Source organism: Oncorhynchus kisutch, linkage group LG25, assembly GCF_002021735.2.
Source record: "Oncorhynchus kisutch isolate 150728-3 linkage group LG25, Okis_V2, whole genome shotgun sequence".
Classification (NCBI taxonomy): Eukaryota; Metazoa; Chordata; class Actinopteri; order Salmoniformes; family Salmonidae; genus Oncorhynchus; species Oncorhynchus kisutch.
In genome coordinates this window covers 13286812-13412919 of record NC_034198.2, presented here as the reverse complement: position 1 = coordinate 13412919, position 126108 = coordinate 13286812, and the positions used below count along the sequence as shown (strand labels likewise).

At 44.9% G+C, this 126108-nt stretch overlaps 2 protein-coding genes across 6 annotated transcripts; both read left to right on the top strand.

The window, feature by feature from the left end:
• The first annotated feature begins 15439 nt into the window (after positions 1-15439).
• LOC109870445 (zinc finger protein 501) lies at positions 15440-18580 on the top strand. 2 transcript variants are annotated; one of them, XM_020460959.2, is made up of 6 exons: positions 15465-15846; positions 15955-15998; positions 16117-16294; positions 16391-16449; positions 16611-16713; positions 16798-18580. In XM_020460959.2, exons 3-6 carry the CDS (start codon positions 16135-16137, stop codon positions 17829-17831), a joined length of 1356 nt encoding a protein of 451 aa, XP_020316548.1. In that variant the 5' UTR covers positions 15465-15846; positions 15955-15998; positions 16117-16134; the 3' UTR covers positions 17832-18580. The 2 variants fall into 2 exon arrangements, with proteins under 2 accessions (XP_020316546.1, XP_020316548.1); XM_020460957.2 differs by lacking the exon at positions 15955-15998 and having other exon boundaries at positions 15440-15846.
• A 485-nt stretch (positions 18581-19065) lies between these two features.
• LOC109870183 (serine-rich coiled-coil domain-containing protein 2) lies at positions 19066-119508 on the top strand. Of its 4 annotated transcripts, XM_031804816.1 has the most exons (12): positions 19066-19627; positions 50913-52433; positions 52701-52906; positions 72871-72973; positions 74868-74943; positions 75578-75740; positions 82921-83007; positions 84580-84666; positions 94900-95025; positions 103732-103819; positions 105425-105464; positions 113457-113633. In XM_031804816.1, the coding sequence occupies exons 2-12, from the start codon at positions 50954-50956 to the stop codon at positions 113524-113526; spliced, it is 2526 nt and encodes an 841-aa protein (XP_031660676.1). In that variant the 5' UTR covers positions 19066-19627; positions 50913-50953; the 3' UTR covers positions 113527-113633. The 4 variants fall into 4 exon arrangements, with proteins under 4 accessions (XP_031660676.1, XP_020316168.1, XP_020316167.1 ...); XM_020460579.2 differs by lacking the exon at positions 105425-105464 and having other exon boundaries at positions 113457-113684; XM_020460578.2 differs by lacking the exons at positions 103732-103819; positions 105425-105464 and having other exon boundaries at positions 19067-19627; positions 75581-75740; positions 113457-119508.
• Positions 119509-126108: the final 6600 nt, after the last annotated feature.

The window sequence follows — 126108 nt, the reverse complement described above, 5'->3', positions numbered from 1 at the left end:
ACATTTATTGTGATGTGGTTTTACTGCATTGATTTAATCATGTTCCAAACTAAATGTTTCCTAGTAGAACCCAAGACGCTATGAACGCCTTTGCAGGCTCTGCTCCATTGGAACCATGGCATGTGAGCAGAGTTGAGCGGTTGGAAGTCTCGATCATGGACAAGTAGTGGTCTGGCACTCCATGCCCTTTCCTACGTCTCCTGTTTTCAGGCTCTCATAGGGGGGAACTTGCTGTTCCAAATTCGCTCCATTCATTAAAGTTTACCGAACACCCATCCGTTTTTGTGACTACCTTGACCTACCAATTTGTTTTTTAAAGTATTGAAACCAATCCATACGGATTTGAATGAAAACTATTTGAATAAACATGAAAAGGTGAATGTAAGTGATCGTATTTTCAAATAGGCTCCATGTTATATTAAACAGCATATAAACCATATAAATAGGGCAGGAGCCAGACAGGGAGCCTAAGAACAAATGATGTATTTAGGTTATATTTCAATTATCTCAAAGCTATAGCCTACAAAGTAATACATTGTGAAGCATTTGCGATTGCGACACAATAGGCTGGTAGGGGCATAAAGTGCTCAGCATTTAAACATTTGTTATTAAATCATTATAGTATATAAATTGCGCATATAGGACGTGACTGACTTAGAATTAAATATAAATTAAGAGAAAAATGACCTATTAGTGCCTTAAATCATTTTGGCCTGTCTGTGGCTTCAGGGTCACACGATGGTGCCTAGAGAACAGCTGTTGTGCGGAAAATCTCCCCCCTGCCAGAATTCTCCCCCTCTTCTAATTTCCTTAATTTAGTGGCTAGAGTCAAATACTTTCCGTGGCACACATCAGAGTCAAATACTTTCTATAGAACACACTTTGTCAGGATAGGCAACCGAAATTAATAATGAATGTATGTGGGTTTATTAAACAGAGGGAGTAAAATGTTGGCAAGCAATACACATGTCAGAACAACTATGGCTGAATTATTATCCTTACACTTTCAAAAAATACTAGTCGAATAAGACATAGGAGAGATGACACATTTTGGCAAAGAGATTTATTTAGAGATGAATACAAATAAGTAGTGGATTTAGGTACGAGCGACATGGGCAACCGCCCAGGGCGGCATCTTGCCGTGGGAACTGAATGGGGGGGTTCGTCCAGGGCGTCATATACACTTGAAGCAAATATCCAAACCGAGAACTGCAGACAAAAATGCTTTCTGCTACTAAGATCAGTGAAATGTAGGCTAAACTGACAACGGAGTGGAGAGCAGAAATCTCAACTAGCAAGCAAGTCGCAGCAATAAAGAACGAGAATGGGGGGAGAATTCTGGCAGGGGGGAGATTTTCGGCACAACACCTGTCAGCAGCGGGAATATCCTCTCCACACTTGAAGAGCAACTGGGGATGCTAAACACCCTTTTGGCCACTCTTGCCAGGCTGGGCAGAGTTACAGAGTTGTATTTTTGTTCTATAGGTAGGCCTAAATGTTTATAGGCAAAATAACCCAATCAAAACAGAAAGCTCCTTCAACATGGGAATATGCCAGACCTATTGGGACAAAATCAATTATGGCCTGTTGTATAGATAATAGAACGAAAATTGAGGAACGTTTAAGAGTTCCGATTTTTTGTTTATAAATACTTTGCTACTATGACCCACTTAGTTATCTACCCACCTCATTCCTTTATTTTAGCATGTGCACGTAGTAAGTACACAATCATGCTTTTGGGATACTCGTCTTTTCGGGTTTCCACAATGATTATTTAGTTGTGAACTCTACATCACCGCACTCCCTCTCTTGATATTGGTCCTCATCTTGTTAAGTCACCTTGATTTAGCACCTGTGTGTTTTATCAGTTACTTAATGAAAATATAAAGCGAACTCCATGACTAGCCAAAAACAAGGGGCTATTGCAGAACACGAGTAGACTACAAATGCATGCTGGAAGTGAGTGCTACTGGAGCGAAATTGGAGCCAGTGAGAAAGCCAATGCTCCAGCCTTTGGGAATCTCGCTCCACCCACCTGTCTGCTCCAGGTGCTCCAGCTCCGCCCACATACTCTGATTGGAAGCAGCCCTCTCTGGTCAAGCCAGGGCAGTGCTACAAAGACAGTTTCCACTATCATCAACTTTGTCTTTCACTTGGATCCTTTTTTAAATTATTAGATTGTATAATGTAGAATAATTTGTCAACATAGGATGAGGTCAGTTCAGTTCACTCGCAGATATACCACACCCATTTTATAAGCATACTGCAAGTTAAATAACAGTTGAATGGGATTTGTTATTTGATTACATTCATGCTAAAGTTATGGCATGTCTGATTTAGGCTCCCGAATAAGATAGAGGATGATGACGCATGTCGAGCAGCATTGCAGTCTGGAACATTTTCCCTGTGGCATGGAGGTTAGAATTGAGACTAAGACATTATACAACAATAACAGCCCCCTCCCACTTTCGAATTTCTCATTTGAGAGTGACATTATTGTAATGATATGAAAGAAACGGGCATTTCTTGACATGAACAACTTTCAACAGAGATGTATATAGCAACACGAACTTGTAGGTTGCACAGCATGGGAATATGTTTGTTCCTCTCAGATGTAGAAGGAAATCCTGGAAAAGCTTGGAGAGGACAAGGACATTGTGAATGAATCCATTCTCCTCAACTGCACTGAACAGAACGAAGCACATTTCTCCTTTGATTATGACCCTGCTGGTCATCTATGAACATTTGAACATCTTGGCCATGTTCTGTTACAATCTCCACCTGGCACAGCCAGAAGAGGACTGGTCACCCCTCATAGCCTGGTTCCTCTAGGTTTCTTCCTAGGTTCCGGCCTTTCTAGGGAGTTTTTACTAGCCACCGTGCTTCTACACCTGCAGTGCTTGCTGTTTGGGGTTTTAGGCTGGATTTTTGTACAGCACTTTGTGACATCAATAATGTAAGAATGGCTTTATAAATACATTTGATTAAATTTGATTGATGTTGGCAAGAGAACATCACTACATATAACAAATTACTTCATGGCATCACTGTTAGAACAGTAAATTCCCATTTTGAATAACAATCCATCTCATTCTCCAATTAAATTGTCCTCTGTGTCTCATGAGTCAGAGTTCAGGTTGACACATTGTCTCTCTGTGTTGTTGTAGGGTCTATAGAGCAGGTTGATGTGGAGAGGCTGTGTGGAGGAACCTTCATAGACCTGAGGAAAGCCTTCTTCCTACTGAGAGGGCCTGAGGCACCCCTTGTAGCCAGAGTGGATATTTTAGTCAAGTCTCTCCAATCTAGTGTTTTACTGTATTTCTAGTATTGTACTGTATCGTGTGTGTCTCTCTGTGTGTTTGCTCTTATACCTGGGTGTGTGTTTTGATCGTCAGGGGCTTCTGCAGCTCCACTTGGCTGCCCGCCCATAGGAACCAGTCTGGCAGTCAGTGTGTGTCACAGCAGTGGGATCACTTATTACTCCCATGTTCAATTAGCTATTCAGCAGATCTCATAACACGATGGGAAAACGTCACACTTCTGAGTTGTTGTGCTACTGTGCTGTTTGCGACTTCTTCGTAACTGTTTGATCAAAACTCTGCATTTAACACATGCTCATGATCAACTTCAGCCACGGCACCCCTCTACTAGCTCAAACCAGAAAATGGCTGCTCATTGATCGAGTCCAGGTGAGCGTAAATGGATCCGTGTCGGAACCAGAAAGAAGGAGAAGAATCGTTCTCGGCGCGCCTGCCTTCTTCCCCCACGTCCAGACTTAAGCCTTACAAATCGCTTTGAGCCCCTGTACTAGCTGTCTTCTGACAGGGATTGGGTGTTCCCTCCGTGGCTGTGGATCTCCCTCCAGCTACCTCTCTCTGTCCTAGTCAATGAACTGCCTGGGCACAGCCTGGACCACTGCGGCACTCCTCCACTGGGCCGTGCTCTTTGGATCAGAGCTCTGTCCCTTTGGCTGACGTGGTCTGCACGCAGCCAGGGTCTCAGCAGCCCTTTTTATTTTTTTATTTCACCTTTATTTAACCAGGTAGGCTAGTTGAGAACAAGTTCTCATTTGCAACTGCGACCTGGCCAAGATAAAGCATAGCAGTGTGAACAGACAACACAGAGTTACACATGGAGTAAACAATTAACAAGTCAATAACACAGTAGAAAAAAAGGGGAGTCTATATACATTGTGTGCAAAAGGCATGAGGAGGTAGGCGAATAATTACAATTTTGCAGATGAACACTGGAGTGATAAATGATCAGATGGTCATGTACAGGTATAGATATTGGTGTGCAAAAGAGCAGAAAAGTAAATAAATGAAAAACAGTATGGGGATGAGGTAGGTAAAAATGGGTGGGCTATTTACCGATAGACGGTTAGCTGCTCAGATAGCAGATGTTTGAAGTTGGTGAGGGAGATAAAAGTCTCCAACTTCAGCGATTTTTGCAATTCGTTCCAGTCACAGGCAGCAGAGAACTGGAACGAAAGGCGGCCAAATGAGGTGTTGGCTTTAGGGATGATCAGTGAGATACACCTGCTGGAGCGCGTGCTACGGATGGGTGTTGCCATCGTGACCAGTGAACTGAGATAAGGCGGAGCTTTACCTAACATGGACTTGTAGATGACCTGGAGCCAGTGGGTCTGGCGACGAATATGTAGCGAGGGCCAGCCGACTAGAGCATACAAGTCGCAGTGGTGGGTGGTATAAGGTGCTTTAGTGACAAAACAGATGGCACTGTGATAAACTGCATCCAGTTTGCTGAGTAGAGTGTTGGAAGCAATTTTGTAGATGACATCGCCGAAGTCGAGGATCGGTAGGATAGTCAGTTTTACTAGGGTAGGTTTGGCGGCGTGAGTGAAGGAGGCTTTGTTGCGGAATAGAAAGCCGACTCTTGATTTGATTTTCGATTGGAGATGTTTGATATGAGTCTGGAAGGAGAGTTTACAGTCTAGCCAGACACCTAGGTACTTATAGATGTCCACATATTCAAGGTCGGAACCATCCAGGGTGGTGATGCTGGTCAGGCGTGCGGGTGCAGGCAGCGAACGGTTGAAAAGCATGCATTTGGTTTTACTAGCATTTAAGAGCAGTTGGAGGCCACGGAAGGAGTGCTGTATGACATTGAAGCTCGTTTGGAGGTTAGATAGCACAGTGTCCAAGGATGGGCAGGAAGTATACAGAATGGTGTCGTCTGCGTAGAGGTGGATCAGGGAATCGCCCGCAGCAAGAGCAACATCATTGATATACACAGAGAAAAGAGTCGGCCCGAGAATTGCACCCCCATAGAGACTGCCAGAGGACCGGACAGCATGCCCTCCGATTTGACACACTGAACTCTGTCTGCAAAGTAATTGGTGAACCAGGCAAGGCAGTCATCCGAAAAACCGAGGCTACTGAGTCTGCCGATAAGAATATGGTGATTGACAGAGTCGAAAGCCTTGGCAAGGTCGATGAAGACGGCTGCACAGTACTGTCTTTTATCTATGGCGGTTATGATATCGTTTAGTACCTTGAGCGTGGCTGAGGTGCACCCGTTACCGGCTCGGAAACCAGATTGCACAGCGGAGAAGGTACAGTGGGATTCAAGATGGTCAGGGACCTGTTTGTTGACTTGGCTTTCGAAGACCTTAGATAGGCAGGGCAGGATGGATATAGGTCTGTAACAGTTTGGGTCCAGGGTGTCTCCCCCTTTGAAGAGGGGGATGACTGCGGCAGCTTTCCAATCCTTGGGGATCTCAGACGATATGAAAGAGAGGTCGAACAGGCTGGTAATAGGGGTTGCGACAATGGCGGCGGATAGTTTCAGAAATAGAGGGTCCAGATTGTCAAGCCCAGCTGATTTGTACGGGTCCAGGTTTTGCAGCTCTTTCAGAACATCTGCTATCTGGATTTGGGTAAAGGAGAACCTGGAGAGGCTTGGGCGAGTAGCTGCGGGGGGGCGGATCTGTTGGTCGAGGTTGGAGTAGCCAGGCGGAAGGCATGGCCAGCTGTTGAGAAATGCTTGTTGAAGTTTTCGATAATCATGGATTTATCGGTGGTGACCGTGTTACCTAGCCTCAGTGCAGTGGGCAGCTGGGAGGAGGTGCTCTTGTTCTCCATGGACTTCACAGTGTCCCAGAACGTTTTGGAGTTGGAGCTACAGGATGCAAACTTCTGCCTGAAGAAGCTGGCCTTAGCTTTCCTGACTGACTGCGTGTATTGGTTCCTGACTTCCCTGAACAGTTGCATATCGCTGGGACTATTCGATGCTATTGCAGTCCGCCACAGGATATTTTTGTGCTGGTCGAGGGCAGTCAGGTCTGGAGTGAACCAAGGGCTATATCTGTTCTTAGTTCTGCATTTTTTGAACGGAGCATGCTTATCTAAAATGGTGAGGAAGTTACTTTTAAAGGATGACCAGGCATCCTCAACTGACGGGATGAGGTCAATGTCCTTCCAGGATACCCGGGCCAGGTCGATTAGAAAGGCCTGCTCACAGAAGTGTTTTAGGGAACGTTTGACAGTGATGAGGGGTGGTCGTTTGACTGCAGCTCCGTAGCGGATACAGGCAATGAGGCAGTGATCGCTAAGATCCTGGTTGAAGACAGCGGAGGTGTATTTGGAGGGCCAGTTGGTCAGGATGACGTCTATGAGGGTGCCCTTGTTTACAGATTTAGGGTTGTACCTGGTGGGTTCCTTGATGATTTGTGTGAGATTGAGGGCATCTATCTTAGATTGTAGGACTGCCGGGGTGTTAAGCATATCCCAGTTTAGGTCACCTAACAGAACAAACTCTGAAGCTAGATGGGGGGCGATCAATTCACAAATGGTGTCCAGGGCACAGCTGGGAGCTGAGGGGGGTCGGTAGCAGGCGGCAACAGTGAGAGACTTATTTCTGGAGAGAGTAATTTTCAAAATTAGTAGTTCGAACTGCAGGCTATCTCTGCAGTAAACTGCAACTCCTCCCCCTTTGGCAGTTCTATCTTGACGGAAAATGTTATAGTTGGGTATGGAAATCTAGAATTTTTGGTGGCCTTCCTGAGCCAGGATTCAGACACGGCAAGGACATCAGGGTTAGCAGAGTGTGCTAAAGCAGTGAGTAAAACAAACTTAGGGAGGAGGCTTCTGATGTTGACATGCATGAAACCAAGGCTTTTTTGATCACAGAAGTCAACAAATGAGGGTGCCTGGGGACATGCAGGGCCTGGGTTTACCTCCACATCACCCGCGGAACAGAGGAGGAGTAGAATGAGGGTGCGGCTAAAGGCTATCAAAGCTGGTCGCCTAGAGCGTTGGGGACAGAGAATAAAAGGAGCAGATTTCTGGGCATGGTAGAATATATTCAGGGCATAATGCGCAGACAGGGGTATGGTGGGGTACGGGTACAGCGGAGGTAAGCCCAGGCACTGGGTGATGATGAGAGAGGTTGTATCACTGGACATGCTGGTTGTAATGGGTGAGGTCACCGCATGTGTGGGAGGTGGGACAAAGGAGGTATCAGGGGTATGAAGAGTGGAACTAGGGGCTCCATTGTAAACTAAAACAATTATAACTAACCTCTTCTCAGGTGAGTTCTGAGGCTCTGACCTCGCAATCAGCTTCGAGACACGGCAAAGGCCGGATCATTCCGGCTATTGTGATAGGGAGTTCAATGGTGAGGTATATATCTGTACCTGGGGCAAAGACTTTGTGTTTTATGGGGCAAAAGTTCAGGATATCACCAGGTTACTTCCTGAGGCTGTGCGTTTGTCACCGGGGGCTGATTTTGTCATGGTTCATGTGGGGTCGAATGACATTATGAAGGGCAGCTCAGAACAGCTGAAGATGGATTTGAAAGAACTGATTGGGTTACTACTTGACACCAACAAACGCCCCATAATATCTGGCCCTCTGCCCTCCCTAAATCGTGGCATTGAACGATTCAGCAGACTTTTAGCCCTCTATAACTGGCTACGAGACTACTGCAGCTCTGTGGGTGTAACATTTATTGCCAATTTTGATACCTTCTGGAAACAAAGCTCCACCCAAATCATTTGGGTTCCTGGATCCTTTCACGGCATTAGGCTGCATTGAGACAATGACTTGTCAAGCTCATTTAATCCCTACCATTGTGTCGCTGAGTTGGCATAATGCTTCAGAAAATATACACTATCCCAGGGGCGTTGGTAGACACAATGTAAGTAACCTAATTTATGTCCTTCTTACTGCCCTGAATGCCTCTGCTGATCTTACAGCTATTGTATGCAGTAATAATGTGCCTATGAACCAGAGTTATACTTTTAGGACTAAGGTGGTGTGCCCTAGCAGGAAGTCCACTGTGCGCAGCTCACTCTGCACTAACATAACATACCCGACCATATGTACCTCTGCTAAGCTTCCCAGTAAAGCAAGAAAAACAATCAAGCATCCCAGAAAAGTGTTAAAAATAGCCCACGTTAACATATGTAGCTTAAGAAACAAGGTTTATGAAGTCAATCATTTGCTAGCAACAGATGACATTCATTTTCTGACAATCTCTGAAACTCACTTAGATATTACCTTTGATGATACATTGGTAGCAATACATGGTTATAAGATCTACAGAAATGACAGAAATGCCAAAGGTGGAGGTGTGGTTGTTTTTATGTGATATTAATAGAGAGGTATATTTTCTGAAATTGACCGGCTTTCTTCAGGCTCCCCACTCAAAAGAAAGCTTCAAACTGTAACTATTGCCTGCAACCTGGTTCAGGTTATCAATCAACTTACCAGGGTAGTTAGAAACAGCACAGGAATGAAATCATCAACATGTATTGATCACATCTTTACTAATGCTGCAGAAATTTGTTAGAAAGCAGTTTCCAAATCCATCGGATATAGTGATCACAATATAGTAGCCATATCTAGGAAAACCAAAGTTCCAAAGGCTAGGACTGATATAGTGTATAAGAGGTCATTCAATAAGTTTTGTAGTGATTCCTATGTTGTTGATGTAAATCATATTTGCTGGTATGTGGTGTATAATGAGGAGCAACCAGATGTTGCACTTGACAAATTAATACAATTGCATATCCCAGTTATTAATAAGCATGTACCCATTAAGAAAATGACTGTAAAAACTGTGAAATCCCCATGGATTGATGAGGAATTGAAAAACTGTATGGTTGAGAGGGATGAGGCAAAAGAAATTGCAAATAGGTCTGGCTGTACAACCGACTGGCAAACGTACTGCAAATTGAGAAATCATGTGACTAAACTGAATATAAAGAAGAAGAAACTACACTGTGAAACAAAGATAAATGGCATTGTAATTTTGAATCCTGTAAAGTAAGTGTGGAAGAAGTAAAAAAAAAGAAGATTGTTGTCTATCCATAATGACAAGCCAACGGGGTCTGACAACTTGGATGGAAAATTACTGACGATAATAGCGGACAATATTGCCACTCCTATTTGTCATATCATCAATTTAAGCCTACTAGAAAGTGTGTGCCCTCAGGCCTGGAGGGAAGCAAAAGTTATTCCCCTACCTAAGGATAGTAAAGCCCCCTTTAATGGCTCAAATAGCCGACCAATCAGACTGAATCATGTGGTAATTGAGCATGTTGAGGAGACTAAACTGCTTGTAATAACTCTGGATTGTTAACTGTCATGGTCAATACATATTGATATAACAGTAGCTAGGATGGGTAGAAGTCTGTCCATAATAAAGCGCTGCTCTGCATTGTTTTTGTGAGAGGTATTGACATGTTGTCTGCTGTCTGTTTGAACTACTGGTACACAGCTCGGACACCCAAGCATACACCACAATAAATGCCACCAGAGGTCTCTTCACAGTCCCCCAAGTCCAGAATCTGTTGTGAATGTATTGTAATGTTTAAAAACATGTATAACTCTCTTAATTTTGCTGGACCCTAGGAAGAGTAGCTGCTGCCTTGGACCCATAATAAATGCAGTTCAATGGGCTTTGGTCATGAAATATGTAGTTAGTACATTACCCAAGCTGAGAGAAAAGTAATTCCGTCGTCTATTTCGTTTTCTTTTACAGATGTTTCCGGTGGTGATCGTACAAGTGTCTGATGGGCAAAGGTGTTTCCTGGGGAGGCAGTCCTTCTTCCCACTGTGGATGTACACTGCACTGGCAGTGACACGGGTGAATCTCACATGTCACACATTTTAAACTAATGAAGCATGTGTATTGACAATTTATAACATGTCTATTACATAGGCTATAATCCAGTTATTACAAATATACGTCCCAGCTGTAAACAGCATGAGCGATGTACAGTGCTGTACAGTGCTGTACAGAAACCCAGCCTAAAACCCCAAACAGCAAGCAATGCAGGTGTATACGTCAGCTATGAGATCAGCTATGAGATTGTAACAGAACATGGCCAAGATGTTCAAATGTTCATAGATGACCAGCAGGGTCAAATAATAATAATCACAGTGGTTGTAGAGGGTGCAACAGGTCAGCAACTCAGGAGTAAATGTCAGTTGGCTTTTCATAGCTGATCTTTCTACTGTCTCTAGAGAGTTGAAAAAAGCAGGTCCGGGACAGGTAGCACGTCCGGTGAACAGGTCAGGGTTCCATAACGTGTAGGTATGTACGGCAGGACCAAATCAGAAAGATAGGTAGGAGTAAGCCCATGTAATGCTTTGTAGGTTAGCAGTAAAACCTTGAAATCAGCCCTAGCCTTAACAGAAGCCAGTGTAGAGAGGCTAGCACTGGAGTAATATGATCAAATTTTTTTGTTCTAGTCAAGATTCTAGCAGCCGTATTTAGTGCTTTATCCAGGTAGCCGAAAGTAGAGCATTGCAGTAGTCTAACCTAGAAGTGACAAAAGCATGGATACATTTTTCTGCATAATTTTTGGACAGAACATTTCTGATTTTTGCAATGTTACGTAGATGGAAAAAAGCTGTCCTTGAAACAGTCTTGATATGTTCGTCAAAAGAGAGATCAGGGTCCAGAGTAACGCCGAGGTCATTCACAGTTTTATTTGAGAAGACTGTATAACCAACAAGATTCATTTTCAGATTCAACAGAATATCTCTTTGTTTCTTGGGACCTAGAACTAGCATCTCTGTTTTGTACGAGTTTAAAAGTAGAAGATTTGCCAACATCCAGTTCCTTATGTCTGAAACACAGGCATCCAGGGAGGACAATATTTGGGCTTCACCATGTTTCTGTCACGACTTCCGCCGAAGAGTTGGTCCCTCTCCTTGTTCGGGCGGTGTTCGGCGGTCGATATCACCAACCTTCTAGCCATCGCTGATCCATTTTTCATTTTCCATTGGTTTTGTCTTGTCTTCCATCACACCTGGTTTCAATCCCATCAATTACATGTTGTGTATTTAAAAAAAGCTGGTTAAGAAATCTTGACTTGAAGTCCTACCTTAAGAAACATTGTTCTCCAATAATCTTCCGTTACGATCTTGGTCAGCTTTTGTCTTTGTCACTCAACACTGCGTACATCTTCCCTAGATCCTAACATAGCAAGACACTAAACAGGACATAAACTGATCATAATCAGAGACCTGCTCCTCCTGATATATAAAACAAGGTTTGAAAGGTAAACAAACATTCACACTATTTTTTTAGGTTGGCTTGCCAAACTGGAACTTGGCAGTGGCTTGCTCGTCACATGGTGCTCATATCAGGGTGGACTTGTAGTGAGACTTTATAATAACCTGTCGAACGTCTGCTTCTGATGCGTCCTTTGTGACACCAATTACATCATACGGGTTTGACGTCTTGTACAGCACCTCACACTGATCCATTAATATCTGCTTCCCCTAGCATGTCAACAATGTGTGGGAAAGCTGTCTGCCACCTGAGCTGAAGGGAAAGCCCTGATGCTCAGATACTGCCAAAATGCTCCGTCTAAACGCAAATACGCCTAGCATGCGACACAGTTCAGGAAACATTTGGAACTTAACTTTCATATGTGAGAAATATTTTTTCAAATACAACCAATAAACTTACTATACGCAGTTTAGGAAAGTTACACCCGGCTATATTTTGAGAAACACCAGAAATGTGGAATGGAATGGTTCTATGGAAATGTTGTAGCCTAGGTGGTGCGTTAATACAGCCAGGTGCAACTTTGCTAAACTGCACACATTAAGTATATTTTGTATTTAAAAGAGTATTTCTGGCTTATATGAAAGTTAAGTTCGAAAGGGTTACAAAACCGTATTGCAAGTAAGGCATATTTGTGTTTCTCCTTCACCCAAATCCAGACAGCTGATGTTCTGAAAGAGCTGCAAAATCTGGATACTTACAAATCAGCTGGGCTAGACAATCTGGATGCTCTCTTTCTAAGAAATTCTAGAAATTGTTGCAACCCCTATTACTAGCCTGTTCATCCTCTCTTTCTCATCGTCTGAGTTCCCTAAAGATTGGGAAGCTGCTGCGGTCATCCCCCTCTTCAAAGGGAGAGACACTCTAGACCCAAACTGTTACAGACTTATATCCATCCTGCCCTGCCTTTCTAAAGTCTTCGAAAGCCAAGTTAACAAACAGATCACCGACCATTTCGAATCCCACCATACCTTGTTGTCCGGTCCTCTGGCAGTCTCTATGGCGGTGCCATAGGGTTCAATTCTCGGGCCGACTCTTTTCTCTGTATATATCAATGATGTTGCTCTTGCTGCGGGCGATTCCCTGATACACCTCTACGCAGACGACACCATTCTGTATACTTCTGGCCCTTACTTGGAGACTGTGCTATCTAACCTCCAAACGAGCTTCAATGCCATACAACACTCCTTCCGTGGCCTCCAACTGCTCTTAAACGTTAGTAAAAACCAAATGCATGCTTTTCAACCGTTCGCTGCCTGCACCCGCATGCCCGACTAGCATCACCACCCTGGATGGTTCCGACCTAGAATATGTGGACATCTATAAGTACCTAGGTGTCTGGCTAGACTGTAAACTCTCCTTCCAGACTCATATCAAACATCTCCAATCTAAAATCAAATCTAGAGTCGGCTTTCTATTCCGCAACAAAGCCTCCTTCACTCACGCCGCCAAACTTACCCTAGTAAAACTAACTATCCTACCGATCCTCGACTTCGGCGATGTCATCTACAAAATAGCTTCCAATACTCTACTCAGCAAACTGGATGCAGTTTATCACAGTGCCATCTGTTTTGTTACTAAAGCACCTTATACCACCCACCACTGCGACCTGTATGCTGTAGTCGGCTGGTCCTCGCTACATATTCGTCGCCAGACCCACTGGCTCCAGGTCATCGACAAGTCCATGCTAGGTAAAGCTCCGCCTTATCTCAGTTCACTGGTCACGATGGCAACACCCACCCGTAGCACGCGCTCCAGCAGGTGTATCTCACTGATCATCCCTAAAGCCAACACCTAATTTGGCCGCCTTTCCTTCCAGTTCTCTGCTGCCTGTGACTGGAACGAATTGAAAAAATCGCTGAAGTTGGAGACTTTTATCTCCCTCACCAACTTTAAACATCTGCTATCTGAGCAGCTAACCGATCGCTGCAGCTGTACATAGTCTATCGGTAAATAGCCCACCCAATTTACCTACCTCATCACCATACTGTTTCTATTTATTTACTTTTGTGCTCTTTTGCACACCAGTATATCTTCCTGCACATGACCATCTGATCATTTATCACTCCAGTGTTAATCTGCTAAATTGTAATTATTTGCCTACCTCCTCATGCCTTTTTTTCTCTTTTTTTTCTACTGTGTTATTGACTTGTTTATTGTTTACTCCATGTGTAACTCTGTGTTGTTGTCTGTTCACACTGCTATGCTTTATCTTGGCCAGGTCGCAGTTGTAAATGAGAACGTGTTCTCAACTAGCCTACCTGGTTAAATAAAGGTGAAATAAAAAATAAAAAAGCTTCAATGCCACACACCACTCCTTCTGTGGCCTCCAACTGCTCTTAAATGCTAGTAAAACTAAATGCATGCTCTTCAACCTATTGCTGCCCGCACCTGCCCGCCCGCCTAGCATCACTACTCTGGACGGTTCTGACTGAGAATATGTGGACAACTACAAATATCTAGGTGTCTGGTTAGACTGTAAACTCTCCTTCCAGATTCACATTAAGCATCTCCAATCCAAAATTAAATCTACAGTCGGCTTCCAAAAGCCTCCTTCACTCATGCTGCCAAACATACCCTCGTAAAACTGACTATTTTACCGATCCTTGACTTCGGCGATGTCTTTTACAAAATAGCCTCCAACACTCTACTCAGCTAATTGGATGCAGTCTATCACAGTGCCATCCGTTTTGTCACCAAAGCCACATATACTACCGACCACTACGACCTGTATGGTCTCATTGGCTGGCCCTCGCTACATATTCGTCACCAAACCCACTGGCTCCAGGTCATCTATAAGTCTTTGCTAGGTAAAGCCCTGCCTTATCTCAGCTCGCAGGTCACCATAGCAACACCCACTCATAGCACACGCACCAGCAGGTATATCTCACTGGTCATCCCCAAAGCCAACACCTTCTTTGGCCGCCTTTCCTTCCAGTTCTCCGCTGCCAATGACTGGAACGAATTGCAAAAATACTGAAGCTGGAGACTTATATCTCCCTCACTCACTTTAACCATCAGCTGTCAGAACAGCTTACCGATCACTGTACCTGTACACAGCCCTTCTGTAAATAGCACACCCAACTGCCTCATCCCCATACTGTTATTTATTTTGTTGCTACTTTGCACCCCAGTATCTCTACTTGCACATCATCATCTGTACATCTATCACTCCAGTGTTAATGCTAAATTATAATTATTTTGCCACTATGGCCTATTTTATTACCATACCTCTCTAACCTTACTACATCTGCACACACTTTACATAGATTTTAATATTGTGTTATTGACTGTATATTTGTTTATCCCATGTGTAACTCTGTGTTGTTGTTTTTGTCGCACTGCTTTGCTTTATCTTGGCCAGGTCGCAGATGTAACCTCCCTGGTTAAATAAAGGTGAAATAAAATGTAAAAAAATCCATAAAAAGAACATGTTCAGCTACTTAAGACATTGGCTTGAATCTAGGTTGTGCATTTAGATTTTGAGAAAACCAACATCTAATGAAGAATCTTTCAGTTCTCTCATTGACTTCTCAAACCCCAAACCCTGGCCTGGTCTGTTGGTCTGTTTTGCAAGCGTTCCCGGAAGTCTTGCGATGTTGCGACTTTGGGTTTAGAAACTCTGTGGCCTGTTCATCAAATATTCTCAATGCCCCTGATTTGTCATTTGTTCTCACAGTCACAAAGTCAAAACCAGTTGGTGTAAATATTATTTTCACTTCTCCACTTATATGACTGCTTTTTCGTAGCAGGTTAGGCGAACCTACGCAGCAGGTTAGAAGACTGAGGTTGGGGTTAGCGAAAATGCTCACCTAACCTACGAAAAGTCCCTTCGTTATCGAAGTGGCGTGAAGAGTTTTTCCCATAAAGATAAAGTAACTGTCTCTTTAATAAACCCACTTCATTTCTAAACCGGAACTACGATTTGGGAGTTTCACGTAATACTTCCGACTGGGCACAGACACTATTTACGTTGCGATCGTGTGAAGAAGTCTGTGTAGTCCTAATTCATCAAAAGTATTGATGTAGCTACTAGCTCAATCTTTCATCAATGCAAATCTGAAAGCGTTGTCAATTAGCTACAGTCGTGATAAATACCAACAAACAATGTCAAATTTAATCGCGCTGCAGACCCAGCTGGCCTCCGTCATGGATACACTTGTTCACGCGGCGGTGGCCGAACTGGGTAAACTTATAGAAGACAGCTCTGTCTTCGTGTTCAGCCTGGAACGGACCCAGGGACATTGCGAGCATGACAAATTATCTGCGAAACTACAGACTGAGAGTCAGAATAAGATGGTAAGTCACCATGAGTGCGAGAGAGGAAAGACCCTGCCTAGCAGCTGGTTAGGATACTGAACCGAGGTCGCTATTAACGTTAGCGTTTTGCCCATATCACATTCACAGATCAGCTGACCTGTTGGCCCTACCATGTTTATAAACATATACAGGTGACGGATACCATACATGAATAGAAGAGCCACTCTCTCAATATTCATTTTTTTGTTGTTGAAATAAGCATTGCTCATCTCTTTAAAAAAAAAAAAGTTTTTTTTTTTTCATTTACAGACACACTTCGCAACACTCATGGAGGTACTGGGCAGTGAGGCATTGGGTAAAATAATTAAAATTATGGATGATACTAAGTTTTTGATGGACTTTGAATCCAAGACCTTCAAAGAACATGGAAGGAAAAAAGCTAAACCACAAGCAAGCATCTTGAATATTCTGTCAGTTGGGGGAATGGGTAAGTAGCATAGATGTTTATATTGCTTTATCTGTTGCACTACAAGCTACAAGAATGACCTATTTATCTTTCTAATGCCTCCTTTCTTTGGTGTAGCAGAGGAACATTCTTATGGTGGAACTTGTAAAACTGTGGTGCAAACTGTTTCAATGCAGGTAAGCACTTTGCAGATTGCTTCAAGAGTCATTGTTTCTGCAAACACTTTTGCTGGTTTCAATAGGCAAAATGTGAAATGTTTGTAGTCTGTGCCATTTCAATAACATGATCCAATTATGTTCCTAAAGTTCACACCTAATCAATCTGTTTGTGCCGGTAGTCTGCAGATGTGGAGGAAGTGGACACCCCAGAATCTCCCCTCGTCTTGGCTGTCTCTGTCAAAGACGAGTATGGACAAATACACCTGGGGGCCATTGCAGAGAGTAAGTATAAAGCCAGTATTAGGACGGCCTATATCAAATGATCTCCTGCCACCTAAAATGAGATGTTTTATATCTGTCTTACAGGAGCTGCTGATGATGCTTTTGCAGCAAACTCTTCCTCAGAGAACCAATATTGTATGATTAGCGATGACCCACCAGTGAACCCCACAGACATCCTATTGGAGTCTTTGTTTGCCCAAAAGAAGCTCTTTATTTGCACAGAGTGCGGGAAAAGTTTCTCCACGCAGAGTAACCTCAAATCCCACCAGCGACTTCACACAGGCGAGAAACCGTTTGTGTGCATGTTCTGCAACAAAGCCTTTGCCCACAAACAGAGTTGTAATGATCACATCCGCACCCACACTGGTGAGAAGCCTTTTATATGTGGCGTCTGTGGGAAATGTTTCGGCAAGCAGGCACACCTCAAGACGCATTCGATAATACACACTGGAGAAAAGCCTTACAGCTGCAGCGTGTGTGGCAAGAGCTTCAACCTGGCTCAAAATCTGTCTAGACACCAGCAAATTCACACGGGAGAGAAAATCTTCACCTGTTTGCTGTGTGGGAAAGGCTTCACACGCGCTGTAACACTGAAGACCCATCAACTCATTCACACTGGACAAAAGCCCTTCCAGTGCAATCAGTGTGACAAGAGTTTCCGTCATTCTGTCAATCTGAAGAACCACCAGCGGATTCATACAGGCGTCAGGCCATTTAGCTGTGACTTGTGTGGCAAGACATTCCGTCAATCAGTGAATCTGAAAATACACAAGCGCATCCACACTGGAGAGAGGCCATTTGGCTGCACAGAATGCGGCAAGACCTTCAGTCAGCAGAGTAGTCTTATCTCTCACGGACGCACCCACTCTAGCGAGAAGCCTTTCGAGTGTAGCTTCTGTGAGAAAAGATTTAACAACACCAACAGTCTGAAGTTGCACCAGAGAATCCATACAGGAGAGAAGCCGTACAGCTGTGAAATCTGTCAGGGCAGTCATCTCCGAACTCACAAGAAGCATGTCCATGCAGGAGGGAAACAGTACATCTGTGATAAATGTGGGAAGAGGTATTCAGACAAACGGAATCTTAAAATGCACAAATGTGTTTATGCCTCAATCTAACATTGTGATGGGCAAACGGTTTCAATCTTTGACAGGCTTTTGTTGTCCTTTGCTTTGCTGTTTTTATGCCTGTTTGTTGAATCACCAGATGTCTCTGGTGAAAGAGCCTTGAAGCCTGGCAGGCGAATCTATGGAATCCCCTTTCAACTTGATTTTTAGCCTGAGCAAAAATGTATAGTTTATTATGGAATAGGACTTGCTGTCAGGGGCTAGGTATTTTAGTTTTTGCTCCCATTTAAGCAATTATGAAAAGGAAAAAGCAGAAAAAATATATTTAAGTTAAATAATGTTTTCATGTTAGTGTGTACTGTATATAATAATGCCATTTTTGTAAATATGTAAGACATTTTATTTAGCATAACTAAAAGTATAGTTAACATTTTGCAGCCTGATATGTATTGATATCATTTGTATAAAGCCAATAAAACTGAAACTGGTGTTTGGATACAAAAACATCTGTAGATTGTCTTGTTCTAACAGAATTGCTTGGCTGGCTAGTCTGTACTTCCAAAACATCAGGTCCATTTGTATTTATTGCTTACCACATGTACTTGTTTCTTAAGGTTTGTTTCCCACAGACTTGAGTTAAGAATTCACACATTTTCTATTTTATAGCATTTGTTTTTATATACTTTATGTAAAAGAGACAAATCAACACATGGCTGTATTTAGTGGGATGGAACAAATTCGTTCAAACAAATCACAGTAAATTACGGGAATGTAATCATTAAAGACATGCAATGATTCCATTTTGGCCATTTCTTCTGTGTGAACTTTGTTATGGATCCAAATGGAAACCTTGCTACCTTGTTGCTTTATTGCCCAATTCACTGCTAAACTCAATTGAAAGGTTAACATTTGCTGTTGCAGCACTTTGAGGCTTATTTTAGTGATTCATTTGACTGATTTAGTTTGCCTCATTGTTTATTTTGTCTAATTTATTTTGTTACTATTACGTGAGAACTCTATCTAGTGTTGCTGTTGCAAAACTGGTAACTTGATCTGTTCAAAGAAAGCCTTTATTGATAAAAAGAAAAAATATATTGCCACCTGGTGGTCTGGCAGAAATAATTTAATTCAATGACATTTGATAAATGGTAAGTTAATTATTTCACTGTGAATCATCAGTATCACAGAAATGCTAGCAAGAAAAGTGTGCTGTTTCTCAGGTTGACATAAAATTCAAATGTTGGGGTTAAGGGGAGGGTATGTTTATATTTCTGACGTCGGGGTCAGCTGTGCTTGAAGCGGTGAGCGTGTGGATGATTCAGAGATTCGAGTGAGCGACCGAGTGCACAGTCTTGACAGCGCCGAGCTTAGCAACACTGAACGCCACAAGGAGCCCTTCAGCTAGCTAGCTACTAAACAAGCGGAAACAAACGTTTTTCCATACAATATTTATTTAACACGACATGGAAATGAACACCAGGAGGGAGGCGACGAGAAAATCTGGATGAATTGGTGGACCATTAAAAAAAAACGCCTGCTTCAGAGAAAGCACTCTAACGTTAGTTAGCTAGCAAATGTGGATTTGACTTTCTCAGTCATATATAATATGAACGTAAGTTTTCATATTTAATGGATGGGCTTCGTTCAGCAAGCAGTGTAAGGCTATTTAACTGAACATTAATAATTTAGCGAGCTAGCCAGACTACTGCCTTGAACTTGCTAGTTAGCTAACTTACTAGCCAGCGTTAGCAATTGGACCAGCACTTCATATTCAATCATCTTGCCTCTTCACTTTTCAATTCATGAATTTGCTGTAGCGCAAGCTGATGCGTCGTCTGTTTCAATAGGTAAGTACGAGTTTGAGTCACCTGTGTGTGTCAGTTGTTCAGTGGAAGTCCTGTCTTGTTATGACATTAACTATCCCTTCTCAGGCCTGATCCAGCAGCTGAGTTACAGCAGTGCCTAATTTACAGTACTCTGAGTCATTAGCCAGCAGATTCAGACCCTCACCGTTACGCTTGTTTACACGTAGCCCAATAATAGTCTAACGTTGTTCCGAAAGCCAAAACGGTCAATCTGAACGTGAATCGATTCTCAATTGCGGTACGGTTCTAGAAACAAATCCCTCTACTTTAATATAAAAAAATAATTTCATAACTGCAATTTTTTAATTAACCGTTGCAGCCAGAAGTATATTTCAGTGACTACACTTTGTGGCGTCCATCTTCCATTTACACATAGGTGTAAAGCGACGCAGATGGCTAATTAGCAAAGAGAAGGGTGCAACTGCAGCCTGTCATTTGGGGTGTTCCTGCATCTTTTCTTCTATTGGTCCTTTTTTAAAAGCTGACTCCAGTACAGTAGATGGCGGTAATGCACTATAACGTTCGATGACAACTGGCGATAAACCCCACAGGAGGAAGAGGCGGAGCGGACAACGGTAGCTAGCTATAGCTAGTACACACCGGTAGAGTGTCCTTCGCCCCCTCCTGTTGGGCACTGTTTTTCCACAGTTCTGTTAATGACGGTCACCCCATTCCGTACAAATGTGCGCAATCGCAACATTCAAACGAGGCTACAAAGAAAACTAATGGGACTGTAGCGACTGTGTTGACATCAAAATCGGGGGTGTGAACTAGGTTTCTATTTAAGCGTTGATCGACATGGTAATGGCTCTATAGTATTGGAGGAAAGTTGAAAAAACGGACCCTCCGTTACATCTTGACGTGTCATGTCGTAACGTACAGCACGCATAAAGCAACTATTTCTATCTTACAGTCTCTCCACCAGGTGTAGCACTTCTCTCATCCTTTAAAAACAAGTAATAGACAGTGACGGGGGTAAGGGGGGGATACCTAGTCATTTTTTCCGTCATCATTGTATGCGAGCATCATTCTCAAAGCCGCTGTTTACTTCTAAGTTCACTTTAGCACCGCCCTAAAAACCCGATTCAATTTCGACACAAACCTTCAAATAGGTATGTAATGACACATTATATAAACTCTTTATAGTGTTTTATTTACATTTTAGAGGCAATAAGGTAATAAGTTGGACAGATCGAGTGGAAAAAAAGCAATTTTCCCACACAACATCTCTCCTTCTCACTATCACTCATTAGTTTGGCTTCCCCACCCGCCATTTTTAAAAAGACCCGACGGGGCTCATTGCCTGCTTGAATTATGCAGAAACGGGCAGCGTTTAGGTCATGTAATTGATTCTGTTGGAAAGGGGAGAAATTGTGCTTTACAATGGTATTGACATTACAGTTGATCTGGAATTATTATGTTTTTGGGGCTCTAAAATAAGGAAAATTGTACGGACCTGCTGTGTACCGAAGTAGCTAGCGGTAGGCAGTGTCCTTTGCCCCTGCCTGTCAGGCATATTTTTCTCCAGTACACAGCAGGCGGGAGGCAGAGGTGACTCCATGTGATAGCTAGCTATCACACAGTGTAGCTTCATCCCGCTGTACTGTCGGCGCTGTTGTTTTTCTGCAGTTTTGGTTATGAAGGTGAAGGCAAGTGTTCGGCAGGCTGGAACAAAGGACACTGTCTACCGGTGGGAAAACTCTTAACTTTTATTTCCCTTTTGACATGTATAAAAGTGTCGCACAAGCATGAACATTTTCTCAGGGGGTGGGGTGTTCATGAACGAACCAATTGGATACTCGAGGAGGGGTGTTCATGAAGGAACCAATGGGATGCTCGAGGGGGGGCGTTCCTGCAGATGCAGGAATACCCACTTGCAAGAATGCTCCAAATTGCAGGCTGCAGTTGCACACTATTTCTGACTGTCTTCCGTCTGTTTTCCGTGAACAAGTGCTGTAACATGGAAATATGGCCGGGTGGGAACACTAACCCTGTAAAGGTGTGTATCAATTTAACCATATTTGTTTTTTGAAAATTATTTCTTGCTGATATGAAAGAGAAGGTCCTTATGCTTCCAAAACCGTACCGCAAGTGATGCGGCGTGTTAATGTTCAGACCAAGCGTTGGGGGCGTTTAACAAAATACCCTGTACAGAAGATGCCTTCATCCAATGACACTTATGTGTCATGTAATGGAACTGAGAGTCATTATCAAGGGCTAGTTTATACTGAGCTGCACTGGGGTCGGAACGTCATCATGGTTAAGACCCTACGGAGCCAGCATGAGATATGGGTCGGAAAACGTACCTCAATCCAGGGATGAGAAATTGCGTTGTACACCGAATTCTCCCATTTATACCAACTGTTACACAGAATAGATAGAACGATTGCTAAAAAAAAAACTAGCAGCAATTCATGATGTATCAGTTTGGATATACATTACCAGTCAAAAGTTAGGACACACTCTTTCAAGGGTTTTTCATTATTTAGACTATTTTCTATACTGTAGAATAGTGAAGACATCAAAACTATGAAATAACATATGGAATCATGTTGTAACCAAAGAAGTGTTTCACATTTGAGATTTTTCAAAGTAGCCACATTTTGCCTTGATGAAAGCTTTGCACACTCTTGGCATTCTCTCAACCAGCTTCATGAGGAATGCCTTTCCAACAGTCTTGAATGAGTTCCCACATATGCTGAGCACTTGTTGGCTGCTTTTCCTTCACTCTGCTGTCCAACTCATCCCAAACCATCTCAATTGGGTTGAGGTCGGGGGATTGTGGAGGCCAGGTCGTCTGATGCAACACTCAATCACTCTCCTTCTTGGTTAAATAGCCCTTACACAGACTGGAGGTGTGTTGGGTCATTGTCCTGTTGGAAAAACAAATGATAGTCCCACTAAGCGTAAACCAGATGGGATGGCGTATCGCTGCAGAATGCTGTGCTGGTTAAGTGTGCCTTGAATTCAAAATAAATCACTGACCGTGTCACCAGCAAAGCACCATCACACCACTTCCATGCTTCACGTTGGGAACCACACATGCAGAGATCATCTGTTCACCTACTCTGCATCTCACAAAGACACGGCGGTGGGAACCAAAAATCGCACATTTTGACTCATCAGACCAAAGGACAGATTTCCACTGGTCTAATGTCCATTGCTTGTCTTTCTTGGCTCAATCAAGTGTCTTCTTCTTATTGGCGTCTTTTAGTAGTGGTTTCTTTGCAGTAATTCGACCTTGAAGGCCTGATTCACGCAGTCTCCTCTGAACAGTTGATGTTGAGATGTGTCTGTTACTTGAACTCTGAAGCATTTATTTGGACTGCAATCTGAGGTGCAGTTAACTCTACTGAACTTATCCTCTGCAGCAGAGGTAACTCTGGGGCTTCCTTTCCTGTGGCGGACCTCATGAGAGCCAGTTTCATAGCGCCTGATGGTTTTGCGACTGCACTTGAAGAAACATTCAAAGTCATTTTAAATGTTCCAGATTGGCTGACCTTCATGTCATTAAAGTAATGGACTGTTGTTTCTCTTTGCTTATTTGAGCTGTTCTTGCTATAGTATGGACTTGGTCTTTTACCAAATAGGGCCATCTTCTGTTTAACACCCCTACCTTGTCACAAAACAACTGACTTGCAAAAACACATTAAGAAGAAAATACATTTCACAAATTAACTTAACAAGGCACACCTGTTAATTGAAATGCATTCCAGGTAACTACCTCATGAAGCTGGTTGAAAGAAGGCAAAGCTGTCATCAAGGCAAAGGGTGGCTATTGAAGAATCTCATATGAAACACTTTTTTTGGTTACTACATGATTCCATATGTTATTTCATAGTTTCAGTCTTTAGTCTTTATTCTACAATGTAAAAAATAGTTAAAATAAAGAAAAACCCTTGAATGAGTAGGTGTCCACACTTTTGACTTGTTCTGTCGGTCGAATTTGGAGTACAGTGGCACATCCCATCCTTGCTTTAAGGTAAAAATTTTGTGTTATCTTAATCTAAACATGACTGCGTTCCGACCCCATTGAAACTCAGAGTAAACAAGCGTAACGGTAAGGTCGGAATCTGCTGTAAGCATGTAATAACATGTAATAACACATGTCAAAAATGTAAATGAGCAATCAGCATCGTGCACAAATGGTCCCTTGCTGATGAGAGCGCTGAGCTAGCCTGCAACGTCACTTCCTGGAGTAGCTCAAACTGCACATGTTACGTCTCCATGAAACGACATCTTAACCGACTTAATTTGCCGTCAATGCGTTATTGAATCTTGGCATAGGAAGGAATGGTGTCATGTGATGGCTTTGTCCATTCATCTATACAGTCATTGGCTTAAAGGCTCCAGCCACATTGGCCCAGAGGTAAAGAATCCCTTGTTTTACCTCCACATTCCTCTCTAAACCAGCATGCCTTGCATAGGAAGTGAGTCTAACTGCAACTTGTAAAACACTGACTGATGGTAGTGTGATTGTTGTGGTCTTGTCATTGTAAAATCCCCCACAGTCTCTGACCGGTTGGATTTAATTGTCTGTGTGGTGGTCATAAGAGGACAGCCACACTGCACACTGTGTCAAGGTCTATGCAGCGAAACACAATGTTGGATTTCATGTATGGATTTGGCTCCATAATGGTTAAAAAGACATGAAGAGCCTTGATTCCCAGAGGAACATTCTCACTCTCATGATAAATTCAACCATTACAGAGGGAGATGGAAGGACTTGCATGGCGTTATGGAGGTCAGTGAGCCCCAGTGGAGCCACGCAGCCTGGGGGTAATGTGAGTCTCCCGGTAGACTTGCATGCCAGAGCACAGAATACAGATGAGGGATATCTGCATGCACTGACGCAGAGAACCATTAGCCCTCAAGCCTGTCCTAGTTAGGCTACTGTATCCTAAGTTGTTGGATATTTGTCAGTCAAGTTTAGGTATGTTGACTCGTTGGTGTTCTCTTGATGTTAGGTTATTACAATGTTAGTCAGTGTTTCTGACATGTATGCGTGTCATTTGTTTGTGCGTGATTTACAGTCGCCCTTTACAGTCGGCTATACTACCGTCCTAGCTGTTAAATAGTTTAGCCATGGTGTTTTCTTTCCTCTGAGGTTGAGGTGTATCTATGTTGGGATATCTGGGCTGTGTTGAGAAGGGTGTAACATGTTAAGAATGGTGAAACTCTCCGAACGCTGTAGACTTAAAATGTGTAGTCTAATCAACCAATCCATTGGTGTAAATGTTCAACTTTTTTTTCCCATGTATAGACACGCTATGTTTGAATAAAATGAACCGTATGTAAGGCCTTTGAGCATGTCTGATGCTTTTTTATACATGACGTAAAAAGAGGGAGCCAGATCAATATTGTCTAACCAGAAGAAAAAAATTGGTTCCCTCCTCCCGTTGCCTGCTGGCCTTCGCAGATTCTGCCGTTAAGCTCCTGAAGTTGCCGGGAATAGTCCACACCAGCGGTCGGCAACCTTCTCCATTTGGAGTGACAAGTTATCGTTCCATTTCGACTGATCTGCAAGCCAGTTGTGATTTTCATGTGCACATTTTCGTGGAAGTTTCATTTAATTTATAATAAAGTCTTCATATCTCAGTCAATCTCATGTGGTTAATCAAAATTATATCTAAAAATAACTACTATTGTCATTGCCAACTATGTAAAAATAGCCTACATACATAAAGCCAACAAATTAAAACATTGCAGCCTGCAGGTAGAAAATGTCCTGATTTAAAAAAATCATATATATAGATATCTACAGTTGAAGTCGGAAGTTTACATACATTTAGGTTGGAGTCATTAAAACTCGTTTTTCAACCACTCCACAAATTTCTTGTTAACAAACTATAGTTTTGGCAAGTCGGTTAGGACATCTACTGTGTGCATGACACAAGTCATTTTTCCAACAATTGTTTACAGACAGATTATTTAACTTAAAATTCACTATCACAATTCCAGTGGGTCAGAGGTTTACATACACTAAGTTGATTGTGCCTTTTAAACAGCTTGGAAAATTCCAGAAAATGATGTCATGGCTTTAGAAGCATCTGATAGGCTAATTTACATAATTTGAGTCAATTGGAGGTGTACCTGTGGATGTTTTTCAAGGCCTACCTTCAAACTCAGTGCCTCTTTGCTTGACATCATGGGAAAATCAAAAGAAATCAAGACCTCAGAAAAAAAATGATAGACCTCCGCAAGTCTGGTTCATCCAATTTCCAAATGCCTGAAGGTACCACGTTCATCTGTACAAACAATAGTATGCAAGTATAAACACCATGGGACCACGCAGCCGTCATACCACTCAGGAAGGAGACGTGTTCTGTCTCTTAGAGATGCGAAAAGTGCAAATCAATCCCAGAAAAACAGCAAAGGACCTTGTGAAGATGCTGGAGGAAAAAAGTACAAAAGTATCTATATCCACAGTAAAACGAGTCCTATATCAACATAACCTGAAAGGCCACTCAGCAAGGAAGAAGCCACTGCTCCAAAACAGCCATAAAAAAAAAGCCAGACTATGGTTTGCAACTGCACATGGGGACAAAGATTGTACTTTTTGGAGAAATGTCCTCTGGTCTGATGAAACAAAAATAGAACTGTTTGGCCATAATGACCATCGTTGTCTTTGGAGGAAAAAGGGGCAGGCTTGCAAGCCGAGGAACACCATCCCAACCGTGAAGCACGGGGGTGACAGCAACATTTTGTGGGGCTGCAGGAGGGACTGGTGCACTTCACAAAATAGATGGCATTATGAGGTGGGAAACTATGTGGATATATTGAAGCAACATCTCAAGACATCAGTCAGGAAGTTAAAGCTTTGTTTCAAATGGGTTTTCCAAATGGACAATGACCCCAAGCATACTTCCAAAGTTGTGGCAAAATGGCTTAAGGACAACAAAGGCAAGGTATTGGAGTGGCCATCACAAAGCCCTGACCTCAATCCTATAGAAAATTTGTGGGCAAACTGGAAAAAGTGTGTGCGAGCAAGGAGGCCTACAAACCTGACTCAGTTACACCAGCTCTGTCAGGAGGAATGGGCCAAAATCCACCCAACTTATTGTGGTAAGCTTGTGGAAGGCTACGCGAAATGTTTGACCCAAGTTAAACAATTTAAAGGCAATGTTATCAAATACTAATTGAGTGTATGTAAACTTCTGACCCACTGGGAATGTGGTGAAAGAAATAAAAGCTGAAATAAATCATTCTCTCGTCTATTATTCTGACCTTTCACATTCTTAAAATAGTGGTGATCCTAATTGACCTAAGACAGGGAATTTTTACTAGGATTAAATGTCAGGAATTGTGAAAAACTGAGTTTAAATGTATTTGGCGAAGGTATATGTTCTGACTTCAACTGTATATATATATCTTAGAAATCACATTGGCTACGCATGGCCTGTCTTCAAGGAACTTGAAACATTGTATTAACTTGGTCTGTCCTGAAGCTGGTGCTAGCTAACTTGCAACATTCTATAAAATATTATGGACCCTCTGTTTCCTGTGCCAGTGAACTCTGGACAGACAGACACAGCTGTAGGCTGTTTGTGCAAGGGATAAGAAGTAATCAGGTCGTCCTATGTTATGTTTCCACCGGATCAGAGCATGACATTCCCACCGATATTTATTTTTTATTTTTCTCCAAATAGGCTACATTGAGGAACTATTGTAATTGTCAGTGTATTGAGTAGAGTTCATTTTATTTTTTACAGGGACAGTGCACATTAATCAACGTTTCAGTAAAAGTGCCGGTTTTAGCCAGCTGGCTAATTTTCAACCACAGTCCCTGGGCAGGTTATTAAAAACAATTACAATATAGACAATAGCAACATAGGACAAGCATGACGTAGCATACAGACATAGCAACATAGAACAAAAAGCAGCAAGACAAAATTCATAAAAGCAACAAAGTGTTTCCACACCTCACAAGCTACAGATAACATGGAAAGCGGCAATACACAGCTAGGGACCATGTTCACAAATCTGATTGACCTTTAGCCATGTCTTCAAGCATTTTGTGAAAGTGTGATATGTGGTGCAGTTGTGTGTCTGATGGCAGTGTATTCCATACATGGGAAGCTCTCACAGAGAAAACGGATTTACTAAATGTGCTTTTCCTTAAGGTACAGTCACCTCTCATGGTAGACCTTGTGGATCTGCTGCCATATGTTTGGGTTTTCTGTTTAACAAAAATACTGAGTGGAGGGGGAGCCAGGCCATTTAGACATGCGTCTTGTATGTATGTGAAAACCGACTGTTGAAAACATGTAGTTTTAGAAGCTATAGTGATGGTGAGTTAAGACCATCAGAAATGGTATCAGATCTCCAAATGGAAACATTTTCTAGGCCTACAGTACATTTCGTGCAGGCCTGGTAGCCTAGGCCTACTTCTATGCGTAATGAGGTGCGTGTCGTTACTCAAGCTTGACTTGAGCACAAGACGATGAATAAATTGACAAATGTAATACTCACGAGTGTAGCCTCACGAGTGTAGCCTCACGAGTGTCCACTCCTACAATTTCAACGGTAAAACTGTGATATTAATATATTGATTGCATTAACAGAAATGACCGTAACCAAACAAACATTGTAGATTTAGAAATGATGGGAATTAACGGTAAATATACTACTGGTGTGCCATCACCGTGGCCTCCTTTAATGGATCCACTGAGACAGGCGTGAATCAGGCAGGTGCCTCATGACAATTTAAAAATATATTTGCCACTGCTCAACAAAAAAAATCTTGGTTGACCAAGAGCCTACCGACCAAACAATCAACCAGTGGACTAAATGGGGTCAGCCCTAATGCTAAGGTATTAGGGCTAGAGCTCACATGAATGCTTATTCTCCAGGACAAAGAAGAATGTCTGTTGAACATGATATATAGGCTGTTTCAATGTGAAAATTCTATAGTGTTGCACCCTCTTGCATAAGCTCCTGAACTCTGCGCTCTCTGGTGTCTCTCTTAATCACTCAGAGGAAGGGATTAAAGCTCCCCCAGTGCTCATTAACAAGATTAACAATTAGCCAGTGCTGATTCTGCTTTAAAATGCCCCACCAGAGTTGAGAGAGTGGACACGAGCCTGATGAACAACTGGACATCCACTGTATATCTTGCCCAGAATCATTGAAGCTGGATTAGTACATGAGCTTAAATGCTCTCAGCTCTTCTCCAGCAGCTCTACTTGGAGAGCAGGTTAGGCTAATCCTCTTGAAAATAGCATTCAAATTTGTCCTCTGGTTTTGTTTGATATTTTGGTTAAAGAATGGCAGCATGAGGTCCTGGAGCAGGGAAAGAAGAACACAAAGGGCAGGCCTTCTCTCCCTGCCCCCTGGCCTGGCACTGCCCATTCTGTCTCTTCTCTCCTCCAGGCTCTTCCCTGTGGACCAGCCTAGCCTATCTGATATCCATAAATAATTAATGGCCTGGGCGTCTGTTCTTGCTGGGGTTTGGCAGTCTCTGTGTGCTGCCAACTCTGCATGGCCTCCTGTAGCTAGGGAGGGCTGTCTCTCTGAGAAACACAGCCTGGCATATTACCTACCCAGCTGTGATCAGAGGAAATTGAGGAAATGCATCTTAAAATAAATGCCCCCTCAGCAGTTTGGCCATTGACTTGTTTGCTATTATTTTTTTAAGCTGCCATATGTAACTTTTTGGGCACCTTACCAAATTCACAGAAATGTGTTATAGGTCTTTCATTCTCATTGAAAGCAAATCTGTGAAGCGGTAGATCTGTTCTATGCAGTATTTCTATGCTCTCCTTAAGTTTCATCTTTTGAGGATTTTACTTTCAGTTTTGTACACCAGCTGAAAATACAATATTTTTGGTTATGGAAAATATATTTCTCAGCGGTTTAGATGATACAATGATTCTGTACTCTAGATTGTTTTGTCACAAACTGAAATTAGGTGAACTATTAGAATTTTTGCAACCAGGAAATGGCGGAGTGACTTCTTCCACGTTTTGTAACCTTGGTATTATTCTAAAATGGATTAAAAGCAAAAACAGGTTTTTAGAAATGTTTGCAAAAAAAAAAAATCACATTTACATAAGTTTTCAGACCCTTTACTCATTACCTTGTTGAAGAACCTTTGGCAGCGATTACAGTACAGCCTCAAGTCTTCTTGGGTATGACGCTAGAAGCTTGGCACACCTGCGTTTGGGGAATTTCTCCCATTCGTCTCTGCAGATCCTCTCAAGCACTGCCAGGTTGGATGGGCTGCGTCGCTGCACAGATATTCTCAGGTCTCTCCAGAGATGTTGGATCTGGTTCAAGTCCGGGCTCTGGCTGGGCTACTCAAGGACATTCAGAGACCTGTCCTGAAGCCGCTCCTGCCTTGTCTTGGCTGTGTGCTTAGGGTCGTTGTCCTGTTGGAAGGTGAAACTTCACCCCAGTCTAAAGTCCTGAGCGCTCAGGAGCAGGTTATCAAGGATATCTCTGTACTTTGCACAGTTCATCTTTGTCTTATCCTGATTCCCGACTAGTCTCCCAGTCCCTGCAACTGAAAAACATCCCCACAGCATGATGCTGCCACCACCATGCTTCACAGTAGGGATGGTACCAGGTTTCCTCCAGATGTGACGCTTGACATTCAGGCCAAAGAGTTCAATCTTGGTTTCATCAGACCAGAGATTCTTGTTTTTCATGGTTTGAGAGTCCTTTAGGTGTCTTTTGGCAAGCTCCAAGCGGAGTCATGTGCCTTTTACTAGGGAGTGGCTACCATAAAGGCCTAGTTGGTGGAGAGCTGTAGAGATGGTTGTTCTTCTAGAAGGTTCTCAATCATTTTGTAAATCTTTTGTATAAAACCTTTAGTTAACTCCCATCTCCACAGAGCGACTGTGGAGCTCTGTCAGAGAGGCCATCGGGTTTTCAATTCCATCGATTGCTCAGTTTGGCTGGGAGGCCACTGAGTTCTTGGGGACTTTCAATGCTGTATAATGTTTTTGGTACCCTTCCCCATATCTGTGCCTCAACACAATCCTGTCTCGGCTCTACGGACAATTCCTTCAACCTTGTGGCTTGGTTTTTGCTCTAACATACACTTTCAACTGTTAGACCTTATATAGACAAGTGTGTGCCTTTTTTCAAATCATGTCCAATCAATTGAACTTACAACAGGTGGAATCCAACCAAGTTGGAGAAACATCTCAAGGATGATCAATGGAAACAGGATGAACCTGAGCTTCATTTTTAGTCACATAGCGAAGTGTCTGAATACTTAAGTAAATAAGTTATTTCTGTTTTTTTTAATACATTTGCCCAACTTTCTAAAAACCTGGTTTTGTTTTGTCATTATGGGGAATTCTGTGTAGATTGAAGAAAAAAATAAATGTATCAATTTTAGAATAAGGCTGTAACGTAACAATGTGGAAAAAGTCAAGGAATCTGAATACTTTCCGAATGCACTGTAAGACATTTAGGGCAATGTTATCATCAGTAGCCTGGGGCATGGGAAGAGTATGTATTGCCTTGTTTTTCACAACACTCACAGATCAGGGTCCATTCATGACTTTGTTGCACCTGTGTGTTTATCTGAGGTGTGAACCTCATAAGTTGAATCACAATCTGATAAAATAGGAGGGATAATGGGAATGCTCACACGCATATTATGAGACACCTTGTTCTATCATTATTTAGTAGAGTCAGAGATGAAGTCATCTTTTAAGCTGGTGTTTCTATGTTAAGGGTTCATGAACTTGTACCTGAGCTCTCTCAAACTCTTTTGACTGTGTCTTTTTAGTTGTTCTCTGTCTGTTGTCCCAGCTGGTGCTCTAGAGCCTTGTGTATTGTGTGAACACTGGATGAGTGCATTGTCATGCGTTTGTTTACGGCACGGGCAGCTGTACCGCTATTCAGTGAGGGCATGGGTTTTGTGGGTAGTGTCTACTAGTTAGTATGGTGCTGTGAAAGAGTACGGAAGATGGTGGAAGCTAAGTGTGAGTTGGGGCTGGGATGATGCTAGTAGTGATATTCCATGGTAACTTGCTGTCCTTGGCTTAACCCTGGTTGGGCCCTGGCAGGGTTTTTAATGGATAAAAAAGGGTCTTAGGTGCCGCTGAAATGCCCCGCCAACCACCTATCTTGGCCCTGTAGAGATGTTTTAGCATTTCAAAGCTACGTTCTTGCAGTTCCACACAGATTTCGTTTTGCAGTTTTAAAGGTTATTTCCTGCAATTATACACTTTGCCATGTAGCTGAGAGGACATGTTGCAGTTTAAATGCCATGGATAATGCTTTATTCTTTTTCTCAAACATAATAAACAAAATTAATAGTCCTAACTTGTTTTTGAACTGTCAAGCTTTTATTTTGGTGATGGTTAGTTCTCAAAATATATTATAAAATGTTTTATAGGTCCATTATTTTTTTCTTCATACTTTATGTGGTTTTAATCGTTTTAAGTTTACATTTAAAGCGTTCTTCTATTCGGAAAATTATAATATTTGTTTACACTGTTTGGACATAGACGACCAGAAAAAACACTTAGGCGGGCCCGCCCATTTATTACAATGCCTCCGTAATTCAGCGTATCGCCTTTCTCGTTTCTCCCACATTATTGACACCTGTCTGAGGCACTGGAATGCATACAGTAGACCCAACTGAAATAAATCCCTTTCTTCGAGAAATTATTCATTGTTCTATACATGTTAGTCATCGCCACAGAATGAATTCATTGTCTATTTGTATACGTTGTGGCATTGTTTCACAGGCAGGCCGATCTAAATGAATCTCTCAACAAGAACACACGTTTTGAACACACGAGTAGGCTACCACCTAACACATTCTTAGTTTGGCACACCATTCTTGGAAAAGTGCAGCGGCATATGTCTAGCAGCAAACGTTAGGCATATCGCTGTTGTGGAACTCTAGTGAGAGCCCTTGAGTGGTGGCTGAGAGAATGGCCTCCTTTGTCTGTGTCCAGTGAAGGGAAGTTCATGCGCTAAAGCTAGAGTGCCGAGCCGAGTGAACACAACCCCAACACGAGGGACTTTGTCCAGCTGTGCCTACAGAGAAGCTGTGGGTAGTAAAGGAATATGAGTGCCATTTGGAGATCAATGGCTATAGACTCCTACCGTTAAAGAAAAATAATAATAAAAAATATATCTATTTAATTTTCATTTATTTTGTATTATTATTTAAACAAAAAAAAATTAAATGATATTTGTAGTTCATTTTAGATGCTTAGTGTCCTGTTACTTGTGGTTCTGTTCCAATGGAAGCGATGAATGATCTCATTAGATTGGAATTAGTGGGTGGCTGTTTGTGCATGTGACATGCGTGCATCTGTGTGTGTGTGTGTGGGTTCATGATGTGTCTAACAAGAAAGAGCATTCAGTCTGTCTGGATCGGGGCTCTCTGTACAGGTCCTAAGTGACAATTACAGTGGCTTGTGAAAGTATTCATCCCCCTTGGCATTTTTACTGGTGCTAAACTGTGTAGGCGACCAACAGTAGCCTGGTTGCGTCTTCATTGTGCTGTGACTTCAGACTCAAAGAAACGTTTTCTTGGGACAATGACCATTTTCCTTCTCTCAGACACAATAAACAAACAATGTTATGCAACAAGGGCTTAGCTGTATCCCACTCCAGTTGTCGAATGTTTAATTCATGGTGCGCACAACTGGACTCTTCTACTACTTAATGGCTTTGGCCAATTGGCCATGAGAAACTAGGAACAGCAGGCATCATGAGCAGGTCAATGAGTGGATCAATAACTTAATTTCTGTTTGCTGTGTTATGCTATTGATCAATAGATGAGGATGTAATTTCATTCTGTGCTTGTTATATTTACTGTTGATTATATTGATTCATTTTGCTTTGTCAACCTCAAAGGTAGTAGCATCATTCTGCCATCTAGAGCTGCTAGCTCTAGTATGGATTCAGACTCCCCCCAGCCCTATTAGAGGTGAAAGATACACACCACTGACCTCAGAACCTGGCTCACTGGTCACTTGTTTGCCGGCTGGCCGGACACAGCCTGGGGTTCTTACCATCTGCTCCTCAGACCAGCCACACAACCATCTGTGCTTGCCTCAGCGGTGGCCTGGACTCAAGTTCCGTTTACTGTAAAAGGCCTTGCTTACTTTCATTGTTTAGCTGTACGGTCAACATCATCTAATCAAATGGCTTGGAAAAGGCCTTCTTTACACCATGACCGTACCATATCAGTTCAAAGATCAAGTCGAGCATCAATTTATAGACCATATTGTCATCATTAACCCCATCCTTTCCAAAAAAAAAGATTATACAAATTGTACACGGTTCAATTCCTCCTAAGGGAGGGGACTTCTGTTACATTTACGTCACTGCCGTGAATTAGAGCATGATGAATTCTCTTCCTCAAAGGATGTAGGGTGGTGACGAGGAGGGGTATACAGAACGCTGAGAAGGACTTGCCTCCGCTGTGTTTTTAATCGGCTAACCAACGTTACAGATTCATATCGGTGTCTGCTTGGATGGACACGACGTGCACGCAGGCCTAGGCTACGTCTGTCGACCCCTAATACATCAGGGCAGGGCCATCGGTAGCCTGGCTTTAGATCCTTACAACCCACTGCTTATGATCCTGTCAGCCCGACTAGTCAGACACCTCTCCCTGGCCAATTCTGCTCAGCCTAGGCGGGGCCCAGCCCGACAGACGAGCTCCATCATCAAATATTAAAGCACCTGTTTTCCTCCGCCTCATGCTGGGAGCCCATTCTCCCAGACAGTCTGGCCAACTGGGGAGTCTGACTGGGACAAGACATCCATCATTCATAACCTTTTTTAAAGTCAAACCAACATCTCTGAACTGAGGTGGTCAGTCAGACTTGTTTTCCCAGAGTTTGCCACACAGTCACGTTTCTATTTCTGAAGGAAAAAGGACAGGCGAGGTAATGCTTCTCTAACTCGCCAAACCAGTGTTCACGTTTGTAATCGACAAGACGACAGTCTTGAGAATTCAGAGGGGAAAGATTCATATTATAGCCTCATTTCCACTGAAAGCAGACTAATGAGCTGATGCAGCAAGTGGAACCCTATCCGTGTTTCCTGCTCTTATTGAATGACGGATAAAGACGATTTCTCAAAAGTCACAGCTTCGGCAGTAGTCGCACTGAAGTCCGAAGCCATATGGAGTTCTAGTGGGACAACGGTACATCTAGCGGGCCTGTGTGGATCCGTGGTACGTCATCCAGGATGTAGAGCTGCTATGGCCCCTTTTTGTTTACTGAGAGTGGTTAGAGTCAGTCTTTCCTAACGTCGTTATCAGGCTCTTCCTCGTCTGGATAGCAGCTGGGTGTCTTATCATTCTCATATGACGATCTTCCTCTGTTAGACCTAGCTCTGTCTGTGGCTTGAGCCTTTTTAGTTGGTGATTTTCATTCCTGTGCTGTTTGTAACTACCCTGGTAGGTTGACTGACAACCTGAACCAGGTTGAAGGCACTGGTTACAGTTTGAAGTTTTTTCTTGAGTGGGCAGCTTGATGAAAGCCAGTCAATATTTTAAATCACCCAGAAAATATACCTCTCTGATAGCACATTCATTATCAAGCATTTCACACGTTATCCAGATACTTACTGTTAGCACTTGGTGGTCTATAGCAGCTTCCATTTGTATTCCATTGAGCCCATTTCAGCGGTTACTGGGTGTGTTTGACAGGTCATTACAAACATTTCCGCGGCTGTAACGTTCATAGAAAAACCGTCACGCACAAGCAAGAGTATGGAAGAGTCACAGGAGTAAAATTAAAGCAAAAATTAAAGGTGCGATTTATGTGACAAGTGTATTTTGCATCCTTCAAACTAAGTGGGCAGGGCATGCACGACGCGTGTGTGCACGCGCTCAAGGCAGGGGTTAGTTTGCTGGGTATTTTAGCTTGCCCGATTAAAAAAAAAAAATAATATATATATATATAACTTAACGAGGCAAGTCAATCGAGAACAAATTCTTATTTACAATGACGGCCTAACCCACCCTATGGGACTCCCAATCACAGCCGGTTGTGATACAGCCTCGAATCGAGCCAGGGTCTGTAGTGACGCCTCAATCACTGAGATTGGAGTTCCTTAGACCGATGCTCCACTCGGGAGCCCTGATCATCAGAGGCACTTCACAATCCCACATTGTCACACAGTCCCAGAAAGAAAGGTTCCCTAAAATAACCTGGCATTCACGTTAGACACAATGACTCTGTTACAATGCAGAGGATGATGAAGAGGTCTTTTTGATCTATTTATTGAACAAAGACCTGGGTTAAGCCCCAGATGGCATCCTGTTCCCTGTTTTCTGCACTCCTTTTTGACCAGGGCCCATCCTCTGTACATTTGCGTCGAGTCATTGTGGCCATCGTGGTTTGTGGTTTAAGGGAGTGGTGTTTGTGTGTGTGTTCTCCTGTCCTCCTCAGTTACAGACTAGAAGGGTGCTGCTGAAGTGAACCCGGTGACACTTTTTACATTTAAAAATGTTTTTTTTAAACTCTGCTTGTGCTCCCTGGGTGACCTTCTCCCTCTGGACTAGAGGGCCCTTTGCCCTGGGGGTGAGAGCCACTTATAGATAGATCTTAGCCTAATAGTCATGCACGAGCTAAGGATAAGACTTCTGTGATGGATTGCTTATTGCGGCCAGACAGTGTAGTAGGTCATATATAGTTCTATGTTGCCAATAATTAGGCTCATTTAGGTAGATTTCTGTTTTGTGGCTTTAGTTCATTTTTGTAAATGTCTAGTAGACCGGATGTTCAATCACAGCCACTCAATACATTGGGTTTTTCGTGAGCGAACCACATCCGCTGATATGTTGATTGAACTCTGAAAGTGATGCGCAAAGTAAAAAAAAAAAAAATGTCTTAACAATTCTAACCTTGAACCCTGAAGTAAAAGGATCTGGTTTTAAAAAGAGAACTCGTTTCACGTCTCTGGTTGACTCTAGTGTGTGTTTGTGTGTACAGAACGCTGTTGAGTCAAGACAGTCTGGAAAAGCATGCTTTTAAATGCTCTCTGAAAAGCAGACACTTGGGCATATAAAAAGGCATTGGTCGATAAAATCATGTCTCCAGCCAGGCTGCGTGTCTGCTGCTGCTGCCCTCAACCTGACAATGTGACCAGTGGGAGTCATAGGGCTGAAGGGAGCCAACTGTTCTATGCCCATGCGGTGCTTATCTATCCATCTTTAAACTTTTCAAGACTATTTCTATCCGATATCTAGGCCTATCTCCCATCAGAATATTGTTTACCTCCTGATAGGGACAGATGAATAGTCTTAGTGGGCTTCATTTCCCTCTGGTTTGGCCCGCAGGTAGCCTACACCTTGCTCTCTTAAGACATGATGGCTTGACTGTCTCTGAAATGGGAGTGAACTCGAGGGCAAGCGTTGGTGGGCATCCACACCATTCCCAATTCAGTAGGCTCTTTGTGGTGAAACAATAGTTCAGGTATAAAAACATAAGACGCCAGGCTGCCTCAAAAGTGCAAATCTATAGGCCGAGAGACTGTAGGCCTGCATTTGTCCTCCCCCGTCCATTAATCCATGTATGGATTCATCCACCACATGATTCTTGTTGCCGTACCACTGGAAGTCATCACTTGGGGGGGGTTCATTGGCTAAGCAGGGTTCCAAGGAATATATGAGCATAAAGCATCACATCTTCCTGTGTTGCTGAAAGCTTTAATGTGCCCCACAGTTGTAATAGATCTCACGCTGCTCAATAGTACCTTTGCCCAACTGCCTTGACTTCTCAAGGGCTTTCTGTGTGGCATTCTGGCCCTTCTATGTTGTGTGTGTGTGTGTGCTGGTGAAGCCATTTCTCCTGCTGTACTGTGTGTGTGCTGTTTTAATATATATATATTTTTTAAGGCGATCTGTCGCAGAGATGTTGGCATTGTCGTTCTGCCCCTGAACAAGGCAGTTAACCCACTGTTCCTAGACCGTCATTGAAAATAAGAATTTGTTCTTAACTGACTTGCCTAGTAAAATAAAAAAAAATTGATTGCTGTGAAAGAGTGATGTCCCCTGGAATTTCTGTTAATGAGGCTTTGGCTGGCCTGCCTGTGACCTGGTTTAGTCTGACCTACCGTTGAAGTGGTGGGGTATCGTACATTGGGCCTTCAATTTAACCTAAGCGGGGAGAAGGAGTGGGAGAGAAGTGGGTCAGTGTGTGCCGGTAGAGTTGGCCTCATTGGTCACAAGCCAGGTTGGGGTCGGTCGCAAACTAACGCTACTGGCTGAACGCCTGCAGCCTTGTCATATGAGAGAAGTGAATACTGTAACCGTAATCATAGAATCACTATTTATAATATTTCTAACAGCCAAGGTGATGGAAGGAGACCTCTAAGCTCCACATTTACTTATATTGGAAGCAGTGGAAAAGTGAAGCCTGGACCTGTGAAAGTGTAATAGATGGCTGCAAAAGATCTCACTGCTCATGCAGTCCTGTGCTTGTGTGCTGCCTGCAACCCGGAGTGTCACTGCAACCCGGAGTGTCACTGCAACCTTCTTTGATTTGAGGGGTAACAAATATATTTTCTACCGATCTCAAACAACGCATATATCTGCAATGCTTTAAGCTAGAAACAAGCTGTAAAATGCCAGAGGAAGACGCGGCTGATGCACACAGGAATATATTTGGTTTGGCTCTGACATTCAGAAGCTTCTAAATTCGAGGAGTCATAGAAATTGGACTTTGCTCGGGAAGTAATCTTACACAATGTGTGACTGTCGCTCTCAAATGATCTATTCACTTTCTGTAAAAGAGTATGTATAATTAAATTGAGTTGATATACGTTTTAAAACATTTGGTACATTTGGGGAAAATCAGGTCAAGAATTGATTTCATAATAATATTTGTATTATTATTTATATATTAGCCTACCTAAAAGTTGTTCCCCAAATTAGACAAAGTCAAGCTGGTGGTGTATTTTAATATAGGCCATCTCAATAAACAACATTTTTCAAATGTGAGAAAGGGGCCCCTGAGGGGACAAAGGTTGGGAACCCCTGAGGTGGAGAGTGTTGGTTGCAGCCAGGTGCCCAGTGTAGAGTATGGAGGCTTAAGCTCATTGGCTCCCTGTGCAAACCCATTCATCTGCAAGCAATCCCTGTCCTTGGCCACCCTTGCAACACAGCAACTTTCCCCTGCAGTATGCAGCATAGCTTACTTAGTTTACTGCCACAAACACACACACATTTCCTCTGTCTGTCTCTGTCATTCACCCCTGCCCACTGCCAGTACTCTTGATGAGAAGGGGCTGATGGCTTTGAGCCAGTGCTAGCCTACACTGATTGCTGAGTGGCCCCCTAATGAATTTCCCCAGTCAGTGAGCACATCTCCTCTGCCGTGTTATATATAGGTCGTAGTGCCTCAGCAGCACTAGTAGCTAATCAAATGTGCTATATAGTTACTACTTGTGCATATTATGAAGGACCTCACAAATGCAACTGAAAATGGATTGTGTGGGTCTTGTGTAGGAAGCAGTGATAGGGAGATGTTTTGATATCAGTGGTACAAGTTCTCGTTACTGAATCCCTATCGCCTCTCTTTGTAAACAGAGCTCATTGCAGAGTCATTGCTACGGAAACCAAGGTAAACGATGCACAGAGACAGTTTGAGTTTCTCACTGCTGTGGTATATCGCAATAAGACTCAGGGCGGCTGCACATAGGCCTATGGATGTTTTGGAGAACCACCTTCTGAGGGGCCCAAAGCCTAATCTTCATTCTCCACTGAATCGATACTTTGCGCTTCGAACCCCTTGGGAATGATTTGCCGTCATACGGTATCTGGCACATCCATGGCCACGTTGTCATCTCGTGGTTTTAGGGGGGAGGACTGCATGCCCCTCTTGCCCCTGGCACATGTAACATTTTTAAATAATAAAGGCCCCTGTTTGGTGGTACCCCTGTGAACACATGCCAGCCCCTACCCACCTGCCTATCATCCTCCATGCCCACTGGGCATCATCCACATGGTGGTAGTTGTCATTGGCAGGTAAGCGTTAGCCTATTATCAGCCTCCCGTAGACATAGGGAATATGGTGCTATTTGGGACGCATAGGCTATGTAGTGCACTACTTTTGACCAGAGCCCATAGGGAAGAGGGTGCCATTTGGGACGTGACCGTAGACCTTACTCCTCTCCTCTGTCTTCACTGTATGTCTCCCCACAGCTTCAGGCTGCGCTCAACTTGTCCTCAGAGTAGAAAATCCTGTTCAACGACATCATCACTGAACTTTAATGCATGTTAGTACATTGAATCGGTTTCTGTGTTTTTTTTTTTATACTGCCATTTTGACATTGCATGCGAGGGTGACAGAACAATTTAGCCTAAAGGTTAAGGTAGATACACTCGGGAACTAGGCTCCTGTTGGCTCAGTGGCATTGGGTGAGTAGCATTGGGATAATTAGGGGTGTGGTATCTGGCATGCATGTGTATGTGGAGACGTGGTTGTGCTCCGACAAGCCCTGACTCTGTTCCTGCCCATCCCAAGTCTGCTCACAGCCTAGTCTTTTGAACAGCTGGGCACTTTAATGGGCACGTTTTAGATGGTACAAGAACGACTGCTTTCCCAGAACAGATGTTGTAAATCATTTAGAGCTTACTGTGTCTCTGTTTCTCGTTAGGTTGAATAGAATATTCACAGAAAGTAGCCGACTGTTATTTTATTGCATTTGATAGTCTTTTAACTGTCAAAGTAACTGTGTAGTGAAACTCACTTTAAAAAAAAGTTAATATACTGTTAACTCATACCCAAATAATGTTGTTGACTCATCCTATACTTCTATTTGTTTCCGAAGCATAAATTATTGAAAAAACAGTATCTCAAACAGACCATTTAAAAAATGCTTGCTTTTTCCAGCGGTCTACTCGCATGAATATATTTGTAATGACCCTTTTATGATGGCGCTTTAGGGGCGATGGCTGCCGTTTGTTACAGGCTCCTAACCAATTGTGCTATTTTGTGTGTTTTATTGTTTGTTGCTTCTTTTGTAGATAATATTTCTGCTGCTCTCTCTTATGACCGAAAGGAGCTTCTGGATATCAGAACAGCAATTAATCACCTCAAACTGGGCTAAGATTTCTTTCTTTAATGAGTCGGACGCGAAGGGTTTACTGCTTTTCCCGGACCAGGCCCAAATCCCCGTCATTCACATGAAGAGGAGACTCCAATACAGGGGGTGCAGATCTGGGTTCCTTGTGCGAATTTGTTGGTGAGTGGGTAACCCGCCTCTACCATCCGTCCTATTGGCCAACGTGCAATCATTGGAGAATAAACTGGATGACCTCCGTTCGGGACTATCCTACCAATGGGACATTAACTGTAATGTCTTATGTTTCATGAGTCGTGGCTGAAAGATGACACGGATAATCTACAGTCAATCTACAGTTTTCTGTGCATCGGCAAGACAGAACAGCAACGTCTGGTAAGACGAAGGGTGGCGGTCTGTGCCTATTTGTTAATAACAGCTGGTGCGCGATCTCTAATATTAAGGAAGTCTCAAGGTTTTGCTCGCCTGAGGTAGAGTACGTCACGATAAGCTGTAGACTAAATTATTTTAAATGTCATCTATTTTTCATAGCGGTCTATTTATTACCACAAACCGATGCTGGCACTAAGACCGCACTCAGAGCTGTATAAGGCCAACAAGAAAATGCTCATCCAGAAGTGGCACTCCTAGTGGCCGGGGACTTTAATCCAGACTTCAAGCCTTTTCACCTAATTTCTACCAGCATGTCACATGTGCAACCAGAGGAGGAAAAAAACCTCGACCACCTTTACACCACACACACAGACGCATATAAAGTAGTAGAGGTAGACCGATTCTGATTTTTCAACGCCAATACCGATTATTGGAGGACCAAAAAAGCCGATACCGATTAATCGGACGATTAAAATAAACTAAACATTTGTAATAATAACAATTACAACAATACTGAATGAACGCTTATTTTAACTTAATATAATACATCAATAAAATAAATTTAGCCTCAAATAAATAATAATATTTGGTTTAAATATTGCAAAAACAGAGTGTTGGAGAAGAAAGTAAAAGTGCAATATGTGTCATGTAAGAAAGCTAACGTTTAAGTTCCATGCTCAGAACATGAGAACATATGAAAGCTGGTGGTTCCTTTTTAACATGAGACTTCAATATTCCAAGGTAAGAGGTTTTAGGACCATTTCTCTCTATACCATTTATTTCATATACCTTTTCACTATTGGATGTTCTTATAGGCACTATAGTATTGCCAGTGTAACAGTATAGCTTCCGTCCCTCTCCTCGCCCCTACCTCGGCTCGAACCAGGTACGCATCGACAACAGCCACACTCGAGGCATTGTTACCCATAGCTCCACAAAAGCTGCAGCCCTTGCAGCGCAAGGGGAATAACTACTCCAAGTGTCAGATCGAGTGAGGTTTGAAACGCTATTAGCGCACACCCAGCTAACTAGCTAGCCATTTCACATTGGTTAAACCAGCCATTAATTAGGCTGATAGCCTTGAAGTCATAAACAGCGCTGTGCTTGTGAAGAGCTGCTGGCAAAATGCACGAATGCGGTTGGAATGAATGATTACGAGCCTGCTGCTGCTCAGTCAGACTGCTCTATCAAATCAGACCTAATTATAACATAACACACAGAAATACGAGCCTTTGGTCATTAATATGGTCGAATCCGGAAACTATCATTTCGTAAACAAAACGTTTATCATTTCAGTGAAATACGGAACCGTTCGGTATTTTATCTAATGGGTGGCATCCCTAAGTCTAAATATTCTTGTTACATTGCACAACCTTCAATGTTATGTCATAATTACTTAAAATTCTGGCAAATTAGTTCGCAATGAGCCAGGCAGTTGCATATACTGAGAAATGACACAATTTCACCTGGTTAATTTGCCCGCTAACCTGGATTAGTAGTTATAACTAGTGATTTATGATTGAGTGTTTTTTATAAGATAAGTTTAATGCTAGCTAGCAACTTACCTTGGCTTCTACTGCATTCGCGTAACAGGCGGGCTCCTCATGGAGTGCATGGGGTTAGAGCGTTGGACTAGTTAACTGTAAGGTTGCAAGATTGGATCCCCTGAGCTGACAAGGTGAAAATCTGTCGTTCTGTCCCTGAACAAGGCAGTTAACCCACCGTTCCTAGGCCGTCATTGAAAATAAGAATGTATTCTTAACTGACTTGCCTAGTTACATAAAGGTATACATAAAAAAATTTTTACATCGGAAATCGTTGCCCAAATATACCGATTTCCGATTGTTATGAAAACTTGAAATCGGCCCTAATTAATCGGTCAACCTCTAATATAAAGCTTTCCCTCACCCTCCATTTGGCAAATCTGACCATAATTCTATCTGCCTGATTCCTACTTTAAAGCAAGAACTAAAGTAGGAAGTACCCGTGACTCACTCAATACGAAAGTGGTCAGATGATGGAGATGCTAAGCTACAGGACTGTTTATCTACCACAGACTGGAATATGTTTCGGGATTCATCCGATTTAGATTGAGGAGTACCACATCATTCACCAGCATCACCAATAATAATAATCAATGATGTTGTCCCCACAGTGATGGTACATAAACTCAGCAAAAAAAGAGACGTCCTCTCACTGTCTACGGCGTTTATTTTCAGCAAACTTAACATGTGTAAATATTTGTATGAACATAACAAGATTCAACAACTAAGACATAAACTGAACAAGTTCCACAGACGTGACTAAAAGAAATGGAATAATGTGTCCCTGAACAAAATCAAAAGTAACAGTCAGGCCACCAGCTGCAATAAGTACTGCAGTGCATCTCCTCCTCATGGACTGCACCAGATTTGCCAGTTCTTGCTGTGAGATGTTACCCCACTTTTCCACCAAGGCACCTGCAAGTTCCCAAACATTTCTGGGGGGAATGGCCCTAGCCCTCACCCTCCGATCCAACAGGTCCCAGACGTGCTCAATGGGAGAGAGATCCGGGCTCTTCGCTGGCCATGGCAGAACACTGACATTCCGGTCTTGCAGGAAATCATGCACAGAACGAGCAGTATGGTGACATTGCCATGCTGGAAGGTCATGTCAGGATGAGCCTGCAGGAAGGGTACCACATGAGGGAGGAGGATGTCTTCCCTGTAACGCACAACGTGGCGATTGCCTGCAATGACAACAAGCTCTGTCCGATGATGCTGTGACACACCGCCCCAGACCATGACGGACCCTCCACCTCCAAATCGACCCAGCTCCAGAGTACAGGCTTCGGTGTAACGCTCATTCCTTTGACTATAAACACAAATCCGACCGTCACAACTGATGAGACAAATCTGCGACTCATCAGTGAAGAGCACCTTTTGCCAGTCCTGTCTGGTCCTTCGACGGTGGGTTTGTGCCCGTAGGCGATGTTGCCGGTGATGTCTGGTGAGGACAGCCTCTCTCAGCCTATTGCACACATTCTGAGCACTTATGGTGGGATTGTGCTTTCCTGGTGTAACTCGGGCAGTTGTTGCCATCCTGTACCTGTCCCGCAGGTGTGATGTTCGGATGTACCAATCCTGTGCAGGTGTTATACGTGGTCTGCCACTGCGAAGACTATCAGATGTCCGTCCTGTCTCCCTGTAGTGCTGTCTTAGGCGTCTCGTAGTACGGACATTGCAATATATTGCCCTGGCCACATCCACAGTCCTCATGCGTCCTTGCCTAAGGCACGTTCACACAGATGAGCAGGGACCCTGGGCATCTTTCTTTTGGTGAGTCAGCAGAAAGGCCTTTTTAGTGTCCTAAGTTTTCATAACTGTGACCTTAATTGCCTACCTTTTGTAAGCTGTTAATGTCTTAACCACTGTTCCACAGGTGCATGTTCATTAATTGTTTATGGTTCATTGAACAAGCATGGGAAACAGTGTTTTAAACCCTTTACAATTTAGATCTGTGAAGATATTTGGATTTTTACAAATGATCTTTGAAAGACAGGGTCCTGAAAAAGGGATGTTTATTTTACTGAGTTTATGTATCCCAACCAGAAGCCATGGATTACAGGCCACAGGACAGAGCTAAAGGCTAGAGCTGCCAGCTTTCAAGGAGTGGGACACTAATCCGGACGCTTATAAGAAATCTCGCTATGCCCTCTGACAAACCATCAAACAGGCAACGCAACAATACAGGACTAAGATCGAATCCTACTACACCAGCTCCAATGCTTGTCGAATGTGACAGGGCTTGCAAACTATTACGCATTACATAGGTAAGCCCAGCCACGGGCTGCCCAGTGACACCAGCCTACCAGATGAGCTAAATGACTTCTTTGCGGTTTTCGAGGCAAGCAACACTGAAGCATGCATGAGAGCACCAGCTGTTCTGGAAGACTGTGTGATCATGCTCTCCACAGCCGATGTGAGTAAGACATTCACAAGGCAGCAGGGCCAGACGGATTACCAGGACGTATACTCCGAGCGTGCGCTGACCAACTGGCAAGTGTCTTCACTGACATTTTCAACCTCTCCCTGATCCAGTCTGTAATGCCTACGTGTTTCAAGCAGACCACCATAGTCCAAGGTAACCTGCATAAATGTCTACCGACCGATTGCACTCATGTCTGGTAGACATGACGTGCTTTGAGAGGCTGGTCATGGCTCACATCAACATCATCTCATAAACCCTAGACCCACTCCAATTTGTGTACCTCCCCAACAGATCCGCAGATCACGCAGTCTCTATTGCGCTCAACACTGCCCTTTCCCACCTGTACAAAAGGAACACTTACATGAGAATGCTGTTCATTGACTACAGCTCAGCATTCCACACCATAGTGCCCATGAAGCTCATCACCAAGCTAAGGACCCTGGGACTAAACACCTCCCTCTGCAACTGGATTCTGGACTTCCTAAAGGGCCGCCCCCAGGTGCTAAGGGTAGGCAACAACACATCTGCCACGCTGATCCTCAAAACAGGGGCCCCTCGGTGCGTGCTTAGTCCCCTCCCGTACTCCCTGTTCACCCATGACTGCATGGCCAAGCACGACTCCAACACCTTCATTAAGTTGGTCGACGACACAACGGTTTTAGGCCTGATCACCGACAATGATGAGACGGCCCATAGGGAGGAGGTCAGCGACTTGGCTGTGTGGTGCCTGGACAAAAACCTTCCCTTCAAAGTGAGCAAGACAAAGGAGCTGATGATGGTGCGGTTCAAAAGCTTTAAATTCCTTGGTGTCCACATCACCAACAAGTGATCATGGTTCAAACACACCAAGACTGTCGTGAAGAGGGCACGACAATGCCTATTCCTGAGGAGACAAAAGATTTGGCATGGGTCCTCTGATCCTCAAAAGGTTCTACAGCTGTTCCATCGAGAGTATGCTGACTTGTTGCGTCACTGCCTGGGATGGCACCTGCTCGGCATCCAACATGTAAGGCTCTACAGAGGGTAGTGCGTAGGGCTGTGACAGTCATTACATTTTGTCAGCTTGTTATTGTCACGCAAAAGACTGTCGTGCTCACTGTAACTGACCGGCAATTAACTTCAACATGTTTAGCATCTCCATGCTCCACTCATACAAGCAGCATTACAAGCCTCTGAAGCGTGCCTTTTTGGAACATCTACATTTTAAAATGTTGAGTAAAGAAATTGAATGTACACAATCACAATAAATGCATTATTTATTTTAGTCAAGAAACATGATGTGAAAAAAATCTATTTCAGAGTAGGCCAACTCGTATTTTGTTCTCTGGCTATGCGCCATGCCTTAGGCTGTAAGTTTTTTGTTCATTTAGCAGACAAGATATGCAAGATAAGATAAGAAGAATATAATTGAAATTAGCTGAAATAAAATAGTTAGGATATTTTTCCCATTCCAGAGTGAGAGTGCGCACGTGGCTATGTTGAGCTCTATATGCTAGATTCTATATGCTATATTTTGAGTTATTTGACAACTTTTATTTGTGAATGATACAAACCTTAGAATGCCTTAGATATCAAAAGATATATGGGATGCATGATGCGACTATTGGCTATTGCTGTGGCGATTTTAGCATGTAAATCTTGGTGGGGCAAGAAAATAAAAAATGTATGCATGCCAGCAAAGCCACTACACTACACAACACATTAATTGCTCTATAACGGTGACAAACTGTGCCCAGAAACTGTTAGGGACAACATAAAGCTGTCCCAACAGCAGAGTCCCAACACCTTACCAGTGCTACAGTTCATTCAGCCACATTTACTGCCTTTAAAAATATATTTTGCTGAAACAAATGTAGTTTCTACTGACAATTTGAGATGTACTATGGCATAAGGGAACGACGAGCGGACGAGGCAATCGTTGAAATGTACAGCGACAGAATTCAGAGCATGGGCCGTTGTTAGTGTTCTCCCTGAACACCAAGTCAGAACCGTAGGTTAAATAATGGGGCCATATAAGCAGACAATGAAAGCTCTTACAATATTTGATTACATTTCTCTAAAACAGGCTATAGGCTACATGTGCACGTGTGCATGTGCACCACCAATCAGAACACTAGATGAAAGAGGGGAAAAGGGACCAAATTATTAGTGTGAGGCACATGGGCTACTAACAGGTTACTACCCAACGTACACTTAGACAATATATTACTTTCTTAGCTACAATATACATATCTCCCTGGCATATTACATATTTTATGCAGCAGCAGACATTTTTGGACTTACCTTGTTGTGCTCACTTCCTTCCAAACCACTCATTGTTGAATTTGGGATTTCCAACTTGTGTAATGTTTTTGGCCGATGAGCTCGATACGTTTTTTTTTTCATCTGTAATTTCTGTTGTTTATCTTCGTATGACAATGTTCGAAAAGGATTTGCCAGTAGATTGTTCAACTTGATTCATGATGATGACTGCTAGCAAAAAAATTTGAAAGTATGATGTCGACATGATCAGTCCAATCAAAGCTACTGTACACCCAACGTGATTTGACGTAATTTTATCTGTGGCCAATGACCTTGAGCCTTCTTGGATGGGAACTTCTAATATATCTCTGTCAATACCCGAAGGGCTCGAATTCTCGAGGTCTCCCCTTAGACTTCGCGGTGATGTAGTTTCCCCATGAGTGATGGAACACTGAGCCAATCACGGCACAACGCTGCGTATTTCTTCTTTTGGCTTGCCCCAACGCCACAGAAAGCACTGAGCTGGGCTTAAACACCTGCGTTTTGGAGCTGCCTTAAGGAAACAAAAAGAGACCATGTTTGTATTTGGCTTTTAACTTAATGATCTATAATACACTGCTCAAAAAAACAAAGGGAACACTAAAATAACACATCCTAGATCTGAATGAATCTCGGTACCTAATGGCAGTCAGGCTACCTCTGGCGAGCACATGGAGGGCTGTGCGGCCCCCCAAAGAAATGCCACCCCACACCATGACTGACCCCCAAACCGGTCATGCTGGAGGATGTTGCAGGCAGCAAAACGTTCTCCACGGTGTCTCCAGACTGTCACGTCTGTCACATGTGCTCAGTGTGAACCTGCTTTCATCTGTGAAGAGCACAGGGCGCCAGTGGCGAACGTCCTGCACGGTGTTGGGCTGTAAGCACAACCCCCACCTGTGGACGTCGGGCCCTCATACCACCCTCATGGAGTCTGTTTCTGACCGTTTGAGCAGACACATGCACATTTGTGGCCTGCTGGAGGTCATTTTGCAGGGCTCTGGCAGTGCTCCTCCTGCTCCTCCTTGCACAAAGGCGGAGGTAGTGGTCCTGCTGCTGGGTTTTTGCCCTCCTACGGCCTCCTCCACGTCTCCTGATGTACTGGCCTGTCTCCTGGTAGCTTCTCCATGCTCTGGACACTATGCTGACAGACACAGCAAACCTTCTTGCCACAGCTCGCATTGATGTGCCATCCTGGATGAGCTGCACTACCTGAGCCACTTGTGTGGGTTGTAGACTCCGTCACATGCTACCACTAGAGTGAAAGCACCACCAGCATTCAAAAGTGACCAAAACATCAGCCAGGAAGCATAGGAACTGAGAAGTGGTCTGTGGTTATCACCTGCAGAACCACTCCTTTATTGGGGGTGTCTTGCTAATTGCCTATAATTTCCACCTGTTGTCTATTGCATTTGCAAAACAACATGTGAAATGTATTGTCAATCAGTGTTGCTTCCTAAGTGGACAGTTTGATTTCAGTTTGACTTGGAGTTACATTGTGTTCTTTAAGTATTCCCTTTATTTTTTTGAGCAGTATATATTTTTTTACATTGTTTGCAAACTGATATGTGAAACGTATTCATTCTAAAATAACATGCAAACAGGCAAGCCCCCTCCCCCAAATAAATTACAAATGACAGGGCTATTGATGTTATTAGAAAGTTGGGAAAAGAAAGATTGAGCTCTGTTCTTTGCCTCAGGCTGCACACGCTGTTCTCTCAAGTGATCATATTTTCACCCATTGACTGTTCTCAATTAAATGTAATCTTTACTAATATGTACAATTTAGTTTCAATTTAGAATGGCCCATTTTATCAAATAGGATCAGGCCCAAATCCCCATCAAGACAAAAAAAGACATGTCATCTGTTAACATGAATGGAGGCCACTTTCCTGCGGGTCTGTTTTTCTCTCATGTTGGGTAGGCTTCGCCGATTATTTTGTTGTGCCACAGATTATATTTTGCCCAAACTGTGTATGCCATGGGCTCTCCAAACCTGTTCCTTTAGCTACCCAGTGCTTTACTTGGGGAACCAAGTGAAATCTGTTTGGGAACATCGATAGTAACATGTTTTCACAACGCTACATATTTCATCAAACATGTTGACAGCCCCTCTCTCTGCGAGAAAGGAATGAAAGAGAGTGGCGGAGATGGAGGGTTGCTGTAGCTAAAAGTAATGTCAGTCTATTAATTATGGAAAAAAAGCCCTATTACTAGACTATTCTAAATCTGAAACAAATTGGGCAATTGTATGTTAAATCTGATTTTGTTTAATTTGGGCTAGACTAATTATGTACCAAAGATCTTAAATCAGTATTTTTATTTTTTTTCTTCCATGTGTAAATACTGTTGGCTATGTTACAACGGCACAATCATTATTTTAATCATTTGTTTTTTCGGGCTCATGTATAGGCCTATGCTCATGCGTGAGCTCTAATATGCATATGAGTGTTTTGAATGAATCATCCACTTAGAAATCGCTGTCCATTTCGTTGTTAGCCCACAACCATGTTTTCCACTCTTTCAACCTATTGTTGAACATCTTTTCTTCAAATTGATCAATCGCAGTGTGGTGAGTTTTCCATTGTATTTGCATGAATGCATTGATGTCAGAGTGGCTAGAGGGACAATAGAGCCCTGCGTACCAGAGTGTGTTAAAGGAGATTACCATGACTCGACAGTCATGTAGATTTTTACGGCGTTCATGACTGCCAGGCTGGCGGTAATATGGTCTCCTAAACAGCCCCAGTAGTGCATACGGCCCAGTACATCACTGGGGCAAAGCTTCCTGCCATCCAGGACTTCTATACCAGGCGGTGTCAGGATGGCCCTAAAGATTGTCAGAAGAGTTCACCCACCCAAGTCATAGACTGTTCTCTCTGCTACCGGACAGCAAGCTGCAAGTAGGTCCGAAAGGCTTCTACCCCCAGGCCATAAGACTGCTGAACAATGAATCAGATGGCCACCCGGACTACTTACATTGACCCCCTTTTTTTACGATGCTGCTACGCGCTGTTTATTATCTATGCATAGTCATTTTGCTTCTACCTATATGTACATTTGACCTTAATCACCTCGACTACCTCGCACATTGACTCTGTACTGGAACCTCCTGTATATGGCCTCGTTACTTTTTTTACTTTAAAAAGTTTAAAATAACTTTATTTAGCGTTTTCTTACTCTGCATTGTTGGTTAAGGGCTTGTAAGTAAGCATTTCACTGTAAGGTCTACACCAGTTGTATTCGGCGCATGTGACAAATAACATTTGATTTATACGCCAACACCATTCTGTTGGGTACACCCACATCTTTCCAACACAAAAGCATATTTTTGACATACAACAAACAATTTGGAAGGAAAACCATTTCACTCATATTGTAATGAATTATAGGTCATATTTCATAGCAATCTGGAAACGCTGGACATTTACTTTCACGTCTACCTCTGTAAATGTCCATTTGTGTTTAGAAATAACATGTTTTGGGGGTGTTTTAATCTTAGCACGACATGTTCTCACCGCTTTGGTTCTCTCTTCCCCTTTCTCATTCTTTTTCCTCTTGTTCTCGCTTCTCACTCCCATTTCTCTCTCTCTCTGTCCTTCTCCTGTCCCCCGTCTCTCTACAGCTCAAGCCAGCCCAGCACACCCATGGTCCAGCAGGCAGCTGATGGAAGATCCGGTTCCCAACGTGCCCACCATGGTCTCCAGGCTGCCCAAGTTTGGCTCGCGCCCCGCGGCTGTGGCTGCCACCGCCCCACTGACCAATGGGACCCGCCACCAACCCGTCTCCAGCACCACGGGCAAAGGGTTACCCACTGCCACCACCAGGCAGAACGGGACAATGCGGATGCCCCCCCCCTCCTCTCTGAAGGGGAAAGGAGGAGAGGCTGTGGAGAGGGGGGTGGACTCGGGGGAGGAGGGTGGAACTGGAGCTGGGCATCACCTCCGACAACCGCAGCCCTCACCAGCGGCGGTACGGGAGATTAAGAAGCCATCCGCCATGCCTGCCACGGCTAAGGTACGGGGGTGTGCTTCTGTGGTATCCTGCAACAGCCCTAGAACTATACCCTCCAAAACTGGGCCTCACGGGGCCATCCCCAAACAGGCTTTGTCTAGACAGAGTCTCTGCAACGGCAAAGCGGGCCTCAGCGGCCAGACGGGTGGTGATGGACGGTTTGGGTCTGGGAATGGCTCCCTCAGGCGGGGCCAGAGCTGTGGTTCGCCCCACAGCAACCTGACCAGCAGCCTGTCCCACTCCCAGTCCAGCGACAGCCTGGAGACCGCCTCGGAGGAGAACATGGTGCGCTCCCGGAGCCTCACCCACGTCAAGAGGATCCCCTCCCCCACCCAGCCGCCCATCATCCGCTCCTACTCCTTCAACAGGGCCTCGGAGCTCGCCAAGGAGCTGCCCAGGCCTCTAGCCAAGTCCCGACTGGTCAAGACATCTCCCCTAACCAGACCGACACCTGTACTGAGTAGTGCGGGGAGAGGGAACGGCCTACACCTCAGTAAGGGTGGACATGGACTAGCACCAGGCAGGGCTGTGGTGGGAACAGCTAGCTGCATCTTGCCCCCCACCACACTGAGGAATTCCTTACTCCCCAGTTCAGCCTCCTGCAACACCAGGCCCTCGGCCCTCAGATACAGGTTCACACGGCCCTCACTTATCAAGCAGCCTCGCCCCATCTTGGCCACCTCCACCGAGAAGGTCCAGGGCAACACAGAGGAAAGCGAGGGGAGGAAGAACTCGGTGGAGACGCCCCCTGTCACCCCAGACCCATCCAGCAACACTGACAGCCCAGGGAGCACCCCAGAGTGCGTAACGGAAGGCCTGCAAGAGGAGCCTGCGGCCCCCAGCGGGGTGGGTCCCCTGGGGGAAGGCCTGGAGGACATGTCCCTCTCCTCCACCTCCTCCCTGGAGCGCAACGATACCAGCGAGGAGTACATGGACGACTTTGACAACCTGGGGAACGGAGGAGACGGCATTCTGCTGCTCCCTGCCCGTGATGGAGGGCTCGACCAATCACACTCTGTCTTGGCAGATGATGACAACGCCGACCTCATCCACCGTCACGGTGGCACCTCCATGGCGGGCCTTAACAGCTTCCTGTCTGACAGTGTAGACTGGGCCGGAATGGGACTCACTGGTAAGATTTCCCATTAATCCAAATAATTGACTTTAAAGTCTAAGGGACGGTTTCCCAGACACAGATTAGGCCTAGTCCTGGACTAGAAAACACTGTCAATGGAGAACATCCATCGGCGATGCGTTTTAATCCAGGACTCGGCTTTATCTGTGTCTGGGAAATGGGCCCTAAATGACATACGATACTAACCAAAACAAATTAACCAGATCTCCCTCAGTGATTAGGTAGCAGGTGAGTAAAACCTCTTCTTTCTCCTCTCTGTTATAGGGGGTAGAGGGGGCTTAGGGGCGTTGTCTCGGCGTGCTAGTCAGGCCCTGTCCGGGGGTGCAGACTACCCCCTCGGCTCTTCCCTCGACCTGTCTCCCTCAGACTCCGGCTCGGGGGGGACCTACATGTGGGACGAGGAGGGTCTGGAGCCCTTGGGGACCACCACACAGCCCTGTGGGAGCTACAACTCAGACCTCAACAGCATGGTAAGTCTGGATAGAATACAACGTATTCAACATTTCTAGTGAGTTGACCACGAAGAATGTCATTCTATGGAATTGACAGCTCTCAACAGAATGGATTAAGATTAAATTTGTCATTGGAATGGTAGGCGTCGCTCTTCAGTAGTACTTCGGTTAGTAATGTGTGTGGGTGGGTTAAAAGCCGAAATCAAATTTCGGTTGGACCTTGTGCGAAATTGACCAATAAAGTGATTTTCATCCCCACTGCGCGTGTGTTGGAAAACGAGTAGGATATGTGTTTCTGTTTTACTGATTGTCTAATCCCTGCTGGCCGTCATAATGTGCCTAACCTTTGCCCATTTAACTTTAACTTTTTAATTTACACACCTTTATTAATAGTCAGTGTCAGTTCTATAGAGTTTCCAGGGTGATTTGTATTCTAGAGGGGCAAGGGTTGTCCTGCTGACTTTGACCTAAATGAGCTCACTGCCGGGCACTGTTTCTGTGTGGGCTCCCTGCCCACGGGATCTCACTGTCCCCAATCTGACGTCAATACTCAGGACATTGAGCTACAAGACAGGTCTTCAATGGTGCTGCTATTTCTCTGCCCAGTGTACTGTATGCAGGCAGGGCTTTTGCCTTGCGCTGTGCCACTCTGCTCCTGTACAACACAGCTACGTAGTTGTCTAGTTTCCTCTAATCTGATTGAATGCTTTTAAAATACACCCTTCCTTCCTCATCACTGATCTGAAAGTGATCGCATGGTCTCCAGCCTATTGCTTTCACCAATCTCGGAGTGTCAGATCAGTCATGAAGGAAGGAAGGAGTCAGGGCCTTGTTCTGCCTCCCGATAGTAAGAACCCAATTTCCTGGGTTCCAGCCAAAGAATCCGTTCAATGATCTTTCCTTGAGGGAACTCATTGGCTGTTGCCCCATGTGATTTTCCCTGCTGTTTCGCAGCAGCCTATCACTTGGCCAGAGAGGAGGACGCAGCCTCAGTACCAGAGGCAAGCGGAAGGATGACAGTGTAGTTATTACTGTGTGACGTGGCCTACAGGAGCAGCTTGTTACCCTTCTCCTCTCATCGATAACAGAGGAACTCCCTTTTTACATGGAGGAAAATATGGGGACAAAAAGTACATTTTTGTATTCCTGGAGGCTCATAATAAGTCAGTGACTCAGACAGTGGGTCCCATCTCTGAAACCACCCAAGTTCAGGACACAAAGCACTTCTCTGAAAAGTGCTGAATCACCTCTCCTTGGTTAGGGCAATGTTGGAAGACAAGCTCCAATACACATTGCAGCTCTCATTTCCAGGCATTTTGTTTTCGCTTGGTCATGTTAAAGACCTGGTTTAGCTCCTTTTGCTTTTGTTTCTCCGTTGGAAATGAACTCCTTTACGGGCCTTTTCCCCCCAACGCAGCTAATCCGCCTCTTACTGTGATCCGGGTTAGGCTGTATTTAGTCTGATAATGTGGGGATTTTCCAGGAAGCACACCTTTGGACTGCACAGACATATTGTGACGTTGTCCGCAAGTTGTAATCATTTGAGTCAAGGAGTTGTGTGACCCCATATAATCTAAAAACATTAGCCTATAATCATGTCATGGATTGGGATCTCATAGTCTTTTCATATCTGACCCGCAGCTAATAAACAGAGCCATATAAGCACACTGGTGCATATCGTTTGGTAGCCTACGTTGAAAGTGGTACTTGAGCGACCTCTACAGGAGACTGTAAGTACTGCAACGGCTGCACTCTGAACAGAAGGCTTTTACATTATGCTGTCTCTGTGCAGTGCAGAAGAATCAAGCTAGAGGGTAGCATTGATCAGCAAGTGTATCCACACACAATAGGCTATTACTGTTAGTAAATGTGTCGGGAAGATGAGCAATGTTATTAGTTTCTATTTATTGGAAATGCTGTACTGACACCGGAGGCAGTGGTTGAAAGCGACAAAACTTAATTCAGAAAATTAAACAGAAATAAATCCAATATAGGAGATTCCTTCACTATTCAGGAACATCAAGTGGAGTTAATTTCCCTGCGGTCTGAACTTGAACTGGGTAGTTTTCCACAAAAGGTGTCACCACCCTAAAAGGCGCTGCATCGTCAATCTGACGCCTGCGGTGGCCGTAGAGTATTTACTGCGATTACGGCCTCTGCAGAAGTCGAGGCATTTCTACTTATTGCACTTCGCAGAGCTGTTGTCAAGGAAGTGCGTTTGTGCTTATACTGGACTTCCCGCCCCCACCTACCATCAGCCAATCATGTCAACGTGGAAATATACAGAGCCCTCCGCATTGTTACAACATTTGGGCGGCGCACGGTCATGCGGTATGGGGCACAATTTTGGCCTCTGCCTGCCTCCAACCACATTTACGGAAACGGTCTTCGAAGATAGCAGTGATTTCATTATAGAGAAATGGAGGGAATGAACAAGATGGAGATGGGGGACAGGGGCAGCGAACAAGTGTGCGTTAGAGAGACGAGGGGGAGACTTTGGGAAAGAGGGAGTGAACACAAGCGAGCGAGAGAGGGAGGGGGGGGCGATGGGGTGAGAGAAAGGAGAGACTGTGTGAGAGATGGAGAATAGAATGTGAGAGAGAGACTGTAGAGATGTGGGATGCTAGTTAACAGACAGGCAGGCAGATAGGCAGCCAGTTCCCCTGGTTAGTGTTGGAGCCGCAGGCCTCCTGCTGTCGTGGAGAGGTGCTAATGCACTAACACAGAACCACGCCGTCGCTGCCCAGCTCTAAGACTGTTCCCGTCTGCAGCTCCCCGTCACGCTGAGGGAATTGCCTTCCTGAAGGAAATTAAATGTATTTTGACTATCTGCAGGGGTATGATTAAAGTCAAATCACTTTAATTTGGTCTGCGATTGTGACATGATCAGGCCCCGCTCACTCGCCGCGGTTTCTTCAGATTAGCTTTGAAAAATGAAGGCCTCCTGTGCTACCTCTTTTAAAGAGGACTGAGAAAGCAGTGCTGCTTCGCTAGGGACTGAGAGGAGTGCTGCTTCGCTAGGGACTGAGAGGAGTGCTGCTTTGCTAGGGACTGAGAGAGAGGAGTGCTGCTTCGCTAGGGACTGAGCGAGAGGAGTGCTGCTTCGCTAGGGACTGAGCGAGAGGAGTGCTGCTTCGCTAGGGACTGAGCGAGAGGAGTGCTGCTTCGCTAGGGACTGAGCGAGAGGAGTGCTGCTTCGCTAGGGACTGAGCGAGAGGAGTGCTGCTTCGCTAGGGACTGAGCGAGAGGAGTGCTGCTTCGCTAGGGACTGAGCGAGAGGAGTGCTGCTTCGCTAGGGACTGAGCGAGAGGAGTGCTGCTTCGCTAGGGACTGAGCGAGAGGAGTGATGCTTCGCTAGGGACTGAGAGAGAGGAGTGCTGCTTCGCTAGGGACTGAGAGAGAGGAGTGCTGCTTCGCTAGGGAAAGAGAGAGTAGTGCTGCTTCGCTAGGGACAGAGCGAGAGGAGTGCTGCTTCGCTAGGGACAGAGCGACAGGAGTGCTGCTTCGCTAGGGACTGAGAGGAGTGCTCCTTCGCTAGGGACTGAGAGAGAGAGGAGTGCTCCTTCGCTAGGGACTGAGAGAGAGAGGAGTGCTGCTTCGCTAGGGACTGAGAGAGAGGAGTGTGTGGGACTGCGTGTTAGTTAGAGCACCGGCCTGGAGGCATGACTAATTCAGCCGGAGCTATTTGATTGCCTGCCTCGCTCCAGCAGACAGTGCAGGAAGCCTGCTGTCATAATACAGTCGCTGCCCTTTTTAAATAACTTTGAACCATGCTGCCTTATGTGAGAGCAAGGCTGAGGTATTTGATTAGGTTTTTCATTATTACATCGGTGTGTGGCAAAGGCTATCCACCCAACATCATTCACACGACCATCTGCTTGCCAATGGTGGTTTTGACGCATGCCAGAGAGACAGACAGACAGACAGACACACACACACTCACACACACAGTCTTGTATAACTAACCTTGTGGGGACACACAATTCAGTCCCCTTCAAAATCCTATTTTCCCTAACCTTAACTCTTGCTCCTAAGCCTCATTCTAACCCTAACACAACTTCTAACCTTATCCCTAACCCCCACCCCCCCTAGATATAGTATTTTACCTTGTGGGGACCAAACTGTAACAAAAATGTCCCCAGTTGGTCAAATGTTTGTTTGTTCGCTATTCTTGTGGGGACTTACCAGTAGAGTCACACACACACACACACACGGAGGCCGGAGGACTTGATGCTCATTCACTTCAGGAGCCAGTGGAGTGTTAAGACAGAGAAGTGACAGTGTGCTGGGCTCCTGGAACTAATGTCCCCATGCTGGCGTCAGTCCCCTCTCCTGCTGTCCTTATGCGCGTGGGAGCATCCGTTATGCTCGGGCATCACCTCAACCCTCATTCCGAGCAGCTACGTCAGCCCTGCTAAGCCTGGCCGTCCTGTCTGCCTGCGCTCGTCTCCTCACAGAGGGACAGGCCACGTCTTGCTTTACTCGCCCGGAAGGTATCGGCTGAATGTTTCAGTGCACAAGGCTGTGATGCTCCATTTACGTGGGTGTGTTACAGTAGATTAATTGGGACAAATAGCATACGGATTCACAGCTCAAATCAGGCAGCAACATGTCGGTATGCGTTGAAAGCCAGTTTTAGATGTTGACAATGACGTCGCATGTTCACTGAACACTAGACACCCTAAATGCTTGTCGGAGATGACAACTATTGATTTGGCTCTTTTGGTCTTGTTGCCAGAAGGTCTTGTTGCCATGTATTACGCTAGCGGAAGATGCAGAGCTTGTTAGTACAAGGCTGCTGTAAATAAACCGGTGTGCAGACAGGCCACCGGGTGGCAGTGTCGGTCCAAGTTGGATGTGAAGGTCTATAGGCCTGCAGGCCCGGGTTATGCATGTAGGGCCGTCACCATCGCCCTCATTCATGCTTCTCCTCACAGCTCGAGACCCCCCCCCCCCCCAATCCTCTCTCGCTCTCTTTGTCTCACCACCCCGCACACACACACCACTCCGCTCCTCCATAATCATCCCCACTGCTAGAGCAGAGGATATGCAGGCGGAGCACATTATGGCCAGAAGAAGGAGTGTGCCTGAGGAGACCCTTTGTTGTTCTCCGCATTGCTTCACACTATCTGGAGTTCCTTGGACTTTTTGTTGTTGTATCAATCTGAATCAATAAAGCCACGAAGTTGGATGGCGTTGCCAATGCTCGGAAATGCTGCTGAGGAAAACGTACTGACAATATGAACACAAATGTGTTTCCTCTGCAGTATACAGTATACTGTATTTCAACAGCAACTGTAGCCAGAGTTGTATTCATCTGTCCTGGAGGTTTTGTAAAAGACTACAGACCAGTAAAGGATACCAAGCACAGTAGCAGCAGACAGTTGTTTGTGATCCATCCAAGGTCAGAAACCTGTTCTCAAGCCCCCAAATATTTCCCTCTTCTTGCAGTGTGCTGATGCCCCAGATCCTCTCTTCTTTATCCTACAGCTCTCTCTAGCTCTCTCTCGCCCTCTCTCTCGCCCTCTCTCTCGCCCTCTCTCTCGCCCCGCTCTCTCGCCCGCTCTCTCTCTAGCTCTCTCGCTCGCTCTCTCGCTCGCTCGCTCTCTCGCTCTCTCTCAAGCTCGCTCGCTCTCTCTCTAGCTCGCTCGCTCTCTCTCTAGCTCGCTCGCTCTCTCTAGCTCGCTCGCTCTCTCTAGCTCGCTCGCTCTCTCTCTAGCTCGCTCTCTCTCTAGCTCGCTCGCTCTCTCTCTAGCTCGCTCGCTCTCTCTCTAGCTCGCTCGCTCTCTCTCTAGCTCGCTCGCTCTCTCTCTAGCTCGCTCGCTCTCTCTCTCGAGCTCGCTCGCTCTCTCTCGAGCTCGCTCGCTCTCTCGAGCTCGCTCTCTCTAGCTCGCTCTCTCTCTAGCTCGCTCTCTCTCTAGCTCGCTCGCTCTCTCTCAAGCTCGCTCGCTCTCTCTCTAGCTCGCTCGCTCTCTCTCTAGCTCGCTCGCTCGCTCTCTCTCTAGCTCGCTCGCTCTCTCTCTAGCTCGCTCGCTCGCTCTCTCTCTAGCTCGCTCGCTCTCTCTCTAGCTCGCTCTCTCTCTCTCTAGCTCTCTCTCTCTCTAGCTCGCTCTCTCTCTAGCTCGCTCGCTCTCTCTCTAGCTCGCTCGCTCTCTCTCTAGCTCGCTCGCTCTCTCTCTAGCTCGCTCTCTCTCTAGCTCGCTCTCTCTCTAGCTCGCTCTCTCTCTAGCTCGCTCGCTCTCTCTCTAGCTCGCTCGCTCTCTCTCTCTCTCTAGCTCGCTCGCTCTCTCTCTCTCTCTAGCTCGCTCGCTCTCTCTCTCTCTAGCTCGCTCGCTCTCTCTCTCTCTAGCTCGCTCGCTCGCTCTCTCTCTCTAGCTCGCTCGCTCGCTCTCTCTCTCTCTCTCTAGCTCGCTCGCTCTCTCTCTCTCTCTCTCTCGCTCGCTCTCTCTCTCTCTCTAGCTCGCTCGCTCTCTCTCTCTCTCTAGCTCGCTCGCTCTCTCTCTCTCTAGCTCGCTCGCTCTCTCTCTCTAGCTCGCTCGCTCTCTCTCTCTCTCTCTAGCTCGCTCTCTCTCTCTCTCTCTAGCTCGCTCGCTCTCTCTCTCTCTAGCTCTCTCTCTCTCTAGCTCTCTCTCTCTCTAGCTCTCTCTCTCTCTCTAGCTCGCTCGCTCTCTCTCTCTCTCTCGCTCGCTCTCTCTCTCTCTAGCTCGCTCGCTCTCTCTCTCTAGCTCGCTCGCTCTCTCTCTCTCTCTCTAGCTCGCTCGCTCTCTCTAGCTCGCTCTCTCTCTCTAGCTCGCTCGCTCTCTCTCTCTAGCTCGCTCTCTCTCTCTAGCTCGCTCTCTCTCTCTAGCTCGCTCGCTCTCTCTCTCTAGCTCGCTCTCTCTCTCTCTCTCTCTCTAGCTCGCTCGCTCTCTCTCTCTCTCTAGCTCGCTCGCTCTCTCTCGCTCTCTAGCTCGCTCGCTCTCTCTCTCCTCTAGCTCGCTCGCTCTCTCTCTCTCTCTCTAGCTCGCTCGCTCTCTCTCTCTAGCTCGCTCTCTCTAGCTCGCTCTCTCTCTCTCTAGCTCGCTCTCTCTCTCTCTAGCTCGCTCTCTCTCTCTAGCTCGCTCTCTCTCTCTCTAGCTCGCTCTCTCTCTCTCTAGCTCGCTCTCTCTCTCTCTCTAGCTCGCTCTCTCTCTCTCTCTAGCTCGCTCTCTCTCTCTCTCTCTAGCTCGCTCTCTCTCTCTCTCTCTAGCTCGCTCTCTCTCTCTCTCTAGCTCGCTCTCGCTCTCTCTCTAGCTCGCTCTCGCTCTCTCTCTAGCTCGCTCTCTCTCTAGCTCTCTAGCTCGCTCACTCTCTCTCTAGCTCTCTAGCTCGCTCTCTCTCTCTAGCTCGCTCGCTCGCTCGCTCTCTCTCTAGCTCGCTCTCGCTCTCTCTAGCTCGCTCTCGCTCTCTCTCTAGCTCTCTCTCTCTCTCTCTAGCTCGCTCTCTCTCTCTCTAGCTCGCTCTCTCTCTCTCTCTAGCTCGCTCTCGCTCTCTCTCTAGCTCGCTCTCGCTCTCTCTCTAGCTCGCTCTCTCTCTAGCTCTCTAGCTCGCTCACTCTCTCTCTAGCTCTCTAGCTCGCTCTCTCTCTCTAGCTCGCTCGCTCGCTCGCTCTCTCTCTAGCTCGCTCTCGCTCTCTCTCTAGCTCGCTCTCTCTCTCTCTCTAGCTCGCTCGCTCTCTCTCTAGCTCGCTCGCTCTCTCTCTAGCTCGCTCGCTCTCTCTAGCTCGCTCGCTCTCTCTAGCTCGCTCGCTCGCTCTCTCTAGCTCGCTCGCTCGCTCTCTCTAGCTCGCTCTCTCTCTCTCTCTAGCTCGCTCGCTCGCTCTCTCTCTCTCTAGCTCGCTCTCTCTCTAGCTCGCTCTCTCTCTAGCTCGCTCTCTCTCTAGCTCTCTCTCTCTCTCTCTCTCTCTAGCTCGCTCTCTCTCTCTCTCTAGCTCGCTCTCTCTCTCTAGCTCGCTCTCTCTCTCTCTAGCTCGCTCTCTCTCTCTCTAGCTCGCTCGCTCTCTCTCTAGCTCGCTCGCTCGCTCTCTAGCTCGCTCTCTCTCTCTAGCTCGCTCTCTCTCTCTCTAGCTCGCTCTCTCTCTCTCTAGCTCGCTCTCTCTCTCTAGCTCGCTCTCTCTCTCTAGCTCGCTCTCTCTCTCTAGCTCGCTCTCTCTCTCTAGCTCGCTCTCTCTCTCTCTCTAGCTCGCTCTCTCTCTCTCTCTAGCTCGCTCTCGCTCTCTCTCTAGCTCGCTCTCGCTCTCTCTCTAGCTCGCTCTCGCTCTCTCTCTAGCTCGCTCTCGCTCTCTCTCTAGCTCGCTCTCTCTCTAGCTCTCTAGCTCGCTCACTCTCTCTCTAGCTCGCTCGCTCTCTCTCTCTAGCTCGCTCGCTCGCTCGCTCTCTCGCTCTCTCTCTAGCTCGCTCTCGCTCTCTCTCTAGCTCGCTCTCTCTCTCTCTCTCTAGCTCTCTCTCTCTCTCTCTAGCTCGCTCGCTCTCCTCTCTAGCTCGCTCGCTCGCTCTCTCTCTAGCTCGCTCTCTCTAGCTCGCTCGCTCTCTCTAGCTCGCTCGCTCTCTCTAGCTCGCTCGCTCTCTCTCTCTAGCTCGCTCGCTCTCTCTCTCTAGCTCGCTCGCTCTCTCTCTCTAGCTCGCTCGCTCTCTCTCTCTAGCTCGCTCGCTCTCTCTCTCTAGCTCGCTCGCTCTCTCTCTCTAGCTCGCTCGCTCTCTCTCTCTAGCTCGCTCGCTCTCTCTCTCTAGCTCGCTCGCTCTCTCTCTCTAGCTCGCTCGCTCTCTCTCTCTAGCTCGCTCGCTCTCTCTAGCTCGCTCGCTCTCTCTAGCTCGCTCTCTCTCTAGCTCTATCTCTAGCTCGCTCGCTCTCTCTCTAGCTCGCTCGCTCTCTCTCTCTCTAGCTCGCTCTCTCTCTAGCTCGCTCTCTCTCTAGCTCTCTCTCTCTCTAGCTCGCTCTCTCTCTCTCTCTAGCTCGCTCTCTCTCTCTCTCTAGCTCGCTCTCTCTCTAGCTCGCTCTCTCTCTAGCTCTCTCTCTCTCTCTCTCTAGCTCTCTCTCTCTCTTTCTCTAGCTCGCTCTCTCTCTCTCTCTAGCTCTCTCTCTCTCTCTAGCTCTCTCTCTCTCTCTAGCTCGCTCTCTCTCTCTAGCTCGCTCGCTCTCTCTCTCTAGCTCGCTCTCTCTCTCTAGCTCGCTCGCTCTCTCTCTAGCTCACTCGCTCGATCTCTCTCGCTCGATCTCTCTCGCTCGATCTCTCTCGCTCGATCTCTCTCGCTCGCTCTCTCTCGCTCGCTCTCTCTCTAGCTCGCTCGCTCTCTCTCTAGCTCGCTCGCTCTCTCTCTAGCTCGCTCGCTCTCTCTCTAGCTCTCTCGCTCTCTCTCTAGCTCTCTCGCTCTCTCTCTAGCTCGCTCTCTCTCTAGCTCGCTCTCTCTCTAGCTCTCTCTCTCTCTCTAGCTCTCTCTCTCTCTCTCTCTCTAGCTCGCTCTCTCTCTCTCTCTAGCTCGCTCTCTCTCTCTCTCTAGCTCTCTCTCTCTCTCTAGCTCGCTCTCTCTCTCTAGCTCGCTCGCTCTCTCTCTCTAGCTCGCTCTCTCTCTCTCTAGCTCGCTCGCTCTCTCTCTAGCTCACTCGCTCGATCTCTCTCGCTCGATCTCTCTCGCTCGATCTCTCTCGCTCGCTCTCTCTCGCTCGCTCTCTCTCGCTCGCTCTCTCTCTAGCTCGCTCGCTCTCTCTCTAGCTCGCTCGCTCTCTCTCTAGCTCGCTCGCTCTCTCTCTAGCTCGCTCGCTCTCTCTCTAGCTCTCTCGCTCTCTCTCTAGCTCTCTCGCTCTCTCTCTAGCTCGCTCGCTCGCTCTCTAGCTCGCTCTCTCTCTCTAGCTCGCTCTCTAGCTCGCTCTCTCTCTCTAGCTCTCTCTCTCTCTCTAGCTCGCTCTCTCTCTCTAGCTCGCTCTCTCTCTCTAGCTCGCGCTCGCTCTCTCTGGCTCGCTCGCTCTCCCTGGCTCGCTCGCTCTCCCCGGCTCGCTCGCTCTCCCCGTCTCGCTCGCTCTCCCCGTCTCGCTCCTTCTCTCTCCCCGTCTCGCTCCCTCTCTCTCCCCGGCTCGCTCCCTCTCTCTCCCCGGCTCGCTCCCTCTCTCTCCCCGGCTCGCTCCCTCTCTCTCCCCGGCTCGCTCCCTCTCTCTCCCCGGCTCGCTCCCTCTCTCTCCCCGGCTCGCTCCCTCTCTCTCCCCGGCTCGCTCCCTCTCTCTCCCCGGCTCGCTCCCTCTCTCTCCCCGGCTCGCTCCCTCTCTCTCCCCGGCTCGCTCCCTCTCTCTCCCCGGCTCGCTCCCTCTCTCTCCCCGGCTCGCTCCCTCTCTCTCCCCGGCTCGCTCCCTCTCTCTCCCCGGCTCGCTCCCTCTCTCTCCCCGGCTCGCTCCCTCTCTCTCCCCGGCTCGCTCCCTCTCTCTCCCCGGCTCGCTCCCTCTCTCTCCCCGGCTCGCTCCCTCTCTCTCCCCGGCTCGATCCCTCTCTCTCCCGGCTCGATCCCTCTCTCTCCCCGGCTCGATCCCTCTCTCTCCCCGGCTCGATCCCTCTCTCCCCGGCTCGATCCCTCTAGCTCGGTCGCGCTCTCTCTCTCTAGCTCGCTCGCTCTCTCTCTCTCTAGCTCGCTCGCTCTCTCTCCCCGGCTCGCTCGCTCGCTCTCTCTCCCCGGCTCGCTCGCTCTCTCTCCCCGGCTCGCTCGCTCGCTCTCTCTCCCCGGCATGCTCGCTCGCTCTCTCTAGCTCGCTCTCTCGGCTCGCTCCCTCTCTCTCCCCGGCTCGCTCCCTCTCTCTCCCCGAGAGAGAGCTCTCTCTCCCCGGCATGCTCGCTCGCTCTCTCTCCCCGGCATGCTCGCTCGCTCTCTCTCCCCGGCATGCTCGCTCGCTCTCTCTCCCCGGCATGCTCGCTCGCTCTCTCTCCCCGGCATGCTCGCTCGCTCTCTCTCCCCGGCATGCTCGCTCGCTCTCTCTCCCCGGCTCGCTCGCTCGCTCGCTCTCCGGCTCACTACCCCCAACTGTCTTTCTTTCTCGCTCCCTTCCTCCCAGATCATCACAGATATTCTCTCGTCAAAGCTTCTCCGGTGTATTTGCAACCCACTGCCTCATCCATGCGGGCTTTAAAAACATACGCTGGTAGTCATTGCTCTGACACAGGCAGGATTTACTCACGGCACGAGTGTAGCACCAATTTTTAATCATGCCTGCGATGGGCCTGACCTTCTTCCTCCACTTTACTGATGCTGCTTGACAATTTCATTACCCTTCAACGCTCTCCCTCCCTCCTAAGCTCCCCCTCCCACACTCACTGCCACACCGCACACTGATTCGCTAAGTGGCAGATCTTGTCTCCTTTAGTGTGGTAGGCCTATAGTAGGGTCTGGGTTAGGCTTGAATGGACTAGGACGGCCAATACAAAATTCTACAAACTCCGTTTGTTGAACATTTAAAAATATATATATATATTATATGGAATGTTTGGCGCAAACATTGAGGATAGTTCTCTTAACTGGATTGGTCTACTTTCTCTTATCCACCCTGAGCCAGGATGGACGGGTGAGCAAAAAGTTCTGATTGTTGGTGAGTGGCTGTCCGTGTCGCAGATCTCCGTATATTAGCGACTGTGCCACAAACATGGCCCGGGTCAGCATCGTGTTTAGCCTCCAGAGACGTCAGTGTAGTGAGAGAGAACCACAACGCCTCTGAAAAGGGCCCAGGTGAGTCAATGATGTTGACAGGGCCAACGCCGCTCTGTAGGACTCTTCCCCCCCCCCCCTTTTTTTTTCTCCCTTTCCTGCGTCTTCTTGCAGTTCAATTTGCCTCCACACTATAACCCATCAGACTAAAACAGAACAACTCCGTCACCAAAAGAGAGGTTCTGAGCCTCGGGGTTACATTGCTCATTAAGTTGTCACTTTGGCTCACGCGTGGCGCACGACCAGGAGAGGTAATCTGAATGTTAATGTGACGACTCCACCAGACATCAATCGTCAAAGTGGACTCTCGTCTCCTTTCTCTCTCTCGCATCACTAAAGAAAGTTTTGTGTAGTCCTGTACTCTCTCTATTTTCTGCCTATTTAGAAACTGTCGCGCCATTGTCTAGGTGACCGTCCAGAAACCATATTTAAGGCTGTGTGTGTGTGTGTGTGTGTCCGTGTCCCTCCCAGAATAGTGTCACATTTTGAGTTTGGTTTCAATCCGACAGCTGTGTCCACAAATATTGATGAGAGAGAAGAAGTGTGTGCTTTCCCTCGAACAGTCCAGTGCGTGTGCGTTGGTAACCTAATGTAGAAGGCATAAAAGAAATGCCTGAGTTTGATTTCTTTCAGGTCCTGATGATAGACTTGGGAGGTATACGGTGTACCCGCTTATTTAGAAATGCCGACAGTATAATTTTCAATACCGCCCCCAAAAAATCCATTATTTATTAGTTTTTATATACAGTACCAGTCAAAATGGATTTCCTTTTAACTGTTGAAAGCGAGGAAGGACTGAAGCAATAATGGAGAAAGAGGTATGCTAATAACATTAGGGGAAATGTTATGAACGGTATATACAGTACCAGTCGAAATTTTGGACACTTTCTTTATTGTTACTATTTTCTACTTTGTAGAATGATGGTGAAGACATCAAAACTATGAAATAACACGTGATCATGTACAGTAGTAACCAAAAAAGTGTAAACAAATAGCCACCCTTTGCCTTGATGACAGCTTTTCATACTCTTGGCATTCTCTCAACCAGCTTCATGAGGAGTTCCCACATATGCTGAGCACTTGTTAGCTGCTTTTCCTTCACTCTGCAGTCCAACTCATGCCAAACCATCTCAATTGGGATGAGGCCGGGTGATTGTGGAGGCCAGGTCATCTGATGCGGCACTCCATCACTCTCCTCCTTGGTCAAATAGCCCTTACACAGCCTGGTGTGTTGTTGGGTCATTGTCCTGTTGAAAAACAAATGATAGTCCCACTAAGCCAGATGGTATGGTGTATCGCATCAGAATGCTGTGGTAGCCATGCTGGTTAAGTGTGCCTTGAATTCGAAATAAATCAGTGACGGTGTCACCAGCAAAGCACCCCAACTCCATCACACCTCCTCCATGCTTCACGGTGGGAACCACACATGCGGAGATCATCCGTTCACCTACTTTGCATCTCACAAAGACATAGATAGTGGTTGGAACCATCAATCTCAAATTTGGACTCATCAGACCAAAGGACAGATTTCCACCTGTCTAATGTCTATTGCTCGTGTTTCTCTTCTTATTGGTGTCCTTTTAGTAGTGGTTTCTTTGCAGTAATTCATCCATGAAGGCCTGATTTCATGCAGTCTCCTCTGAACAGTTGATGTTGATGTGTCTGTTACTTGAACTGGGCTGTAAACTGAGGCTGGTAACTCTAATGAACTTATCCTCTGCAGCAGAGGTAACTCTGGGTTTTCCTTTCCTGTGGCGGTCCTCATAAGAGCCAGTTTCATCATAGCGCTTGATGGTTTTTGCGACTGCACTTGAAGAAACTTTCAAAGTTCTTGTAATTTTCCAGCTTGACTGGTTCATGTCTTGAAGTAATGGTGGACTGTCATTTCTCTTTGCTTATTTGAGCTGTTGCAATAATATGGACTTGGTCTTTTACCAAATAGGGCTATCTTTTGTATACCATCCCTACCTTGTCACAACACAACTGATTGCCTGAAATGCATTATTAAAAAGGAAAGAAATTCCACAAATGAAATTTGATTTGAAATGCATTCCAGGTGAAGCTGGTTGAGAGAATGCCAAGAGTACAAAGCTGTCAAGGCAAAGGGTAGCTACTTTGAAGAATTTCAAATCTCAAATATATTTTGATTTAACACTTTTTTTTTTTGTTGGTTACTACATCATTCCATATGTGTTATTTCATAGTTTTGATGTCTTCACTTATTCTCCAATGTAGGAAATAGTCAAAATAAAGAAAAACCCTTGAATGAATAGGTGTGTCTAAACTTTTGACTCGTACTGTATATATGTTAAATATATGTTTAGAAAGAAATGGCACCCTTTGTGTGCACTTTTGGTAATGCCGTGCACCCTGAAAGTCTGGATACCGCCCAACCCTAACTGGTGAGAAGAAAAATAGGCCGAGTTCAACCAATCCAGTAAATTTAAAATGTGTCGCCTTGTTAACATCCAAAAGTGGAAGTCGTGTCACAGGCTCTTTCTATTTCCCCTGAAAACCGGATGCATCCAGTTTTCGCCGACTCAGCTGAGGGTGCTTTGTTGGTGCGTGAGTGTGTGTGACTCCGAACAGTTGGGTCAGATTTTGAGGGTAGTTTCACTCCGACAGCTGTGTTCATCAAGTGAAACATGAAAGCAGCTTTCACAGGCTGCTGGTAAATTATTAGTCCAGATTGGGGAGGCATGAAATAGAATTTAACTTGCTTTGGACTTCAACTCCCATCAGCATCTGTGGTGCAAAGCCCCTATGGGAATTTTCCTGGCTGGGCAGCTATATAACAAGTGGAGTGTCACAAAATGAGATTGGGAAGAGGGAAACCTCACCGGGGAAAAAACTGTCTTGAGGCAAATCTTTTGCAAATTTTGTATTTTCACATACAAATGAGCGACTTGTGAACTTCTGGGAAACTTGTGGCGAACTTTCTATTGTTTGCTTCAAATTAGCTTCAAACTCATCATGTATGCAAATTAGATGAGGTTTCAAGTTGCTTTGTTTATTAACATTGAAATGAATCTACATGAACCGAATCACAACTTTAAATGAACTTGCTTCTCACAGAGAACTGAACTAAATATTTTATTTTATTTTACCTTTATTTAACTAGGCAAGTCAGTTAAGAACAAATTCAGAATGACAAATCTGTCGTTCTGCCCCTGAACAGGCAGTTAACCCACTGTTCCTAGGCCATCATTGAAAATAAGAGTTTGTTCTTAACTGACTTGCCTAGTTAAATAAAGGTAAAATAAACTACAGAATTTATATGAGCCAAGTGATGACTGAGCAATAGCTTTCAACCAATGAAGGTTTAAAAAAGAATGAACAAAATGTAACAAATTAAAACAAAATCAAACCCAGTTCAAAACTATTGTGTTTGAGTAAACTTTGCAGATGGTGGCTCCGTGGAAGTCCTTTAGTCCAAAGTTTGTTCAATGGATGCACTGAAACAATCAGAACACACAAAAACATACTGAAAACGATGACTTTTTCTACTTGAGCATCTTAAAAGGTAGGTTCCGCAGCTAAAGGGTGGGTTTTGCTTTTGGAAAAACGGGGTCATCGGTTACAAAGTTGTCTTGATGTTGCTACAGTATGCTTCTCACTGAAACGGGCTTTCAATATTTTTCAGCATGTAAACAATGTTTCTGCCTTGTATAAATGCTATATAAACAAACAATGTAGCTAGCATAAACTAAATCTACCTTTAAAAAGAAAAAAAAAGGTGTGGCCAACTGTTCCTAGAGAGCCACAGAATATAAGATTTTTCTCCGGCCGTGCCTCAACACAATTGATTCAAACTAATTGTCTTTAATCTAGACTGGGGACCTATCTAGCCAGTTGTCTACTAGTTGTCTCTTCCTGACCGGTGTATAAAGCTTGGGCTGAAGAAAAGTAACAAACTTGAGTTATGCTTAATATTCATATTACATGAGCCACAGGTTTGCCAAAATTGAAATAGATTGTTGAGAGAATTGTTTGCCCCAAAAAAGCCTCTGGCAAACTGTTTCCCACTAATGACAATATAATTCACAGATTCACTCCTGGCAACATTTTGTGGCACAATATTTTGTTTGCAGCAAATTTGCCACGAACTTTGCTGCATCAAATACATTTTTGTAAGTGAATGAGTGACCAAAAATGTAGGTGTTTCTTATGTTTTGTTGTTGACCACAAATAGCCAAAACAAAAACAAACAATCAATACCTCCTGTGTCCTCCGGGAAAACCTAGATGGAGTGACCATCTTTTGCCGGACTCGTCTATGTCAGGACTTAGACAAGGTTGGGTCAGGTTTTGAGTGTATGCACTATATAGTCCAGCATAGTATTGGTTAAATTCCATCCACTTTACTTATCGATTTAGTAGAAAAGTTTAGAAATTTATGTGGAGAAAATAAGCAAACTCATATTTGCATTCTCATAGAAATGCCGCGGTATGAAAGAGAAGGCCTCGGTTACAAGGTTTTCACAGATTGCATGTGTGGAGCTCTGCCATTGTACTCTGCCTGCCAGTTTGAAAAGCCACTCCATTGTGAGGATAAAAATTAACCCTGCAATATAAAAATGTTTTGTAAAAATCCCACGACACACAGAGAGAGAGGAAAGTAAGTGCAGTCTGAAAACAGATAAAATATACAAACCATTGAAGAGGAAATAACAAGGCTACTCTAAACCAGGCCGTAGACTTCTTTTGAATAGGATGCTGTAATGAAAACATGGGAGGGGGAGGTCAGGCCTTGTAGAGGCCTCTGATGTTGTCCTCCAATGTTAGCGATAGCGAGGTCAGTGCTCAGTGTTCCAGCCCAGCTGTCTTGCATCCTTTTGAGGAAGGACTGTTGAGGATGGAAAAAAACCGAACTGGAAAGGACAGGATCCAGAACAAAGAACCCACGCCACATAGCTTATCTGGCCATCCGGCTCGACGGACCAGAATTTTTTACATGTATTTATTTTCAATTTCACCTTTATTTAACCAGGTAAGCTAGTTGAGAACAAGTTCTCATTTGCAACTGCGACCTGGCCAAGATAAAGCATAGCAGTTCGACACATACAACGACACAGAGTTACACATGGAATGAACAAAACATACAGTCAATAATACAGTACAAAAAAAGAAAACAAAGTCTATATACAGTGAGTGCAAATAAGGTCAAATAAAAATAGGGTGCAGTGGAGTTAAATGAATGTGTAGGGGGGGGGGCTTTCAAGATCCATTTCTAGATCGGTTTCATGTGTATATGCGTGAGGTCTTGAAGAGACAGCACCCAATTATCATTCAGAGCTCTGACTTTGGTGAACCTTTTGAACTTAGAATTTTTCTCCCCAATTTTGTGATATCCAATTGGTAGTTAGACTTTCCCATCACTGAAACTCCCCTACAGACTTGGGAGAGGCGAAGGTCAAATAGCCATGCATCCTCCTAAACACGACCCTGCCAAGCCGCACTGCTCCTTGACACACTACTCGCATAACCCGGAGGAAACACTATCCAGCTGTCAACCGAAGTCAGCTTGCAGGCACACGGCCCTCCACAAGGAGTTGCTAGAGCGCGATGGGACAAGGTAATCCCGGCGGGCCAAACCCTCCCCTAACTCGGACTCATGGGTATAAAGAGCCAGTGTTTTATTTATGTATTTATTATTTAACAAGGCCTAGCGGAACCCCCCCCCCTGGATTAATTCTCGTTAATCCAGCCACAGTGTCTGATTTCAAAAATGATTTACAGCGAAAGCACCACAAACGATTGTTAGGTCACCACCAAGCCACAGAATGAATAAACAGCCATTTTTCCAGCCAAAGAGAGGAGTCACAAAAAGCATAAATAGAGAAAATTAATCACTAACCTTTGATCTTCATCTGATGACACTCATAGGACTTCATGTTACACAATACATGTATGTTTTGTTTGATAAAGTTCATATTTATATAAAAAAATCAGAGTTTATATTGGCATGTTACGTTCAGTAGTTCTAAAACATGCGGTGATTGTGCAGAGAGCCACATCAATTTACAGAAATACTCATAATAAATATTGATAGAGGTACGACTATTATACATGGAACTTTTAGATAAACTTCTCCTTAATGCAACCGCTGTGTCAGATTTCACATTTTTTTTACGGAGAAAGCAGACCATGCAATAATCTGAGTACAGCCTCTAGACAACAAAGCAGCCAAAAAGATACCTGCCATATTGGGTAGTCAACATTACTCAGAAATACCATTTTAAATATTCACTTACCTTTGATGATCTTCATCAGAATGCACTCCCAGGTATCCCAGTTCCACAAATGTTTGATTTGTTCGATAATGTCCATCAATTATGTCCAAATATCTTCTTTTGTTTGGGCGTTTGGTAAACAAATCCAAAAGCCTAACGTCGGACGAAAAGTTCAAAAAGTTCCGTTACAGCCTGTAGAAACATGCCAACCTCAATCAATCTTTAGGATGTTTTTCACATAACTTCATTAATGTTCCAACTGGACAATTCCTTTGTCTGTACAATTGAAGTGGAACGTAGCTACCTTTCACGTGAGCGCGCCAGACCGAGGCTGTGGCACTCTGCCAGACCGCCCACTCAAAGAGCCCTTATGAGCAGAATCCTCAAAACAGGTTCTAAATACTGTTGACATCTAGTGGAAGCCTTGGGAAGTGAAACATAACTAATATCACCATGTATCTTCAATGGAGTTGAAAAACTACAAACCTCAGATTTCACACTTCTTGGTTGGATTTTTTTCTCAGGTTTTTGCCTGCCATATGAATTCTGTTATTTTCACAGACATCATTCAATCAGTTTTAGAAACTTCAGTGTTTTCTATCCAATACTAATATGCATATATTAGCATCTGGGACAGAGTAGGAGGCAGTTCACTCTGGGCACGCTATTCATCCAAAAGTGAAAATGCTGCCCCCTATCCCAAAAAGGTTAAGAACAAATTCTTATTTACAATGACGGCCAATCCCGACTTAACCCGGACGACGCTTGGCCAATTGTGCGCTGCCCAATGGGACTCCCGTTCACGGCTGGCTGTGTGAGACCCTGGGATCTAATCTGGGTCTGTAGTGATGCCTTAAACTGCTGCGCCACTGAAGCCCATAGAACATGATTTTAAAGTGCAGCCAATACTTTGAGTTAGTTTCGGTGCATTTCCACTTAGAATTTACCCCACTGTTTTATGTAAAGGCTCAGACTTTTCTCTTTCCATCTACGTAGTCCAGCACCCATGTCTCACTGGGCCATGGCTCCAACGGACCTGCTCTAACTTGGTGCCGAGGCGAGGCCGCTGGGGCTTTTTGGGAGCGTTTACATAACAATGGCTAACTATGAACACACTAGACGGTTAACACCTCCCCACAAAGCAACTTTTTTGATTATGTAGAGGTTGTCCTCAAGTCCTCTATGGAAACACAATTTCTCTAGTATAGCATCGGGTTTATACACTGGTGTTAGTCGAAACGCAGCAATGGAGAGATTTCAGTGAGATGCCCCTAGTTCCAGGCAGTTCCACATAGAGGCTGAGTGTCTGCCTGTAGCTATGATGACAAGTGAGCAAGCCGACAGCGACAGGGCTGCTTAGGGGATCTGAGATCCCTAAAAATGTAGCTAACGTAAGACCTTGGCCATTGATCTCTCCTTGGAGCGCCTGTGTTTTTTTTTTTTCTTCTTGCAGGAGATTAGGCTGTAATGTCATGCTACGGATGGATGGGCGCGTGCCATGGGGAAATGTCATTTCCCCAGGAGCGCTGTGCTGTGACTAAGCCCACTCTAAGCGAAGGCAGGGGGCCAGAGCAAAAGGGGAATGGGCCTGAAGATAACGATACTCGATATGGAGACAGACAGATTCTCTTACGGCCAAGGATTGATTGTTTGTTTCACTACCCCCCCCCCACACACACACTTTCATCCTACTATTTGTCTAAAGTTGGTTTCTCTTCAATATCATTTTTTTTTCTCCAGCAGATCTATTGTAGTTTTGCATAAAACAAGTAACCATTTTCAACTTGTGTCATGAGGGGTCATTAAGACATTAAAAGTTTTACCCCATACATTATTGAACAATCTCCTCTTTGAGCTGTCATTTTTTTTGTTGCAATAATTTACCATGCAATTCTGTCTTTCAACCTTGTTCTTCGAGGAAATATTTCCCTTGAAGGAGATGAACAGCCTTTTCAAAATGGTTTTCGTCTCTGCTTCTGTTATTGTAAAAATGAGGCTTCAAACTGACTAATCTCGCTGTCTGTCTTGCTGTCTCTCTCGCTCTCTAATGCTAGGACATACTCAACAACCTGGACAACCTAGAGTCTGGGTGTGACCTGGACGACGATGACCTCATGCTGGACGATGACCTCCCTGAGGATGGCTCCTTGCATGGTGGTGAGTGTGGTTTTTGTCTAGACACGGATCTCAGCGCAGTTTTGTAGTTTTCCCTTGTAGTTTTCCCTAATGATCAAGATTAGGTTTGGTGGAGAGTAAGCTCATCCTAGTGCTGCGCCGATGGGCAACTTAGTTCTAACGGGAGCGAGCGTGGGGAAAAGGGGCCTGAACAAGGAGAGCGCTGTTCGGTCAGAAAGACTGCATGGGAATGCACCTCACAAGCTCAGCATCATGTGTTGAAGCATATAGTTACAGTTAGCATAAGGCCATGTCAATCTGCCCAAGGTGCCCTCCCTCCTGTTTGACCATAGTTGGAGTAAGAAGGTCATAACCCCGATATCTGGGGAGGGGTCCTATAACTGCTTCCTTCAGAGGCATGAAACCCATATGGAAAAGGGGAAGGCCTTAGCTTTCTACACTCTTGACAGGAAAAACCCCAAACGTCAAAGGCACTTTCCCTCTTCGCCTCTTCACCTTTGCCTCCTGGTCAAGCCTCTTCAGCCGTATCCGAGTACACACAGCCAGAAGTTTTCAAAGCAACACATTCACGCACTCTCAGGTTATTTCTTTCAAGGTCTGTTTAAAAAATATATATATATATTCAGTGTCCATAGCAGTCTTGTTTTGAACCTTTTAATCGTGGGTGGAAGAAGAATGCATATTTTTAGAGAACCCAGACACAACAGATGCTTAAGGAATGCAGAGAGGGCTGTGTTCGTAGTTGCCTCAGTACTGACCCTCTATCTATCTCTGGTAGCAGCATGTCAAGCTTGGGAGGATCAATTTGTTCTCTACCGCAGTCTCTCTCTTTTGCCGTGTTTTCATCCCACTCAGATTTGCTTGGGAAGCTGTGCAGAGAGACTATTCAAGGCTTCACTTGAAGTGTTCTGTTGTTTGCAGTTTCCTGTTGGCCTCTTTGTGTTCGTGAGACACCGCCAGATAGATGATACTGACTCTCAGGCATCAGATTTGGTAATGTGCTCTTAGTTCAGATAGCTTTCTCGGCCCTGCTCTCGACTGCTCCCAGCAATCTGGAAACACTAGTTATATAGTACATACATTAGTACCTTTATGTTTATTTGGTTTTTATGCTTTATAACACCTTTTTCTCCCCAATTGGTAGCTAGTCTTGTCCCATCCCTGTAACTCCTGTATGGACTCTGGAGTGGCGAAGGATCGAGAGCCAAATGTCCTCCGAAACACGGACCTGCTTCTTGACACACTGCTTGCTTAAGCCGGAAGCCAGCCACATGTGTCGGAGGAAACACCTAACAGCTGGGGACTGAAGTCGGCGTGCACGGGCATAGGAGTCCTAAGAACGCGATGGGACAAGGACATCCCAGCCGGCCAAACCCTCCCCTAACCCGGACGATGCTGGGCCAATTGTGCACCGCCTCATGGGTCTCCCGGTTGCGGCTGGCTGTGACACAGCACGGGATCGAACCCGCATCTGTAGTGACGCCTCTAGCACTGTGATGCAGTGCCTTAGACCACTGCACCACTCGGGAGGCCCTTAGTACTTTGAGCATGGGGAGGAACTGAGGAAGAAAAGATGGCATCATTTCTTTAGTGTGTGTGGCTTGGAGATTGTGCGTGCACACTTGTTTGTGTGTGTGTGAGAGTCTGTCTCTGTATGCCAATGTGTGAGTGTGCTTACAGGTGTAGGATCTTAATTTGAGCCAGTTTTTGTTTTCTACAGCAGGAAAATAATCCTGCAGCAACAGGAAATATGATTTTTTTACATGGATTATAAGGGTTAGGGAAAATCAAGTCTGAAATGTCAGTGGAAATTACAAACTTCAGAATATTTCTTTATTTCTTTTTTACCTCAAATACGTGACAACTTGTCATTTTGACTCCATGCCTTTCTCTGTGGTCTTGTCTCCTGTTGTAGATACTGATGGGATGGCCCTGTGGCGGAGACGGCAGCTCTGTTGGACTGTAGACGACCGACTCCACAGCGACAACATGTGAGCTGCTGGGGGCTTTCGGTTACATTTCTTTGTCACACACATCCTGACCGTCTCTGCCTTTTGCCCTCTGGTATTGAGAGTCAGGCTGGGAATTTCCAGGGACCTCACAATTCGATATGGTTCTGATGCTTATGTGCCGATGCGATATGTATTGCGATTCCATATACAGCACGATTCAATATGTACTGTGATTTGGTACTGTGTTTTTATTGCGATTCGGTGTTCCAAACGTATTGCTCCTCTGCTGCAGAGGGACAAGAGAAAGCCGTGAGGAAATTATTTTGGGTGTTAAGTGCTCAAAACATGTTGGAGAACTAGCTATAGGATGATAAATACCTGAGTTTTTAAGCAGGTACACACCGACTAGTGCTAGCTAACGTTAACATCCAAGCCAAAATCACGATACTCTACCTACGTCAATGTGAGTTGTGTATGTGTGCACTACTGATGTGGGAGACAGCCACTCGTCCCCTGGTAACCCGGGTAACATGTCTCGTCCGCCTACCTGCCACTCACCTGTCCCAGGCTTCCTCCCGTGGGCACTCCGATTCACCCCCGTATCACGTGCAGTGACTATCTCGCTCTCTGCCTGTCTCTCTCTATTTGTCTTTTTCCCCCTCTACCTCTCCAGTAGTGACTGTGTGTTCCAGACCTATGATGGGTACCAGAGTCAGGGCACAGGCTTGGCAGCCCCTCACCAGGCGGTGGAGCTGGATGAGCTGACACTGAAACACATGGCAGACGACTGCTGCTCTGTAAAGGCCCAGCTAGAACACCTAAAACTACTGCTGCAGGTCGGTCACACTCGCACCATAACTCTGCTTCTGCTCCACTCATTCTGTGTAGATAGAACACAGACTACACGATGGACAATACACTTGAATGCAAACAATCACACTATTTCCATGAATTGTTAGGATTCAAACACACTTACTCACTGATTTATACTATTCCTGTCTATTTGTGTCTGTACTGGAGGTGACTCCTACTGAGATCTACACTATATAAACAAAAGTATGTGGACACCCCTTCAAATGAGTGGATTTTGCTATTTCAGCCACACCCGGTGCTGACAGGTCTATAAAATCGAGCAAAAGTTTGGTGGAGGAAGAATAATGGTCTGGGGCTGTTTTTCATGGGTCGTGCTAGGCCCCTTAGTTCCAGTAAAGGGAAATCTTAACGCTATACCATACAATGACATTCTATACAATTCTGTGCTTCCAACTTTGTGGCAACAGTTTGGGATGAATTGGAACACATCAGTGCCCGACCTCACTAACGCTCTTGTGGCTGAATGGAATCAAGTCCCTGCAGAAATGTTCTAGTGGAAACATCTAGTGGAAAGCCTTTCCAGAAGAGTAGAGGCTGTTATAGCAGCAAAGGGGGGACCAACTCCATATTAATGCCCATGATTTTGAAATGAGATGTTTGACGAGCAGGTGTCCACATACTTTTGGTCATGTAGTGTACTTTGAGCGTATTATGATCCTTTGTAAATGGATCGTTACACTCCAAAAGGCAGCGACTTGGTGGAACTTTGATATAACCAAATGTTTACTTTCTGTCGTAAAGAGCACACATTCAACTTCATTAAAAAAAGCATGTTTTCCGATTTTGAGGTAAAAAAAAAAGCTACGATATGACATAATAGGTTTGCCCGTAACAGGGTTGACGATTTCATCTTAAATCAGCCAGAAATCCCCTTGTGACAGGGGGAATGGAAGCTGCTTATGTGCAACAGGGTGTGGCAATTGAATGCAAGCTTCACAAAGAAATGTAAACCGTTAAAACATTTCTAGCCAGGGCCTACTGAATAGTGCAGCGGTCTAAGGCACTGCATGGCAGTGGTTGAAGCATGACTGCCGACCCGAGTTCGATCCCGGGCTGTGTCGCAGCCCCCCAAATGTCCTTGTCCCATCGCACTCTAGCGACTCCTTGACGCGGGCCGGGCGCGTGTTGTACTGTTTCCGCCGACACATTGTTGCAGCTGGCTTCCAGGTTAAGTGAGCAGTGTGTCAAGAAGCAGTGCAGCTTGGCGGGGTCGTGTTTCAGAGGAGAGGCTCTCGACCTTCGCCTCTCCCGAGTCCGTACGGGAGTTGCAGCGATGGGAGAAGACTGTAACTACCAATTGTGTAGAATAAGGGGCAAAAAATGATATACATTTCTAGCTTGTCTATCTATGGGAATAGAAAAAGGATACCTAGTCATTTGCACAACTGAATGCATTCGACCAAAATGTTTCTACTGCATTTAACCCAACCCCTCTGAATCAGAGAGGCATGGGGGGCTGCCTTAATTGACGTCCACGTCATCAAACTCTATTTTCACGTCATCCAACAAATGTAAACGCGTTGCTAAACAGCATTGCCACTTGATTGGAACTGGTCCTTCGGTCAGTTTTACATGAAAATAGAGCTCTTTGGCCAAGCACCAATGGTGGGTTTGGCGTCGAAATGTGTAGAGCAGAAAAGAACCCCATACCTACTGTAAAACGTTTCGAAAAGGGCTCAGTGCCGTTATCCTCGCAAGGTGAGCCATTGAAAGGTATTGGAAACAGGGCTGTCAATAATTTTGACCCCTACCTTTTTGAGAGAAATATACATGCATACAGTATTACCAACAGAGCACACAAAGGGTGCCATTTCTTTCTAAACATATATTTAACATGTATACAGTACCAGTCAAAAGTTTAGACACCTATTCATTCAAGGGTTTTTATTTTTATTTGGACTATTTTCGACATTGTAGAATAATAGCGAATACATAAACTATGAAATAACACATGGAATCATGTAGTAACCAAAAAAGTGTTTCTATATTTGAGATTATTCAAAGTAGCCACGTCTTGCCTTGATGACATCTTTACGCACGCTTGGCATTCTCTCAACCAGCTTCACCTGGAATGCTTTTCCAACTGTCTTGAAGGAGTTCCCACATGTTCAGCACTTGTTGGCTGCAATCGGGTGATTGTGGAGGCCAGGTCATCTGATGCAGCACTCCATCACTCTCCTTCTTGGTCAAATAGCCCTTACACAACCTGGTGTTGTGTTGGGTCATTGTCCTGTTGAAAAACAAATGATAGTCCCTCTTAGTGCAAACCAGATGGGATGGCGTATCGCTGCAGAATGCTGTGGTTTCCATGCAGAGTGTGCCTTGAATTCTAAATAAATCACTGACAGTGTCACCAGCAAAGCACCATCACACCACCACCTCCATGCTTCACGGTGGGAACCACACATGCAGAGATAATCCATTCACCTACTCTGCGTCTCAAAGACGGGAGCGTTTGGAACCAAAAATCTCAAATTTGGACTCCAGACCAAAAGACAGATTTCCACCTGTCCATTGCTCGTGTTTCTTTGCCCAAGCAAGTCTTCATCTTATTGGTGTCCTTTAGTAGTGGTTTCTTTGTAGAAATTCGACCATGAAGGCCTGATTTCATGCAGTCTCTGAACAGTTGATGTTGAGATGTCGGTTACTCGTACTCTGTGAAGCATTTATTTGGGCTGCAATTTCTGAGGCTTCTAACTCTAATGAATTTATCCTCTGGCGGTCCTCATGAGAGCCAGTTTCATCATAGCACTTGATGGTTTTTGCGACTGCACTTGAAGAACCTTTAAAAGTTCTTGAAATTTTCCGGATTCACTGACCTTCATGTCTCAAAGTAATGATGTACTGTCATTTCTTGCCATAATATGGAGTTGGTTTTTACCAAATATCTTCTGTATACCAACACAACTGATTGGCTCAAACGCATTAAAAAGGAAATCAATTCCACAAGGCACACCTGTTAATTGGAATGCTGGTTGGTTGAATGAAGCTGGTTGAGAGAATGCCAATAGTGTGCAAAGCTGTGATCAAGGCAAAGGGTGGCTACATTGAAGAATTTCAAGTATAAAATATATTTAATTTAACACTTTTTTGGGGTTACTACATTATTCCATATGTTATTTCATAGTTTTGATGTCTTCACTATTCTGCAACGTAGAAAATAGTAAAAATAAAGAAAAACCCTTGAATGAGTTGGTGTCAACTTTTGACTGGTACTGTATATATTGTTAAACCAAATCTATTTCTTAAGAGTAAGAGTAATTGTATTAGTATAAAATAATATACTTTAAAAGAAATGTTGAGCATACAGTATACCAAGTGTATTTATGGGGCGTTGGGGAACCAAGAGCCAGAACTGCTTCAATGCTTCTTGGCATAGATCCTACAAAGGTGTCAATTTTGGACCCAGTTGTATTTTGATGAGAGAGTTCCAGGCTGTAACTATTATCATCTGTGCATTATCAACCGTGTTCCTATTGATTGGTAATTCATCTCCCGCTCCCCCGTAGTACCCAGAGAAAGCAGGGGGGGGGGGCAAATACTGTATGCGTCCCAAATGGCACCCTATTCCATATGTAGTGCACTACCTTTGACCAGCAGTGCACTATATACAATGTCTTCAGAAAGTATTCATAACCCTTGACTTATTCCACATTTTGTCACAGCCTGAATTCAAAATGGATTAAATACATTTTTTAACATTTTTATCTCACCCATCTACACAGAATACACCATAATGACAAAGTGGAAACAAGTTTTTTTGAAATTGTTGCTTATTTTTTGGGAAATGAAATACAGAAATATCTAATTTACACAAGTATGCACACCCCTGAGTCAATACATGTTAGATTCACATTTTCCAGCGATTTACAGCTGTGAGTCTTTTTGGGTAAGCGTTCCACACCTGGATGGTACAATATTATTTTTAATTTTTTATAAATTCTGCAGGCGCTGTCGAGTTTGTTGTTGATCATTGCTAGACAGCCTTTTTCAAGTTATTTTAATTCAAAACTGTATCTAGTCCACTCAGGAACGAACATTCAACATCCTCTTGGTAAGAAACTCCAATGTATATTTGGCCTTGTATTCTAGGTTATTGTCCTGCTGAAAGGTGAATTTGTCTCCCAGTTGTCTGTTGGAAAGCAGACTGAACCAAGTCAAATGTTGCCTGTGCTTAGGTCTATTCCGTTTCTTTTTATCCCCCCAAAAATCTCATTGCCAATAACTAACAAACATAATCCTAACATGATGCAGCCACCACCATGCTTGAAAATATGAAGAGTTGAACTCAGTGATGTGTTGTTGGATTTTCCCCAAACACAACACTGTGTTAATTTTTTTTACACTTAAAAAAAAAAACTTTAGTGCCTTAATTCAAACAGGATGCATGTTTTAAAATATTTCATTCTGTACAGGCTTCCTTCTTTTCACTCTGTCAATTAAGTTAGTATTGTGGAGTAACTGCAATGTTGATCCATCCTCGGTTTTCTCCTTTGACAGCCATTTAAACTCTCTTACAGTTTTTAGGTACCCTTTGCGAGGCACTGGAAAACGTCCCTGGTCTTTATGCTCGAAACTGTGTTTTGAAATTCACTGCTCGACTGAAGGGACCTTACAATTGTCGGTATGTGTGAAGTACAGAGACGAGGTAGTCGTTCAAAAAGTCATGTTAAACACTAGTATTCCACATAGAGTCCATGCAACGTATGTGACTTGTTAAGCACATTTTTGCTCCTAAACGCATTTAGTTTTGCCATAACAAGGGGTTACTGACTCAAGACATTTCAGCTTTTAATGTTTTATTCATTTGTAAAAATGTACTAAAACAATTACTTTGACATTGTGTCACTGGCCTACACACAACGCCCCACAATCTCAATTAAACCCATTTTTTTAATTCAGGCTGTAACAACCAAATGTGGAATAAGTCGAGGGGTGTGAATACTTTCTGAGGGCACTGTTGGAAATAGGGTTCCATTTGGGATGCAGATACTGTTTTGGACATATCTGCGGTGTTAAGTTGGGACATAGTATCTCAGCCAGGGAGTTTAGGAGGAGAGTGACTGGCCACCAACATCTTCTGTGACATTTGGGGATCTTGTCCCTACACTGTGTATAACAGTAGGCTCACTACAGTAACAACTGTTCAAAAGTAGTGCATTATATAGGGGATAGGGTGCCATTTGAGACTATTCCAAGGACCACAGCCTGATCGCAGGGCTACTGCCCTCCTATCATTGATATATCTTTGCATCAAAACTGATTGTTTTTGTCCCACTGCAGTCCCGTAGGGCTATTGTCAACACTCGCATCATAGATTTACACGGCCCCATCCATGTCCCACAGATAATTATTATCTCGTGTGACAATCTGACAGAATCAATGATGAAAGCAGCCGATTTCCCCAAAACTCCAGCCACGATATCCAAGGCTGTGGTGAGATTTCGGATGCCGCTAAAGGCTAATGCGTCTCTGTCTGCGAGGGACGGGAGATAAATGTAGTGGCGATCGGAGGTGTCTGATTTGCGCGAGGCTGTTATTGGTTGACGCGCGGCTTGTTTTCTGGCCTACCGTTGAAAGCGCCTGTGGCGAGCAACGGGGAGCCAGAAGAGGAGACAGTGCATTCCAAATGGCACCCTATTCCCTACATGGTGCACTACTTTTGACCTGGGCCCTATGACCCCTGGTCAAAAGTAGGGCACTATATAGGGAAAAGGGTGCCATTTGAAACAGCCCGACTCTGATGGGAGCTGGACTGGACACACTGACTAGACAAATATTGGTGTGGATTTCATTGATCCTTTATTTTTACAGGCCCTTGCCTGTAGATTTGATTCTTCTTATTGTGTTCTTTTAACATTTCTCCCTCGACATATGTCTCCCAATTTATAGAAATATCATGATCTGAGTGGTGTCTGTGTCTACATGTCTGCAACGAATAAACCCCTTGTCTAAGGGTTCCATGTCACGATTGCAAATCTAATCTTCATCAGATCTCCGATCCAAAAACCTCTGAACTGAGTTCCGTTCGTGGACGCTGGGCAGTGTGGTCCAACTGAAAAGCAGCTTAGAGACTCCCTCCCGTCTATGCGCTGGGATGACACAACCCCTGGTAGACTTTTTCGACACTGATTCCTCTCATGATGCGAAATCGTCCTCTTCTCCACAGCTCCGTCACACGTTTAGTAGCGCTAGTGGGTTGTTGAAATGTGGATTGTGTGACAATTTGTGTCAGAATAGCGTTCTTGAAAGCCTGATTTGACATAAAGAGCACTTTGAATGTAGCGACTGTAGCCCATGTCATTACTCATGCACTATTTCTTCCTGACCTCTCTGTTGGTTGAAACGTTGCCATGGAAATGGCACAATCTCAATGTTAATGCAAAGAGGAACGATAACCGTGCGTCCCTAGACATCAAGACGTCTTAAAAGAACAATTGAAAGCGAGGAATGGTTTAGTGTAGGCATTAGGCCTATTTTGTCATTCATGTAAGAGCTACGGCTGATCATTGGTTTCTTCATAGAAATATAAGGGATAAAATAACAAGTTCTGAACTGCTATTAAAAAAGAGGGTTATAGAAAAAGGCCATTGTCGTGGTAAGAACATACGGAAATCTCAGTGATCAACTGACGTCACTTCACGGCTCTATCAAACTGAGGGTGTTCTCTAAAAATGGCCCCTGTCACTGTGTTGCACTTGATGCCTTCAAACTGCTGGCCCTCGCTAGCTCACTGAGCAGTGTGTGAACACTCTGAGTGCTTTTGTTAGCTTGACACGCTAAAACCACTCCTGGCATCGTTTGGCCCGACCAGGGGGTGGATTGAAGGCGGTAGGAGATTTGGAGAGTTAATTCAGTTCAGTGTGTAAGAGTCACGAAGATACAAAACGCAGCTATGATAATGTTGGGTTACAGTTCCTGTTGTTGGCGAGCCAGCCTTTAGCCTTCTGTTATAAGCCCTGCCACAGCCAAACACTGGCTCTTTATACCAAAAAAAAAGAGTGCTCAAAGGTATATGGTAGTTGGCCAACATGAATATGACATTCTAGTCATATTTAACAGACACGCTCTCTCTGACATCTGAGTTAGCCGGCAATCCACAAGCCTAATATGAGCCGTGTATGTTTTGGTGTTCTTGTATAGATGGAGGATGGTAGTGATGTGGACGACACTCTGATTCTGGATACCTTGAGTCCAGAATCCAGACGGGACCCAATTCAAGCTCGACAGGTAAGACCCACTGTTTAACACCGCACACACACACACACACACACACACACACACACACACACACACACACACACACAGTAGTAGGAAGTGTACTGTCAAACAAACCCCGTGTAGACAGTGGATTATGCCCATGTTATAGATGTTTGTCCAAGGCCCTGTTTGTCCTTGTGTTTCCAGTGCCCATCTTCTGTTTGTGTTCACATGGCCTGAGCGCTTTGGTTTGTTTTCCTTTTTGTTGTTTGTGTGCATACCCTGTTTTTGTCCGCTGTACGTTCTCCATTCTCAGGTTATCTTTGTTGCCGTGTCAGCTCTAGGTCTGTTTGTATGTGTGTATGCTTGTTTGCCAGGCATATTACGTTTTTTTGAACCTGGAATCCAATTTCCTGTTATTGTGTGTGTTTATTGTGCGTGTTTGCAATTGACTGTGTGTTCGGGGGCACATTTCTTCTTGTTTTTAACCTTTTAATCTCTCTTGACGGAGTCAAGCAAAGGGAAGTGTGTTCTGTTCCTTCTCCTCTCGACATCACAATGGCCAAGTCTCAACCTCCTCCTGACCCTAACCTGTAAACACTGCAAACCTGTGTACAGCTGGGCCAATGTTCTCTGGCTCTTCCAGCTTAGCCTTGCTCTCCCAGCATGTCTGTCTGGGGCAGTGGAGGGGGAGGAGGAGGGAGATTAACCACCCTGAACCACAAAGACATTAAGGACCCTAACAACCTGGCAGAGCCCAAACCCACACCTCTCATCTCTATCCCTGAAAGCAAGCAGAGCCCTGCTGTACGATAGCATTGACATGGATGGTGAAGGCTCCAAAACGGGATCACCCTGAGTGCTGTCCATATTCTCTAGCATGCACTGTCACACAGAGAAGGGGGCATTGGCGCCAGCAGACATTTACAATGCATTTCTGCATTAAATTGTATAGCCATTTATACACAAAAAAAATTAGGTCACGCAGGGACTGGGTGTGATTGTCTGGGCCGGAGTGCATGGAGTTTAGGGACCGGGGAAGGGAGTGGGTAGCGGCCGGGCCAGAGGGAGCCCGGCTGGGCTGGGAACGCATCAGAATGCAGCGTGTCTGCCTGGTCCTAGGGTTCCCGCTCTGTGTTTGGCTGAGGCCCATTAAAGCTGCAGGGTACCTCCGTGGCGCTGAGCCTCTGATGTGCTGCCTTTGCCCACGGACCAAGCTTATCATCACTCTCTCCCATCCCGACAGGTGTTTTGGATTCTCATTCGAGGGCATGTCCAACCTCTCCGTCGTCTTCTAGCTTTCCAAACATGCGCGCGCTCTCTCTCTCGCTCTCGCATTCACTGGCTCTCTCCATCTCTCCCTCCTGCAGGGAGACTTCACAGCCAGGTTCATGGTTTGTGACTCTGGCCCATGATCGGCTGATCGACCTCCCCCTTATTCCGTGCTATCCTCTGGATGAATTCACAAATTGGATTCTGGCTCAGATCTTGGCAGCCCTGCGGTGGACGGGTGGAGATGAGTCAGGAATAGAAATGTGTGTTTAAGGCCGTTAGGGGTCAAATAAACCCGGCTGTACTGAACTGTCTTTGTTTGTGTTATAGGTGGAGGAGCTGTTGAAGGAGGTGCAGGAGCTGAGAGAGGAGCTGAGGAGTAAAGACCGGACCATTTCTCAGCTGACCCAGCAGATGGTATGTGCTTATTATTGTACAAATGTTGACGCCGGAAGTGCAAACTCTATTTCATCGCAGTGCACTTCCGCGGCTCCGACTTCCAACCTTTCTCACCCCGTTTTCATGTCACTCTTCTAGATAGTCGCTACCACTGTGACCCATGCGCAGTAAGTGTTGTCAAACCCTAGGATTTTACCAGTCTCTTCCAAACCCACAGCCCCTTCAGCCAGGTCACCCATTATACAAGCCAGTATTCGACGTCCATCTGTCTGAGGACATCTGGAGATGACTTGGAAACCGGCCACTGGGGCAACAGTGAGCGCTGTTATCTTCAAGTAGGTTTCGGTTTTTCTCGGGTGTTGTGGGCTGGGATGGCGGATGGGCGTAAGCATCTGCCTCTGATTCCAAAGTATGCAAGTTCGAATCCAGCAATAGAAAGTCGTTTTTGATATTTTTGTTTTAAGCCTATCCCAAACCTTTCCCTTAACCATTCAGAGTTGATGCCTAACCTTAAGAATTCTGAGTTAGCCTAAACTTAATCTTAAACACTTTGAATTTTGACGTTTGAGAAACATGGATGAACGTCTAATTCTGACGTTAGACTGTGAGAGCATGTTGGCCACTTATAGATCCAGCCACAGAGTGACATATCCGCGCCTAGTAGTCTATAAGGCTCTCCTCTGCCATCCACTCACTGTGGGGATCATGAAGTAACTATGGGCTCCATAGGGCCAAACTGGGTCTATCCCGGGGCTGGTTCTGAGTCTGGGTGAAGACTTGAGAACTGCAGGAGCAGCTTCTCATGTTACTTTGGACCTAGTGTGGGAGAGAGCTGTACTTGTTTCCATGCCTGGATGTGTCTTCCAGGGCCTGAGCCACTCCAGCTAACTGCTACTGCCCCGGAGGTAGAGTGGGAAGAGGGCTATCATTATCGGACCTATCCTGTGTGGGTAGTGTGGCTCTTACTCTGTGGGTAGATCTGTGAAATTACACTTCACCTTGCTTGGAATAATGTCTCTCATTGTGGCTCTCTTATCCTCTTTCTCTCTCGCAGTTGTCAGTTTCTCTGTCTCTCTCTCTACACTGAGTATTGAAAACTGCTCTTTCCATGACATACTGTAGACTGACCAGGTGAATCCAGGTAAAAGCTATGATTCCTTATTGATGTCACTTGATAAACCCACTTCAATCAGTGGAGATGAAGGGGAGGATAGATATTTAAGCGTTGAGACAATTGAGACATGGGTTGTGTATGTGTGCCATTCAGAGGGTGAATAGACAAAATATTTAAGCGCTTTTGAACGGGCTGTGGTAGTAGGTGTCAACTGCAACGCTGCTGGGTTTTTCCCGCGAAACAGTTTCCCGTGTGTATCAAGAATGGCCCACCACCCAAAAGGACGTCCAGCCAACGTGACACAACTGTGGGAAGCATTGGAGTCAACATGGGCCAGCATCCCTGTGGAACGCTTTTTGTGTCCGTGTCAAGTTTCAACTGAACGACACGCTTGAATAGTCTGCCCCTGACCATGCAACACTTGTGCAACTCAATATTAGGAAGGTGTTCCTAACGTTTGGCAAACACTGAGTATCTTTCTCTTTTTTTCAGTCTCTCTATCTCTCTGGGATCTTTTCCAGCTCCCATGCCTGATCAAACTGAATGAAAATGAATGTTGAGCTTCTGTAAATGTCTTATTGATTGAGACTTACTGCTTTAATTAGACTTTTATTTATCGATTCCCCCCCCCACCCACACTTTGTTAATTTCATGGTGCTGTTTTGTTGCTCTTTACATGTTATTTGTTAAACTGTTTTTCACGCCTTGTGATTAACATTGCAACATTGCGTCCCGAAGTAGCTACTGCATCATGTGACTCCAGACTCCGTATCATCCAGTTATTTACCAGCATCATTTCAAGTACCCTGAAATCTACCTTTTACATGACCATATCACAGATATGCTATTTAAGTTGAATGATCTACCTTCTGTTTTGATATCATCTTCTCTCTTACAACCCTACTTCAAGCCGTGCATTCTTATTGTTAGGGGGTGGATCAGCTTTAATATTGCAGATGGATTGTGGCTTCCATCAGTATAATTGTCTGCATCATTTCCAATCCTCTTTTTCTCTTTTTTCTTCTTTTATTGTATTTTTGTTGTTGTAACTATGTAAAATATATATTTTCCCCTAAACCTACCATACCTCCCCTAATTGGAGTAAACTTTATTTTATTTTATTGAATATCCGAAACATACAATATACTTGCAGTGAAGCCGCTCAACAACTACACCACACCGGTCATCCAACAGACTCGTTTTATTATGTTTTATTTTGACTTTATTTTTGACTTATCTTTGACCATCATTCTATCTCCCGCACAGCAACTCCACTCCCACTTGTTTCCAATTGCACATCCCAACCCTAAGCCCATCCCACCTATCTCTGCTGGACACCCTCTTCGGAATTCTACTCAACATATATATCTTTCAACTATTCCGTGAGATTTAACGTATCATTTCAATCTGTCTAATCGAATGTAATCCCACAAATTGCGACAACTCTTAGGCTTCTACTTCCTGCTTTAACATACTATATACATTTTATGGACACAGTTTACAATAGTTATCTTTTGTTTTTAGTCCCATCCTTCAGCTCCACTCAACCCCTCCCATCTATCTCAGAACACATGCAGTTTTGATTTCTATTTGCCATATATTTTTCAACTGTGCTGTGATGTTTCACAAAGTTCTGAACATTTCTATTCAACCTATTGTAAATTTAAAGACACAATAACTCTTGGCAAAAAATGTATTATTAATCGATTTGACGATGACTTTTTAAATCACCCAGCAGTGCTATTTGCAGAGTTCGCTCCAGGTAAATGTTGCCATTCCTGAACCTGTGACCAAAAACAAGCAACGTATGGACAGTACCAAAACAAATGATCTAAGGATTCTGTCTCCTCACAGCAAAATCTGCAGAGCTGGGATGATTGTAATTCCCCATATACAGTGCCTTTGGAAAGTATTAAGAGTTTCTCCACATTTTGTTAGGTTGCAGCCTTATTCTAAAATGTATGAAATAGTTTTTTTGCCCCTGATGAATCGAAACACAATACACCATAATGACAATGCAAAGCTATAAGCTTGGCACACCTGTATTTGGGGAGTTTCTCCCATTCTTCTCTACAGATCCTCTCAAGTTCTGTCAGGTTGGATGGGGAGTGTTTGCTGCACAGCTATTTTCAGGTCTCTCCAGAGATGTTCAAATCTGGGCTCTGGCTGGGCCCCTCAAGGACATTCAGAGACTTGTCCCGAAGCCACTCCTGCGTTGTCTTAGCTGTGCTTATGAGACACCTTTGTATGAGACACCCTGTTTCCATTGATCATCCTTGATGTTTCTACAACTTGATGCATGTCAGAGCAAAAACCAAGCCATGAGGTCGAAGGAATTGTCTGTAGAGCTCCGAGACAGGATTGCGTCGAGGCACAAATCTGGAGAAGCGTTTCAAAAGATGTCTGGAGCATTGAAGGTCCCCAAGAACACAGTGGCCTCCATCATTCCTAAATGGAAGAAGTTTGGAATCACCAAAACTCTTCCTAGAGCTGGCCAACTGAACAATCTGAGGAGAAGGGCCTTGGTCGAGGAGGTGAACAAGAACCCAGTGGTCACTCTGACAGAGCTCCAGAGTTCCTCTGTGGAGATAGGAGATTCTTCCAGAAGGACAACCATATCTGCAGCATTCCAACAATCATGCCTTTATGATAGAGTGGACAGATGGAAGATACTCCTCAGTAAATGACACCCGCTTGGAGTTTGCCAAAAGGCACTTAAAGGACTCTGACCATGAATCAAGACTTTCTGGTGTGATTAAATCAATGGAGTCTTTTGCCTGAATGCCAAGCGTCACATCTGGAGGAAACCTGGCACCATCCCTACAGTGAAGCATGGTGGTGGCAGCATCATGTTGTGGGGTTGTTTTTCAGTGGCAGGGACTGGGAGACTAGTCAGGATCGAGGCGAAGATGAACAGTTCAAAGATCCTTGATGAAAACCTGCTCCTGAGCACTCAGGACCTCAACGACCCTAAGCACACAGCCAAGACAACGCAGGAGTGGCGTCGGGACAAGTTTCAATGTCCTTGAGTGGCCCAGCCAGAGCCCGGACTTGAACCTGATCCTGCGCAGCGACGCTCCCCATCCAACCTGACAGAGCTTGAGAGGATCTGCAGAGAAGAATGGGAGAAACTCTTCAAATACAGGTGTGCCAAGTTTGTAGCGTCATACCCAAGAAGACTCAGCTGTAATCGCTGCCAAAGGTGCTTCAACAAAGTACTGAATAAAGGGTCTGAATACTTATGTTTCCGTTTTTTAATTTTAATACATTTGCAAAAATAACGAAAGTTTTTGCTTTGTCATTATAGGGTACTGTGTGTAGATTAAGGGGGGGGGGGGGGGTTGTAAGGTAATGTAACAAAATGTGGAAAATATCGAGTGGTCTGAATACTTTCCGAATGCACCGTATATTATGTCTAAAAAAAGTCAGTTCTAATTTCTTCTGTCCTGATTTAAAAGCCATGCATTCCTAGCAACCTCTTCCCATTCCATAGACCATTTAATGATACATGATTTAAGGCTAATATTCTTTATTACTAGAATCAGCCTGGATGCATGATTCAGGCCCAGAGGAGCTGTTGAGGCAGCAGTGGAGATTCATTACACAGCTCTCTCTTTCCTGCTAATTTCACCTTTTTGATGTTGAACCAGCTTATCAACCAACAGAGCACCGTTTTTATTTCAGGGAATCATGTTGGAATCCTGTTGGTGTATTTCAGCATGCCATAGCTGATATTCTTTATGACTGGAATCAGCCCGGATGCATGATTCCAGGTCCAGAGGAGCTGTGGAGGCAACAGGGGGATTCATTATTATTTCTTCACCACAGGAACACACCTCTCGCTCTCTTACTCTCTCTCCTGCTAATATCACATTTGAAGTTCGTATCGATCAAAATAGAGCAATGTTTTATTTCAGGGACTCATCCTCCTGTTGGTAGTATGCAGACACAACGGGGAGTTGGAGCCTGGACAGACCCTGATTTGGTAGGGCTTGTAGTCCTCTCCTTTACAATAACACGTACACTGTTTTAATAGTTCAATCATTTCTGGGAGAGTTTCCGCCCTCGATGCTAAGCGCCACAGTGATTGAAACGTTGCTATTCATTGTGGGAGCATTCAAACACTTGCGCCTCATACTGTAGGGCAGCGGCGTCAAACTCATTCCATGGAGGGTCCTCTTTTTTCTTCTTCTTATTTGTGTCCGATTTTAAGACCTCCACGACCAGGTGAGAGGAGTTCCTAACTAATCAATGCCCTTAATTGATCAATCAAGTGCAAGTGAAAACCGGCACCCCCTTGGCCCTCCGCGGAATGAGTTTGATACCCGTGCCGTAGTGTCTGACGTGCATACTCTCTTTACTGTTTGTGAAAGGGTTTGCTTTTGTGAAAGCATATGGCTGTTTTAAGATGGCCATGTTGTATGGTGCTTTCAGTCCTCCCACTAGCTTTAACTTCTTGGATATAGGGGGCGCTCTTTTAATTTATGGATAAAAAAACGTGCCCGTTTTAAGCGCAATATTTTGTCACGAAAAGATGCTCGACTATGCATATAATTGGCAGCTTTGGAAAGAAAACACTCTAACGATTCCAAAACGGCAAAGATATTATCTGTGAGTGCCACAGAACTGCTACAGGCGAAACCAAGATGAAACTTCAACCAGGAAATGGGCAGAATTTTTGAGGCTCTGTTTTCCATTGTCTCCTTATATGGCTGTGAATGCGCCGGGAATGAGCCTGCCCTTTCTATCGTTTCTCCAAGGTGTCTGCAGCATTGTGACGTATTTGTAGGCATATCATTGGAAGATTGGCCATAAGAGACTACATTTACCAGGGGTCCGCCCGGTGTCCTTTGTCTAAATTGGTGCGTAATCTACAAGCTGCACGCAGTCATCCAGTGATTGAGAGGAGAGAGGAGGCTTTCAACGAACGATATATCATGACTCTTCATATGTGAAAAACACCTTGAGGATTGATTCTAAACAACGTTTACCATGTTTCAGTCGATATTATGGAGTTAATTTGGAAAAAAGTTCAGCGTTTTGATGACTGATTTTTCGGTTTTTTTTGGTAGCCAAACGTGACATACCAAACGGAGCGATTTCTCCTAAACAAATAATCTTTCAGGAAAAACTGAGCATTTGCTATCTAACTGAGAGTCTCCTCATTGAAAACATCTGAAGTTCTTCAAAGGTAAATGATTTTATTTGAATGATTTTCTGGTTTTTGTGAAAATGTTGCCTGCTGATGCTAACGCTAAATGCTACGCTAGCTGCGCTAGCTGTTACACAATTGCTTGTTTTGCTATGGTTGAGAAGCATATTTTGAAAATCTGAGATGACAGTGTTGTTAACAAAAGGCTAAGCTTGAGAGCTAGCATATTAATTTCATTTCATTTGCGATTTTCATGAATAGTTAACGTTGCGTTATGGTAATGAGCTTGAGGCTGTATTCACGATCCCGGATCCGGGATGGCTCGACGCAAGAATTAAGAGTGGGGCGTCCGTCAGTCTCTGCTTACATTTCCTGGAGTCTATAATTGTATGCATGTAATCAGAACGATGAGAGTGACGTATGGGGATGAAAGGTTGTGTGTGTATGTGTGTGTTTTAAAAAGAGCCCTGGGGTTTTGAAGAATGCTTGAAAGAGTACAAACACAAAGCTAGTCTGTCTGGTCCTAGAATAGGTCATGGAAGATGAGGGAGTCCTAAGAGAGAACACTGCTACCGTACCGGTACATGATGATTTAGACGCTATCGGAGTCGGTGCAGCCAGCTGGTTTCTCCACGCATCGCCCCGACAGAAACAAACATCTTTCTGGTAAGAAGAGGGGCGGGGCGTATGCCTTACGGCTAACGAGACGTGGTGTGGTCACAAAAGCATACAGGAACTCAAGTCCTTCTGTTCACCTGATTTTAGAATTCCTCACAATCAAATGTCGACCGCATTATCTACCAAGGGAATTCTCTTCGATTATAATCACAGCCGTATATATTCCCCCCCCCAAGCAGACACATCGATGGCTCTGAACGAACTTCATTTGACTCTTTGCAAACTGGAATCCATACATCCTGAGGCTGTATTCATTGTAGCTGGGGATTTTAACAAGGCTAATCTGAAAACAAGACTCCCTAAATTGTATCAGCATATCGATTGCGCAACCAGGGCTGGCAAAACCTTGAATCACTGCTATTCTAACTTCCGTGACGCATATAAGGCCCTGCCCCGCCCTCCTTTCGGAAAAGCTGACCACGACTCCATTTTGTTGATCCCTGCCTACAGACAGAAACTAAAACAAGAAGCTCCCACTGTTCAACGCTGTTCCGACCAATCTGATTCCACACTCCAAGACTGCTTCCATCACGTGGACTGGGATATGTTTCGTATCGCGTCAGACAACAACATTGACGAATACGCTGATTCGGTGTGCGAGTTCATTAGAACGTGCGTTGAAGATGTCGTTCCCATAGCAACGATTAAAACATTCCCAAACCAGAAACCGTGGATTGATGGCAGCATTCGCGTGAAACTGAAAGCGCGAACCACTGCTTTTAATCAGGGCAAGGTGACCGGAAACATGACCGAATACAAACAGTGTAGCTATTCCCTCTGCAAGGCAATCAACCAAGCTAAGCATCAGTATAGAGACCAAGTAGAATCTCAATTCAACGGCTCAGACACAAGAGGTATGTGGCAGGGTCTACAGTCAATCACGGATTACAAAAAGAAAACCAGCCCCGTCACAGACCAGGATGTCTTGCTCCCAGGCAGACTAAATAACTTTTTTGCCCGCTTTGAGGACAATACAGTGCCACTGACACGGCCTGCAACCAAAACATCCGGCCTCTCCTTCACTGCAGCCGAGGTGAGTAAAACATTTGAACGTGTTAACCCTCGCAAGGCTGCAGGCCCAGACGGCATCCCCAGCCGCGCCCTCAGAGCATGCGCAGACCAGCTGGCTGGTGTGTTTACGGACATATTCAACCAATCCCTATCCCAGTCTGCTGTTCCCACATGCTTCAAGAGGGCCACCATTGTTCCTGTTCCCAAGAAAGCTAAGGTAACTGAGCTAAACAACTACCGCCCCGTAGCACTCACTTCCGTCATCATGAAGTGCTTTGAGAGACTAGTCAAGGACCATATCACCTCCACCCTACCTGAGACCCTAGACCCACTCCAATTTGCTTACCGCCCAAATAGGTCCACAGACGATGCACTCTCAACCACACTGCACACTGCCCTAACCCATCTGGACAAGAGCAATACCTATGTGAGAATGCTGTTCATCGACTACAGCTCGGCATTTAACACCATAGTACCCTCCAAGCTCGTCATCAAGCTCGAGACCCTGGGTCTCGACCCCGCCCTGTGCAACTGGGTACTGGACTTCCTGACGGGCCGCCCCCAGGTGGTGAGTGTAGGCAAAAACATCTCCACCCCGCTGATCCTCACCACTGGGGCCCCACAAGGTTGCGTTCTGAGCACTCCCCTGTACTCCCTGTTCACCCACGACTGCGTGGCCACGCACGCCTCCAACTCAATCATCAAGTTTGCGGACGACACAACAGTGGTAGGCTTGATTACCAACAACGACGAGACGTTCTACAGGGAGGAGGTGAGGGCCCTCGGAGTGTGGTGTCAGGAAAATAACCTCACACTCAACGTCAACAAAACTAAGGAGATGATTGTGGACTTCAGGAAACAGCAGAGGGAACACCCCCCTATCCACATCGATGGAACAGTGGTGAAGAGGGTAGCAAGTTTTAAGTTCCTCGGCATACACATCACAGACAAACTGAATTGGTCCACCCACACAGACAGCATCGTGAAGAAGGCGCAGCAGCGCCTCATTGAGTGGCTGCTGCCAACACACTGACTCAACTCCAGCCACTTTAATAATGGGAATTGATGGGAAATTATGTAAAATATATCACTAGCCACTTTAAACAATGCTACCTAATATAATGTTTACATACCCTACATTATTCATCTCATATGTATACGTGTATATACTGTACTCGACACCATCTACTGTATCTTGCCTATGCCGCTCTGTACCATCACTCATTCATATATCTTTATGTACATATTCTTTATCCCCTTACACTTGTGTGTATAAGACAGTAGTTTTGGAATTGTTAGTTAGATTACTTGTTGGTTATTACTGCATTGTCGGAACTAGAAGCACAAGCATTTCGCCACACTCGCATTAACAACTGCTAACCATGTGTATGTGACAAATAACATTTGATTTGATTTAGTGGCTGTGGCTTCGGCGTCTCAACTGTCCTCTGTATGTGCCGTCTGCGTGTTAGTCTGCATCTGCTTTTCTGTGTGTGTGTGTGTGTGTGTGTGTGTGTCATACTCGGGCCACCTCCAAAGGCCACCCTTGCTCTCCTCTCCTCTGAGGTTGTGAGATGGAGAACATTGCAGGGTTTCATTTGTCTTCTGGGCTGTGGGGTGTTTTCTTTGGGTAATAAAAGGGCTGTTGTTGCAGGCTTGTTTCGAGTGGGGGCCAGTGGCCATTGCAGAAGTGTTCATACTGCTCATTGCTCCTGAGTGTCCCTGGCCTAAACAGAGGGCTTTAGACCGGCATAGTATGAGCGTACACAATGAAGCAGACACACTCATTGCTTATTGCAGTTTATGGCCTTGTTACACTTCTACTATAAATGTTATGAAAGGTTCTGTCCTCTCACATTTTGTTTTTATAATATTTTATATGATCGCTCATATTTTATTCTAGCCCTGATTTGGGTGTTTTTTTGTCATCTTGTCCCCAACACCCTGGTCATTAAAGAAGTACTTCAACAGATAATTACGATTTAGGAGTCTTAAACTGAGTAGTTGTAATTAAAAATGTTTATTTACACACATGCCACCAACTCAAAACACACACTGCACCGGCAACTTTTCTTGGCAACTCAATTCAGTTTGCAACGAACCAATAGGCCTACATGATTGACCTGAATGATATTGTATTGGTATCTGTGTGTAGCTTCAACTGAATGACTCTCTTGAATAGGCGACCCCTGAAACTCCATTTGGAACTAACAAACAACATGATTGAACTGAATGACAGTGTTTTAGTGTCTGTGAAGTTTCAACTGAATGACGTGTGTGTCTCTCTCTTGATTAGGCTGTTCCTGTCAAGGCCACGAGATGCCACTGCCAGCAGTACAGTCCACCTGGAAGAGATGTGGAAAGAGTGACGGTGACCTACCATGACAAGGCCACACAGACTCCACCATGGAGGGGACATGCTGTGAGTGCTGCTTCCTGTATGTCTCAGAGAGAGCGAGTGTCCATCTCACTGTCATGTCCTGGTCATATTTACTGTTGGGCACTTGACTTTTGACAGTTTTTTTTGTTGTTGGATTCTCACCGTGCAAGTGTTCTCTATTCCAAGTCATAGCTCTGTAGGAGCTGTGAAACGTTTCAAGCCGTTTTAAAGCTCTATAACATATACGGTACCTTCGGCAGTATTCAGACCTATTGACTTTTCCCACATTTTGTTACAACCTTATTTAAAAATGTATTACATAGTTGTTTCCCCTCAATCTACACACAATGACAAAGCAAAAACTGAAATATCACATTTACATTATTATTCAGACCCTTTACTCAGTATTTTGTTGACGTACCTTTGGTAGAGATTGTAGATGACGCTAAAAGCTTGGCACACCTGTATTTGGTGTTATTCCCATTTCACTCAGCAGAGTCTCTCAAGCTCTCAGGTTGGATGGGGAGCATTGCTGCGCAGCTATTTTCAGGTCTCTCTAAAGATGTTCGATCGGATGTAAGTCCGGGCTCTTGCTGGGGCCACTCAAGGACATTCAGACACTTGTCCCGCCGCCACTCCTGTGTTGTCTTGGCTGTGTGCTTAGGGTTGTTGCCCTGTTGGAAGGGGAACCTTTGCCCCAGTCTTAGGTCCTGAGCTCTCTGCAGCAGGTTTTCATCAAAGATTTGCCTTTTATTTGGCTTCGTTCATCATTGCCTTGATTCTGACTAGACTCCCAGTCCCTGCCGCTGAAAAACATCCCCAGAGTATGATGTTGCCACCACCATGCTTCACCGTAGGGATGATGCCAGGTTTCCTCCAGACGTGGCGCTTGGCATTGAGGCCAAATATTAAAATTTTGGTTTCATCAGACTTGTTTCTCTTGGTCTGAGAGTCTTTTGGTGCCTTTTGACAAACTCCAAGCGGGCTGTCATGTGCCTTTCACTGAAGAGTGGCTTCCGTCGGCCACTCTACCATAAAGGCCTGATTGTTGGGGTGCTGCAGAAATGGATGTCCTTCTGGAAGGTTCTCCCATCTCCACAGAGGAACTCTGGAGCTCTGTCAGATTGACCATCGGCTTCTTGGTCACCTCCCTGACCAAGGACCTTCTCTCCGATTGCTCAGTTTGGCAGGGCGGCCAGCTCTGGTAAGAGTTTGGTGGTTCTTCCTTTTAAGTATGATGAAGGCCACTGTGTTCTTTGACCTACAATGCTGCAGACATTTTTTGGTACCCTTTCTCAGATCTGTGCCTCAACATAATCCTGTCTTGGAGCTCTATGGACAATTCCTTTGACCTCATGGCTTGATTTTTGCTCTGACATGCACTGTCAACTCTGAGACCTTATATAGACAGGCGTGCGCCTTTCCAAATCATGTCCAATCAATTGAATTTACCTCAAGTAGACTCCAATCAACTCGTAGACACATCTCAAGGATGATCAATGGAAACAGGATGCAGCTGAGCTCAATTTTGTGTCTCATAGCAAAGGGTCTGAATAAAAATCCCAAAACCTGTTTTTACGTTGTCGTTATGCGGTATTGTGTGTAGCTTGCTGAGGATTTATTTTTATTTAATACATTTTAGAATAAGGCTGTAATGTAACAAAATATGGAAAAAGTCAAGGGGTCTGAATACTTTCCCGAAGGCACTGTATAACTTTATACTGTAGCTGCTGGAGGACCCCTAATAGTGACTTAGCTAGGTAGGTGTCATCTTTTTACTCTGACAGCCAGCGCGCTGGTCAAGCCAAGCAGCCAGGAGTCTCTGGCCTCTGCCACTTGGACAGACAGCATGTTCCAACAGTAAGGCAGCCTGGGGGCCTGTTGGAGCAGGATGTTGCGTGGGCTGAACAATGACAGTTTAGAGGGATGACTGGGCCCATGGGCCCCCCCTTGCTCCTGTCTCCTAAGCAGGCTGCTAGTGTGTTTGGCTGCGTAGTGGCCTGCCTGTCTGGTACACTACTGCTATCTTTCTGTGTTCTCTGTTGAAACAGGGCCTCAGCCCTCCCTGGGCAGCATAAATCACAGGACTATCACTAATGACAAACAATAAATGCATATCCAGGGGGTTAGCTGCCCTTTAGTTTGCCTGGCCCAAATAAACCAAGGGCACCTCCAAGCCCAGCGCTGAACAAAGTAGCACCGGCAATAACATGGAAATCGCTTTTTCACGCTGCTAGCCGCCCCGTGATGGACAGGCTTGTTGGGTTAAGCAGCTTTAGATTTAAAAAAGGCGTCTCCGCTTGAAATATGCGCTCCAGTAACGCAGCACAGGGGTCTCATTTTTACACCTTGCCAAAGGACACCAGCATATCAGCATATAACGGTGAGAGGCGCCATGAGGTGGGAGGCATAGTGCTCAGTCATAGACACCCACATCCGGTGGCGGTGCACTTCTGGTCACTTTTGTATCCCGCCATGATTTGGATTCATTCAACCGCCTGCTTTGCAGTTTTTGAATAAGGTGTGGATGGGAAACTGTAGGAAAATTGGTTCGGTTCAGATTTACAGCTTGGGTTTGTACTTCACCTGAAGAATGTAATGGACAAGTTGTACCTGGTTGTGTGCAGGGAGTGGGGTGATGGAGGGGACGGGGGTGGGCTTTGGTGCTGGGACTAGGGCAGGAAACATGCGTTTCCGGGGTGCAAGAGGAGATAAGAGGACGGGCGAGCTGTGGTGGCGTTCACCAAGGCACATACCTTACGCCACTCTAATTTGAATTCGCTAGCGTTCAGATGTTCAGACACACAAGTGCCCATCAGCAAACAGATAGGTCAGGTGCCACCGAAATGAAAGCCTTTCCCGTCGTCTTTAATTGTTTCTCCTTTGTATCTAACCGTTGCAGTTTTTTTTGAAGGGGAAATGTGATAACCCTGACATTTCATTTTTCAGTTATGAGGGAAACGGTGACAATATTCTCCCCGCTGTCTCGAGATAAGGAAAGTGTAGCATGTGAGCGTCAGCACACAAACAAACAATCAATCAAGCAAGCCGACAGAGGCATAATGACAGTGGCTTGAGAGTATCTCTGTCTCAAAGGCACGTGATTCCTCACACCATGCTGTCTCTTAGTGCTGAGCTCAAATCCATCTAATTGTATTTGTCACATGCTTTGTAGACAACCAGTGTAGACTAACAGTGAAATGCGGGCCCTTCCCAACAATGCAGAGAGAGAGAAAATGGTAATAATACAAATAATTATAAATACAGACTAAGAACTTGGCTATATACATGGGTTACCAGTAGCGAGTCGATGTGCAGGGGTTTGAGAGGAAATTGAGTTAGATAAGTACATATAACTAGGAATACAGTGACGAGGCATCAGGATAGACCGTAGCAGCAGTGTACGTGAAGAGTCAATGAAGATAGTTTACCAAATAGGACTATTTAGCAGAATTATGGCTAGGGGGTAGAAGCTGTTGACTTTTTTAGGGTCATCTGCTGACACTGCCTGGTATAGAGGTCCTGGCTGACAGGGAGCTCGGCCCCAGTGATGCACTACCCTCTGTAGCGCCTTGCGGTCGGATGCCAAGCAGTTTCCATACCAAGTGGTGATGCAGCCAGTCAAGATGCTCTCAATGTTGCAGCTGTAGAACATTTTGGAGGATCTGAGGGCCCATGCCAAATCTTTTCAGTCCACTTAAGGGGAAGAGGTGTTGTTCCTGCTTGACGACTGTGTTGTTGTGTGTGGACCATGATAGATCCTTAGTGATGTGGACACCGAGGAACTTGAAGCTCTCAAACCGCCCCACCGCAGCCCTGTCGATGTGAATGGGGGTGTGCTCGGCCCTCCGTTTCCTGTAGTCTACGATCAGCTCCTTTTTGTCTTGCTAATATTGAGGGAGAGGTTGTTGTTGTCCTGGCACCCCACTGCCAGGTCTCTGATTGTCGTCAGTGGTCAGGCCTATCACCACTTCCGTATTGGGTACTTCCTGTTTGAGTTTTTGCTTGTAAGCAGGAATCCAGAGGATAGAGTTATGGTCAGATTTGCCAAATTGAGATTGAGGGAGAGCTTTGTATGCATCTCTGTGTGTGTGTGTGGAGTATAGGTGATCTAGAGTTGTTTTGCCTCTAGCTGCACAGGTGACATGCTTGAAGAAATTTGACATAAGACATATTTCAGTTTTCCTGCATTAAAATCGCCGTCCACTTGGCGCGTTGTTTTTGATTTGACAGGCATTAAGGTATTCAGGTACTGTTCGATTGAACGTTAGAATGGGAAAACTTAAGCGATTGAGTGTGTGGTATGATCATCCTGTGCCAGGCGCACCGGTTCCAGTCTCTCAGAAATGGCCGGCCTCCTGGGCTTTTCACACAACCGTGTCTAGGGTTTACAGGGAATGGCGCGACAAACAAAGAACATCCAGTCCGTGGCAGTCCTTAGGGCGAAAACAGTTGATGTTGATGAGAATGGCATGACTCGGTCAAGGTAACAGGCGGGCCACAAACAGACAAATAACGGCGCAGTACAACAGTGTTTTGCAGAACAGTATCTCGGAATGCACAACTCGTCGGCCCTCGTCACGGACGGGCTATTGCAGCAGACGACCACACCGGGTTCCATTCCTATCAACTAAAAACAAGAAAGCGACTCAACTGGGCAGATGATCACCAAACCTGTACAATTGAGTCCTGGAAAAACATTGCCTGGTCTGACGAATCCGGATCCTGTTGTGTCATGATGATGGCAGAGTCAGGATTTGCCGTGAGCAGCATTAGTCCATGGCCCCATTCTGCCTGGTGGCAACGGTATATGCTGCTGGTGGTAGTGTAATGGTGTGGGTAATGTTTTCCTGGCACACTTTAGGTCCCTTGATACCAATTGAGCAATGTTTCCATGCCCCAAAGAATTCAGTCTGTTCTGTAGGCAAAGGGGGGTCCAACCCGGTACTAGATGCGTGTCAGTAGCAATCTTCATTCAAATCGAGGTTAGTGACCGCTGTTCTGAAATCCAGAAGGTATTTTCATTACAGGAAACAATGGCATAAACATTATGTACAGAAAAGTTCAGATCAGCGCAAATAAACACACAATATAACGGAATTGGCCAGGAGCCCGTAAAACGGTGGCTATCCATTTCAGCCACAAAAATGTGTCTTTGGTTTCCTCTGTGAAACTGTCTCTCCCGCATCCCCGCCTGGCAGGCTTGATGGACCAATGGAAATGACAAGATTGTCTTTGCGGTGTGTGTGATGTCACAAAGTCAAGTCGGTATACTGCCTATCAGGCTGTATGTATTCAGAAACGCAAGGGAAAATGTTCCTCATTGTCACAGCTACACCGGTTTACCATGGTAACGGTTTTTAGAGCAATAAGGTTTTTTCTCTCTAAGAAAAGCCGATCCCTAGCGGATTAGTCATAGTCCTACTAATCGATACTGATAAATGGAACAGGCAACAGTGTCTTGGAGAAATACTGATGGTGTGTTAGAGAGAAAGAGTGACGAAAGAGGGGGAGGGTTGAGAGAGGCGACATTGTATTGAGCTCGAGAAATTATGCTGTCTATCCAGACTGCAGAGAAACTGGCATCAACCATAATGAGCACAATTGATCTGTACTGTCAGTTCACAAATAACGCATCCCTACCCCCCCAAAGCAAAGGTAAACTCAACACCCAACCAATCCCCTCTCACTGAGCCTCTTGCAGCTTCAATAACAGTACCTATCACTGTCATGTCAGGTAGCTATGAGTTTAGAGGTGACCCTAGTCTACATTTCTCATCTTCCTCCCCCATGTCAAATCACTCCCTGGCAGGTGCGTCTGAACCGGTGGAGGGTGAGTGTGATTGTATTGTACAGGGAGACATCGCAGGCACCCTGTCTGGGGATGGACTGAGAGACGAGTGGCGTCACATTAGTGTGGGTGTAGCAATGGGGGCAATAGGTGGCTGCACCCCATCCCAGCATATTTTCTCAGTTTGAGGCGCTGGAGAAATGTCCAGCTCAACTAATCCCCCCCCCCCAGTCTCCCTGGTCTGAGTGTCCTGTGTTTGAGAGTATGGTGCTCTAAGCTACAGTGCCTTCAGGAATTATTCATACCCCTTGACTTATTCCACATGTTGTTGTTACAGCCTAAATTCAAAATGGATTAAATATATATTTTCCCACCCATCTACACACAATACCCCGTAATGATCTCATTTACCTAAGTATTCACACACCTCTGCTAATATGCTCCAAATTGAGCTCAGGTGCATCTAATTACCTTTGATCACCCTTGTCAATACAACTTGATGGTAGTCCACCTGTGGCACATTCAGTTGTTTGAACATGGTTTAGAAAGAAACACCTGTCAATAGAAGTTCCCACAGTTGACAGTGCATGTCAGAGCAGAAACTAGACCATGAAGTCCAAGGAACTGGAGCTACCGGGCAAGAAGGACCTTGGTCCGGGAGGTGACCAAGAACCCAATGATCACTCTGACAGAACTACAGAGTTCCTATGCTGAGATGGGAGAACTTGCCAGAAGGACAACCGTCTCTACAGCACTTCACAAATCTGGGCTTTATAGGAAATGCCAGATGGATGCCACTCCTGAGAAAAAGGCACATGACAGCATGCTTGGAGTTTGAGGCATGTGAAGAAAAAAAAAGGCATGTGAAAGACTCTAGAGAACATAAAGGCAAAAGATTCTGAATGCAAAGCGCTATGTTTTGAGAAAACAATGCACAGCTCATCCCCCGTGTAACACCATCCCTACTGTGAAGCATGGTGGTGGTAGCAGCATGCTATAGGGGATGCTTTTCAGCAGCAGGGACTGGGAGACTGGTAAGGATAGAGGGAACAATGAATGGAGCCAAATGAAGGCAAATCATTGAGAATGTGCTTGAGTGCAAATGACCTTAAACTGGGGCAAAGATTTGCGTTCCAACAGGACAATGGCCCCTAGCATTCAGTCAAAGCAATGCTGGAATGGCTTCAGAACAAGAATGTGAAAGACCTTGAGTGACCCAGCCAAAGCCCAGACTTGAATTCCATTTTTTTAAATCTGTGGAAGGACTGCTATTCACCGCTGCTCCCCATCTACCTTAATAGAGCTTGAGAAAATCTGCAAGGAAGAAAGGAGAATATCCCCAATTCAGATGTGCAAAGCTGATACAGACATACCCAAGACGACTCAAAGCTGTAATCGCCGCCAAAGGGGCTTATACAAAGTATTGACTCAGGGGTGTGAATACTTGTGCAAATTAGATTTCTATACTGAAATAAAATATAAACGCAACATGTAAAGTGTTTGTTTCATGAGCTGAAATAAAAGATCCTAGAAATGTTCCATAATCACAAAAAGCTTATTTCTCAATAATGTTGTGGAAAAATGTAGTTACATCCCTGTTAGTGAGCATTTCTCTGATGCCAAGATAATCCATCCACTTGCAGGTGTGGCTGATTTTAAACAGCATGATCATTACACAGGTGCACCTTGTGCTTGGGACAAAAGGCCACTCTAAAATGTGTAGTTTTGCCACACAACACAAAGCCACAGATGTCTCAAGTTTTGAGGGAGCGTGCAATTGGCATGCTGACTGCAGGAATATCCACCAGAGCTGTTGCCAGAAAATGTAATGTTAATTTCTCTACCATAAACCACTCTAATGTCGTTTTAGAGAATTTGGCAGTATGTCTTACCAGCCTCACAACTGCAGACCATGTGTAACCACGCCAGCCCAGGACCTCCACATCCGGCTTCTTCACCTGCGGGATCGTCTGAGACCAGCCACTCGGACAGCTGATGAAACAGAGTTTGCACAACCAAAGAATTTCTGCACAAACTGTCAGAAAACTTCAGTGAAAGTTCATCTGCATGTTCGTCGTCCTCACCAGGGGCTTGACCTGACTGCAGGTCAACCATTGAGCATGTTTGGAATGCTCTGAATCAACGTGTACGGCGGCGTGTTCCAGTTTCCTCCAATATCCAGCAACTTCACACAGCCATTGAAGAAGAGTGGGACAACTCCACAGGCCACAATCAACAGCCTGATCAACTCTACGCGAAGGAGAATTGTCGTGCTGCATGAGGCAAATGGTGGTCATACCAGATACTGACTGGTTTTCTGATCCACACCCCTACTTTAAAAAATATATATTTTGTTTTTAAAGGTATGTGTTACCAACAGATGCAAATCTGTATTCCCAGTCATGTAAAATTGTCAAATCCATAGATTAGGGCCTAATGAATTCATTTCAATTGACTGATTTCCTTATATGAACTGTAACGCAGTAAAATCTCGTTGCATGTTGCGTTTTATTTTTGTTCAGTGTATATTTCATTTTCAATATATGTTTTTTACTTTGTCATGTTATAGGGTATTTGTACATTTAATTATTAATCCATTTTGAATTCAGGCTGTAAGATAACAATGGAATAAGCCAAAGGGTATAAATACCTTTCTGAAGACACTGTAGGTCTTTACTGACACACTTGCACGCGTGCACACACACGTGCGCGCGCGCGCACACACACACACACACACACACACACACACACACACACACACACACACACGCCAATCCATGATCCTTAGATGCCAGGACACCTCTGTTCCTCTTAAGATGCCATCCCTGTGTGTGACTGGAGACCAATCACTCACTTACCGACTCCACGGAGGGATGGCTGGGTTCGATCCTCTCTGTCTATCTCTCTGTTCTCTGGTGTGTGTTATTTCCTCTGGTGTTTGTCTTCTCTCTGCACAGGGTGTTCTGCCTGCTCCTTTCCTCTCTCCCTGGCAGCGCTCTCACCAGGGGACCCTGCGGGCATGCATGCCCCACCACAGCAGACAGAGTGAGTCCCTAACAGTGCCCCCCATCCCTACCCCTCGCCACCCATACCCTATAGAGCCTTGCATCTGTGTCCTCATGCCATTACCCTGCCACCCTGCTTCAGTCCCTAGAGTCTTAGAGCATAATGCTGACTGGCTACACCCAGACAATCAAGCAAGTGCAAATTCTCTTTCTCCCTTCTAGTTATCATTTCCTATCCTCTCCAGTTAGCTCTCTTTTTGCTGCCTCAATTGGTCACCGATTTTTTTTTCTCTGTTGCTCGCTACATGTCGGCATCGCAACCCACTTTTCTTGGCTGACATGTCGAAAGGCTCTTCCAGTCCGATACTTGACCTGTAGAGCAGACTTGAGACCCACAATCTGCCTTGGTAGTAATCTCTCTAGCACCCACTGTTATTGTGTAGCCATGGCTCGCTATGGGTTTCATTGTAAGAACACTCTGAAAAGTCTAAGTGCTCCAGTCTCCTCACTAGTCTCTTTTTAAATGCTGTCAAAGCACAGTGACGCCTACAATATGCTGAGAAATGGGTTAAGACCAAAAAGATGGACAGATTCCGTAGAAGAGAGAAAATGACGACAAAATGGAGAGCGAGAGATGAAAAACTCTCCGTTAATTAATTCCTTTTTGCCCTTTGATCTCCATCTGTGGGACTTGGTTAGACGCCTGTCGCCAAGGACTATGGGGCCGTATCCCTCACCTCAGGCCCACAACTTCCCCAGCCTTTGTTTCTCTCCCTCCCCTCCATCCCCTCATCCCTCTCTTCATCCCTGCCCCGAATCAGCAGTTCTCTCCGTCACGCTCGACAGAGCGGCGCCGCTTTGATCCCACACATTTCAGTCGAGCGACATTCCACGCACATCTGCTAATGAGTGAATAGTTCCCTCTGTAATTGAACTCATTTTTTAATGAATTTTCTTCACCCTCCATTGGTTGAGTGATGCCATAGCTCTTTTTAGGAGCAACTGGGAACTAGAGGGAGTAACTGAAGAGGATAACTGCCGGTGACTGTGTGTGTTCTATGCATGGTAGTGTGAGTGTTCCAGGTGTTTGCGCTGTGAGTAATTGAAGGCTGTCAGTGTGTCATTAGTCTCGGAAACACAGAACTAAAATCTGGGGTAATTGAGTCAGATGCTTGATTAGGTTCTGGGGGTGGAGATGTATGAGAAACGAGACTAACGAAGTCTCCACCTCCCCTTAAAGTAAACTCTCAGCCAAAGCATGGGCCAAATGTCAACTCACCCCTCCGAACTTTGAAAGATACAAACACCCCTGTCGAAATTGTGATTTTGCCCAAATGATCAGTGACAAAGTTCCTTGTTAGTCTTCATATCCCACAAGTCTGTTAAATGATGCTACAATACCTGCCTCTGTCCACGAGAGATTAGTGTGTCATTGAACGGCACAGAACACGTCTATTTCTTAATGAACATTTGTGTAATAAAACATACCCGTGTGTGATCAATCAATTAATGAAGAATGGACTGATGACCCTCCGTCCATTCTGGACTCCTCCATCAACCTAACCTAAATCACTCTCCTCCTATTTCTCTCCCTTCTTCCTTGTTGTTTCTCTCCCTCTGCCTCTCCCACACTGACCTTGGCAAGGAGTGGAACAGCTTGTGCATTACATCAGCGATACAGCGTGGTACGGTACCCTTTCATATTTCTCCCAAACCATCCCTCCTTCCTTTTCTCTGTTCCCTCCATCTATCCCATCTGCATGATGAGGAATGCCTGGTTCTGGTCTGATGATGCCCGTATCTATCCTTTGTCTGGTGTTGTTGTCCTTCCCTAGTGCAGTTTGACCTTACAGTTCACCTGTGTTTGACAGGCTGCTTCTTTCCCATTGTGTTTCTATCAGGTCACCCTGCATCGCCCGCACTCTGACAACAATTCACATCATCTTCCTTCCTACATTCTTCACCCTCCTCCTATGCTCTCTCTCTCACGCGCTCTCTCCCTTTCTCCCTCTTTTCCCCCCGAGCCACTCCACTTCTCCCCCGACAGGTCTGGCTTTGCATTGAGCACCTTTCTATATTTACTTTGTAGTTATTTAGCAGCTGCTTCTTTCCAGAGCAATTTATAATCCAGTCAGATTAGTTAATCTTTTTTTGCCAGAAAAGCAGACTACCTACAACAACTGATTTGACTCAATCAGTCAAATGTCTTTATAAAGCCCTTTTTACATCAGCAGATGTCACAAAGTGCTTACACAGAAACCCAGCCTAAAACCCCAAACAACAAGCAATGCAGATATAGAAGCATGGTGGCTAGGAAAAACTCCCTAGAAAGGCAGGAACCTAGGAAGAAACCTAGAGATTATAACAGAACATGGCCATTAAGGCTAGATCATTCTTCAAGATGTTCAACCGCTTATAGATGACCAGCAGGGTCAAATAATAATCTGTGGTTATATAGAGGGTGCAACAGGTCAGCACCTCAGGAGTAAATGTCAGTTGGCTTTTCAAAGCCGATCATTCAGCGGTCGAGACAGCAGGTGGTGTGTGAGAGAGAGAGACTCTCTCAACAGCAGGTCCGGTGAAAGGTCAGGGTTCCATAGCCACAGGCAGAACAGCAGAAACTGGATCAGCAACACGACCAGATGGACTGGGGATGGGGACAGCCAGGTGCCTTGAGGCCAGGTAGTCCTGAGGCATTGTCCTAGGGCTCAAGTTCACTGGAAGGGAAGAGAGGGAGCATACTTAAAATCACACAGGACACCAGATAAGACAGGCGAAATACACCAGACAGGGCCAACCAGGCAGGATATAACCCCACTCATTTTTCCAAAGCACAGCCCCCACACCACTAGAGGGATATCAACAGACCATTAACTTACTACCCTGAGAAAAGGCGGAGTATAGCCCATTAAGATCTCCCCCACCACACGAGCCCGATGGGGGTGCAAGACCATATAGGAAGATAACATCAGTGACTCAACCCACTTAAGTGGAGTGTAGCGAATAAAGCCTGGCAAGACGTGATGTATCCTGCCTAGGGAAGGCATGGGAGAGCACCAGCAAGCCAGTGACTCAGCGAGGGGAGCAGGGCAGGCAAAGACGGCAAGGGTGGTTCATCACTCCAGTGCCTTGCACCCCTGGGCTAGAATACACTCAATCATAGGACCTACTGAAGAGATGAGTCTTCAGTAAAAACTTCAAGGTTGAGACTGAGTAAAACCTTAATCAGCCCTAGCCTTAACAGGATGCCAAGGCTAGCACTGGAGTAATAGGATACCTTTTGGGCAGTTCTAATCAATATTCTAGCATCCGTATTTAGCACTAACTGAAGTTTATTTAGTGCTTTTTCCGGGTAGCCAGAAAGTAGAGCATTGCAGTTGTCTAATCGTGAAGTGAGAAAATCATGGGTGAGCTTTTCTGCGTCATTTTTAGTTGTTTTTTTTGCAATGTTATAAAGATGGGGGAAAAAGCTACTCTTGAAATATTTGTGATGTGTTCATCAAAAGCGAGATCAGGGTGCAGAGTTAACACTGAGATCCTTCAGGGTTTATACATTTTTTTTTAAAGACTACAACCAACGAGATTGTCAGATCAAACAGCAGATCTCTTTTGTCCGAATATAATAATAAAATGTGCCGCCATCCATGTGTCTGAAACGCCATGTTTCATCGAAATGTACAGTTGTGTGTCATCTGCACAGCAGTGAAAGTTGACATTGTGTTTCCAAATGACCTCATCAAAAGCTAGCATAATATTGAAAACAATAGTGGTCCTAAAATGCAACCTTGAGGAACACCGAAACTTGTCAGAGGACAAACCATCCACAGAGACAAACTGATATATTTGCGACCAGATACGATCTAAACCAGGCAAGAACTTGTCCGCATAAACAAATTAATTGAACATATCTCTATGGCCTTCATTGGCAATAAAATTCTTTGCATGGTTCCATATGTTATTTTTGTGGTGAATGCATGGGAAGTTGATAGATGGAACTGATCCACAAATGTATATTCTTTCCCCCATGTCTCATCATCCGTCAGACTCCATTATGGTCTGAAAGTGTATTTTCCCCCTCTCCTTTTTATTATAATTTTAATTAGTATTGAAGTCCTGTGTGCTCGTTGGAAATTGCTTGTGGGTATCCATTGTCATTATTCGAATGTGTTCAGTCAATTCAGACGTGCAAGAATTAAAATAAAATTAGCGGAGCTGAGCAGTATTTGCAAAATCAGTGATCGGGTGGCGAGGTGATGAATGCAGAGAGAGAGACGGTGGGAGTGGATGAGTGGAAAGCTCTGGTTTGGCAGTAGAGCGGTACTATCCATCCCCCCACCCACCCACGCATGCACTCGTGTCCCTCTCTGGCTTTGAGGGGAAGGCAAGGTGATTCCCTCCTTGAAACACCTGCTGGGCTTTATAAACCAGGCTCCCCTTCTCTCCATTGCTGCGATGGGCTCAAGAAAGCTGTGTCACCTGTCGTTAGCTGCCACTCCCTAATCCCCTTGAGTTGTCATCCATTATTTATGAAGCCTCGTTCCAGGGGCCAGATCTCCCCCCCTTTCAGTCAGTCTGCAGACTACTAAAGGGGCCAGGGGCCCCTCTACTCTCAGGTCCCGGACCCTGCTGACTTAACCTGGCCCTGCTGTCCCTGACTATCTGGACTCTAGGGGAAAATGTTTTTCCTGTTGAAATAGCCCCAGGACCATCAAAGCAGCATTGACATTAAAGCCAGAGATCGGCCCAATACATAACATAAGGGGGAGTGTGGTGTGTAAATGATTCTTAGCACAGTGCCAGAGGATGGGCCAGGTCCAGTGGCAGTTAGACTTCACATTTTAAGAGTGTTGAGCCAGTAACATGTCGCCGGTTCAAATCCTGTTGCGAATCTCTGTGCCCTTGAGCAAGGCACTTAATCTCAATTTCTCCTGTAAATCACTCTGGATAAAACTGTCTGCTAAATTATTTAAATATAAAATGGGCAAGGTGGTGTAGTACAAAGCTGCGGCCAGCGGATGGCAGTGTGGACTACTGAATTAATCTCCATAGTCAATGAATCGTGGTAATAAGTTGAGGACTGGTAAGGCTAAACTTTGAGGCGTCTGATCTGCTGAGATGTCGAAGCTCAAAGCTATACATGTGAATATTTATGTACACAGATCACTGTGCAACGCATCAAAAGAATAACTACATTTACAGTGCCTTCAGAAAGTATTCATACCCCTTGACTTTTTCCACATTTTGTTGTTATAGCCGGAATTCAAAATTTGATACATACACTTTGCATGTTGCGTTCTATATTTTGTTCAGTGTAATTTACATAAGTATTCACACACCTGAGTCAATACATGTTAGAATCACATTTGGCAGTGATTACAGCTGTGAGTCTTTCTGGGTAAGTCTCTAAGAGCTTCCCACACCTGGATTGTACAATATTTTTTTTTTTTTTTTCAAGCTCTGTGAAACTAGTTGTTGATCAATGCTAGACAACCACTTTCAAGTCTTGCCATAGATTTTCAAGCTGATTTAAGTCAAAACTGTAACTCAGCCACTCAGGAACATTCACTGCCTTCTTGGTGAGCAACTCCAGTGTAGATTTGGCCTTGTGTTCTAGGTTAATGTCCTGCTGAAAGGTGAATTCATCTCCCAGTGTCTGGTGGAAAGCAGACTGAACCAGGTTTTTGCCAGTGCTTAGATCCATTAACTCCCCACTCCTTAATGATTACAAGCATACCCATAACATGATGCAGCCACCACTATGCTTGAAATTATGTATGGTATGGTACTCAGTAATGTGTTGCATTTGATTTGTCCCAAACAACCCTTTTTATTCAGGAACATTTTGTCAGTATTACTTTAGTGCTTTGTTGCAAACAGGATGCACGTTTTGGAATATTTTCATTACGTTCAGGCTTCCTTCTATTCACTCCTTCAATTATGTTCTTATTTGAGGTTGACCGATTATGATTTTTCAACGCCGATACCGGACCAAAAAAAGCTGATACCGATTAATCATTTTTTATTATTATTATATATTTTTTATATTTGTAATAATGACAATTACAACAATACTGAATTAACTTATTTTAACTTAATATAGTACATAAATAAAATCAATTTAGTCTCAAATAAATAAGGAAACCTGTTCAATTTGGTTTAAATAATGCAAAATCTCAGGAGTTGATAGGCTTGAAGTCATAAACAGAGCTGTGCTTCAAGCATTGCGAAGAGCTGCTGGCAAACGCAGTCAAGTTTGAATGAATGCTTATGAGCCTGCTGCTGACTACCACCGCTCAGACTGCTCTATCAAATATCAAATCATATACTTAATTATTATATAATAAACACACAGAAATACGAGCCTTAAGTTTCTGGATTTGACCATATTAATGACCTATCATTTAGAAACAAAATGTTTCTTTCAGTGAAATATGGAACTGTTCCATATTGTATCCAACTGGTGGCAGCCCTAAGTCTAAATATTGCTGTTACGTTGCACAACCTTCAATGTTATGTCATAATTATGTAAAATTCTGGCAAATTTAAATACGATCTTTGTTAGGAAGAAATGGTCTTTATACAGTTTGCAACGAGCCAGTCGGCCCAAACTGCTGCATATACCCTGACTCTGCTTGCCCTGAACGCAAAAGAGAAGTGACACAATTTCCCTAGTTAATATTGCCTGCTAACATGCATTTCGTTTAACTAAATACAGTAAGGGAAAAAGTATTTGACCCCCTGCTGATTTTGTACATTTGCCCACTGACAAAGAAATGATCTGTCTATAATTTTAATGGCAGGTTTATTTGAACAGTGAGAGACAGAATAGCAACAAAAAAATCCAGAAAAATGCATGTCAAAAATGTTATAAATTAATTTGCATTTTAATGAGGGAAATAAGTATTTGACCCCCTCAATCAGAAAGATTTCTGGCTCCCATGTGTCTTTTATACAGGTAACTAGCTGAGATTAGGAGCACACTCTTAAAGGGAGTGCTCCTAATCTCAGTTTGTTACCTGTATAAAAGACACCTGTCCACAGAAGCAATCAATCAGATTCCAAACTCTCCACCATGGCCAAGACCACAGAGCTCTCCAAGGATGTCAGGGACAAGATTGTAGACCTACACAAGGCTGGAATGGGCTACAAGACCATCGCCAAGCAGCTTGGTGACAAGGTGACAACAGTTGGTGCGATTATTCGCAAATGGAAGAAACACAAAACTGTCAATCTACCTCGGCCTGGGGCTCCATGCAAGATCTCACCTCGTGGAGTTTCAATGATCATGAGAACGGTGAGGAATCAGCCCAGAACTACACGGGAGGATTTTGTCAATGATCTCAAGGCAGCTGGGACCATAGTCACCAAGAAAACAATTGGTAACACACTACGCTGTGAAGGGCTGAAATCCTGCAGCGCCCGCAAGGTCCCCCTGCTCAAGAAAGCACATACATGCCCGTCTGAAGTTTGCCAATGAACAGCTAAATGATTCAGAGGACAACTCGATGAAAGTGTTGTGGTCAGATGAGACCAAAATGGAGCTCTTTGGCATCAACTGAACTCGCCATATTTGGAGGAGGAGGAATGCTGCCTATGACCCCAAGAACACCACCCCCACCGTCAAACATGAAGGTGGAAACATTATGCTTTGGGGGTGTTTTTCTGCTAAGGGGACAGGACAACTTCACTGCATCAAAGGGACGATGGACGGGGCCATGTATCATCAAATCTTGTGTGAGAACCTCCTTCCCTCAGCCAGGGCATTGAAAATGGGTCGTGGATGGGTATTCCAACATGACAATGACCCAAAACACATGGCCAAGGCAACAAAGGAGTGGCTCAAGAAGAAGCACATTAAGGTCCTGGAGTGGCCTAGCCAGTCTCCCAACCTTAATCTTTAATCCCATAGAAAATCTGTGGAGGGAGCTGAAGGTTCGAGTTGCCAAATGTCAGCCTCGAAACCTCAATGACTTGGAGAAGATCTGCAAAGAGGAGTGGGACAAAATCTCTCCTGAGATGTGTGCAAACCTGGTGGCCAACTACAAGAAACGTCTGACCTCTGATCGCCAACAAGGATTTTGCCACCAAAGTACTAAGTCATGTTTTGCAGAGGGGTCAAATACTTATTTCCCTCATTAAAATGCAAATCAATTTATAACATTTTTGACATGCATTTTTCTGGATTCTTTTGTTATTCTGTCTCTCACTGTTCAAATAAACCTACCATTAAAATTATAGACGGATCATTTCTTTGTCAGTGGGCAAACAGTGGCACAAAATCAGCAGGGGGTCAAATACTTTTTTTCCCTCACTGTATTGCAGTTTTTTTTTTTATACTTGTGTATTGAGTTTAAGAAAGGCATTGGTGCAACGATGGTGCTTTTTTTTTTTTTTAGCTAATGTGCTTTTGTTAACTCATCACCCTTTTGGTGAAGTAGGCTGTGATTGCTTGCAACGCAGCACAAGCTAGTTAACTAGTAATATCATCAACCACGTGTAGTGAACTAGTGATTATGTTAAGATTGATTTAGTTTTTTATAAGTTTAATGCCCGCTAGCAACTTACCTAAGCTTCTTGCTGCACTCCCGTAACAGGTGATCAGCCTGCGACGCAGTCTCCTCGTGGATTGCAATGTAATCGGCCATAATCGGTGTTCAAAAATGACGAATATGAACACTTGAAATCGGCCTTAATTAATTGGCCATGCCGATAAACGCCCCAAAAATGGCAGGTAAGTCCTCACCTTTCCTCTCCATGGGGATTTGTTGTTGTGTTTTCAGCTGTGATGAATACACAACTTCCTCTTGCCCTGGCCAGCCTCCAACTCCCACCCTCCAAACAGACGTGTCATCTGACAGAATAATTCCCTTTGAGTCAGCTAGCCTGTCTACTGCTTCTCTCTCTCTGTTTGACTGACAGGTAGGTGTGTATGAGGCCTGGAGAGCCGCCATCTTCCCCACCCAAAAAGCATGAGCGGGCTGAAGTAAGTCCCCTGATGCCCCGGCGTGCACGCTAACCTTTTCACTAATTAAGGATGTGCTGGCATGGCGGCATGCCAGGGCACCTTGGTACGCTGGGGACTGGTGTCCAGACACGGCCCGGGAGAGCTACTGCCATCCTATGTCTGCCTTATTTGTCATCGGAGGAAGCAACATGTAGTCAGGCGAGCGAGCGAGTCTGCAGGCAGGAGGAGGGCTCTTTTGATGGTGACCTCTCCTACCCAGCCTCTGCATCGGTACATCATGGCTAATAAGTGTAGAGAGACTACGACTACTGTACTGGAGCACGCAGCAGCACTGTGACAAGCCTGGCTGCAGACTCCAAAGAGTCCCCGGAATCAAAAGCGCCATCTCCGACGGCGTTTCATGTGTTGAATGCGGCGCAGTTTGTTTCTTTCTCTACCTTCGTAAGAAAAGGGAGAGGCGTTACGGTACACACTGTACAGCCTCGTGGGAATTGTGGGCTTGTTGTGCAACTGTCAAGAGACTGACACTGCTGTTTTGGGAAAAACATTGCTTAGGCATAATAGACTGTACAAAATATTTGTTTCAAAAGCCCAAAGAACAGAAATGATTTAGAGTTGATTATTTTTGTTATGATGGAGTACAATGGTTCTAGCTATAGTTTTGTTTATATACCGTTTTAGATGCTTAACGTATGTTTCTCTCCTCCCCCAGCCTCAAATACTACAGCCTTCCAGGCCATGGCCCAACAGGGTGCACCAACCCCACTCCCAGGAAAGATTAACAAACTCAGCCCACACCGAGGCCCCCAGTGAGCTGGCCTCCTCTAACCCTGGCTGTGGCTGGGGGGACAGTCTGGCCAGCAGGGCCCAGCACGGCTCCCGCTCTGGCCTGGCTTGCCCTAGCCCTGCTTCCACCCCTCCTGCTGGCTGTTTCCCTGGCTCAGAAGAACTTAGCCTCTTGCTCAGCACCCAGCTGAAGATCAGTGACTCCGAGGGTCCGGAGGGCCAGACATGTTCTCCTCCCCACCCTGGATCAAGACTCAGGCTGGACTCAGCCAAAAGGATCCATCCACCTTGTCTCTCGCAGTCCCCCGGCTCTCTGAAGAAAGCCTCCATCCCTAAGAGGCCACATGAAGGCCCCACAACCACCACCACCCAGATGTCCATGGCAGGCTTCCCCAGGGTGGTGAGAGGAATCCAGGGTAGGGGTGGTCTCAGGCCGGGCCACATAGCTCCACAGTTCAGGCTGAGTCTGCTCCCACCTGCTTCCAGAGGTCAACTCTGCTACAGTTCCACACCTCAGTCATCTGCCTCCTTTCTGGGCCCTGCTCTGCCCGCCTTCCCCCGGACCAGAGCACCCAGACAGACTCCAGGCCTCAGAGAACCAGAGAGTGGTGGTCTCAAGGCCAGAGGTCTAGGCTCTCCCACCCTCTTACGACTCCCCAAGCCAAAGGGCCACTGATTGCTTTCTCTCAATTCTCAAACAGTGCCCTCTAGTAAGGCCATTCAGCACCACCCTCTACCCACTCAGACCCAAAAGATCAGACTTCTTCTAGAGGCTTCCGACCTCCCCTTAGTAAGGTTACCATGTCTACCCTGTGAGAAAGGTTGACATGCAGACTTAAATATAATATATAACCCAAAATAATATTTTATCTAACCTCTTCCAATAAGAATCACTCAAGGTCAGAAAAAAAAATTGGCCCATGTACACATTTGATATCGTCTCAGACGAAGTCGTCAAGCATAACACCTTATTGTTTACCCCCCCCCCCAAAAAAAACTTGCTTCAACACTATCTGTACGCAGATAAATAGCTTGTTGTTTTTGTGAAGTTCTGTTTCAAAGTGGGAACTGGCAGGATGCTTAACTTTATATTCCCTCCAGCCCCAACAAGCTACAATTGCAACTTTACTTTCTGGCCAAAACATTTCCCAAGATAATGAACATGCTTAGGAACACCGTGTTATCCGGCCCCAATATAGCATTTATTGTTACTTATACATACTCAGTTGGGTTGAACTTTACAGGGCTCGACATTGATGCTTGTCTGCTTTCCCCCCCAAAAAATTGGTTATGAAGAATGTAGATTTAAGTTGTCCGACTGGACAAGTAAAAAAAGATGTTTAGTATAAAAGAAATCACAAACAATTAGGCGAATCCGATCAGAATTGGATCAGTGTCCTCCTAATCTCTGCAGAGCGCTTTAGAGTATAATTATTGTAGGCCTGCATTGACGGGCACAAGCGATCTTTCAATCATGCAGTCACGAGATGCGTTTTTGAGATCAAAGCAAGCCCGCATGTGCACATGTTGATATTCATTGCTAGTTAGTGAGTTATTTGCCCAGTTATAGCTCATTTTTGGTCGACAATGAAAATGCTGGAAAAGTTTGCATCATCTTGTCAGAGGAGAGTTTGCACATTTGCGCAGCAGGTAAAGTAATGATATACAACAGCCATATTGTGTAGATTGGCTTGTTCTCACTACTTAACTATTTAGCTATTAGCATGTATTAATGTAATGTCCGATGGCCTAAAATATACTTCCACCAGCGCTCGAGTATAACCGCAAATGTCGGACACGGTTGATAGGTGTGCAGTTGATGAAACCAATTCTGCATACTCCGGTTGTAAAACCGTCTCTCAAGCGCTAAAATCCTCTCCTATTCAATGCTGGCCATGTAATTCTGCCAAAGTCTAAGAATATATATTTTTGAATAGCTTAATTGACAAGTAATTCCTATGCTGTCAAGATTTTTGTTGAACACTGAATATTTTAACCTTACAAATAGATAAACAAGTGACTTGAGCTTTCGGGACAAGTTAAAAAACAGTTCTACTTGTCTGAAGGACATGTGGCTAAGAAAGTTCATGTTAAGCTTTACTTACTGAAAAACTGCCTGTATGTAGTGGTTGGGCTTAGTATAACTTTGATTTCTCTGTAGACGGGAACTTTAATTTACCTGATATAATCTCTGCGTAACTGTGGTAGAGGGATTAAGGCAATATAACACAGTGGAACGGTTACAGGAACAGAGAATCTCTTGACTTGAAGGGGAACATTTGGTTGTATAGACTAGAGAATATAGTTTGATACTTCAGATATTGTCCCTCTGGCTAAACTGGGGGGGGGGGGGGATTCTACTTGCTGAGTGATGTTCTAAAGTTCCCCTTGCTACACAGCCAGTATTATGTCTCTCTCACAGGAGGTTGGTGGCACCTTAATTTGGGGGGGGCTCGTGGTAATGTCTGGAGTGGAATCATTGGAATGGTATCAAATACAACACATGGTTTATGAGCCGTTCTCCCCGCAGCAGCCTCCTGTGTTCTCTGGTTTCGAAACACCTTTATTATTTCTGCCTTGTACCCTGAGAATGCCTTACGTTTTTAAGTGCACTCTCAAAAGTAGCTGTGTGTTGCACTGTACCCTTTCTGTCTACTGATAGTCTGTATCCGTCTTTGTCTGTGTGGTGGTGCAGTTTGATTGCGACACGGGGACAACAAAGAGATCAGAGGAGCCATCTTGTGCAATTGGTGCTCTCTGAGCCACCTTTGTTCCCCCTGTGCTTCCATCATGAGCAGGTCTAGTTTGGTCTGTGGGTAGAGGGTCACCCACATGCTACCTTAATGAGGCTGCACCGGAGAAGAGCTCAGCCTCTCAGCCCAACTACACAGCAGACGTGCTTCAGGCCAGGTCCCTGAATAGAAGGGGACAGAAAGAAAGATAAATAATTTCCTAGCATGAAACAATGTTGCTGGTGTAATGCAGAGGCTGGCGGCAACTTCCACGTGATTCCGTAATGATTCTGAGTCGGATCCAGTTGGCATGGTAACACGGCTGAGTGGCACAGTGGAGGGGTGTGAGGATGTCGAGTGGGTTACGCACACGCTCAGTGTGTCCCTGTCGATAGCAGGGCCAGGCATGCTCCTTTGACATCTGCTGAGACTTAACTCCATTTTTATTTATTTTTTTCACTACTACTTCTCTCACTCCTTCCGCAAGGTGATAGACTTACAATGAGTGCATCACGGTGGGGCAGAGTGTCAAGGAGGATGGAGAGGGACACAAAGACATGATGGCTTTGAAGAAAAGCAAATGAGTCAAACTACTTCCTGGTCTGTTACTATGTTTAGTCCTTGAGAGCTTTAAGTAGTAGCCAATGGGCACCATTTGTACCCTTGACCTATCAGGTCCTTATTTCCTTGATGTCATAACTGATCCCAAGTCAGTTGGCTGAGTGTACGTTGTAGAATGAGCGGAACGTCACCCAGTCAAAACGATCTCAAAGACTAGAATAAAAATGCCTATTTCTGTAACTTAATTTGGCATTTCTTCTTCCCCAGCTAAAGCTTTACATGTTTTTCTATGCAACACAGTTGTGCCCTAGTCATGGAAGATAAGTCACAGTGGTACATTTAGTCATGGGCAATGAGCTGGTTGCCTCCATGAACCCTTCTCGTTTTGGGCACATGTAAAGCCAGATGTAAGTATATTTGATATCTGAAACACTTGTTTTGCTGCCACCAAGTATTTGTCTTCCCATTCCTAAATGATTGGAAACCATGCCCCATAATGGCCATCACGAGCACTCACCTTATATGTTTTTGTCAAGCGCTTTGAAGTGCTTTCTGCAGCAACCGTACAACGCATGCGTACAACATCACCCTGATCTGAATCTGCCTCGGGACCTGTTAAACATCACCCCAAATCAACTCTGCTGTTTGGAATGCACGGCTGCTTCCAATCCCACCCAGATAAGAACCAAATACTTTTTATACATTTGATCTCTTCAATGATGAACAAACAAACAAACTATTTGAGGTTTGTCGGGATGAGGAAGAGATTAATTTAATCAATTCCTGTTTGACAGTCAGAGTCCTTGACTTAAAGGATTTAGAATGTTCAGGGGGAAGGAATATTTAGTTTTTAATGTTAACGAGATCTTAACAGAAGCCCTAACATGTTTGTCTCTGAGAAATTCTCACCTAAAACCCCCGAAATAGGAGTGACTTAAAGTTATTGAGAAGGGTTGAGACTTGTTAGTCATGCATTATAATTTTTTCGGTTGTCTAGCTTTGCTTGGTTTACCATATTATGGTATGTGGATTAAACAAATGTCAAATAAATAACTTGCCCTTAAAATGACTGCATGGGATAGCATCACGTAGCAGTATTCACCGTAAAGCACTCTTGCTGTTCTTGTGTATTACAGAAGTGCCTGCTTTTGTGACTTCCTTTCCCGCAGTCCTGAACATAACATTTTGGTATGTAGATTAGTGTGGTTCTGGAGCTTGGTCCCACTGCCCGGCTGTGTTGCTGAAAGAGGAAGGAGGTCTGCCTTGGGTTCACAGGTGATTCCCACTCCTTGCTGCATCTGGCTGCCAGTGGGGCTTCCTCTGCCCCTCTACAGGGTTCAACACAGGGATGCATTATGCTCTCCCAGGCTATCAGATGTTAGCATGCCAGCCTCACTTAGTATTCACTGTCCCAGACTCACACAGACAACCTGTTCTGACTGGGAAGGGCAAACCTGTTTGTCTGTCTCACTACAGAAGCATCCTCTGTATTCAAAAAGCAGGCCAAGCTATGCTTCCAGTGTTGTCTCAGCTCTGACGTTTTGAATTTCAAGTGTTCAGATTTGCTTTGCTGCCGTCTCAATGCACTCTGGTGTGCCCCCTTGTCCTTGTGAGCAGTCTTAAGTAGATCTGCCGCTGTGCTGCTCGTCTTTTCACGAATTTAGAACAAATCTCAGTTTTTAAGCTCATTTAACTTTTTTCCCTCTGTTTTTAAAAAAAACTGGAAATGTTGAAACAGTAGTTTAATTCATGAAATTACATTGTAAACAGCGGCATGTGTTTGCTGCTCATTACGATCTGTATAATGTCCCTCATTATCTCAAATGGCACCCCATTCCCTTTTATAGTGCACAAAATTTGACCAGAGCCTAATGAGCCCTTGTCAAAAGTAGTGCACTATATAGGGAATAGGGTGCTATTTGGAACGCAGTTGTCGCCCCCCCCCCCCCCCCCCATTTCACAGATGTTGGGGCCTAGAGTTGTCCCCGACCTTGCTATCACTACCCCAGTTTTTTTTATATATTCTTCTGGTCAGGTCACTTGGCAATTAGAAAGTCCTGGCCACTTATCTTATGGACAGTGAGGACTGGGTTCAGGGCCATAATCTTCTGCTTTGTTGTCGTCTGATATCACTGCTGTGAACTTAAACGCCATAACATGAGTCTGTTTTGAATACACTAATCAATATGGCAGATGTACTGTATGACGACTGTTCTGTTTCTTTCACCTCGCTAGCATCACATTGACTGTACATTGTACTGTATAACTTATTTTCCTCACCTATGACAGGAAATTAAAACGGAGAGACTGCTCAGAGGATCGGTTGTGTTTCCTCATGTATTTGTGTTTATCTTCCTGCCACTTCTGTTTTAATTCCATGTTTGCTATACTGTTATTTAATGTGCAATACGTTAACGATTGAGAGCATACTGTTGTACACAATACTCATTATTTATGTCTATCCAATATCTATGTCTGTGTAATTGTCACTGTGAGCTTGTCAAAAAAGAAATGTCTCAATCTGAAATGCACTTTAAATGATTGTGTTGAGACTGAATATGAATGAATGAACTTAAATGTGTTGAACTACTTTTTGTTTTGATTCTGCTCCCCACCCTTTTTGCTGTGATCTCTCTGAGGCTACGGAGTGGCTGAGCGCTCAAATAAAGACTGCACTCAATCTACTGTGTGTGTGTGTGTGTGTGCACAGTGACAATGTGGTGGGGAAATGAAGTGGTTAGGTCTCTGGGTTTGGCATGAGAGGGTAGGAACCAAGGAGAGATGAAGTCAGTGGTGGAGATAAGGGGACGAGACGCTTGGATGAGAAGAGAGACGAGTGATTTGTACAGTAAGAGAAGTGATGGAACATGGGTGGTTTGGGTGAGGGTGGTAAGAGAGTAGGATCGATGGGCTAGGGTGGGGTGAGATGGGTCTAGGGGAAGAGATGACTGTTCATTCACTCAAAGGGAAGCACAGCCGCGAGCTGCCCAGTGACATGAGCCTACCAGACGAGCTAAATCGCTTCGAGGCATGCATGAGAGCATCAGCTGTTCCGGACGACTGTGTGATCATGCTCTCCGTAGCCGACTTGAGTAAGACCTTTTAAACAGGTCAACATACACAAGGCTGCGGGGCCAGACGGCTTACCAGGACGTGTGTGCCGGGCATGTGCTGACCAACTGGCAGGTGTCTTCACTGACATTTTCAACATGTCCCTGATTAGGTCTGTAATACCAACATGTTTCAAGCAGACCACCATAGTCCATGTGCCCAAGAACACACAGGCAACCTGCCTAAATGACTACAGACCCATAGCACTCACGTCCGTAGCCATAAAGTACTTTGAAAGGCTGGTAATGGCTCACATCAACTCCATTATCCCAGAAACCCTAGACCCACTCCAATTTGCATACCGCCCAAACAGATCTACAGATGATGCAATCTCTATTGCACTCCACACTGCCCTTTCCCACCTGGACAAAAGGAACACTTATGTGAGAATGCTATTCATTGACTACAGCTCAGTGTTTAACACCATAGTACCCTCAAAGCTCATCACTAAGCTAAGGATCCTGGGACTAAACACCTCCCTCTGCAACTGGATCCTGGACTTCCTGACGGGCCGGCCCCGGGTGGTGAGGGTAGGTAGCAACACACCTGCCACGCTGATCCTCAACACTGGAGCCCCCCAGGGGTGCGTGATCAGTCCCCTCCTGTACTCTCACGACTGCATGGCCAGGAACGACTCCAACGCCATCATTAAGTTTGCAGACGACACAACAGTGGTAGGCTTGATCACCGACAACGACGAGACAGTCTACAGGGAGGAAGTCAGAAAACTGGCCGGGTGGTGCCAGAATAACTACCTAATAACTACCTACCTACCTACTGCCTCAACGTAACCAAGACTAAAGGGATGATTGTGAACTACAGGAAAAGGAGGACCGAGCACGCCCCCATTCTCATCGATGGTGCTGTAGTGGAGCCGGTTGAGAGATTCAAGTTCCTTGGTGTCCACAACAACAAACTAGAATGGTCCAAACACACCAAGACAGTTGTGAAGAGGGCATGACAAAGCCTATTCCCCCTCCAGAAACTAAAAGATTTGGCATGGGTCCTGAGAACCTCCAAAAGGTTCTACATCTGCAACATCGAGAGCATGGTTGCATCACTGCCTGGTACGGCAATTGCTCGGCCTCCGACCGCAAGGCACTACAGAGGGTAGTTCGTACGGCCCAGTACATCACTGGGGCTAAGCTACCTGCCATCCAGGACCTATACACCAAGCCATGTCAGAGGAAGTCCCTAAAAATTGTCAGACCCCAGCCACCTCAGTCATAGACTCTTTACTACAGCATGCAAGCGGTACCGGAGTGCCAAGTCTAGGACATAAAGGCTTCTCAACAGTTTTTACCCCCAAGCCATAAGACTCCTGACCAGGTAATCAAATGGCTACCCGGACTATTTGCATTGTGTGCCCCCCCCAACCCATCTTTTACATTGCTGCTGCTCTCTCTTTATGATATATGCATAGTCACTTTATCTATACATTCATGTACAGTGGACTCAAATCACTGGCACCTCTGACTGGCAATGCACAAACCATGCTTAAACTAATATAAACCATATAATTATAGCGAAACTCAAAATACCAACGTGAGAAATACTGTACTTTAATGTTTCAATAGAACCAACCAAAATCATTTGATTTAATTAAAAATCGATGTCCTCCAAATCAAGGTTTCACAATTAATGGCACCCTTAAAGATTATTGTAAATAACATCTACCAAAATTAAACCACAAATTAAATTCCACTTATTTAAGTTTATCTAAGTCTTAAGGAACTATATTGAGCAATTACATCACTTCCTGTTTAACTAGGGTATAAAAATGATGTAACACACATGCAATATCCCGCTGTCATCCCACACCATGAAGAAAACAAAAGATCTGGCAATTCAAAAGAGACAGATGGTCGTAGATCTTCATAAATCTGGTAATGGCTACAAGAAGATCCACACACGATTGAATATATCACTGAGCACTGTCAGGGCAATTATTTAAAAATTCAAACGATATGGAACAGTTTAACCTTACGGGTGGAGGATGCAAATGCATTTTGCCCCCCAGGATAGGAAGGAGGATGATGAGAGAAGCAACAAAATCCCCAAGAATTACTGTGAAGGAATTGCAGGCCTTGGTGGCATCTTGGGGTCACCAGGTTTCATAAAGCACCATCAGGCGCCACCTCCACAACCACAGGCTCTTTGGAAGGGTTTCTAGAAGAAAGCCCTTTCTGACCCCAAGACACAAGCACTTGGAGTTTGCCAAACGTCATTTATTAAATTATGACCGGAAGAAGGTGCTCTGGTCAGATGAGACCAACATTGAACGTTTCGGTCAGATACAGCATCTGCATGTTTGACGTCGATACAGAGAGAGATGCATACAAGGAGAGGAACCTCATACGAATGGTGAAATATGGAGGGGGGTCAGTGATGTTTTGGGGCTGTTCTAATTCCAGAGGTCCAGGGGCACTGGTTAAGATTGATGGCATAATGAATTCCACAAAGTACCAGACAATTTGGTTGCCTCTGCCAGAAGGCTGGGCCTTGGCCGTAGGTGGACTTTCCAAAAAGACAATGACCCAAAACATACCAAAAGATCCACACAGAAATGGTTCTGTGTCGACAAAATCAATGTTCTGCCATGGCCATCTCAGTGGCCGGACCTCAATCCAATGGAAAACCAGTGGGCTGAGTAGAATAGGGCAGTTGATAAGCGCAAACCCAAGAATGTTAAGGATCTGCATAGAGGAATGGTCCAAAATCCCTCCAGATGTGTTCCTTAACCTTGTCAAACATTACAGGAAAAGACTCCATGCTGTTATCCTTGCTAGAGGTGGTTGCATTAAGTACTAAATGAGGAGTGCCAATAATTATGGATAAATGTATTTTGGTTGGTTCCATTGAAACATTAATAAAAGTACAGTATTTCTCACATGATGGTATTTTGAGTTTCTCTATAATTGTATTGTTTGTGCATTGCCAGTCAGGGGTGCCAGTAATTTTGGAGCCCACTGTACATACTACCTCAATTGGCCCGACCAACCAGTGCTCCGGCACATTGGCTAACCGGGCTATCTGCATTGTGTCCCGCCACCCACCAACCCCTCATTTACGCTACTGTTACTCTCTGTTCATCATATATATATATATATATATATATATATATATACATAGTCACTTTAACCATATCTACATGTACATACTACCTCAATCAGCCTGACTAACCGGTGTCTGTATGTGGCCTCATTACTTTTATCTTTACTTACCTATTGTTCACCTAATACCTTTTTTGCACTATTGGTAAGAGCCTGTAAGTAAGCATTTCACTGTAAGGTCGACCTGTTGTATTCGGCGCACGTGACAAAAACTTTGATTTGATTTGAAAATACAAGGCCTGCACACAGCCCAAAGAGCAGCAAAACTACTCACACACAGTGACGCTCCCCTCTCTCTGCAGCTCTATCTGCCAGCTCTAATGAAACGGCGTGCTGACTTGCCACAGGCATAAGAAGTTAATATCGTTGTTTTGGATTCAGGTCGATTCTTTACTATGCCAGGAAGAGGGCAAAGTTTCAAGGGGGACTCAGCTGTTGCATATTTATCTCTGCATAAGAGGGGAAGTTGTCATTGAAAACCCTCTCTTTCAATAGAGTGCTGTAGGGTTGTGGCAGCTTCATTTCCCACAGGTTATATACAGTCCTTTTTTTTTTATAACTTTCTCTGTTCCCAGAAGTTCCCATGAGTGTAGTGTGAAATAAATTAATGAGGCCGTAATCTATGGATTTCACATCACTGGGAATCCAGATATGCATCTGTTGCTCAGATACCTTTTTTTTTTAAAGTAGGGGTGTAGATCAGAAAACTGCTCCGTTTCTGGTGTGATCACCATTTTACTTCATGCAGCAGGAAACATCTTCACATAGAGGTGATCTGGCTGTGGACTGGCCTGTGGAATGTTGTCCCACTCCTCTTCAATGGCTGTGCGAAGTTGCTGGAGATTAACGGGCACTGGAACACGTTGTCGTACACTTCGATCCAGAGCATCCCAAACCTGCTCAATGGGTGACATGTCTGAGTATGCAGGCCATGGAACAACTGGGACATTTTCAGCTTTCAGGAATTGTGTACAGATCCTTGTGACATGGTGATTATCATGCTGAAACATGAGGTGATGGCGGCAGATGAATGGCACGACAATGGGCCCCAGGAACTTGTCACGGTATCTTTGTGTATTCAAATTGGCATCGAAAAAATGAAGTGTTTATTGAGATCGGCAAACCGCTCGTCCACATGACGCCATACACATGGTCTGCGGTTGTGAGGCCCGGTTGGACGTACTGCCAAACTCTTTAAAACGATGTTGGAGGTGGCTTATGGCAGAGAAATGAACATTAAATTCTGGTGGACATTCCTCCAGTCAGCATGCCAATTGCGTGCTCCCTCAACTTGAGACGTCTGTGGCTTTGTGTTGTGTGACAAAGTTGCACATTTTAGTGTGGCCTTTTATTGTCCCCAGCCTAAGGTGCACCTGTGTAATGATCCTGCTGTTTAATATGCCACACCTGTCAGGTGCATGGATTATCTTGGCTAAGGAGAAATGCTCAAACAGGAATGTGAAAATAATTAATAACTTTGTGCATATGGAACATTTCTGGGGATCTTATTTCAGCTTATGAAACATGGGACCAACACGTTACATGTCGATTCTTTTTTTGGGGTTCAGCGTAAATCTGGTTTAACTTTATACAGAGCAAAGCCATCAGACACCCAGGCACCACACTCAGCAGTACAGGTGATTTACAAGAGGCCAAGCTAAATGGAGACCTCTGAGCAATAAAACCCACATAGTGCTCCCATTACTCACTAGCTTTATCTTTCTCACCATTGGCCACAGCATAGCAGATGTGCTATGGGCCTTAAAGGTCCAATGCAGCCGTCTTTGTCTCTACATCAATCATTTCCGGGTAACAACTGGGATTGTTTTTAAATGAAAATGGTCAAAAAACTAACAAAAATAGCTTCTTAGCAAAGAGCAATTTCTCAAGCAAGAATTTTGCTCGGACAGTCTGAGTGGTCTAAGTGGGGAGGGAAAACTCAAAATTAGCTGCTATTGGCAGAGGTTTGGAACTCTGTTTTATGTTACTGAGATTGACCAATAAGAAAATCCTCCAGTTTAAGCTAGAGATATCCGATGTTTGTTGCATGTGTTGCGTATCAATGCACCGCATCCACGTGCATATGTTGGCCTTCCGCATCTGCGGTGGAAGGTGGCCGAGCTACAGCGGTATTTGTCAGACCACGAGTCATCTCGGAAATCTGTCTTCTCATGAAAACGTCTAACATCCAAACTATTATGACCACTCTATGGAAAGGGAGACTCATAAAAACGATGTTCTCTGTTTGGTCTAGGACCCCCACAAGTGTCAGTCACTCATCTGAAGGTAACCCATACAAACAAATAGCAGTATGTCCAAAAAAATAAGGGGTTAAACATTTTTAATAATTCCTCAACTTAATATATCTCCAAGATATAGGACAGACACTTCAAAGCCTTATTCCTTATGATCTATTTTTTGACTGTCTTTTTTTGCTATTTATGAATGTGTTATTCAATGCGTTTCTATGGGCTATAGTAGTAAAGACCAAATTCTATATTTTATCAAATAATAATTTAAAAAATGATACCTAAAGGGGTCCCCCCCAGCTTAGACTTTGAGGTTAACCCATTTTCTGATGATGGTATTTTCAAAACAGCTCTTACACTAAAAGGGCATTTTCACAGTATTATTCCGACCTCATAGTGTGGAAATGTATATAAAACACAGGGAAATCACGTTTTTTGACTGCACTGGGCCTTTAAAGATTGATCTGGTCTGGGCTCCTCAGATATATTAAATAGATTGACATTGAAACCACATTTCATATTCCCTGCTCGAACCCAGAGAGAATCCGTGTCCCGAGAGTTTCAGTTGAATTATATGCTTTTAAAGTTTCAGTGGATTGGAGAGTTAGTTGAGAAGTCAGCGATATTTTTGATAGGTTACTGTGGCACAGTAGTGTTAAGAGTCATGAGTGAGTGCTACTGTATGAGGGCCCACTTTTCGTTTTGCTGTAATTTTCAGAAGAGCAAGCACTGAGCAGACATGGGAATTTAGCCCTGCAGCCCAGTCAGTCACTGGTAAAGTCAGTTTATATAACGCCTGGGTAACTGACATG

Excerpts from the sequence above, each read along its gene's own strand:
- LOC109870445 (XM_020460957.2), top strand. The coding sequence starts at position 15,655 with ATGTCAAATTTAATCGCGCTGCAGACCCAGCTGGCCTCCGTCATGGAT. Across the intron at positions 15,847-16,116 it reads CTGAGAGTCAGAATAAGATG|ACACACTTCGCAACACTCAT; the intron begins GTAAGTCACCAT and ends TTTCATTTACAG. Across the intron at positions 16,295-16,390 it reads TCTGTCAGTTGGGGGAATGG|CAGAGGAACATTCTTATGGT; the intron begins GTAAGTAGCATA and ends TCTTTGGTGTAG.
- LOC109870183 (XM_020460577.2), top strand. The coding sequence starts at position 50,954 with ATGGAAGATCCGGTTCCCAACGTGCCCACCATGGTCTCCAGGCTGCCC. Across the intron at positions 52,434-52,700 it reads GGCCGGAATGGGACTCACTG|GGGGTAGAGGGGGCTTAGGG; the intron begins GTAAGATTTCCC and ends TCTCTGTTATAG. Across the intron at positions 52,907-72,870 it reads ACTCAGACCTCAACAGCATG|GACATACTCAACAACCTGGA; the intron begins GTAAGTCTGGAT and ends CTCTAATGCTAG.